Genomic DNA, 144,179 nt, shown 5'->3' with positions numbered 1-144,179 from the left:
TTCCGGCTTCCGCCCTCTTGAACACACCCCTTGTAGGTCTCATCTCTGCAAACCAGTTCTGATGACATCATGCGGCAGGTAGAATAAGGCTCACATCTGGATAAGACATTTCAACAACTATTGCATGTTTTGATTTGCAAATCAACTTCTCTAAATTATACAAGGTTTACCCAGGTGCCTCAGCCCCTTATGATGTGTTGTCTGATTTATTCACACAAACAAAAAACATGCAGCTGGATTTGTAAAAGACTTGAACCTTGTATACAGGTTTAGTTCCTTCTTATGCTGAATGCCACCAAGATAAGCCCACAAACTAAATCTTGAACTGAATAAACTACATTTGAGGTTGCTGTTATGCTGGTATAATAGCACTAACTTCAAGACACTTGCAGTGGTTTCAGAAAGTATTTGGACCCCTTTACTTTTTCAGAAATGACAAAGCAAAAACAGAATTTTAGCAATTTTTGCAAATGCATTAAAAATGGGAAAATGAAATATCATATTGACACAAGTATTCAAACCCTTTGATTTGACTCAGGAGCATCCCATTGCATTGATTATCATTGAGATGTTTCTACAACTTGTATGGAGTCCACCTGTGGTCAATTCAGTTGTCTTTACATGATTATAAGAGGCATGAGCCTGTCTATAAAAGGTCTTACAATTGACAATGTGTATCAAAACAAAAACCAATCAGAATTGTGTCGAGGTGCAGATCAAGGGAAGGATAAAATATTCCTGGAGCATTAAGGGTTCCCAAGAGCACAGTGGCTTCCATAATTCTAAAACAGATGAAGATTGGAAAAAACACAACTCTTTCCAGGGCTGGCCAAACTGAGAAACCGTATGAGAAGGGCCATAATAAGAGATGACCAAGAACCGAATTGCCATTCAGGCTAAGCTGGAAATTGCTTGTGTGGAGGTGGTGGAAACGTCCAGAAGGACAACCATCACTACAACATTTCACAGATCTGAGCATGATACATGGAATCCCACTTAGAATTTGCAACAATGCTCCTAAAAGACTCTCATACTGCAAGAATCAAGATTCTTTGGTCTGCTGAAACCAAGATTAGCATCATCTCTGGATTAAACAAGACACCCTCATCACCTGTGCAAGACCATTCCAAAAGCATGGAAGCATGGAAGTGTCAGCATCATGCTGTAGAGTTGTTTTTTAATGTAGGTGACTGGAAGACTATGGGCTGAGGGAAAGCTGACTAGAGCAAAATACAGAAATATCCTTCATGAAAATCTGCTCCAGAGTGCTCTGGACCTCAGAATGGATTGGATGTTATGCACAAAGCAAAGACGAGTTATGGGAAATCTCCTTGAATGGACTTGAGTCCAATCATGCAGAGACACAGAAAATTGCTTTTGACTGATGGTTACCATCCAGCCTTGAAGAATCTGAGAGGATCTGCAGAGAAGAATGGCAGAAAATCCACAAATCCAGGTCCAGGGATTGTTTCTGCCTTCATCCCCAATGCTTGCTAGACTGGACACATCCCTGGATTGATGGATTTAATCATTAAACATCCTTTTCAGAGATATTGTGGTAAGGTGTCACCGGAATTTAATGGGTGTTCCAGGCAATTCACAACACAGAGAAACCAAACCTGTTCTCACCGTGATAGTATCTCGCACTGCCACCTGCTGGATTCCACCAGATTTACGTAAAGTTCGCGCGTAAGTATAAACAGTAAAACGCCTGCGTAGCAGGAGCGTCTGCTGCAGCATGCGTCACATTGCGTGAAGTATAAACCTGGCCTTACAAAGTAGAATGCCACGATAACAGATTTAGATGCTGGGGCGCATAATGGTGCAGCGCGGAGGAGAAAAACAGCATCCTGGAAGAAAAAGACAGTACGGCAGGAAGGCACAGCAAGAACAAATGCCGATGGAAAAAACACTGTTCAAGGTGCAATAGACTGCATGGCCTGAGAGACAGTCCAGCTTATAATAAGAACTGTACAAAGTGTAATAAAATGGGACACTTTGCTCTTGTTTGTAAAAGTAAGATAGTTAGAGCAGTTGTGGTAAAAGATGCGGACAGCATTTCTTGGGGATTGTGGAGGAACCTGATTCTGAGAGCCACTGGCAAGTAAAACTCCCAGTGTGTGGTAAAGTAGTAACTTTTAAGATTGATACTGGAGCAGATATCACACTTATGTCACATAGCACATATGTGGCTCTCCCAAACCGCCCTCCTTTAGTTAAAACATCAGTAATCCCCAAGAGTCCAGGTGAGGCAGTAAAAATAGTTGGAATTTTTTTGGAAAAACAGAGAGAAAAGGAGCAAAGTACAAGCCCTGTATTTTTTGTAGTGGATGGACAATATGCTAACAACATTTTAAGTAGAAGTGCAGCATGCAGTATGGGGTTAGTTAGTAGAGCATATCGCTTAGCCACACCACGCAGAGTGCCATTCCCTTTGATGCAAAAGGTGGATGAGGAATTGAAACATATGCAGTCAATTGGGATAATTTGTGAAGTAACTGAGCCCACTGAATGGTGTGCTCCCATGGTTCTAGTAGCAAAAAGAATGGCAAGATAAGAATTTGTGTAGATCTCAAGCACCTAAACAAAGCTGTTAAGAGGAAGAAGTTTATCTTACCAACACTAGAGGATATAGCACCGAGACTTACAAAAGCTAGTGTCTTTTCCACTCTTGACACATTCTCTGGTTTTTGGCAAATCCCTTTGGACCCCAAGAGTGCAATGTTAACTACATTTATTCCCAAAGGCAGGTTTTGTTTCGGGTGTGTACCATTTGGAATATCCTCGAACCTGAGATATCCATCCATTATCCAACCCACTATATCCTAACTACAGGGTCACGGGGGTCTGCTGGAGCCAATCCCAGCCAACACAGGACACAAGGCAGGAAACAAATCCTGGGCAGGGCACCAGCCCACTGCAGGGCACGCACACACACACACACTAGGGACAATTTAGAATCACCAATGCACCTAACCTGCATTTCTTTGGACTCTGGGAATACCTGAGATATTTCAACGAGAAATGAGCTGTTGCGAGATCACACAGGTACAAAAGTTGTTATGGATGATATTTTAGTATATGGTAAAGACCAAGCAGAACATGATAAAAAACTAGATGCAGTCTTGAGAACAATACAGGAGTCGGGACTGAAGCTTAACAGAGACAAATGTCAGTTCAGTAAGAGTGAACTGCAATTCTTTGGGCACGTTATTAGCAAAGAGGGGGTGAAGCATGATTCTAACAAAATAAAAGCAATCATTGAGACCCAGTAGACATTTCACAGCTTAGGCAACTTGGTAAACTATCTGGGTAAGTTCGTGCCAGGTCTTTCAACAGAGATTCATCCCCTAACAGAGATACTGAAGAAAGACGCAGTGTGGGTGTGGGATGCACCACAACATCAAGCATTTAAACAGGTTAAAGAAATGTTATCATCCACACCAGTATTAGCCTATTATGATGTGCAGAGGCCTACAATTGTGTCAGTTGATGCTAGCAGCTATGGCTTAGGAGCTGCATTGCTGCAATTACATGGAGACAGAGCACAGCCTGTGGCCTTTTGCTCAAGAACATTGAAAAAGACAGAGCAGCGATACTCACAAATCGAAAAGGAGTGTCTTGCGGCAGTATGGGCATGCAAGAGGTTTGCCCGTTACCTCCATGGGTTAAGAGAGTTCATTCTGAAAACAGATCATAAACCCTTAGTCCCATTTATCAACACAAGTGATCTTGATAAAAACACCCCTGAGATATCAATGTCTCCTGATGCATTTGATGAGATTTAATGTAAAAGCTGAGCAAGTTACTTGTGGTGGCTGACACATTTTCACGTAATCCAGTGTGTGATAAGGGATACTCTAATACAGAGGCAGAGTTACAGGACTATGTTGAGTCGGTGATCAAGTCCAGGCCAGTGTCGGAACCAAAGCTAAAAATAATTAAGGAAGCTACAGAGAAAGACTCTGAATTATGCAAGGTAAAAGAGTTTCTCAGCATTGGTTGGCCTCGTCATGTGCCTGATGAGCTGCAAAGGTTTCATGCAATAAGGGCATCTTTAACTGAAGCTAAGGGCTTACTCTTGTATGAGGATAGGATTGTCATTCCAGTTGCTCTTAGAGAACAAATTTTAGATCGTTTACATGAAGGACACCTTGAGTAACAAAGTGCAGACAAAGGGCTAAAATGTCTGTATGGTGGCCTGGGATTGAAGTAGAGATTCGCAGAAAGGTGTCAAGCTGTAACTTTTGCAAAGAACATAAGCCTACTCAGAGGAAAGAGCTGCTTATACCTAGCATTTTAGCACCAGGACCCTGGCATAAGATAGGAGCAGACCTGTGTGAGGATTATCTAGTGGTGGTGGACTGTTATTCAAGAGATATAGAAATAGCACAACTACAATCAACTACAAGTCAGCACATCATTACCAGACTTAAGACCATGTTTACAAGATGGGAAATTCCACCGGTACTTTTTACAGACAATGGTACTCAATTCAATTCCATGGAATTTGCTCAGTTTTGTTTAGCTTCGAGTATCACACATACCATCGTGTAGCCCTCATTTTCCACAGACAAATGGTGCAGTTGAGAGAGCTGTGGGGACTGCCAAATGCATTTTGAAACAACCAGACCCTTACTTGGCCCTTTTAAATTATAGAGATACCCCTACTACAGCTACAGGGGAAGGCAAATACGTACAAGGGTCCCAAGTGATAGAGGGAAAATTTCAAACACATTTTTGCTTTTAAAGAGATACCTAAAAAGGACTGTAAGGCTAAAGCAGATTATAAGGTTTTTTTTGTTAAAAGACATTCAACATGCACGCTTCCCTGCTTTGCAACCAGGGGAGAAGGTGCTTCTTAAATTGGATGGAGAAAAGGGTTGGCAAACACCAGGAACTGTAATAAGCCCAATGGATGAGCCACGCTCATATTTGGTGCAAACAGGTGATGGCTTGGTACTGCGGTGTAACAGTTGTCACCTTCAGTCAGTACCAGTGGTGGCAACTGATAGCAGACAAGATGTAGGTAGCCTACCTCAACCTCAGGAGGATCTTGGTTCACCTGCTACATCTACATCATTGGAAAACTCTTTGCCTACCCCGAGTGTTGGGAACACTCCACAGAGACTTTCAAAAGAGTTTAAAGTCACTTCCAGGAGAAGGGTAATCAAACCCCCTGCACGATATTGTGAATAGTTATGTTATAAATGTTTGTCTCCACAAAAGAAAGGATATCTTGTTATGTCCTAAACTAATATATATATTTGTAAGTATGTTAAGTTACAAGGGTATTTCTCAAAAGGGGAGAGATGTGGTGAGATGTGTATATATATATATATATATATATATATATATATATATATATATATATATATATATATATATATATCTAAACTAATAAAAGGCAAAGCCCTCACTCACTCACTCACTCACTCACTCACTCACTCACTGACTGACTCATCACTAATTCTCCAAGTTCCAGTGTAGGTAGAAGGCTGAAATTTGGCAGGCTCATTCCTTACAGCTTACTTACAAAAGTTGGGCAGGTATCATTTCGAAATTCTACGCGTAATGGTCATAACTGGAAGCTATTTTTCTACATATGCTGTAATGGAGTTGAGCTCGAAAGCCGTGGGGGGCGGAGTTTCGTGTGACATCATCACGCCTCCCACATAATCACGTGAACTGACTGTCAACGCACTACGTAGAAAACCAGGAAGAGCTCCAAAACGCGCTGAAGAAAAGATGCATTATATAATTGAGAAGGCAGCGAAACAATAAGAAGTGAGCGAGTGACATATACCCATATTCATGAGTGCTGCTACTTCGGAAACAAAGCACGGTGTAAACCTGAAGTTTAAATTAAGTTCATAGGCACGCTACCGCTGGCGTTTGACATGCCCACGGGTAATGCGGGATACAAGTTTAATGAGAGGACGCAGGATATAAACGAGAGTTCTGATCACTTTGTAACTAAGTTAAAATTGCACGTGAACGGCTGTATTTATGCAAATTCCGAGAGACTGTGTTTGTGGGGGATTGACAGTTAAGGCGGGTGGGGAAGTCACGTCATCATCTCTCCTCCCATTCACCTAATTTCGCTTAGCTCCGCAGCCAACGCAGTCTTACAGAAGTGACTTTGTGACGCTGCTACCAAATATTCACAGAAAAATCCACAAGTTAATACATACGCTGTCTCTAGAGTTTCTCCACACTGAATCCTCCAGGCACTACTTACAAAAGGTTACATTGACAATCGCACAGCTGAGAAGCTTCGATGCATGTGCTCCATAACGCATTAAAAAAATAATGCATTTAATCACAGTTTCAATTACAAGCAAAGGGGAACTTCTGTCAATGCATGATTTCCTGGTACACCGATTACATTGATCAGCGCTTCCCAAAACCTGAGTATATAAAGACGGCGTTGGAATATTTCGGAATATATAATGTAAGCGCTGGAATATATAAAGTCAAAACTTAAATATATAAAGTCAGCGTCGGAATATATAAAGTCAGCGTCGGAATATATTGTCACGCTTGGGTCACAGATTTGCACAGAGACACCGGAGGTCGTAGAAACAAGAAGGATTTTTATTCAAACACTGCAAACACATGAGCTTAAACGTGCTCCATGACAAGTCAGAGATGACAGTTCCGCTAGGAGCAGAGAGAGAGCGATAAAAACAAGCAAACAATCAATTTTCAACTGACAGGCGCTGCACAAGGCTTTTAAGTTAGCGGAGTATTGCGCGAGGTTTGCATTACGCGTTATAGCGCAAGTGAGAAAGTAAGGAGCAATGTGAGGGTAGTCTGTGTTTCAGGGGTTGTGGTTTTTCCAGAGGCGTCTATATCTTCTTGGGGTGCGATCAACCCTCCAGCTCACACCCTCCCCCTCAGCTTTATTCACATTCCCGTGAATTAAACGACTCTGTGTACCAGGTTCGTTTAGTCTTGATAATACGTCTGCGTTGACGTGTTCAGAACCTGGTCGATGTTTTACTGTGAAACGGTATGGATGTGTAGCCCAGAAACCATCATATGAGGCGAGAGTTTGTATCTTTCTGTCGGTATGACCATTAAAGTGGACTATGATCAGTTACCAAAGTGAAGTTTCGTTCCCACCCCACAAGTAATAGCGAAGCCCTCCAGCTCACAATATAAAGTAAGCGCTGGAATATATAAAGGCAAAACTTCAATATATAAAGTCATCATCGGAATATACAAAGTCAGTGCTGGAATATCCATCCATTTCCCAACCCGTTGAATCCGACCACAGAGTCACGGGGATCTGCTGGAGCCAATCCCAGCCAACACTGGGTGCAAGGCAGGAACCAATCCTGGGCAGGGCAAATGCATCATTTTCAAAACATTAACCGAACGGTGTTTTTTTAATTAATTTTTCTGAATACGTTTTTGTTAACTTACTTCAGGTCAGAGTCGTTTCAATCAATATATTTTGACTTTGACTTTATATATTCAGGAATGAGTTTATATACTCCGATGTTGACTTTATATAATCAGGAATGACTTTATAAATTCCGACGCTGACTTTATATATTCAGGTTTTGACTTTATATATTCAAGTTTTCACTTTATATATTCCAGTGCTGACTTTATGTATTCAAGTTTTGACTTTATATATTCTGACGCCGACTTTATATATTCAAAATCAATGTATTTGCCTGTTTCGCACCCCATAGTATATGTGTGTGTGTATATATGTACACATGTATGTATATGTATATATATATATATGTATATATATATATATATATATATATATATATATATATATATATATATATATATATATATATATAAATATATATATGCCAGCAGCACTCATGACAATGATAAAACAATTACGTTGTTAATCATGTTACGTTATTATTAAAATGTTTCCTTTTACTTCTCGCTGCCAAGCGCTGGTATTTTGCTATATATATATATATATATAGTTATATATATATATAATATATAGATATATATATAGATATGACAACAACACTCATATCAATGACAAAACAATTACATTAACAATCATGTTACATTATTTTTAAAATTTTTCCTTTTCTTTTTCATAACTTCTTTTACACACTACTTCTCCGCTGCAAAGCGCGGGTATTCTGCTAGTATATATAGCGAGCGAGAGAGATAAGGAGAGAGAGAGAGAGAGAGCGCACGAGAGAGAAGAACCATCAGCTCAGTTATGATCACATGACGCTCAGCAGACAAAGTGTATCCATACTACTTGTATTGCAAGACGTCGCTCGTTTTATCAAGTCAAAATTAATTTTAAAATTTAGCTCGTCTTGCAAAACACTCATAAACCAAATTACTTGCAAACCAAGGTTCCACTTGTATATATTATTTATCAGTGTTATTTGTTAGGAAAATTGATTTTTATGTTGATATTTTTGGGGGTGCAGAATGGATTAACTGGATTTCCATTATTTTCAATGGGGAAGTTTGTTCTAAATATGAGAAATTCGCTATACGAGCTCAGTGCTGGAACGAATTAAACTCGTATCTCGAGGTTCCACTGTATATATATATATATATATATATATATATATATATATATATATATATATATATATATATATATATATATATATATATATTGTGAACTTGGACCTGGACACAGACAGGCGGACATCTTTGTTTCACCCAACACACCGTTTATTTACAATATATACAAGGATCACGTGCACCACAAACCTCTGTGCCTTCTGCACCGATTCCCCAAAGTCCAGGGCTCACAGTTCCTGTGCCTTTCTTTCCTGGCCGCCTCCAGTCCTCTCTCCAGCTCTGTCCACTTCCACCCGACATCCACTTCTCACTGAAGGGAGGCGGCCCCTTATATATGATTCCCGGACGAGCACCAGGTGTTCCCGGCATTCTTCCCTTGGCCAAGCCCCAACGTGGCGGAAGTGCCGGCTGTCCTCCCAGCAGCTCTCCGGGTGTCCTCCAAAGTCTTCCCCCCGGCACTTCCTGGTGTGGCGGAAGTGCCGGGCTCCCGGGATAATCAGGCACTGGGGCGTCGCCTGGCAGAGGCCACGGGTCCCTACAGGGCTGGGCTTTCAAGCCCTCTACCCGAGGCCTCCAGCATAACCTGGATGGACGCCCCCTCTCGGTCTGGAGGAGGCACAAGCCCTCCTCTGGTCCTCCTGGGGAGCCCGGCCGGGGACCACTATATATATATATATATATATATATATATATATATATATATATATATATATATATATATATATATATATATATATATATATATAAATTGTATATAATTAGATAATAAGCACTACAGTTCCTTACAGACAGGACATACAGGGACTGTGGGAATGATGGGTGATTTTGTGGAGTTGTTGTTTTGAGTAATAAAAAACGTGCATTGCATTTAGTAACCCGTTTGAGTCTTGACTTTTTTTAGTCAAGTAAGACCAAGGTGGCATAACAATACATGTGTCATTGTGATATTTCAGTTTTTTAATTTGAATACATTTTCCAAAATTTCTAAAATCCTGTTTTTGCTTTTGTCATTCTGGGGTATTGAGTGTTGGTTGATATGTGGAAAAATTAATTTCATTTAATTTTAAAATATTCATAAAAGTGAACATGTATGAATGCTTTATATATCCACCGTAAAAACAATGAATACCCATTTACCAAGCTAAACTCTCAATTACATGAATTGTAAATAAAAGATTCCCTGGTAATTTAAAAGCTTTTGTAGTCAGTCTTTTCTTTAGTGTATACATGCAGTGAAAACAATTACATTGGCAAATATAATAAAGCATGGAAAGAAGCTGGTGTAAAAATTAAAAAAAAAAAATATTTGAAACCATGAACACAAGCTGAGAAAACTATTGATTACTTAGTGGAAATTCTCATAATTAATTGTTGTACAAAATAAAAAAAAAAAACTGAAAATCTAAGGGGTTTAAACTTTTGTACTTTGATTGAGTCGTAACTATGTGTTTTGGGGAAATTGCTTTCCAAGGTTGGAATGTTGTAGCAGAGCAGCAGAGTTTAAAGGGTTGGTCTTTATTCTTAATGCAGATATTGTAACATGTTCTATAAATTCAGTATGTCCTCTTCTCTCATCTTTTTAATTGCCTCTTTCCACACATGCCGCCTTGTACTTCCCCTCCACTCTTGACTCCATACTCTCTCAAGTGTTTTGATTCTCCATCCTTTACATTTTCTCCATCTGCGCTTCCCAAACCTGCCACAATGTTGTTGTCTTTTATTGTCTCCCAACTCTGTTCTCCCTCTTTTCTCCCAATGTCCTACTTTTTCAGGTGGAAAAAAAGTCAAAAATAGCCAAATATGGTTTATTTCATTCGAATTATTTTTTTATCTCTGGTAATAAACAATTTTCTGCTAACACTTCTATTAATGTCTTTATCATGATTCTTAATATAATTATTAGTATCATTTCATTACAATTTACATTTTTTCCAGCTCCTATAATTTCAGAGTCTTATAACAGTACTGACTAAGTGTCATTACCACCATTAAAGACCACTTTTTTCCTCGCCTCAATGGCCTTTTTCAAATCATCATCTATCAAATCACCACAGCTGAGTGCAGGCCCTCAGGTTTAAATAAAAGGGCAGAGACACCAATGGCTCTCTAACTGACGGCTAATTCCAGCCCTGCTGTGACTTTGCAATGTCTCTTCATTTACAGCCTTGAATTATCTTTACTCTCGTTTCTTCTGCCTCTGACAATTTCAATCTGCAATATGCATTCAGGAGCTTCTTTGTCTCTTTTCTTTCTTAGCTTATTTTTTTTTTCTCAGCATTCTGAAATTGAAAGCTAACAAAATCATTTGATTAAATTAACAAAGTAATTTAATCTCAGTTATAGTTTAAAATGCATTTACACATGGTTTATATTTTTTACACATTAGTACTGCCTGATGTGTGTTTCTCAGATATTGTATAATGTTGGATTTAAATGGATTTCATTATGGACTTATTCTTTGTCTGTTTTTAAGTTTGCATTATACTGTTGTCATTAGTCTTTGGGAGATATGCAGGATACAATCTCTCATTCTCTGTCTCTACTTACATACATATACATACTCACACTCACACTCACACACACACATACTGTATAGTGGTGGACAGCTTGTGCCTTCATAGTGGAAGGAATGGGGGAGAGGACATGCAAAGGGCATTACCTCCCCCGAAGAGCTAGATGGCAGCCACCCTGTGTTGCAGCTGTGCTTCAAATTCCCACAGGCCTTCATGGGAGTTGGAGTTCAGCTTAGCTCTGTTAGGGTTCTGTGGGTGACCCCAGGGGTTGCTACAGGAACTGCAGAGCTCTATTATGTCATGCTTCCTCCACCCCTGGAAGTACTTCCGGATCATACTGATGGGCCACCTGGGGTGCTCCTGGGTGCAGCATGAAAAGACTGCTTCACTTCATTCAAGGAGAAAGAGTCGGGAGGAAGAGGGATGAAGCTTGCTGGAGGAGGAGTGGAGGAGAAAAGAGAGAGAAGAGAAGGCAAAGAAAAGAATGTTGTGTTCAGTTGTACTTTCTGCCAGAACGCTAGGGGGAGTTTTGAAAAAATGTGTTACCTGTTGAAATAATAAGAAAGGAGTCCTGAATAAAAGAATGTTCTTCTTGACTGGAGATCAGTGCGTGCCTGTTGTAAAATAAAGAAGTTAACATTCTGAGTTATCCATGGCTGGCTAATTATTTTCCCCTGCTCTGGTCACAACAAAGTTGGCGATGAGGTTTATATTGTGCATGCTTGCAGTGAAAATGGCTGGTGCTAATGTGCCTTTTCCAAGCTTTTTTCTTCCGAGTCCGGGCGAGCCTGCGGTGCCTTTCGCAACGTGGCTTTAGATGTTCATTAACTATCTGCTTGTAACTGACGCTACTGCGGATGCTTGGCCTGACACTAGAAAGAGAGCTGTGTTACTTCATTGTCTCGAGACTAAAGGTCAGCGAATGTTTTACACCCTGCCTAACACAGGTAGGCCTACTACGTTCGATACTGCCGTAGAAGCTTTGAAAGTATATTTCATACCTAAAGCTAACGTGGTCACTGAGCACCATGCATTTCGTAAGAGGACCCAGGGATCACAAGAGACCGTTTTACAATACGTGGCAGCACTACGCAAGCTTGTTGCAAGATGTAAATTTGCAGAACACGCGGACGAAGTGATTTATGACTAATTGATTGAGCATGCATATAGCTCACGCATCCGTGAAAGATTGCTGTGTGAGCCAGGCCTTACATTGGATAAAGCAGTAACTCTTGCTACTCAGACAGAAGCAGCTACAGATCAGGCTAAAATAATTTTTACAAACTCCAGCATCATGCCAGTACAGACACTGCAGCATAAACAGAGGAATAAACCCAGACAGCGACAGACACCTGCTACTACTATGTCTGCTAACCCTGTTAAGGGAAAGGCGTGGCTAACTCAGTGAGCTGCCCTGCCGCAAAAGCAACTTGAAGACTGGGCATTTTGCTAAAGTGTGTCGCTCTGCCCAACCCTGTACCCGGGAAATACATGAGGCTGAATTGCCAGAAGTTACTGTACTATATACAGAAAATACAATGCATACACCTGCTAAAATTACTTGTGCAGTGGAAATCTCAGCTCCAGGCTTATGTTCCTGCTCACTGGACCTGATTGTTGACACTGGCTCATCAGTCTCAATTTTACCACACTGCATTTACACTCGTCACTTCAGCAACATTCCTCTGACAAAACCTACAGTGAGACTTGTGACGTATTCAAAATCTCATATCCCCGTACTTGGGTGCCTGTCTCTAACTGTGTGTTTACATGGCCATACGACTGTGGCTACATTTTTCATTCTGGAAAATGGAACCCCACTAATGGGTACATCATGAACAATAAAGCTATGCCTTTTGATGCTGCAGCTTCCACTTTGCCTGTGCCAGTCTTACATTGTGCTGCTGTGCCCCTGTCCATTGGCTGTGTTAAAACTTCATCCACCGCATTAAGATTGATGAGACAGTACCTCCTGTGTGACAGAAGCTGCGCCACTTAACTCTGTCGGTTAGAGATGCTGTGTCTGAAGAACTTGATCACCTACTCACTGCTGGTGTCATAGAATGAATTGATGCTTCTGCTTGGGTCTCACCTATTGTAGTCACTCAGCACAAATCTGGTAACATTTGTGATCTGCGAGAGCCCAATAAAGCAGTTATTGTAGACTCTTTTCCCTTGCCACATATGGATGAACTCCTTTCTGCACTCAGAGGGGCTACGGTATTTTCTACCATTGACTTAGCCAGTGCCTACTACCAAGTGCCACTGCATGAGGACAGTCGAGACCTGACTGCTTTCATTACACATGAGGGCCTCCTCAGGTTTTGTCAGGTTCCTTATGGCTTGGCGTCTGCACCCTCCAACTTTACAGAAAATGATGACTGCTATTCTCGCTGGCTTACCTGGCGTGGAGAGTTACTTGGATAATGTAATAGTACATGGACCTGACCTGACTACCCATGACAAGACCTTATAAACTGTGTTATGCCGGCTGGAAGCTGTTGGCCCGCAGCTAAACAATGACAAGTGTAAGTTTTGTCAGTCCACCCTACCCTTCCTTGGGCATATAGTGTCTGCTGATGGCCTGCTTCCTGATAAGGCCCATGTACAAGCCATCATGAATGCTCCTGCACCCACAGATACTGCTACTTTGTGTTTTTTCCTTGGTCTGATGTCTTGGTAGTCTAAATTTCTACCAAACCATGCTACTGTCATTGAACTAATGCGCGTATGTTTGAGACAACCTGTAGGTGCATTCCAGTGGACGGCTGATGCACAGAAGAACTTTGAGCAGGTAGAAACATTGCTAGTGGATAGCCCTGCTTTGGCACTTTTTGACCCTACGTTGCATACTGTAGTTTCCACTGATGCTTCTGACTATGAATGGGAGCCATTCTTTCTCAACTTGGTTCTGACAACATAGAAAGAACTGTGGCATTTGCTTTGCGGACTCTTTCCACTGCAGAGTTTAAATATTCAATACTGGAAAAAGAAGCAGTGGCCTGTGTGTGGACGGTAGTGAAGTGGCACCCTGTGCACGGACCATCAGGCATTGACAACTCTATTGACCACCAGTGGGACTGTTTGTGCTGGGATGTGCATTGCGAGAAGGTCTGCATGTCTTCTGTTATTTAGGTATGATGTAATATATTGCCCAGGTTCTCAGAATGCTCCTGTTGATTGGCTGCCTCGTCTGCCCTTACCTGTTGCTCATGCAGCTGCTGACGATGCTGAACCAGAGTTTTTGTTCTCTGGTCTGTGGCGCATAAGACATTGTCTCCTGCTGATTTGGAGTCTGCTTGTGCTGAATGTCCAGACCTCACTAAGCTATGTACACAGATTGCCCGGAGCTGGCCTCCTTCTCCAAAGGCTTTGGATGCTGATCTGCTGCCATACTACAAGCTCCGTCTGGAAATTTCTGTCAGTGAAATCTTTGTGTTTTGTGGTTCACGTCTGACTGTGCCAGCTAGCCTTCGTTCGTCATTAATTGCAATTGCACACAAGAGTCACCAAGGTGTGGTACACACCAAACAACGACTGAGAGAACTTTACTGGTGGCCAAAAATGGACACTGATGTTTGTACTGCCATTAGATCTTGTCAGACATGCCAGTTGAATGACAAAACAGCTCATCCACACCCGCTTCCTTACAGCTTACACCTTTTCCAGATGGACCATGGAAAAAAGTGGCTATGGACATTGTAGGACCCTTTGACACTGCTGCCTCGGACTGTAGATATGCCTTGACCCTGATTGTCTACCACAGCAAGTGGCTTGAAGTAGCCTTCACCCCTTCCATAACTACTGCTAATGTACTCACATTCCTGTCTTCTGTTTTCTGCCACCATGGTAATCCCACGAGTCTGGTAACAGATAATGGGGTTCAGTTTACCTGTGCTACTTTTGCTGCTTTTCTGGATGAAAGACAGATTAAACATCACCGCTCCTCAATGTATTACCCTGCTGCCAAAGGAGTTGTAGAGCGATTCAATCATGTACTGAAACATACGATTCAACAAGCTATTCAAGAACACTGTCCCTGGAAAGCTGCCATTAAAGACTATTTGCATGTCTACTGTGCTACTCCACATGCAACTACTGGCATTTCTCCATGTGAACTCCTTCATGGTTGATGGATGTGCACAAAATTGACCATACTACCACCTACTTCTTCAGGTTTACAGTCTGCCAGTGATGTCCGTACCACAGTTGAGCAACACCAAAACAGAATGAAAGTCTACACTGATGCCAAACGGGGTGCTCGCTTGGCTAGTTTTAAAACAGGGGATAAGGCGAGGGTCAGAAATCCTCTGCATGTTCCAAAAGGTACCCGGAAGTTCAGCAACCCTATCACTATCAATAAGAAACTGGGTGCTCATACATACTGTACGTATTGAGTGATGGAAAAACTTGGAATGCATCTCAGCTGGTTGCTTTTCCAGACTGTGCATCTACATCTGTCCAGAAGGAAGTCAAACCAGCAGAGCTTCCTCAGTCACCCAGACCCAAACACAGCACTCACCCACCAAACTGGTTGAAGGATTATGTTACTTAAAATAATATTGCTGAACCTGTGTAATAATATACTTGCATTTGCATTATGCTGGTTGTGGAATATACACATCATGTTCTCTTAACTTTAACTATTTCATTGCTTGATTACATGGAAGTTCTGGGAATTTTTGTCATCTTAATCTCATTAGCAGACAGAAACAAAGCTTTTCTTTAAAAAAAAAGGAAAATATTGTCTTCAGTTGTAGTTTCTGCCAGAACACTAGGGGGAGTTTTTAAAAAAAGTGTTACCTGTTGAAAGAATAGGAAAGGAGTCTTGAATAAAAGAACGTTCTTCTTGATTGGAGATCAGTGCGTGCCTGTCATAAAATAAAGAAGTTAACGTTCTGAGTTATCCATGGCCGGCTAATTATTTTACCCTGCTCTGGTCACAACAGAGAAGTTTTGTGGGCTGCTTTATTTGTGCTTGTGTTGTGTACTTTGCTGTTTAGGTGGGAAATGTCTGGGAAGAGTTTTCCACAACTAAATAAAAGCCTGTGTCTTGAATTTGTGTCTGCATTTGCCTGTGTCTGGTTTAGCTGGTGTGCTCTCTGCAAGCCTTTATGTACTGTATATATTATAGAGGGTTGGAAGGACACTAGTACACATCAAGTAAGCATTGGGGTGTCAGCAAAATCACTCTTGTTAATCTGAACATAAATTATTTAAACCTAAACAGGTGCCTCAATGAGACACCTCGCTCTGGGGCATCCAGTCTTTAATAGGGCTCTGGATGGAAGGGATGGAATTATTTGCTCTCACTGGGCATCTTCTTGCTGCTGTGAATGAAAAAACTGAAGACAGCGTTAACGACAGCTCCCTCTTTCTTCCTACGGTGGTATTGTGGTATCGCTTACTTCAAGTAAACTATAAAGATATATATACAGTATATATATATATATATATATATATATATATTATCACAGGCAGCTGGGGTGGAGCCCAGCCGGGACGCCTGAGGGGACCGGAGGAGGGCTGGTGCCTCCTCACAACCACGAGGGAGCGACTTGGTTTTGTTGGTGGCCTCGGGTAAGGGGCTTGGAAACCCAACCCTGTAGGGGCCCGTGGCCACCACCAGGCGGCACTCCAGTGCCTGAAGAAACCTGGAGCCCAGCACTTCCGCCACACCAGGAATTGCTGGGGGGAAGAAGACAGGGGACACCCGGAGGGCTTCTGGGTGCGAGGCCGGCACTTCTGCCACACTGGGACGTGTCTGCGGAGAAATGCTGGGAAGCAGTTGGAGCCCATCCGGGGTGTGATAAAAGGGGCCGCCTCCCTGCATTCGAGAACGGAAGTCGTATGGAAGAGGACGGAGCTGGAGAGAGGACTGGAGGCGGCCAGAAGAAAGGCACAAAGGACTGTGAGGCCTGGACTTTGGGGGATCGGTGCTGGAGGCACTGGGACGTGCACTGACTTTATTGTAAATATTGTATATAGTGGTGGTCATAATAAACGTGTGTTGGGTGAACGAACGATGTCCGTCTGTCTGTGTCCAGGGCCCGTTCCACAATATATATATATATATATTGTGAGACTTGCCCGAACACCACCAGTCGGAGACAACATCTTTATAAAAATCAAACGTTTATTTTTCATTAATAAACACAGTCCCACCATCACACACAATGCACTCAGCAATAATCACCAGTATTAGACTTCTCTTCCTCAGTCCTTGGCCGTCAATCTCCTCCTGGGAGCTTCGTCCTGCTCCCTCTCCCGACTCTAGCTCCCTGACTGTTAGGAGGTGGGCCCTTTTATTCCTGTCCAGATGCATTCCAGGTGGCTGGGAACGAACTTCCGGCAGCACTTCCTGGTGTGGCGGAAGTGCTGCCCTTTGCCCTGGAAGCACTCCAGGCGTCCCTGGCAGGTTCCTCCGCCATCTTGCCAAGTGTGGCGGAAGTAATGCTCTCCCGGGTCCCAGGAGGCTCAAAGCGTCCCCTGGCGGTGGCCACAGGTCCCAACGAGTAGGAAAGTCTCTCCTCCTTTCCCGTGGTCCTCTTCTGCTCCAGGGCGGTTGTGTCCTCCTGACCCGGAAGCTTTTAATTCCAGCTACTGGTCCTTCTAGGTGTCCCGGCTGGGTAAGAACCCCAGCCGTCTGTGACAATATATATATATATATATATATATATATATATATATATATATATATATATATATATATATATATATATATAAGTCTCAAAATGAATGATCATTTTCAAGGAATGGACTGAATATATAGTGCTTCTCCAAAAGGGTTGAGGTTTCTGGGAGTACTTGGGAGGTGTGGTCAAGTGTCTGTTTTGTGTTGCCCTTCATTGGTGCTGACAATTGTTGGAGAACCAAAAGTTAATGACAGCACCCCCTCTCATCCTAGGGAGGAGTACTTAAATTCACAAGAGCCTAGAAGGTGTCAATTGCTATAAGACTGGACCACCATATATGGTGACGTTTAAATAGAATTTTATTTGTCCCCACTGGGAAATCTGGATTTTTACAGAAGCAATTTAAATAAACAAATGCACAAACACACTCCAGAATGACTATAAAGTAAGAAAATTAAATCAGAAAGAAATGTTCTGACATATTGTCACATTTACAATACAGTGAGGCATTATGCTGACGTATTGCTGTTGGTATAAAGGAGCCCCAGTTTGCTTTTCTTGACATACTTCTGCTGAATAATTCATTCATTGGTGGATAGAGTTCAGTGATAGTGCATCAGAGAGAGGACGTGCAGCATTATTCATAACTGTACTCAGCTTTGTTTTAATTCTCCACTTTGCTACTACCTTCAGGGGGTCCAGAGTTTGTCCTACAACTGAGCTTGCCCTTTTAATTAACTTGTTGATTCAGTGGGCCTCTCTTGAAATGATGTTACCAACTCAGCACACCACAGCATAGAAAATTTCACTGGCCATCACAAAGTTATAGCAGATGTGAAGAATGTTGCTACCTACATTAAAGGAACACAGTCTCCAAAGGAAAAATATTCTGCTGTATTTCGTCTGTGTTCCCAGACCAGTCCAATCTGTTATTGAGGCAGACCCCCGAGTAGTTGTAGGAGTGGACTGCCTCAAAACCCAGTCCTTGAATAGTGACTGGATATAGAGGCTCTTTGGCACAGCAAAAGTCAATAACCAGTTACTTGATTTTGCTGATGTTAAGATGCAGACAATTCTGTTTGCAACAAGAAAGAAACTTCTCCACCTAACTCCTAAACTCTGTCTCATCCCTTTTATCAATACACTCTAAAAGGGCAGAATCACCACTGTTCATTCAGTACCAGAGCTTATATACAGTATATAATCTTCTTCTTCTTCTTTCGGCTGCTCTCGTTAGGGGTTGCCACAGCAGATCATCGTCTTCCATATCTTTCTGTCCTCTGTATCTTGTTCTATTACACCCATCGCCGGCATGTCTTCCTTAACCACATCCATAAACCTTCTCTTAGGCCTTCCTCTTTTCATCTTCCCTGACAGCTCTATCCTTAGCATCCTTCTCCCGATATACCCAGCATCTCCCCTCTGCACATGTCCAAACCAACGCAATCTCGCCTCTCTGAATTCGTCTCCCAACCATCCAACCTGAGCTGACCCTCTAATGTAGTCATTTCTGATCCTATCTATCCTCGTCACACCCAGTGCAAATATTAGCATCTTTTCCTCTGCTAACTCCAGCTCTGTCTCCTGCTTTGTGGTCAGTGCCACCGTCTCCAACCTATATAACAAAGCTGGTCTCACTACCGTCCTGTAGACCTTCCCTTTCACTCCTGCTGATTTGATGTCTCAAATCACTATATAATAATCATTAGAAAAGCACAGAGATGGTCTAAATGCAAAAGTATTATGTATCACTGCATTGAACAATGTACATATTTTTAGTTTTTGCTCATCAGCATTCCATATTAGCTCTTTTTAAAAATGAAATTGCTGAAGACAATCGGAAGCCCTAGAGGGACATGCAGTACCACATGTAATTTCCCATTCCGAACTCTGGCAGCAGTGGTTGAGCAAGCAATTTACACTGCTCACAGTAGAAATCCTCCATTCTGTTATTGTGTTTTGTACGGCAGTGTAACTTCAAATAAGAGAGATGATTTTTAAATTAAGCAAAAAATAGAAATAGTGAACACTGCTAGATGGCAGCTTGACACCCACATGCATTATCTGCAAGTCTTTAAGCTGTAACAGTAAATAAAGCCAAATAAAGCAGTTATTCCTCAGACTATGTCCAAATTGAATAGTGATTGCTTTTATCGTTTCTAAGATGGTCTTAGGAAAGGTTGGGGATGGAGGGGTTAACTGGGCACCATGAGCCTTACTGCGGCAATAGGCTTGTGTTCTTAACAAAATATAAAGAGACAGCATTTCTGTTGTGGAGTCCAAGAGGTTTAGTCACGGTGCCAATGGCTCTGCATTACATTTTGTTTTCAAGTTTATCCCACGATGCTTATTGTGTTTTTGCATAAGTGTGGCACACCAATGGATTCAAAAACTAACATTTTGAGTAAGGCTGCAAGTCAATATAGAAATGTTTTTATTTTTATCTTTTCGACAAGTTGTTTAAAGAGTGTTATGAATCAGGAAGACAGCTATAAACTGCACCATCTGGATTTTAACCTTTAAAGAGTATAATTATTCCATATTGGCCACTTCCAGAAAATGCATCTTTGCTCCTAATTTATTATATTATTAATGGTAGCAATAGTGTAGGTATTATGAAAGATTTTTCTAATATCAAATTCACAGTCTGGCTAATTTGTTTATTCATTTCTACAGCTTTGTGTGAGCATCTGGGCATTTTATCTTTTATTTTTTGACCTTCTGCTCCAGTAATGAGGCCTAGTTACTGTACCTAACGGCAAGTATCATAATCTTCCAAGACAGCAGTTTAGTCCTCACCACGGATTCATTTTGTCACCTTAAGTTGGACATTTAACCTTCCTGTGACCTGACTGTAGAAAAAATATGTGATCGGTTCCTCCATTTACTTCAGATCTGTGTGTTTCTTTGAAAAACCAAGTTAACATAAAGTGTGTTCTATGCATTTTGTTTTATAGGCAAGATTTCTATACAGAAGAAAGCAGATGTAATGCAAAAAATGACAACTAATTGTCTGGAATAAAGATAATGGCCATTGTGACTCAAAAATGCTATCATAAGTGAAGACTGTGGTTCCAACAATTTCAAATGTTGACACTTCCAGTTGTATCTATTTGGTCATTTGTCAAATCATTCATTATACATGTGTGGAAGGGTGGAAGGGACATTGCATGACTTTATGAAGTGTTAGGTTTAAAGCTAGGTCACCTTTTTAATTGTAGTGGCAAATATTAAATAAACTAAGCTCTCAAGGGCTCAGAATTTAATATAAATATCCTTTCCAGCTCTTTCAAAAGTGCCTTGAATAAATGGGTCACAGGGCTCTATTTTCAATGTAGTCTGGGTTTAAATGGCAGTTGGGTTCTTATAGCTCTCAGGCCAGAAGGGGTAGGTTAGTTAACCTTAACAGGTGTCTTCTCTTGCTGCTGTAGAGGAGAAAAATGACAACACTGTTAGCTGCAACACTCCCTCTCACCCTGGTATTATATAACTTGGATGAAGGTGAAGGTTTCCCTCTGACACACATGCGTGAGAATGAAATGTTTAATCACAGATTTTTAAGCATGCATGAAGTTCAGGACAATGGCAATAAGAGTAGATTTGTCACTTCTCACCTCCAGAATGGTTTCAATGTTCTGCAAAGTCACTGTATGATTGGACTTTGTACATTCTCCACATCTTTGGTTTCATGTTCATTTAAGATTCCAAAATGTATGACCTGGAAAAAAACACCTGGTGTTGTCAGACAACAGGCTGGGGCCAAGAATAACCAGAAGAATCTAAGCCAAAATACAAAACCAGAAAGATTTGATCAAATCAAAAGGTCCCTAAACTAAGTAATGATCCTTTCCACAATTGAAGATAATTTTCGTGGTGATTTTCTTTCAGTAAGTGCTGCATACCAGCATACTTTACAAGTGGACCATGATAATACACTGTGACATATAATCACCTCATCATATGACCAGCAATGGACATAGAACATAATCCACCTGGCTACAATAATCAGAAACGTTCACACAATGGCAGCAAACAATCTTCCAAAATGGTACAGAGGTGACATCCCATTCAAAATAATAAAATAAACATCCCAACATAAAATGAATCGTTCCTAGAATGCCCAAATGAGGATTCATCAAACTAGGAACATGAAGGTTTGTGTAATTCCAATTTTAACCTGGAAGTGAGGATGGGTGTATTTGATTGCACTGCAATGGATGGATGCCCTGTCCAAGGTTGAGTCTTCCCTCAAACTCAGTACTTAAAGGTGATGATCTAACTCCCATAACCCTAAAAATCAATTAAAATGGTTAAATAAAAACAGAATAAATCAATGAAAGGTTGGATAGATGGATGAATGAAAGGATGGATCCCAGTATTCCAAGACACCTGAAGATTATTGGGTAATTCTGAGTCGGGCCACTTCCTTGGTGGAGTCAATGCTGAACAAAGGCCATATGTAGCCCTAGGATGGCCCTGGGAGTCTAGAGTGCATTTAACATTGTTTGATATCAAGGACCAAGTAGGCTATCTGGATCACGTGCCCCATGAGTTTCTAAAACAGTTAACCTAGGTGGCCATAGCATGGCATTTGGGGGAATTCCAGAACATGAACTGCTTGAGTTACATAAACGGCATCCCTCTGTGTTAATAGCACACATTCAGTATTATTAGGCTTCAAGGAATGTCCCTTATGGTTATCAGAGCACACACCCCTTGAGCTACCAAAATGGTTCCCCTTAGTCTACATAGGGATGTCGGTTGGGAATGAATTTTAAAGAGTGTGTCACTTTAGTTACATAAAGGATGCCCCTCAGAGTCCATAGCACGTTCAGTATTATTAGACTTCAAGGACCAAGGGGGAGACCCCCTTGAGTTACATGAACTGCACCTTTCGCTGTACAGACCACATACAAGACACATACAGCAACATTCTGAACCCAGCTGAATCCAATTCAGAATCAATTTCAGCAATAATGGGCTCAATGAAGGAACCATTACTGGAGTGGGCACCAATCCAATATAGGACCCACTCACACAACCACCCGCATTCACACTTATGTTTCAGGAGAACAACTGGTATGATTTGCATTTGCATTAATATTTTGTGTTTTTTCTGTAAATATTTACACATAGTCTGGGCTTTTTTAACTCTCGGATTCTAGATTTGACCTTAGTTTGCTTCCAGAAAGAGATTTTATAAAAGAGGATTTATTTTACTGTCCTGTACAAGATGCCATTTTGTTTATCGCAGGTGCTGCTTTGTTTTGGAGTGGTTGTTACTGCAGAAACAATCCAGTTGTTTTGATCCTTGAGTACCATAAACCAAGCAGCCTGAATCATAGTGACATCATGGACTGTATCCATATGACATGGTGGGTGTGGTCACTTTTTTCAGCATATGGTATTAGAGCCTGGAAGAGTGGTAACATTATCAGGGCATCTGATGTATTATAGAAGTACCCAACTCTGTCTTTTGAATGTCTTTTGAACAATTTTTCTTCCATTTCTGAACACGGTTTTGCCATATTTAAGCATGCATACATTACACTGTTCATTTTTTTTTTAATTTTGCAGTGTTGTGGTTTGCTCATTAGGAGTTAGTTTTTTCAGGCAGGTGCTCATGTCAACTACACAAGTTTAGACAGTTAAAGTGAACTGCCTTCTTCACCACACACTGTTTCCCTTGTCTTCTTGTCCATATTAATGTCTTTCAATCCATTTGGATCATTAGAAAAGTATGTTGGGAACAATGTGATAGCTGTTTCTAAGTATCAAGAGATGTTGCTAACTTAAATGGCCAAAGTCACAGGAGAAAACAAACTCAAAGCATAAAAATGTTAAAACTTCCACGAAAGTTTCAGGCCTAGACAAACAATACATAGAATGAAAGTAGATTTATTCAGGTTTATAGAGCTGAACTTTTATAGATTTGCTTTTTTCTAAAGCTTCCTTTCTAAGAACCCAATAGAATGCCTCTTAACAAACAGGCTCTACATATAATCTTCTCAACCCACTGCCTTCACTAGAGAGCAGACAAACAAAGAGACACATCCTTTATCTTCTTAAACTCAAGGGATAGTCTTTCTACAAATTGTTGCCAGTTGTTTCTTTTCAGTATTGGGCAGTAAATGTAAGCAAGGCATTAGCAGGCCACTGTTGAAAATGTGTAGTTGGTATTACACTCATGGCACAAGCTTCACAATGACGAAATGGCCCACGCTTAGAGACACAAAGCATTTCCTTTCACGTGTTGTTTTTCAAATCTGCTTGGTTTTAAGTATAAGCACTAGTTGAGCAAGACCATTGACACACAGATGCTGCCACTTATTGAAAGTAAAGATTATAAATCATAATCTCATCAAAACAAATGTGGAGGCGAAATGGGCAAGCTCCACAAATGAAATGCTAATCTGGTCAGACAGTGCTGCCAGGCACAATGACAACAAAGGAGCATTGGGGAACTGTTAGTGAATATTCTGTTCCTCTCTTCCAATTGATAAATTCAGCCAGAGGATTTCTGAGAATAGCAAGCTGCTGAAGAAAACAAACTAAGCAGATAATACAGATGTGGATTCAAACTTCAGTATGCCTTGGAAGTGCTGAGGAAGTAATTACATGTGCTACAAAATGTTCTGGAGGAAATCCAGCAGCAGCACATGGATATATTTGTCCACATTAAATATACATTCATTTGCTTAATACACTTCCCAAGGAATATGGTGACCTGTGTCACTTAAAATTTTGATTAAAGACCTTAACAAGAAAATACAGGACAGAAGTTTCCCTAATAATTCCTCTTTATTTAACTGCGTAAGGAGCAGCATCAATATTGAAAGACATTCAAAACACTGCTGGCAGAAATTTGGCTTGAACCGTCTAGTTTCTAGCTCGGTATTATAATATTAGTAGTGGTGGTGGTGATAGTGGTATTGTGGAGTGTACAGAATACAGTGAACTTCTTAATTGCATGTCTTACCAGTGTGCAACAAGTCTCTAGCACCATGATACAGGATGCTAATATTAAATTTAAATTAATATATGGGCACAATGGGCGCTGGCCGGGGTCCCAGGACCATAGGGGCTCATGATGTTTCTGAATTCTATGTATGTCTCTGTTTTGATTTCAAAATTGGGGCCCCAGTGCACCATTTTGCCCAGGGGCCTATGACGCTGTTAAAATTGCCCTGGGTCATGCAACAGGTTTCAACACTCCATTCAAATACTATGGAACTATTCAAAATTTCTGTTTATGATGTCACAACTTCTCACTTTTCTCTGTTTAGGTCCTCAGAAAGGATCGAAAACCATGTTGTGGTTCTGGGGCTTGTGTGTCTCAATGACCCTGAGAGCTATGCTGACGGGAGATTTACAGTATCTCCTGGTAGGGCCACCCAAGCCAGACAGATCAAAGAGTAGAGACCAGACCAACCTTGAACCAACAATCCTTCAGTCTTGGAAGCCAACGAACTTGACTGGTAAGAAAAATCCCTGTTACAGAAACAGCAACAAAGAAACAGTGTACAGCTATGTGCGATGAAACCTCTGAGTCGCCATGTTAGGTTTATGTGACTGGCAGTAGCGAAAGCCAAGAAGAAGCGAGAATCAAGACCAAGACAGGAATATGGAATGTTTGTACAATGTATGATACAGCTAGACTCACACAGGAAATAGCAGAGATCAGGAGATACAACCTACACATACTTGGTGTCAGCAAATGCAGATGGGCAGGATTAGGCAAGTTAAAAATGATCACTGTACAAACAGTCTTACGCTTAGGCAGATAAGATAATAATCACCATGAAAGAGTAGTCATAATTTGGAAGAACGATTTGGAGAAATGTTTGATGGAATGAAAGCCAGTGAACAGTAGTTTGATAAGAATTAGGCTGAAACGAAAACAAGTGAATATGACAATAATTCAGTGTTATGCACCAACAAATGATAATGACACTGATGGGAAAGACCAGTTTTATGAACAACTACAAAAAGAAGTTGAGGAAATTTCATGTCATGATCTAGCAATTGTCATGGGCAACTTGAGCACTAAGATGGAGGGCATCAATAAATATAACTCTAGTGTTATCTGCATGCATGGATGTGGAATAATAAATGAAAACAGGAAAAGACTGGTACAATTTTGTGACATGAACAATCTTGCTATTGGAAGGACTCTCTTTCAACGCGCGAGATCCATAAAATGACATGGAACTCACTCAATGGACGAGTTACAAACCAGATCAACCATCGGTTGATTAACGGCACATGGAAAAGATCTCTACAAAATATGAAAGTTAGGAGAGGAGCAGTTGTAAGAAGTCACCCATCTAGTGGTAGCAGTGGTGAAACTCAAGCTGAGAAGGGCAAGAACTACAATACAGCTATACAAACACTTTGACATAGAGAAGCTGAGAAACAATGATATGAGATCCACTTTTACCACACAGATAAAGAAATGATTCCAGGCTTTACATTACCTCCATGAGAAAGTGTCAGAAACAGAAACAATTTACACTATGTGGAAGAATATCACAACAGTCTATGAACAGAGCAGCGAAGCAAACCTAGGGTGCAGAAGGGAAAAGAAGACCAAAGAATAGATACAAGAAGAAATATGGTTAACCAAAGAAGAAAGGAGTAAAATCAAGAATAGGATTTTGGATGCAAAATCAATACAATTGAAGGATAAACTCCAAGCAGATTACTGTGAGGCCAACAGAAATGTTAAAAAACTCACAAGGAGCAACAAGAGATCCTACATAGATGGCCTCAAAAAGGAGGATGAAGGAGCAGCTGAACAAGGAAATCAGGGAACGGTTTGCAAAATCAAGGCAAGATGGTCCGAACATTTAAAAAAAGTCCTGAATAGATCACCACCAGATGAAGTGTCAGATATTAAAGAGGCAAAAGAAGACCTAAGGATTAACACAGATCTACCAGAGAGGGACAAGATTGTATCTGCCATTAAACTACTCAAGAATGGCAAAGCTCCAGGAAATGACAATTGAATCCTGAATTATTCAAAGTCGAACTAGGCATGGCAGGCAAAATCCTGTGACCACTGCTCACTGAAATTTGGGAGAGGGCGCAGATACCAAAAAAGAATAATTGTTAAGATTCTCAAGAAAGGTGCACTGACGGATTGCAACAATTGACGGGGTACTCTTGTCTTGTCAGTACCTAGAAAGATTCTTACCAGCATCATCATCCAGCATATTGGCGATGCTGTTGACAACTGCCTACGTAAAGAACAAGTTGATTTCAGAAAGAACAGAGGCTGTAGTGAACCCGAGTAAGACAGGGTTGTGTGATGTCTGCCATGTTTTTCAACCTGGCCACAGACTGGGTGATGAGAAAGACAACAGAAGATGCGCAGAGGGGTATCAGATGGACTCTCTTCACCAACTTAGGAGACGTTGACTTTGCAGATGATCTTGCCTTGCTGTCCCACACACACCAACACATGCAGGAAAAAACTGAATGCCTGTGTCTTTTTGGAGGTCAGATGGGATTGAGAGTGAGACAAAAGAAAACGGAGATCACTGAACGAAGAATTCCCTGCACAATTCAAAGTATATGGTGCTTACCCACCCAGGATAGAGAAGTTCAAGTACTTAGGCAGTTAAAGAGCAGACTGGGAAAAGCAAGGAATGCATTCAGGACCATGGAAATTGTGTGGAAGTCATCCAAGTATAGCATCCAGAACAAATTAAAACTGTATAAGAGTCATGTCTACACTGTTGTATGGGTCAGAATGCTGGCACATAACAACAAATGACCTAACCAAGCTGTTAACATTCCACACCATAAGCCTGAGGAAGATATTGGGCTTTTTCTGGCCCAGAAGCATCTCCAACCATGACCACTTCCTGCAGTGTCAACAAGAGGACATGGGTACTATCATAATGAAGAGGCACTAGAAGTGGTTTGGCCATGTGATGAGGAGAGATGCTGATACCATCATTAAAACAACACTCTACTGGACACCATAAGGACGTAGGAAACGTGGGAGACCAAGAACAACCCGCTGACGAACAGTGGAGGACAAGATGAAAGCTATGAACTATACTTCAAGCACACTGGCTACAATGGTAAAAGAAAGACAACTGTGACATGAACTTTGTTGCTGCCCTACATGCCAGAGTTAGTCTGTTTAGGTGCATTTCTGTTTGGGATTTTGTGAGTACCTATGGGTGCTGTTGATTTGCTGCTCAGTCTGTACAAAATGTTGTTAAGTATTAGCTGTAGGACTAATAAAAGTTAAAGGAAATTCATCACACCAAATACAACACATATGCAGAATGCCAGGTCTAGCTTATCTGATTATTATATTTTATACTAGGGGGCTCCGTCCCCTGCTCACTTCGCTCGCCCACCCCCAGGTTTGTTTTACCGGATATACAATTTAAACAGATTGTTATTTTCATGGGAATTGTTACATATGCATTATTTTCACTTTTACTTTAAAACTTTTGTAAAAACAATACTTGTCCTTTATTTCCGGCCCCAGCCTGGTTAAATCTCTTTCTCACAGGACGTATAACACTGCTCGCGTTGTGAAGGGGGGGCAGCTGAATGCACACTAAGGAGATGCAGTCGGATTATGTTGACTTGCTGCTACTGTAGGCGAGCTCCTTGTTCTGCTTGTCACGCTGTGTGTCGATCATTTAAAAGCCTGTACAGCAGCTGTATTTTTGCCACTTCGCATCTCTGCCACTCACATTGTGAACTTTTGGGGGGGAGTGGGTTTGTGAAGCAGTGGGGCTGAACGCACGCTGAGGAGAATTGGTCGGATCATCTGCTGGCTTGCTGCTGCTGCTCCTGGCAAGCTTCGTGTTTGGCTTCTTGCTTGTCATTGTTTTAAGAGTTGAGAGCACATGAAGTGTGTCTGCCAAAAGCATTCCAACAACTGCTAGGTTAGATGTCCGTAAACTTGCTTTAAATGTTGTCTCACTGCCTTGTCTTGCATGACGTTAAAGTGCCTCTCTCATGACGTCAAATTGTCTCCCAAGAAGATCATTCTGGGCTGAATTCAAATGTGGATGTCCTCACCTCAGTCAATCAGATCATTAAGTACTGTCCAGGATGCACTAATAGATCCTTGAACTGGTGGAAGTTCCAAACATTCACCTACTTTCTTTCATCCTGAGAAGAAGGAGTGACAGTACTTAGAAAGAGAAATGGAGAGAAATCACAAAGATCATTCACACCTGAAGACTTGTGTGCAAGGATTTACTCACACAGCTATTGTAACATGCCCTATAAGACAAAGAAATGAACTAATAAAATGTGCTCTGAGATTGAGTGGTGGCATGTTTCAGCTGTGCACCCATTGCTGCAACATAGACTTCAATCCACCAAATCCCTATGTTAAGCAAATTTGAGAAAATTATATTGTTATGTTAATAGGTTCCTGGCTGGTATCCATCTATTTATCAATGTTACAGATAAAAATCTTTAAAATAATTAATATTTTATCCCTAAATCCTTCTGCATGAGTCATGGTGTGTCTGAAAATCTGTCTAATAAGATCCCACCATCATAATTTGGAAATCCTTTCTGAAAATCTCTATTATTCTAATGGTCTTTCAGCCACTTTATCTGTCGATTTCCACTTTCTATTGACTCATCTGAATCCAGTGGGATGCCTAGCCTTTCTGATTGTAGGCCAAAATGTTTTCAGGCTCTTTCTAGTGTTCCCCTCATTCTCAGTGATTCACCATTTTGAATTCTGAGGAACTGAATTATCTTATAATGTAACATGTATCTGTGTTGTATGCTAGAAGCAGTTCCATGTTTCAGTTTGGGCACTGGTTTTGTGTGATATGACTTGCATGGTATTGTATGTGACCATGTGGAGCATAAAGAAGGGATGGAGAGAAATGTAAGAGTGGCAGAAAAGAACAGGAAAAGAAGGGAGACTATGCAAGAAATTTATGGTATACTTGTAGACAGTATCATCTTGATGAGTTCCACAACTACATATCTTATTTTATTTTTGAGCAGTGCAGAAGACATTTGGTTTGTTGGAGAGCAACAGCTGACTTTTTTGTAAATTAATTAACAGCCAGTCTTTCTTTCCATCTTATATTGCTTTAATTCTCGACAGGATAGTGCCATCTGAAATACCTAAACGCCTGGAATAATGTCAAGAGAATCCAAAATTCCCTAAAAGAATTTTTTTTACTATACTACAAAATACGAAAAGGAGGAATGAACAAATGGAGAACACAAAGTAGCAATGAAACAGCAGCCCCAAAGAAAATCCTGCAACTCCATTTGTTCCAGTGATTAAATGACAACTACTACAAAATCCTAAAATTACAAAGATGTATGACATGTCAATGAAGGAAAAAATGCATAAATATTAACAGAAGAGAAATGCAAAATATATACGTAGATTTTGAAGAAATGCATAGATGTACTCTGCAGTGGGTTGGCACCCTGCCCAGGATTGGTTCCTGCCTTGTGCCCTGTGTTGGCTGGGATTGGCTCCGGCAAACCCCCGTGACCCTGTATTCGGATTCAGCGGGTTAGAAAATGGATGGATGGATGGCATAGATGTACTTAGGGAGAAAGAAACAAAAAAGACTTATGAATCTAAGAACCTTTATAGGTTGTTGCTAAGGTGTTCAGATGGACTGATGCAACAGACTATACATGCTTTCTACCCGGCTAGGCGGAGTGACAATTGCTACACTCCAGAAGTGAGGAATGGAGAGAACTGAATCACCTTAGATCACCCTTAAAACATCTTTAGACTAGTGGGATTGTTTTGGATCAGTTATATTGGCAACCACAAAGACAAGAGTCACTCACAGTTGAAGCATAGGTCATAGGCCAAAATATAATGAAGTGTTACTGTTCTGCCCCACATCTTGTTAGTTGAGACTGTTATTTGTTGAGCTGTGCTCCCCCTTCATCTTGTCATTTATTAACACACCAGTCAGTCACGTCCCACACTCACAGTGGTACTATAAAAGTGTATGAAACTTGCATAATGCACGTAGGTCCCATAATAAACATTTGAATACAATACACCCCATGTCTCTCACGTAGACACCCCTTTATCTCTTATTTCAGTCACGTCCAAAACGTATCCTCAGGGTATATAAACCCCTGGGTCTGGTTAGTTGTGGTACACAGTAACCTCTGTCTACGCGCTTCTCTTTGTCTTGATCGATCCGTGGAAATCACTCACCTTGTAAGTGTCTTTTAAAGCTTTATTGTTTAATGTACACTGTTTACTATGTATTGCTTTGTAAATCATTCTTTATTGTCTTTGATTGTACACCTGTAAATGCCTGTATGTTTTTTTTGTATATATTTCAGTTTACAATGAAGTACATCCAGTAAAAGCCTTCAAGATAGCTCGCTCACCCCTTGTCATTTTTTATGTGGCTGTGCCGAGTTGTTTAAGCTCTCTGCGGCTGCATTGCACAGACAGTGTGGCATGAGGCAGAAAAGTTACAGTAAGTTAATATTAGAAAATCCAAACAAAAATTAAGATAAAGACAAAACTGATAGAAGAAGATCACTGTCCATACCAGGCAATTAGAAGGGCTTTTGCTAATGGCTGCAAGATACAATACTAGAGCTCCTGCTAAGTGCATGCTCTTATTTATTTCATTACCCCTCCCTTAAAAGCAATAAATAGTAATAATAATAATAATAATATAACATGCTATAACATCCACCACAATAAAAGCACAGGTGTCTGTGTGTCTGTCTGGTGGCTAGATCTCTGTTATCCAACAGATGGCATATTACAAACATTAGCACTGTACCAAATTGTATGTAACAGAGACATAGCAAGCAGACAGACACACTGCACTGCAAATGTCAATGCTGAGGTCTAATTACTTAACTGTCAACCATTCTTAGATGGGTAGCACAGCTAGTAATACAATATAATATAATATAATATAATATAATATAATATAATATAATATAATATCAAACAATAAAATGAATTTAATATTTTAAATGAATCACATTAGTGACATCATAAAGATTTCAAGCAGCACAACACAACAAGGCTAGGTCAAGGAAAGCAACACATTAGTGAAAGAGAGAAGGACAAAGTTCCAAGCATTACCTGACAGATTCCTTGTCTTGTTCTACTTTTTAAAACCTCCCAGTACCATACAAGTACTGTGCCCCACCTTCTCATTTCTTCCCCCTTCAGACCTTAGTTTCTCCCTGTTTCCTTCCTTCCTTTGTGTTATAATGACTTAGAGACCTAGCCTACAATTACAGGGACAAGCCCTACTGAACACCCATCAGTGTTATAAATGCACCTAAAGTGCAGTATCGTAAACCTTCACTAGGTGGTAACATGCTATTAACTATCCCATGTAACAGCTCCCCTCTTAAAGAATGAGGGTAGTATTTCTGAAGTCAAACATGTTTTTCTTTACAATGTGACAAACATTAATTTGCTTAGGAAACTTGTGCTAAGTAAAGTATTGAATAATTTTTATTTAAATCATTAATCATGTCATTAATATGTTGAGGGTTGTTTTGTTATTTTTAACATGTTCATTTAAATGTTAGCTATTTATAAAATTTCTTTAGTTTTGGGGAATTTGGGAGAATAGGACTGGTGAACTCTGTTTAACCGAATGGCCTGTTCTCTTCAAAATTATTCCAAAATTGTTCTGTTAGTCTTTAGGGAGGGCACTTTCTTAACAGGCAGAAGACATAGCAGCCTCTAACAAGGTAGAACTGGTTAGTTACAGTTGGCATAGTGTAGATAAAACAGATCCTGCGTCAACTACCCAGAAAGGAATCGAAGGATATGTTCTCCCAATACTTATGAGAGGCCATTAACATCACTAAGAGTACTGTGATGTGAAGCTGCATGAGCAGAAAGAAGACTGTGATAACCTCAGATCCACAGCATTCCAATGATGGAGGCAGTCATCTACTTCCACTAGGTGGGACTTCAGCAGTCATGTTCAAAAGCTGGTTTGGTCTTCAGACAAAACCTTCATCCTTTTAGAAGGATGTGCTATAAGCTCTGCTACTTCATGTACCAATTTGTCTTCAATAAACCTGGAGTTCAGCTTTTATTTTTCAAGCATCCTAGTCACCACATGTGGCTCTATAGGCCTGCTTGACACAGGCAGTGACATTTGTAGACTCTGAGCAGGCCTGCACACCTTTTGTTCAGTTACTGTATTGCGCCAATGCAGGGTGGCTTTCCCATGCATGATGGCTTTCCCTGGCTCACAGGCATTACAAAGATTTTTTACATGAGTTCTTACCTATGTTAACAGCAGATTCTGCCTCTCCATTGAATATTGCAGAGTGGAGGTAATGTGTTCAAACTTCCATTTAAATACTAAGTTTCTGAATTACTGGAGCACAATGTGCTCTATTATCTAGGAAAATATGGTCAGGTTGGCTTTGTTGAGTGAATTTAGCTTTGCAGTGTTTGATTGTACTTTCATCAGATAAGTTAATCTCCCAAAAAATCACGTCAATGAGTTACACACAAGAGAAGATCCTTACCAGAATGTTGGAACATACTGTATCCATACTGATAATATGCCATGAACTAGTTGGGAGTTTGTGGGACAACATTGTCTCTGTCTGTTGTGTGATAGTTTGCTCACTGCAGGTAATACAATAGCTAAACTTTATTATAAACTGCAGTTCCAAGAAGTATTGTTTGTAGCAACTCTAGGCTCCTAGTGAATTTAAGAAAAGATTTTGACCTGTAGAGATCCACAAATGATTATTGTGGGACCTATAAATAGCACACCATCCTGGACACTCTACCTGACCAGTACTCATTTATAAGCAGGTTCTCTTCCTATTTGTAAGCAGGGCAACAGGTTAGTCTCTTAATACATGGAGAGATTCTTCTTTTTCTGTGTATTCCCTGATTAAAAGCAAATGCAGGACTGTCCTATTAAGATACCCAACCCGAATAATGTGTTCCAGATCAGACTGTTCTTCTGCTAAGGTGCAGGTTATGTGAACCTGGTGCTGTAGCACTGTTTCGCATGTCACTCAAGTACATTTCTGGTTCTACTGTAAATGCTGCCTTAAGGTTATATTTTTATGGCACATATAGCATGATCTCAGAGCATTTGTAAGAAGCTTACTGAAAAAGGAAATAAGGGACTTGTGACGAGTATCTGCAATTGCCTTATCATATCAGTAGAGGTAATGGTAGGAGCAGATACAGTGCTGGGCAATTGACTTTCTCCTTGTGCAAAGGGAGAGCGCAGATAAAGCATAAGCAAATTGTTTAGCATCCAGCCATAGACACGACCAAGACCATGCTAGCTACAATCAGTGAGATGGAGATGGCCTTGGACACATCATAACATTGCAGGACAGTTGAGTCCTGTTTTGGGAACCAATGCCAAGTTGTGTCATTGATGAGTCCTGTCAGTGGCACATGTGCCTTAGACAGCTTAGGTATAATGGTCTCAGCAAAGGAGACTTCAATGTAAAAACCGAATAAAAAGAGCATGCTAAGTGATTGTCTGGGAACAGGCCAAAGGTCAAAATGCCAGCAGGACAAGAGAGGAACCAATCATCAAAACCATTAATAATAATCAAAACTAAACAAAACAAAATGCCAAAAGTTCAAAAACCCGGAATATAAGATTACCCCCAAAAAAACCTCAGAATAGGTGAAAAATATTTTTTAAAAGTTTTTATATATAAATTTGGACACTGATCCTACCTCATAATGAAAAATACAGAAATGTCACAATTCCATGATTAGAAATGGACAGGAAATTACATTACTGCAGCCATCAAAATGGTTCACAAATGACAGTGAACAAAAGAAAAGCAAACCTACAAAATGAAGTCACAATGATATCAGAAACAAAACAATAAAATGAAATAATTTACAGAAAAATAACAAAACAATTCAGAATTCATTTATGAGTAGTAAAAATAGGAATTGTAACATTAGATAGGTAAATTTTCAGGTATGCTTCAAGTCTAAAAAGGCATTGCACTGAAGGGCAGAGAAAAGGAAAGATGACAAAGTTAAAGAATAGCCTTAAAATAAACACAATGATCTGTTAATAAAGGCAGAAATGGTCATCAATTACCAAAGGGCTAGGTAAAAAAATCTAAAGCTAAATAAATCAAAGAGTAAAGCCATTCCTTAAAATTTTGAGCTTTAACATTTGGGCATGGTCATGTGCCATGTGAATCATGTACAACACTAGAATATTAAAACAGCAGAATGTTTGACAAGAAAAGGCCATTCAGCTTGACAAAGCTTGCCAGTCTTATCTACTTTATTCCTCCAGAACATCATCAAGTAGAGTTGTGAATGTCCCTAGAGTCCTACTCTCCACCACACTACTTGGAAACATATTCCACATGTTTATAGTTGTCTGTGTGAAGAAGAACTTAATAAACATTTGTGCAAAATTTACCCTTAACAGGGTTCCAACTGTGCGCTCCTTGTTCTTGCTGAACTCATTTTAAAGTAACAGTCTCGATCCACTTTAACAATTTCTTTCGTAATTTATCAAATACTTGAATCATGTCTATGTCTCATCTTCTTTTGCTTTAAAACTAAAAAGATTCAACTCCTTCAATTTTTCCTCATACTTCATACCATGCAGCTGTGAAACCCGATTAGTCACTCTTCTCCAGACTTTTTCAAGTGTGTCTGTGTCCTTTTTGTAGTCTGGGGACAAAGACTGTACTCAGTAGTTCAGATGAGGCCTCACCAGTGCATTATAAAATATGAGCATAACCTCCTTGGGTTTGTACTCTACACATTGTGCTAAATAACCCAACATTCTGTTAGATTTCTTAACGTCTTCTGAACACTGTCAATTTGTTCATAGTGACAAGTCCACCATGACTCCTAGGTCCTTCTCATAAGCAGTACTTTCAAGTTTCCGACATCCTATTGTGTATTGAAATGTAACATTTTTATGAAGCAACATAGCAACCATATACATAAAATGGTGGCGCCCATAAAAAAACAAATCCACAAAAGGATAATGTCATAAAAATAATAATACAAATTATATAAAAACATAAAAAATAAAATCAGTAACACACATAAAATACATTCCAATTTCATAAACATTTTAAAAGAATTTTAAAGTGAGAATCTAGAGTTGATGCTTGTTAATAGCAACGTTGAGTGAATGGAACATAAAAGAAAAGGAACCAGCCATCGTGACTGATAACACCGCTATTATGGAGTTACTTCAAGCCGGCTGCTTTAAGCACACAATCACTTTTGTATCACAGGCTGCTCTGAAAATTCCAACAATTGCCTGCTTGCTTTGCCAGGTGAGGTGCATTGGAATCTTTTTCCATCATAGCAGTACAGGTAGCCATGTACTTAAAGAGAAGCACCAATATTTATCAGACCAGCACACAAACTTGTGATTGATGCGGTCACGGAATGGAACAACACTTTGGAAATGCTGAAAAGGTTTTTGGAACAGCTGTAAGAGTCAAATTTGAACCTATGTGTGTACCTGGCATGTGTCTGAGTCTCATATTCTTCCGAGCTTATGCTTAAAAGCTGACGCTATTATTTTATTATTTACTATGATAAATGTGTTTCTAGTTATTTTATATAACCCCTTAAGAGAAAATGTTATATTTATGGCATAACCATTCTTCTATAGTACTAAGTTTGCTTTTTTTTGCACCAAGCTGGATCATAAAATTAATGAGGCCATTGTTCTTTACTTTTTTGGAAAACAAGATGTATGTGGTGAAGTTCACACATCTCCTAAAATAAGAATAAAAATATACATTCAAAAAGTCACGTACATCCTAAACAAACAGGACTATCAATCAAATTGTGGTTATCTAAGGTATCAACATCTGCCATGTCCCGTTAGCAACTAGGTGTAACCAATCATGTTAAAAGTTTTCTGATTATGTATTGATTTCCTTTTAAAGATTAATGAGTTAATCAATGGATTGTATAAGTATAGCACAGAGGACACTTTTTTCTTTGTAGCATGTGACTAACATGTGGCTCTTGTTACCTCTTTGGAGATTTAGATAAAGAATAACAATTGCCCTTTTCTCCTGCCTGTGTTTTATAGCTTAAATCGTGGCATTCCAGTGGGGGGTGTCTGTATTCATAATTTTCTTCCACAAAACAGCAAGTCATCTCAGCAACTCTGCATAAAGGCAGCGAGGCTGCTCCCAGTCTGACTTGTTTGCAGCACATCCGCCACAGGTTCTGAATCGTTTAAATTTGTGATTGTCACATAGGAATCTGCTACCCTGGATGTTCAGCTGTCGAAGTTAGAGCCACTCTATCCACTGGCCTGAGAGACATGGCGATTCTTTGCTTAAAACCTTCCTAAAGCCTTCGTACAATAACTTTCTGGTTGGTATGGCATACCGCAGTTCAGTTCAAAAACCTGTATCATTTGTCTAGTGCCCTTGTTTTCAACAACAGTGTAGGGTTTCTTATCTTTACAAATAAAAACTGTTATAGATTCTTTAATTTTTGTGGACACGAGGCAAATTAAACGGAAGCTTAGAGCTACCTGCCATCACCAGTGTATTTTGTTGAGGCTTTACTCAACTGATATTATGGTAAATGATTTCTCAAATTTGTTGTGCTACAACAATAATTAATGTCTGAGTTTCTCAATTTACATATGCTTTGCTTTTATCCAGGTTTGTTTTACCAATAATAAGTCCACACATCTGATTTAAGTGTCGAAGACGCTGTTTTCAGTTAAAGAGGATGCACCATTTTATGCAACGTAGTAAAGTGCTTTTTCCATAGAAAGCCTTAACAGTTGCATTAGTTTCATCTACTAGATCGAAAATCTACATATAGCAACTGATCAGGACAGAGATTCCATTTTTAGTCTTTAAGAATCGATATCAAATCATTTAAAAATCGGAAAATCGATATTTTTACCCAGGCCTAATAGAGAATGTTCTCCTTCAATAGGGATACCAATGGCAGGCCTTTTAGCTATTCAGCTGTATTGCAGGTAGTCCCTGTCCAACTGGGCTCAACACAAAGACCAATGGGAGAAAAATCACAATCATCATAACTATAAAAAAGGAAAGTTAGGACAAAACTCAAGTCAAGAAAGTAGTCACCACAAACTCATAACAATAGCATCCTTACTTTCTCTGAGCCTGCTGGCTGGCAGGATATGGCAATGGGAGTGCTCCTCACCAACCTGGATTAAACCATATTAATAAAATTCAGTTTCACCTGTCCATTATGGAAATGATGATGTCCATAACCACGTTTCATACAAAGATGATGTCTTGTTGTTTTCTCTGTTAAACCTCTGTTGCCACTGAACCCCCAAAAGGCAGTTTAAGCCATATTTTCCTTGTGCCTTGGCATTCAGGACCTGCTGTCACCATCAGAAATACATCATTTGCACTACTAAAGGGAAGAGGTTAGCCTTCAGGAGCTTACACAGCACATCCAGAAATGTAGAAATTCAATACTTCAACCTAGGAACAGTTGCCTGACTGAGATGTTTATAGACTAATACAAACTTGCAGCTTGTCAGATTTCTTGATAATCGCCATATTACTAATCCAATTGCTTCCAGGCACTATATAACTTATCAAGCATTCACCACAAACTTCATGTCTTCTGGCACATTCCTGGATGCACACTGTATGGGACTGAGTCAGCAATCCAATTTAAGTTGAGCCTCCCATGGAACTGATTCTACTGGCACATTAAACACATCATTATATTTCCCAATGACTGCCTCACTGCATAGGGACACTGATCTCATGATCTCACTGGGATACTCTACAGCATTCAGGTAAGCTGAAAAAGCAAAATAAATGAGGCCAAAAGGCTGACATCTTGAGCCCAATAATCGAGAATGCTGGTAGGCTTCCACAGTCTCAGACTCTAAATTGTGCTTCCTGCCATGTGCAATGCTAATGTGACACGGTCGCAATAAATTAATGAATTGGCAAGCTGCCCTTAATACACTATCATTGTAGTGGTACTTGGTAGTAACTTGTCAAAAGGTACCAACCGCAATATATCCTTAAAGCTTATGTGGCACCTGACTCATATTGGCTCTCCTGAGACTTATTATTCAGTACTAAGCAAACAAACAATTATTTACTCCTCTCTTAGACTTAGCCAATGCTTTCATCATCAAAGAGGTCATAGTCCTTATCATTGCTCACCTTGGGGGTCATTCCAGTCATATGAGTGATGCCTCCTTCTGTGCTGCTCCCTTATTTTCAAACACACCCATGCAAAATGATTGTTGGTGCCACAGGATTTATACCATTTCTATTAGTTGGACAATATTCACTCACTCAGCATAGCCACAATGCCAGTATGCCACAGCAGTGTTATGCAGTGTTTGTAAAGGCTTGTTTGTTTGTTTAAGTGCTTTAATGTTGCCTGCACGTGGGCAGTCTAGCACCATGGATTTCACTTGCAGATCTGTCAGAGCAGCTGCTCTTCACACCTCACTCAAAATCAGCTCTCTTTCCCATAGTAACTGAAAACATGTGTTCTTCTCTGCAACGTCTAACACCATTTTACCTCCGATCAGCTCAGCTTTTAATGCACCATATAGATGGCAAGTTTCTTCATTAAATGTGCAATAATTCTATGAGTGGGCTTCACTTACTTCTAGTTTGCAGCACAAACATCTTCAAGCATGGTTAGAACAGCCATCATATTATAGTGTTTCTTCTACATCAGGTTAATATCACATGTGCTTGTAAAAGTGGTGGCCATCCATGTCCAGCATCACACTACAAAAATCAACTCAACTGCTAGTGAGAAAGCATATCAAATCTTGTAACTGGAGTTGCTGAATCTCAGTGATTCTAAAGGTGTTTGCTAGGAATCATATTACATGATTTCTGGATGACTTTTCATTGCCATGTCGTACGCTAACTAAAATACAATGATGTTTCCTCATTTTGTCATCTGGTCAACATGGAGCACATCAAAATAAGTAAACTTATTTACTTAAACTCAAATAGACATTTAGATTGGTTCCAAAGTTCATTGAGCCTCTCCTGCATTAGCACAGTCCAAATGACTTCCTGATCTTATGTCCTTTCAATGTCCCTTACTGTTTGTGAGCATCTTCCGATTGTTTATTAGCTGTTACCTATGAACAGCAACTCACTATGATAAAAAACAGGCCAGATTGTTTCTGTAATAGTGAGCCACAGAGTACCATGACTGAGTTGTTTTGGGGTCTGCAACTGTCTACAACTCACTCTGATTGTCTAAAAGGATACGTTCAGCATGTTTCAAGTCAAAGTTCTTTGTTCACATGTATGGTGTATATTAATTGTACACATAAAGCTGTATTCTAATAATATTCTAATATGAAGCATTTTTTGTAAATCAAATAAAATTGTGCCTGTTCTTTCAGTTTGAAATGGATTTTAAAGGGCAAGAGTTCAACAATGAAAACAAAAGCCTTAAAATTTATGAAATAAGGCACATTTTCAAGCCGTTAGTATTACTGAGCATTGATAAATGTCTTCAGGTTTTACACATATTGCAAAATGGCATATCCATGTCTTCTTAGGAAGAAAAATAAAAACAAAACATTTTTGAGAGATTCAAATTTTCAAAGAAAACTAGCTACTGTATATACTCGCGTATAAGTCAGACCATGAAACCCAGAAAATCGATCATAAAATCAGTCCCCGACTTATACAACCATTCAAAATATGACACTTAATTTTTTATTTTTTTTAATATCTTCTTGCTTCCTACAATCTCGCACCAGTTTCTCAGACACATTGAATTTTGTGGCAGCAGCACAGTTACCAATTTCTTTCACCACTTCAATGAATTTTAATTTTAAACTAGCTTCATATTTCCTATAATCGAACGCTTCAACATAGATAAGGGATGCTCTGATGATAAAGGTGTATGAGGGTGTGAGATACAAAAAACACAAATCAGTGCAAATGTCACTTCAGAATAATTTGGATATTACCATGTGGTCACGTAGGCACAGTGCATAGAAAAAAAGGCAGTGTGCTCCATGGTTACTCTCTCAGGTGGGCGTTAGCATATCATTATCTCTAGGACCAATAGCATGAGTTTTCCGCATTCGACTTATACGACCGACATTATAAAATACTAGGAATTATACGGTAAAATCAAGCCCCAACTTACCCATAGGAGAACTTAAACGCAAGTACATATGGTAGGTGCTTCACCTCTCAGCTCCTCACCCTCTGTGGCAACCTTTCAGCCCTCAGGGGTGTAGTTTCATCTAGCATATACTTTTCCTCTTGAAAACTCAACTGCAACTGCTGTGATTAACGTTATAACCAAATGTGGACAAGAACTGCTGTCTCTACTCTGTAGACAACTACAGACAATAATCACAGATAAAATACCACAATTAACAATCACAAGTCTTTCACTACATATGATGAAGAACATCATAGACACATTGGAAAACCTGTCACAACTCCACTAATTTCAGTCAAAGACCACAAGAATGTAAATTTATAACAACAACAACATTTATTTATATAGCACATTTTCATACAAAAAAATGTAGCTCAAAGTGCTTTACATAATAAAGAATCTATACTAATAAAAGGCAAAGCCCTCACTGACTGACTGACTGACTCACTGACTCATCACTAATTTTCCAACTTCCCGTGTAGGTAGAAGGCAGACGTTGTGGTACATTTTCTGATGCAGCTAGACGAAAACAACTTTCTGACACTGCCGCCAAATACATAAAACAATTACTTTGACAATCATGTTACGTTATTTTTAAAATGTTTCATTTTCTTTTTCATAACGTCTTTAACACATGACATTGCTGCGAAGCGCGGGTATTTTGCTATATATATATATATATATATATATATACTGCTCAAAATAATTAAAGGAACACTTTTTAATCAGAGTATAGCATAAAGTCAATGAAACTTATGGGATATTAATCTGGTCAGTTAAGTAGCAGAGGGGTTGTTAATCAGTTTCAGCTGCTGTGGTGTTAATGAAATTAACAACAGATGCACTAGAGGGGCAACAATGAGATGACCCCCAAAACAGGAATGGTTTAACAGGTGGAGGCCACTGACATTTTTCCCTCCTCATCTTTTCTGACTGTTTCTTCACTAGTTTTGCATTTGGCTACAGTCAGTGTCACTACTGGTAGCATGAGGCGATACCTGGACCCTACAGAGGTTGCACAGGTAGTCCAACTTCTCCAGGATGGCACATCAATACGTGTCATTGCCAGAAGGTTTGCTGTGTCTCCCTGCACAGTCTCAAGGGCATGGAGGAGATTCTAGGAGACAAGCAGTTACTCTAGGAGAGCTGGAGAGGGCCATAGAAGGTCCATAACCCATCAGCAGGACCAGTATCTGCTCCTTTGGGCAAGGAGGAACAGGATGAGCACTGCCAGAGCCCTACAAAATGACCTCCAGCAGGCCACTGGTGTGAATGTCTCTGACCAAACAACCAGAAAGACTTCATGAGGGTGACCCAAGGGCCCCATGTCCTCTAATGGGCCCTGAGCTCACTGCCCAACAGCATGCAGCTCGATTGGCATTCGCCATAGAATACCAGAATTGGCAGATGCACCACTGGTGCCCTGTGCTTTTTACAGATGAGAGCAGGTTCACCCTGAGCACGTGACAGAAGTGAAAGGGTCTGGAGAAGCCATGGAGAACATTATGCTGCCTGTAACATCATTCAGCATGAGCAGTTTGGTGGTGGGTTAATGATTGTCTGGGGAGGCATATCCATGGAGGGTCACACAGACCGCTACAGGCTTGACAAAGGCACCTTGGCTGCCATTAGGTATCAGGATGAAATCCTTGGACCCATTGTCAGACCCTATGCTGGTACAGTGGCTCCTGGTGCACGACAATTCCTGGCCTCATGTGGTGAGAGTATGCAGGCAGTTCCTGGAGGATGAAGGAATTGATACCATTGACTGGCCACCACACTTTCCTGACCTAAATCCAATAGAACACCTCTGGGACATTATGTTTTGGTCCATCCAATGCCACCAGGTTGCACCTCAGACTGTCCAGGAGCTCAGTGATGCCCTGGTCCAGATCTGGGAGGAGATCCCCACAACACCATCTGTCATCTCATTAGAAGCATGCACGATGTTGTCAGGCATGTATACAACAACACAGGGGCCATACAAAGTGCTGTGTACAATTTTGAGTTGCTGCAATTAAATTTTGGCAAAATGGACTAGCCTGCCACATCATTTTTCACTCTGATTTTTGGGGCGTCTTTGAATTCAGGGCTCTGTAGGTTGATCATTTTCATTTCCATCAAACGATGTGGCATCCTTTCGCTCCTAACACATTACCCAGTCTATATCAGTATAGATATCCAGGAGGATTTCTTTTTCCCATTGAGATCTGATGTGTTTTCAAAGTGTTCCTTTAATTTTTTGAGCAGTTTATATATATATATATATATATATATATATATATATATATATATATATATATATATATATATATACTGTATATATATATATATGACAATGACAGCAACACTCAGTCATTTAAAGAAAATTAGTTTTGTGTCCTCTGCAGTGTTAAGAGAGAAAGGCTTTGGTTTGAGATAAAAGGAAAAAAGGTATAAAGAAAGGAAACTTGCCTTTTTCTTTTATATAGTATAGAGAGATGTGTTAGCTGACGATATGAGGGCCTTTTGGGGACAGTCGCGGTGGGTCTTGTGTAAACTGGTGAGACGTCCCTGCCATTAATTGGCTCTGATGGCACTGTCAGTCCTCCACTCGTGTGTGTGTCTTCATAATCTGAGCTGACAGCCTCATAATCGTATACGTGCAAAAGAAAGTGCGAATCGCCTTAATATTAGTTTGCCGCAGTGTAGAAAAGGGGTCACGTGTTTGCACTTGTCTGGGCTATAGCTCAGGTGGAGGATGAAAAAAATTAAAAGTGCTAACTTTGACTTAAGGCAGAAGCGCAGTCAGCGTCTCAAAGCCTGGCACAGATATGCGCGCGAGCCGGCTGCTCAACTTTTGCTGGGCAGGAGACCCCATTTTTTGCAGACTCGTTCACGTGATCAAAAGTCTCAGCGCTCTTTGGAGGTCATTCATATATATATATATATATAGCAAAATACCCGTGCCTCGCAGCGGAGAAGTAGTGTGTTAAAGAAGTAATGAAAAAGAAAAGGAAACATTTTGATAATAGCGTAACATGATTGACAAAGTAATTGTTTTATGTATTTGGCGGCAGCGTCAGAAAGTTGTTTTCGTCTAGCTGCATCAGAAAATGTAACACAACGTCTGCCTTCTACCTACATGACATTGTAATGAGTGTTGCTGTCATATATATGCCTGCCTAAATAAGTCACCCTCGCTTCGCTCTTACTTTTTTACCGTTCATTTAATCATGGCTAGTGGCGGAAAAATTATAAAATAGAATGAGGATTACACTGAGTATGGCTTTACCAAAACAATTATTGATGGCGAATCGATTATTCATAAAGCTTGAATTGGTGATCTGTTTTTCTGTGTTAACCTCATATTTTTTCATACTTCTTCTCATACCAAGGGGGTGCGAGGGTAAAATGAATCGAGAAGAAAAGGAAACATTTTAAAAATAATGTAACACGATTGTCAATGTAACCTTTTGTAAGTAGTGCCTGGAGGATTCAGTGTGGAGAAACTGTAGAGACAGCGTGTGTATTAACTTGTGGATTTTTCTGTGAGTATTTGGTGGCAGTGTGACGAAGTTGCTTCAGAAGACGGCATTAGCCGGGGAGCTCAGCTCAGAGCGAAATGAGGTGAATGGGAGGGGAGATGATGATGTCACTCCTCCACCCGCCTTAACTGTCAATCTCCCCACAAACACAGTCTCTCGGAATTTGCATAAGCACAGCCCTTCACCAGCAATTTGAACTTAGTTACAAAGTGATCAAAATTGTCATTTATACCCTGCGTCCTCTCATTAAACTTGTATCCCGCATTAGCCGTGGGCATTACAAACGCCAGCAGCAGCCTGTCTATGAACTTAATTTAAACTTTAGTTTTACACCGTGCTTTGTTTCTGAAGTAGCTGCAGGCATGAATATGCTTGTACAGTATGTGTCACTCGCTCGCTTCTTATTGTTTTGCTGCCTTCTCAATTATATAATGCATGTTTTCTTCAGCGCTTTTTGGAGCTCTTCCTGGTTTTCTACGTAATGCATTAACAGTCAGTTCACGTGATTACGTGGGAGGCGTGATGATGTCACACGAAACTCCGCCCCCCACGGCCATCGAGCTCAACTCCATTACATTATATGGAGAAAAATAGCTTCCATTTATGACCATTACGTGTAGAATTTCGAAATGAAACCTGCCCAACTTTTGTAAGTAAGCTGTAAGGAATGAGCCTGCCAAATTTCAGCCTTCTACCTACACGGGAAGTTGGAGAATTAGTGATAAGTGAGTCAGTGAGTGAGTGAGTGAGTCAGTCAGTGAGTCAGTGAGGGCTTTGCCTTTTATTAGTATAGATAAGCAGAATTTTAAAGTCAATCCTGAATGACACAGGCAACCAGTGTAGTGACATCAAAACTGGAGAAATGTGTTAGGATTTTCTTTTCCTAGTTAGGATACTGCATTCTGAACTCATTGCAAATGATTTATGTCTTTTTTGGGTAGTCCTGAGAGGAGTGCGTTACAGTAATCTAGTCGACTGAAAACAAAAGCATGAATTAATTTCTCAGCATCTTTTAATGATATAAGAGGTCTAACTTTTGCTATGTTTCTTAAATGAAAAAATGCTGTCCTAGTGGTCTGATGAATATGTGATTTAAAATTCAGATTACAGTCAACAGTTACACCTAAGTTTTTTACTTCCATCTTAACTTTTAATCCTAATGCATCAAATTTATTTCTGATGACCTCATTGAATCCATTATTGCTAATCACTAAAATTTCAATTTTCTCTTTATTTAGTTTGAGAAAATTACTATTCATCCATTCAGAAATACCAGTAAGACATTGTGTTAGTGAATCAAGAGAGTCGGAGTCATCAGGTGCTATTGATAAGTACAGCTGTGTGTCATCAGCATAGCTGTGGTAACCCACGTTGTAACCTGAGATAGTCTGACCTAACGGAAGCATGTAGATTGAGAAGAGCAGCAGACCCAGGATAGAGCCTTGTGGAACACCATATAGAATATCATGTGTCTTCGAGTTGTAATTACCACAACTAACAAAGAATTTTCTCCCTGCCAGGTAGGATTCAAACCAATTTAAAATACTGCCAGAGAGGCCCACCCATTGACTAAGGCGATTTCTAAGAATATTATGATCAATGGTGTCAAATGTGGCACTCAGATCTAGGAGGATGAGAACAGATAAATGGCCTCTGTCTGCATTTACCCGCAAGTCATTTACTACTTTAACAATTGCAGTTTCTCTGCTGTGATTTGTTCTAAAACCCGACTGAAATTTATCAAGAATAGCATGTTTATTGAGGTGGTCATTTAACTGCATAATGGCTGCCTTCTCTAGAATATTACTTAAGAAGGGCAGGTTAGAGATGGGTCTGAAATTTTCAAAAGCAGAGGGGTCAAGATTATTTTTCTTGAGTAGGGGTGTAACTACAGCAGTCTTAAGACAGTCTGGGAAAACCCCCGTATAGATATTTTCTGCAGGATGGGATGGGATATAGGACAGCACCAGCAGCAGTGTTCAGTGATGGTATAACGATTACTAAAATATAATTTAAAACTGATTTAAAATTGCTACAAATGACAACTCAGAACTACCTCATCATATTATGCACTTAGATAAATGTCTGAGTTACTAATTACTTGTACCCACTTAAAAAGTCCTCATTTTTTTCTTTTACTATCACATCCTCAGCATGAGCAACTTAGCATGCACTATAAAATTCGATAATTGGTTTGTGGTGCTTCAGTTTGTTTCATTGCCATTTAGCTCTGTTGTATAATTGTCTTTTTCATTTCCCCACTATTTTTTTATCATGCATACACATGACATTCCACAGTTATAGTGCATAGTGCCAAGTGCTGATTGGCATTGTCAATTTAGTGTCAACATGCTGGTGGCCTTGGCTCTTTCAAAAGTTTAAGGCTTTAACCAAAATGTAACATTGTTTATTCAGTTCAGTTCACATTTAATGTCATTTGTGCAAAGACAAATTAAGCCCTTATGTGTACGATTGATCATCACACACCACGCTGCCACTCAGTGTGAATCTCACTCTGTAGGCTATGCAAAATAACAACTCAGAATCTAACAGGAATAAGTAGCACCTGCCACAATCAACCCACCCCACCCAATTCTATGATTCATGATTTCAGATTGGTAAAGTGAAATATAAAATCATGAGTAATGGCTTTGCAACATTTTTCTCACACTCAGAACAATCAACACACAACCCCTTCCAGAAGGTGCAGAGTAGACAGAGCAAGCAGTAGGAGAAGATTTTGACACCAGATGGTGGCATGCTCACAGACACAATAGAGCCAACAGTGCACGAAAAGTGAAAATACAAGGGAGAGTCAAGCTAAAGTTAGAAAATGGAATGAACCTTAACAAAACTGATAATGTCATTTCTCAATGGAGTCTTCACCCTTCTCAATGCACTTGCGCCACCTACCTGGAAGTGCCTGGATTCCAGCAGAATGAAAGGTTTTGTCTTGTCCTCGCAACCACTCATGCACCCGAGTTATTGTCGAACACTACATGCCGAGGGGTACTACAGTCACTAGTGCAGTGGTTCTCAATCTGTGGGGCAGGCCCCCCTAGGGGGCGTGAAGTAACATAAAGGGGGGGAGCGAAGATGTGAAAAAAAGAAAACAAGAATCGAAAATATGAAAAATACATCTATCGAAGCCAAAACAAATTAACTTAAACTACATTCTAATACTAGAAAAATAAATATAGAGTTAGATAAATGTCAATAAAAGTTAAGTAGGTATAATAAAATATGCATCTATGATATATCATTAATTAAAAAAGAACAAATTGGTATTAGTGGGCTCCTTTCAAAAAAATGTTAGGGGGGCGCGATTAAAACTGTTATGAAAACTCGGGTCGCAAATACTTAAAGGTTGAGAAACACTGCACTAGTGCAAGTTACTGTGACTTGCTGGAGACCGATGTGTGAAGCCTGCTATTTGATCCAAGTGGCGGGGACGGCTGTCTCAAGGAGTCCTTTTGCTGCAAGACAATGCTTGCCCACACACTGCTAAGAACACCAAGACTTGACTGGAGACACTGAAGTTTGAGGTATTGCCATATCCTCCTTATTCAGCAGATTTGGCACTGTGCAATTTCCACCTTTTTTGACCGCTAAAAAAACATCTGGGTGGTCGTCAATTCAAGACAGATGATGACGTGAGGAAAACGGTGCACAAGTGGTTGCGAGGACAAGATAAAACCTTTCATTCTGCTGGAATCCAGGCACTTCCAGGCAGGTGGCGCAAGTGCATTGAGAAGGGTGGAGACTCCATTGAGAAATGACATTATCAGTTTTGTTAAGGTTCGTTCCATTTTCTATTAAATCCCATTTTCTAACTTTAGCTTGACTCACCCTCGTTTATAGATGGTTTTATTTTCTTGATGCTAACACATATCACAAGACTGCGTTATGGCTGTAGCCACAAGGACAATTTCAACATGGAACTTGACTGAATAAGAAGAAAAAAAAAATCAAAAAAGAATTGAGTGCATATCTTCTGTCCAACCACCATGTCATCATATGGTTCATTACATGAGTCAGCATTACATACAGTAGTAAAAACAATTATTTGAGTACGCCTGTATTGACAGTGCTGAAACTCATTTTGAGTCATATTCAGTCAAAATGGCTTGACAGCAAATGCATATTCAAATCAGATCATTTCATGGCAACAGCTATGACTGTGTATCAGATACTTGGCATCATTTGTAATAAGCCACATCAGAACATAACTGTTGATGAAATAGAACTGGAGACAAAGAAGAAGCAAATAAGCAGTCTGAAGCTATGAAGAGGTGTAGGACAAGTGGCGATTGATGGTGCACTTGTGGAAAACATCAAAACTCGACGCATGATGCCTCCTATGAGTAGACAAGAGAATCAGAAATGTCTCAGAAAAGAGTACCACCCATTTGTGATCATATATATTGCTTCCAGTTTGCTTTTGTTGTCATAAATTTCTCTAACAGACATGAAAAGCAAGTTTTCCTAAATTGAAACCTTTTCAGATTTAAAGTAAGCATATTTGGTAAATGTTAAGGCTTTTACTCTCCCGTTAGGCCCCTTTGTCTCCATTTTAAAGCACAAGAACAAGAAATTTATAAATAATGCTTCATTTTAGAATTTAATTGCATATGGCAACTGCAGAAATAACTGTAACATAAAACATACCAAACGTATTCTTTTCAGATGGTATAAACAAAGGTTATGACTGAAGATCGAAAAAAAAATCATATAGTGTGATGTTGGCATTGTTGTCTTTGACATGACTGCATGTGCAGGGTTTTCTTCCTATGTAAGACTGGTTGCAAGATATAATCTGCAAATTCTGCTTGATGGATTTATGTATATTTGTTGCGTATATGAATATAAGGACAACTATCTAGACACAGTGCTCAACTAGTAAGCTTTCACCAAACTAGACACATAATTCACAAATCTAAGTTGAAATCAAAAAGAAAGCTATACCAAAGCTAAACATAATTCTCTTTAAATTGCTATATTTCTTTTCTTCTTTTGCTTTAGCACTAGGGTATTATGGGTCAGTGTTTTGGAGACACACTCGAACATAGATAGATGTTTGATGGCCTCTTTTATATACATGATGCCTTGCTGTCACACACTGCACCTGCCCATGGCTAACCATAGGTGCCTTTGCCAGCAATACAATGGTGGCACCCATAAAACCAAACACAAAATAACAATATAAAATTATAACAAGTGACAACAGTTAAAACAGTTCCTGTTTTGAGATGCTCTATATATGTATAGCTCTTAAGTTAAACTGTCCTCTGGGGAAATCCAGCACCTCTGAGAGGAAAACATCTTGGTTTCGTCCATCCTGACTGGGATTTACCTCCAGGAAACCTATCTATTGGGAGGAGTTGTACTAAAATCTGCTAGTCCACCATTGGCTTATTCTCTTCAGAGTCAAGTGTCCATATACTCTGGGTTGTCTGCCTTCTAACGTGTTTCAGATATTTGAGGACAATCTTATTCATGCAGATGTGTTATGCAGTTACAAAGCTTTCCTTATGCTGTTTTCCACAATAATCTTCAAAGGAGATCTCCATTTTCTACTGATATGTCCCTCACTCTCCGATGATTCATAGGCCATTTGCATTGTTTAATATTACTGTGGTGCATTCTGCACCTCTAGCAACACTTAGCAATATTTTATTGAAGCTCATGATCGCTAAGAAAAACACTGTGCAAAAGATAGATAGATAGATAGATAGATAGATAGATAGATAGATAGATAGATAGATAGATAGATAGATAGATAGATAGATAGATAGATAGATATAATAACAAAGCCTACGAAACAGGCTTAAGAAATTAATTCATATATTTGATTCTTGCTGCTAGCTTCTTTCCCCATTGTATGGTAAACAATTCTGCAACTGAATTCTCAGTAATGGAAACCTGTAAATGGTAGAAAACCAAAGAGGACACTAATATTAGAGTGATACATTCTGAAAGAGAGTTCATATGTGGTATTCATGTAAAACTAATATGTGCTTGATAAGTCTTCTCTCCCTGCATCTGATTTTTCTGTTATTTGCTTTTATAAATCCCTGAAAGTTCAGGTCTATTCTTCATGTCTCATTTAATACTGTCAATCAAATTCCGTTTCCATCTCTCTTTTATGACAGATGATCCTTAACAGACATTACATTTCAACCTCAATCTGTCGTCATTCGCCCAAAAGCAGCATTTTGTTTGTAATTGGTGTACACTTTCCAGAAGTGAACATGAATGCCATTCACCTTTACCTCAGTGAAATTGCCCAGATCCAAAAGTAGCCTATTTATAAACCAATTTCCGAAAGAGCTTTGAAAAACACAAAATGGCTCACATCCTAAGCCTTGCATTATTTTTGATAGTCTGCTAAATGCTAATCCCTACTGCCCAAGCTTCATGAGCCTCGTCAGGCACAAATATATCCCTGACCTGTCTTAGGCCTGTTTCACACACTAATCATCTTCACAGCTCTGACCATTAGGAAAATGAAAACCAGACAATATGAAAAATCTGGCAGATGTCATTTTGACTTTCACGTGATCATCACTAGCCACTAGTAGCAGCAGAATTAGTGGTACTGGTAGTAATATGAAAAGCTCTCTTTTAGCCTGAAGTCTAATGAAACCTTGGATTGGCACATTTCAGAAAAAAAAAAACAGTCATTGCATGTTAAAAACGTTCAAGAAAATTGACTCTGAAATAAATGGAGCATAATAATAATACTGAATAAGAAATTCACATTACCAATATGTTAAGTTGACTAGATGGCTCCATAAAAATGGAGCACTTGTCTCTAGTAAGGCCAGTTCAGAACTGCCACATAATCAGAAGTCAAATTATTTTCTGTTCACACAATACAGCTAACCTGACATCCAGCACATTTATAAACTTACACCCAGGATGTGCGATATCTTGGCACTGCTGGTGGTGAGGGCAACAACTATATTTTAGAATGGCATATAGCCTACAGTGTGCACCTGTCCAATAGAAACTCTGTGCTAAATTTGGCAGAAATATGGTCAATGATGTGGATTTGCATACCAGATAAACAAACCAAATTAATATTTATTTTTATATATACAATTATGCGGTGGGTTGGCACCCTGCCCAGGATTGGTTCCTGCCTTGTGCCCTGTGTTGGCTGGGATTGGCTCCAGCAGACCCCCGTGACCCTGTATTTGGATTCAGCGGGTTAGAAAATGGATGGATGGATGGATATACAATTATACATACAGTACAATATGTAGTGAAATGTTTAGTTGCTAAACTCCAAGAATGTGTATTAAGAAGAACATAAAAGGACAATAAATAATAACACACAACTTTATAAATATCAAAAGAAATCAACATGTTAAATAAATGCAACATTATTCAATACATCGAAACTACAAAACATTTGACAAACAGACAATAGATAAGTAATAATTTAAATAACTTAACAGAAGACAATCAACAACAGGGCATCATGTAGCTACAGACACTTTTCTCATTCAAGCTAAAGATGGACTATGGAATCCTGCAGTCCTGATGTCTGCTGTTCCCAAACCAGGCAGTAATACTTTCTCTCAAGATACTTTTAATGGATGTGTATAAGTTTTTCAGTAGTGGAGAGGGCAGATTGAAATCCCTGAGACATCTGAAGTGGTAAAGACGTTGTCGTGACTTCTATACCAAAGTGTTGATATGTTTGAACCAAGTCAGGTCCTCTGTGATGTGGACTCCAAGGCATGTGGAGCTGTCAACCTTCTCCACCTGCGTGTTATTAATACTGAGGGGGTGAGAGGCCTCTGCTGTCCTTTCCCAAAGAGTACAATTAGTTCCTTTGTCTTGCTGACATTCTGGAGTAGACTGTTGTTCTGACACTGACACACATACACACACACACCAACACAAATTCAGCATTATTGAGCAGTGGCCATTTACAAATATTTTGTTCTAGCTGTCAATTTTAATTCTTTAGTTGTACCCTAGTATTGATTTTTAATGACAAGCAGAGGAAAAATAGGTGGGTTATCAGAGTCTGTAGCTCCCATATACTGTATACAGTAATGTACAAGATTAATATACTGTAGATATATTTATATTTTTGATATTTTTGTCTGTGCTATTTCTTTAAGTCCCTAATCATTGCACTAATGGCAGTCGGGGACACCCCTCTGCTCTTTGATTTTATGCATTGGAGAGACAATTGCAATAACTTCAAGGGAATTCTCGCAGCTATTTTTTTCAATATGGTGGTTATTAGAAGATCGCAAAACTTTAAGAGATCCCTCCTTGCTGTTCAGTGTTAAATGGTGAATATACAATCATAAATCTTCAAGTGGGAAATCCCTCCCTCTCCGTGACTTTTCAATTTTTTCATTCAAGTAATCAAAGAAAGACTTTACATGAAAATCATAGATGGGGCTAACACTGTGATCTCTTCAAACCTTAAAAGATGTCCCTGATGACAAGCATATTAGATATAAGGGACAATGACACGTGGTAAAAAATCAGACAGCAGACAGAACAAGGTTTGGGGATGGCCACCCCGTATACTGAAAAATCAACAAATGAAAAGAAACACATCTTTACATATAGCTGGACTGACTAACAGATTAAGCCTGCTCTATAAATATGGTGGGTAGGAGAAAGAGGTGATAAAAAGGTGATAGCCAGAACAGGAACTAATGAGGCCGGAATGGGGAGTTCTGGGTAGCAGAAATGATGTCAACAGTGGGTGGATCAATGGTGATGTTATTAAGAGTCAGGGTCTTTGGCTGGGCTGCAGATGAATAAGAGAAGAGAGGATCAGTTGAGAGCGCCAACCCTCAGTCTGGCTGACAAATAACACTATTTAAGTGTGTAAGCTGTCCCCCATACACACTTGTGTGACACACAGTATGCTGAAAGGCTGCAGCTTCTTCAGTGTCAGATCTATGAAAATAATGAAGGTTAAGCTTCAGGGTCCCTAACCCCAGAGGAGTCTCAGAATCGACTATAGCCCACATTTCTTAAAAAATTGGGGTGTCTACTGTATGAGAAGGATTTTTTAAAACCCTTACATGTAGAGGTTAAATTAAAAAAATGGTGAATTCTCAAAAGAATAACCCCATTGAAGAAGATAAAAGTGGTTACCCAGTCCTTGTTGATAGTTGCAAAGAACCCCCCATAACAGTTCAAGCTTCAGGGCCCCAAAAATGTAGGTTCTGACCTGATAAAGTGCTCATTAGTAAATGACAGCTTAAATAACCAGAACACCTAGAAAAACAAGAATGGAATTATTCATTTTGATGAAAAAATTTAAAACCAAGATTTAAAAAAATATGAAATTATCTCCCTATAACCTAAATAAATGCTTGCTACAAACCAATTAAAATTGAGCAAGCCCATGCAAGAGCACTGATGGAGTGAAAGTCCTGGGAGGGTCTCAGCCCCTTATAGAGTAGCTGTTTATTGATTCTTTTGCAATAGAAAGCATGGGACTGAGCAGACATTCAGCAAGGATGTTGGGGTGGCTGGACTATCAAATAAGACTCTGAGTTTATAAGTGCATTCAATGAGCAGCAGCTTAAAGACTTTATAAAAATGGAAGTTTAAGATTATATTCCATAGGAGAACAGCTCATTCCAAATATAAATCTGAGGTAAATAGCATCCTAGAATGTGCTATACATGTCCACTGAGGTAGGATTCAAGAAGAGAACATAGTTTGAATTTACTAGGAAAAAAGCAAGTGTAGACAGAGCCAAGTAATTCTGTTGTGATGTGTAACAAATCAGCCCAAGTGATTATTGTTCAGTCTTGCCTACAAAATGATGGTTTGTCATTATTGTTTAGTGTATTGTTGATATCTGAGGGTAATGTCTGCAGAGGGCAGCATGACAAATATCCAAACAAACAGGAATTACTTTATAATGATTAGACTTTTTTTTCTTTTGCAACACAGTATATTTCATTAATTTATGCATTTGTTGTTTTAATTTACAAAGCTTTTGGAGCGTCAGTGCAGTGCAGAGATAACAATCCATAGATAATAATGCTAAATGGCAATATGCCAGTGCCGTCTAGTGACTGTGGCATTGAACTGTAAACCTCAAGACTCCTGCATCTGATTCTTCATCTGCCTGGGTCAAAAATGTAAAAAAAAATGTACATACAATTGCATCCCGATCTTGTAGGTCACATTGTGTTAAAGCATCATCCATATGTATAATGATGAATAATAATAAGGATGCCTTTCTCAAGTGCCTGAAGTAGAAACACACGAGGTCTGGTACTCACCATTTAAATCTGATTTCTTAATAGTGTGGGGACTGTTGGTCAACTTTGGTTTTTCGAGTACCGCAATATACTTAGATGAGATCAGTGAGTGGGGTGGGAGTCACCCTTGGAGTTTCAAACACCATGTCATACTTAGATTAGATCAGTGAGTGGGGTGGGAGTCCCCCTTGGAAGTTTAATCAGCAATTAAAACTTCAAGTGGGATTTATAATTTTGCATACATTTCATCGGATATTGGTGAGGTGCGGTGGTGTCGAGAGGTGTTATGCATGCCAGTACACTTACAAATGCTGGCAGTATGCACCAAAAACACTGGAGGTACATAGCTGTGAAAAATGAAGAATTTCTGGTACTCTTTACTAACACGCACCTCCCACTTGAAGCCCTTATGTCACCCCAGGTTGTGCCCAAGCCACTATAATTTCACCCAATCACGTGTTTAGTCAGATGTATTTAAGGCTGAGGTTATGATTTTCTAGATCTTGCTGTTCCAGCAGTCTTCATCCATTTCCTAGCCAACACACTCTCCTTGGGTCTTCATTGGTTTCCCCCATCAGTTAGGTTAATCAGTGATTGTAAAGTGGCCAGTGTGAGTCAGTGTTTCTTATAAAAGCCTGACACCTCGCTCTGGGTTGTCACCTGCAGATGATGGCTCCAGGACACTGTCCAGGCTCTGGCTCCCTGTGATGCTTATTGGACAAAGCCAGCAAAGGCAAATCATGAGATGATGACCACATTAAGATGCACGTAGCAATAATGATAAATGGTCAATCTGAAGTGATCCTCACAGTGTTCATAAAAATCAGCCTGCCTAAGCCTTCACTCAAATGAGTCTTTCGCCTCACTTGAGGACTACAAAGAGTTAAATGCCTTTCAAGACAGCAAATATAAGCTCTTTTTTCCTCTAGCACTGAAATTAAATAAAATGATCTGAGAATCCCAATTAAAAAAAGAGCGAGAGTTCTGATGAAATCCCACTAGAAAAGTGGAGCCATGAAGAAAAAAAAAGATTAAAGGAAAAAAAATTAAAAAGTAAAAATAAACAGAGCAAAACTGTCCAGAAAAAAGGTCTAATTGGATTAGAGAAGATTAAAATTCCTATCACACATACAAAAGGGGTCATCTGCCTGCAATGTAGGAGAGAGAGCCAGGCCAACACATTTTCATTCAGTCGGGATTTTGAGTTACTTAACTGCATGACTGTACTAATTGGTGAATATGTTTAATATATTAGGGCCATTAGGAATATTCAGTGTACAGAAAAAATTTACTTCTGTCACAGTACTATTTGGAGATTTTTTTATACATCCTTTGAATTATGGCTACAGAGACCATTTGCATCCTTTCTAGTTGCAGATCTGGACAATTAGGTTTTTCTTTCAAGCAATGCAAACATTTGAGTGAAGTCGATGACTCGGGTGCTTAAACGCTTTAAATGAATGCCAGAGCTAATGGAATGAAACAGCAGTCTACAGTAAGTGTAATTTGGTGGTCTCCACTGCCCTGTTAGCACAAGCCATTTCAGGAATGTCTCAAGTAAAAGGTGAAATTGCTGATTTTGGGCCAAACCCAGGGTGTGTGTACACAGCTGCAGGGGATCAAGCCACTCATGTTCTACGCACACATATGTCACAAAGTCACTAATGTGCTGAGATGACCAAAAGAGTCACACTGTTGCTAAGAAGAAATAGAAATAGAGTGTCACAAAAAAAGAAGCAAAAGACATGACTTGATGAAATTTTGACGCATCATTTTCTAGGTACATTTTCATGTTCAGTTCTTTTATTCATTTTTAAGGACATCTTTGTGGAGAAGCTGCACATATCTAAAAAAAAATGAAGTATAGTAGTTTAAATACTGTAAAACACTAAATACAACTGAAAAAAAAGGAAAATGAAGAAGGCTTTAAGTTACTATCAATGGCAAAATAAAGAGACTGTAAGTTCACTTTGAGAAAGTTTTTATGAACTGGCTTTAATAAAATGGACTTCACACAGTTGATGCCCCAGAATGGGTTGGATGTCCGAGAACATCATAAGAAGCAAACTCTTTCTTTTCAGCTGCTCAGTAAGCTTTTAGTTTCTAACATTAGAAATTTAGAGCAATCTAGAAACGAAAAGACTATTCAGCCCAACATATCTTAATAGTCCAATCCACTTAATTCTTCTTGAATAACATCAGGTCGCGTTATGAAAGACTCTAATGCCCTACTGTCTACCACACTACTTGGTCATTTATTCCATGTATCTATGGTTCTGTGTGTAATGTAAAACTTCCTCATGTTTGTGTGAAATCTTTTTCTTAATAATTTCTTTCATTAAATAACCTATGATGCATGTTAAGCTTACTGGCCTATAGTTGCTTGGATCTGCCTACTCACTCTTTTTATATAATAATATATTATCTGCCATTTTCCATTCCTTCGAAATTTCACTAGTGCATTCCTAAAGATATGTGTTAAAAATTTATATGTGGACTCGCTAAACTCCTTAAGAACTTGAGGGTAAATGTTATCTGATCCTGGTGATTTGTTTGGTTTTAGCCTATTTAATCTAAGCAGTACATCTCCCTCTACAATTTCCAAATCACTCAATACCTCCTTAGTAGTCCCTGTTATCGCTGGAAGGTTAACCAATTCCTCACATGAGGAGACCTCAGAAAAATGCAAGTTTAGAGTATCTGCTATTTCATTGTCTTTTTACTGGTTGTCAGATTAATTCAGTTTAACACTTTATTGCTTCTTAAGCTTCAAATCAAAGTTCAGAAAGGTCAATTATCAATTAGCCTTTCCTCTTTTGGTCCTCTGCGGCCAACCATTACTCCATACCATACATAAGATTCAGTGCTCAAACTGAGGTCAAAGAAATCTAATATTAATCACGTGCACCTTAACAAGAGGACAAGTGTGAGTGTGTGTGTGTGTGTGTGTGTATCTGTGTGTGTTTATTTGTGTGCCATTCAGTTGGTAGGGTTAAGAAGAAAATTTCAGAAATATACAGACATTTAGAAGGGTCAAAGAATGAAAAATGATTTAAAAAATTTCCAATAAGGGTCTATAAATAAGAAAATTAGTCTTATTGGCCAATTCTGTTGTCTAATGTTTTAGGCCGGCCACAGCAGCGTGATATCAAACATTTTGCAACCACTCAGACCATATGAACCAGGTTTATAGTTGCAATGCTAATGACATAACTTTGCATGCTGGGAGTGGATAAGTGAAAATCGCAAGAAAGTGATGTGCACATTGGGGAACCAAAGCCCAACATGACTAGCCTGGAATCACCAAAACAGGCCAAAGCATTGCCAACCACAGCTCCATTCCCAGCAAAGCACTTCAGCTACAAGTGTGGTCAGTTCAATGAGCAATGCCAGGACGGTGCAGCAAAAACAGGTCATTCTATTCAAAGAGGAAAAAGCCCCCACGAGACCAAATGGACATCCCATGTATCAAATAAAAACATGAACTCTACATTGATTACATAGATTTCAACCTGTCTTAGATGGGTAGCACAACTAGTAATACCATAATTTAACAACTGCCAAGTTGTTATGATTCTCTTAACTATGAAAGGAATTTGCATAAGATTATAGTCACAATAAGTGGTGTTCACTATATGGCCAAAAGTTTGTTGACAGCTGAACATCACATCTATATGTGCCTGTTGTACATACCATTGTAAACCCATGGGCATTAATATGGAGTTGAACCTCACCTTTGAGGCTATAACAGCCTTCACTCTTCTGAGAACTCTTTCCACAAGATTATATCTGTGGGAATTTGCATCTATTCAGAAAAAAGAGAATTTGTGACTTCAGGTACTGATGTTGAACAAGAAAACCTACATACTATCGATGTTCTAATTCATTGTAAAGATAATCAAAAGGGTTGATGTAAGCGCTCTGGTCCACTCAAGTTCCTCCACACCAAACTCATTAAACCATATCTTTATGGACCGGGCTTTGTGTGGGGCCACAGCCATGCTGGAACAGAAAAGGGCCTCTCCCAAACTATTGCCACAAAGTTGGAAGTGCACCAAATATCTTTGTATGCTGTAGCATTAACAATACCATTCATATGAACCAAGGCACCTAGCCCAAACCTTCAAAAGCAGCCCCAGACCTTATAACTTTATTGAGGGTCACTGTAAAGAAAAGCATGATGCCAGTCTGCACATGCTGAGGTCTTCCAGTTAGGAGGTCCTAAATTCAATTAGAGGGTGGAAATAAGTCCCAGATCTAGAAGCTTAGTGATCAACTTTGTTAGTGCAACAGTGTTAAATGTTGAGCTATAGTCTATAAACAGGTTTCTGGTATGGCAGTTTAATGAACGAGGAATGGCAGAATGGTATAAAGTGAAAGAGATATGGCAAGTTCTGTGGACCTATTGTGACAACATCCAAACTATATGTGTCCCCAACCATCCTGAATATTCCAATTAATGTGTCCCAGCACCAATCTCTTTCAGAATTGTACTAAAATGTGGGTGTGACACTGGTCTGTAGTCTTTGAAACAGACCATTTTTGTTGATTTTTTTTTTTCGCACATGGGTAATAGTTGTCATTGTCAAGCAGGTATGGACCACGGATTTTTTTCTGTGTATCATTAAAGTTGTTGTTGAAACCTCCAGCTAATTGGTCTCTTCAGCCTTTTAATATTTGTCCTGAAATTCAATTTGGTCTGGGTGACTTGTTAATTAATTTTTAAAATTCATGTTTGTCATAAGACCATGCTAAGTACAAAAGACATTTACAGTGAAACAAATGTTGGTGTTTACTTGTTTTTTAAAAGGTTTCTAAGGTGATTCTTTAAACAATTTTAAGTCCACCATACATTCATGGCAGTTGTCAGTCTTCTCAGGAATGAGAGTCTCGACACAATTTCCACAAAGACCAGACATTATGATGCATCAAGAAATCACAAAGGAACTAAAAACAACATCCAGAAATCTACAGGCCTCTGTAAACTGTATTTACAATGTTACAGTTCCTGACTGCAGTGCTGGAAAAGAAGTAAACAAGCATGGCATTTGTTCAAGGCTACCAAGGACAAAAGCTTCTTTCTTCAAAAAGCCCATGTCATGCTGTCTTAGGTTTGCAAAGATGTATGCGAACTAATCATTAATTTTGTGAAGCATTGGACAGATAAGGCTAAAAAACATTGTACTAGTCATTAAGCATGGCGGTGGAGTGGCAATGATTCAAGAATATTTTGCAGCAGACTCTTCATAACAGAATGTACCTGTGGTGGATGGCCGGCCGTTTATCCCGGCCAATACCCCCAAGCCGCCAGGTGGAGCCCTCCTTGCAGTATGGAGGTCCCCAGAAGACCAGCAGGGCATCATGGACAATGTAGTTTTTATACGCAGCCCTGCTGGATACCCTGGGGGCCACTAGGAGACGCTGCAGGGAGGAATAACGGGTATTTTCCCTACACCCTGGAAGCACACGTGGACAAGGGGAATGACAGGCTTCCGGGGTGAAGAAAAGGACTTGTACCTGACCCGGAAGGGATTGAGAGTCACATGGACTGGGGATTGGAACACTTCCGGGTCAGGGAATATAAAAGGATTGTGGGAGCTCCCAGACGGCGAGCTGAGCTGGGTGGAAGGGTGGCAACGAGTCTGGGAGTTGGAGGATTGTTTGTATTATTGTTATTTGATTATTATATGAGTATTGTGGAGGAGAGGGTGCTTTGTGCACTGTGTCAATTGAATAAAGTCATTATTGGGACTTTTACCTGGTGTCTGGAGTCGTGGACAGGGGTTCAATGGAGCGAGAGCGCCCCCTATCTGTCACAGTCCCATAGTAAATGTGTTGTTATCTAAAGCTTGTCTGAATTGAACTAAGCAACAAGATAATGATAGTAAGTGTGCCAGTAAATCTGCAACTGTATGACCAGGTCCAGCACTTGCTAAGATGCTATAGCAGAACTTTAACTGAGCAGTGCATAAAGAAATCAATGAAGTGAAGCACTGTTACAAGCAGATGTAGGCCACCTTTTTCAAATCTTAAAAGTTAAATTCATACAGAATATGATTACTTCAAGTTATTGTGGTGCCACAATCAACCAAACTATAAGCTCTAATTATTTTTCACAAAATTGTTAACGCTGGGCACCTCAGTTTGATCATTTCAAGTGCAAGACCACAATTCTAGTCTGCCTCTGACTTGCAACTTCACTCAAATTAGAAGACAAATTAAGAGCAGACATCACTGTGGGCCACACAATTTTAGAAATTAAAGAATTCCACTTCTCTCCATGTAGGCTGATTCTATGTTACATACAGTATCAGTGTAATGCATTAGCAGTAAAAACACATAATACTAAAATTAATAGATGAGAATAAGAAAAAAAATGTCTTTGCATTAGTCACCACTTCCCCTGAAGCAAAAGACTATTTCTGAAGTGTAAACCATTGAAACAAATTCTTTACATCCTATAAATTCACATCTGTATCCATGGGTATGCCTGGCAGGCTTTATCTAAAAGCAGTAGAGTCAGCATGGTTTCCCATGTTGCCCTCAGGAAATTAGATTCAGCAGCAGCCATTTCAAAAGTTAATACATAAAATTCAATGCTATTGTCATACCTAATAATGGATCCAGAAATCAAGATAAAGTATTGACAGAAAAAAAAGGTAAGGAAAAGGGCATCCTGTATTACAGAAGCAGCTGGCTTCTCATAAGGAAAGGACAAATGAGCAGACAGACACACAAAGATCTCGGATTCCAGAGGGGCCACATGGATCAGTGTACTGTGCACAGACCATCACCAGACACAGAAGTTGCTGCTACTATACAGCAAGAACATCTTCCAAATATTAGTCCTTGTGAATTTGCAACACATCCTAAAGGGAAAAGATAGATAGATAGATAGATAGATAGATAGATAGATAGATAGATAGATAGATAGATAGATAGATAGATAGATAGATAGATAGATAGATAGATAGATAGATAGATAGATAGATAGATCTCTACTTTACTAAAAATATTATAACAAGCAACAACAATATAAAAATATTTTAACAAACCACAACAACTCTCCACAAATACACATCAGAATTACAAGAAAATATCCTCTGAATTTGCTAAAGATAAGAGAGTATAGTCATTAAGCAGCATTTATAAAGGTGTATTGCTGTAAGTATGAAGAAGCCCCAGTACCATTACTTGACAAACTTTTGTTGAATAACTCGTTTTTTGAAAGTACTCAATAATAGTGTCATCATTTCCCAGTCTGTCCTTTTGAAACAGTCATTCAAAGCCATTTCAGCATCCAGTTTCTACTTCCTTGCCTACTTGGTGGACACCAGTTGCCTCTAAAACCAGGTTTTTAGGTAGGAGTGAGATGAATCAGACTATGGGAACCTAATGTTGCTACAGGTTCCATCAATGCTGCAATTCAATATGTTATTCAAGTCAATAGCTGAGTAGTGACAGAGTAATGACAATTGTAACCCGCAGCAAACCACCGTGACCCATTTTGTAAGGCATACACAACTTCTTCCCACATAATACAACAGTGACGTGCAAGGTTACGTGACCCAGAGGTGAAGAAATAGTTTAAGAAACTCTGGCTTAAGTGAATAATAGAATAACAACTATATGTAGGGCCTCAGCCGGAGCACTGTGGCCTCGATGGCACATTTCTGGACTCTGTAGCAGCCACCTGGCAATGAGACTTCATTCATTCAGACATACCTCTAAGAAGATAACTCTCAATCCATTGGTTGTTATTGTGCTTTACAAGAGCCAAAAAACTATCAATAACATGAATTGGGTAGAAAAGAATGTGTGTCGTCATGTAGCAGCCTTTTACAAAAATAAACTGCAACAAGGTTTATACTTAATGTATCTGTACACCTGTAATTGATTTGGGAAGTACGACTAGCGCATTTATCCAGTAAGAAAATGTCAATGTTTATGTGTCAATGGTGAATGTAAGACACTAGGCTCTGGCTCCCTGTAACAATAATGTAGATTAAGTTGGTCTAACAATGCAATCTTAAGTATTTATAATATTTAGTGATCAATTTATTATTATAAAAATGAAAAAGTAGATCCAATCCTAAAGTGACAAGGGAATGTAAGAGCAATGATAAAACTCCGAACCTGACATAGACAGGCCCCCACTATGGCCATCATGGAGCAAAGTGGAATATTTAATACAAGGTCTCCTGCCATTCCACACAAAGTGTTAGAGAAGAGATTTAAGTATCTGTGGTATGGTGACACAGTAGACTACTCCACTGCCTTATGTGTCCTGGTTTCAAATTCCATGGCGGTCCTTTGTCTGTGTGTAACTTGCATTTTCTCTCCATGTCATGTTGTTTTTCCTTTTGGGTACCCTTGGATTCCTTCTAAATTCCCCAAACATGTTTTTGTTAAATTAATTGTAAGTGTACATTGGCACCAGTATAAGAGTGTGCATAAGAAAAATGGACTGCCTCTCCCTGCACTGGATTAAGTATAATATTCTCAAACCTGTTATGACTCCTTAACTGGAATGAATTATATATGTACACACATACAGTAGATACTCCACTTCCTGTATTTGAGGAGTCCTATGATGTGCTCATCATGTCAGTGCTCAAGATTATGCATGGCATTATTGCACTTCTCTTCTGCATTCTGAGGGTTAAGGAGAGGTGTAAAACACCCGCATCTGAGGAGATATCCACTATTATGTGCCAAATGCAATGACATGATGTTACAATGAATAGCACAAGCCATATGAAACACAAATGATTCAGCCAGTTACCTTACCAAGAAGCCAGCGACAACATATAGTTCCATCACATCTGTCATAGCTACTTTGCATCAAAATGAATGAATCACGGCTTCACCCAGATTACCAAGCCTTGACCTTTCTCAGGCTTAGCGTTGCAGATGACTTGTGTGTTCATGGAATGTAACTGCTTATGGTTAGCAAAAACAGCTTCATTCTCATTAGATGTCCTTATTGCAATATGAGTGCAGCATAGTGCTCCGATGTTTTATGTATGTACACACACACCATATGACAACTGAGCCTCGCGGGTCAGTTAATGGCTTCCAGCACAGCGGGCATGATGGAGTGAAGCTTGGCTTAACCTGTTGGCCAGTTGTGAGAAAAGTGACAACAAGTAGCCAATATAAAATGACAAAAAAGTTCTTCAGAGCAAATTTGCAGCCCTAACTCTCTTAAAAGGAAAGTAAAATACAGTCTGCACATGATTCTTATCAGTTTTGAAATGTCATATGCAGAATTGGATTATCCATTGAGCAAAATAAGCATGTGATTAGGGCATCAAGGGAAGGGGCACCACAGAAATTTTACCATGCTGGATTTACCATGGACCATATGGTGCAAAACTCCAAATGGTACAGCTGAACAAGGTTCCACAAAAGGGTGCTCCAACATTAAATGAAAAAAATTCCATACATATATACAGTACATATACAATTAAAAAAATAGTAATAATAGAGGTAATGATATATATTAATCTTGGAAATAAAACAAAATTAGAATCTAATTACTGCCACGTGGTCCACAGAGACTCATGTGATCAGTTTTGTCTTGGTCATGTTGCCGGTCCCGTTCAGTCATCCAATGGGAGTGAATGCAGCTCATACAGCATATACTGTATGGGAGCACCAAAATCTTTTAAGTGCTTACGGCCTCTACAGGTCTTAATCCAGCCCTGATAATATGTTTATTACATCAATGCACATTCTAATGACAGCTTGGTGATAAATATGCATGATTCCCCATTTTGCTGATTTTGGATGAACGTCCCTGCTTGATCAAGAATGTCACCATTTCCCAGTTTCTCTAAAATGTTGTGTACTGATGGGTTATAGTTGCTGTAACCATATGCAAGTTCTCCCATCAAGTTTTCAACATTTACATCAGTGTCAACATTTACTTGGAAAGCTGCCTACACACATTTCAAACCTCTTTTTGTGCATACACAAGTTTTAAAAGTTGGAACCCAGGTTACAACTGAAGAGACAAAATCTCTTGTACACAACAATTTTCTATTTTCAAAATACTACATAACACAGAAGTTTGAATTACATCACCTTAAAACCGCTTCCTTTACCTCAATGTCATATGAGCTTTGGTCCCAACTCCTCTAGTGACTGCATATTTTCTGGCTGAGAAGGAGGAGCTCCTTTTTAAAGCCAAACCAAGAGTACTTCCAGTATATCAGAAGGGTATTTCTGGGACACCCAAATTCTCATTAATGTAACAAGGTTGCCCCCAAGCAGTAGGTCCCTTCAGCAGCCCCTACTGTCTATGACAGGACAATCTGTTCAAACCATATATCCCATTTAGTCCAGTGGAGTTCACACAGGAGCAGTGTACTTAGGCAACATGTTGGCCTGGTAGGCTGTCCCCTATGACCCACCTATTTTTCCTGACTTCCCATCTGGAAAATGTACCATCAACCACCCCTGCCAGGTCACCAGTTGTACGAGGTGTGGCAGAAAAGTAATGAGACTGGCAACACTGCAAGCGATCTGGCAATGCTACGCTGTTGTCCTTGATAGAGCACGTGTATCAGTACCCTCCCATAGCTCAGTGCGAGTTTCAACTCCTTCTGTTAACTACGTGATATTTGTGACTGCTATTAGCAAAGTTTGTTTTTGGTTATGCGTCACGCAAAATGGAACAGCGGAATTTGGAGCAACGTTGTGCCATTAAACGGCAAGTGTGACGTTTGAAAAGTTAAAACAGGCCTATGGGGAACATTCTTTATCCCGAGCTCAAGTTTTTCGCTGGCACAAATCATTTTTGGAAGGCAGAAAACACGTTGAAGATGAATACCATTCAGGGAGGACTTCAACTTCGAAAACCAATGAAAACATCGAACGTGTGAACACTCTTGTGAGATCAGACCATCGTTTAACATTAAGAATGTTGAGTGAACAATTAAATTTGAACAGATTTACCGTTCATCAAATTTTGACTGAACATTTGCACATGCGAAAGGTCTGTGCCAAAATGGTGCCGAAAAACTGCCCTCTCCATAACAGAATTTTTGACCTCAAAAGGCATTCCTGTGGTTCCCCAGCCCCCTTATTCATCTGACCTCAGTCCGTGTGACTTTTTCCTTTTTCCTAAACTGAAAATGTCCTCAAAGGACGTCATTTCGGGACTTTAGAAAACATCCAAAAGAGTTTAACGGACATGCTGAAGACCATACCAGTTGAAGACTTCCAGTGCTGCTACCAACAGTGGGAACAACGTCTCCATCGGTGTGTAACTGCCCAAGGGAACTACTTTGAAGGGGATAACTATGATGTTTGAAAAAAATAAAAACTTTGGTAAATAAAAAATCAGTCTCATTACTTTTCTGCCACACCTCGTACATAAAGAGGGTAGCATCCTTAAAATCTCATTGTACTCCATTTCTGCTTGGGGATTCCTATGAGTAAAATTCCCCAGTTTGTCCCTTCTAGTGATGGTGGGGTTGTCCTCTCAACATATCATTAGTTGGTTCCTGCTATATGTAACAAGACCTTGTTTATTTTCAAAAAAGGTTTCGCCCCATCACACTAAAAGACATTTCTGGTAATTTTCAGTTTTCCATAAACTTAAGAGAGTCATGGGGACTCGTGACAGTCAGTCACATAGTATGACAGCCCCAGCAATCTGTGACAACCCGCAACAAAATCAAATGTGACACTAGTCATCAAGGAGGGTTCCAGTGTCTCCATTGAAAACTACCTGCACAAATCTGAAGTTTATTTTTGGCCTGGACATTGCCTATCTGTGTGGACTTTGTCTGTTTGTCTTGTGTATGTTTCTCCTCTGAATGCTTAGGTTTCCTTCTGCGTCTCACAGATATCTCACTAAATGGACACTGTATGAGTTAATATGTGTGCTAGCATGCTCTGTGTTGGATGGGAGCCCTATCTGTGCTTGGCTCCTGTCACGCAATTTTGCTGATCTTACACTACAATTTAATAGAACAAATTAGACGAATGGGTGTTTTCAGTAAAATCTAAAATCTTAAATATGGAATGGGATTGGATTCCAATATAGGCTGCAATTGAATATGAAATACCAAATATAGACCAATATATCAAAGTCTAAAAATGCCAATCACTTCTTCTCTGACAATCATGAAATGCTACCTTGTACTCTCTTCATCGTGTATTTAAAAATATTTAACAGGAAATGACGGCGGCCAACAGAGGAATGTGGCAGGTCCGTGTGCGCGCCGCCGTCCAAGCGGCCGCCAACGTGGACGAGAGCGCGCACTCTTGAAAATCTCGTCACACGGATGAGCGCGGCCGTGTGCGGTGGAGCATAGGAACTGCAAAGTAGACCAGAGCTGAGCAGAGAAGTGGCACAGTGGTAACCAACCAGTGCCTACAACTGTGAAGAACGAGAGAGCGATGGCAGATAGATCGGAGAAAGTGCCAATCGCTCTGGCGGGACCAGAAGATGTCGAGCAGTGTTTACCTCCCGTAAGTACCCCGTGCGTTACTATTACCTTTTAATGTAATCGATATGTCGGTTCAAAAGTTTTGGGAGAACAGTTACTTTGCTAGACACCGTATAACTTTGAACAGCGACTGATTGCTTTAAACTTTAACTCTTCGGTTAATTTCTTTATATACAAAGATTTTTTTTATTTAGTCAACTTTCCGCCTTTATCCTAATTCTATAAGATGCATGTTTATAGCATTTGTAATGCAGTGTAGCAAGTAGATTTTTAATTAATTGCAAAAAATAAGCACTTCGTCTCTGTTCCTTCGTTTCAGGCATACACTGCAATCCCGGTGAAGCCCACCTGCAGTAGCCGCCTACTCAAAATAGGAGCGGTGGTCCTCATTGCCGGAGCGCTTCTCCTTCTGTTTGGAGCCATCGGAGCTTTTTACTTCTGGAAAGTCAATGACAAGCACGTAAGACATTTCTGTTTCACTCTTCTTCTGTCTCTGAGTGACTGTGATTGACAGGTGCCTTGGTCTGCTGCGCTCTAAAGCTCCGCGGAATCTGCCGTCTAGTCTGACAGGCAGTATGTTCGTGGTCTGTTAGTTACCCTGGGATCGAGAGGTGAGAGGAGAAACTCTACCATGGAAAGTATACGAAACAACTCCAACTCCCCCACCCCCCTTTTTTCCATCCTCGGACGGTATTTACAGCTGAAGTGAGTACGAGAGGTGGCAGTGCGAGTCAGCCAGGAGCCTCGGAGCGGACTTCAGCACCGCACAAAGCGCCTTTATTTTCAGATAGGAAGCCATTCAGTTAAGTGGTTGGCAGGATGGACTTTCTGAATATATGCATTGATGGCAGATACAAACTCTGTTACCCTTTTATGGGATTTCTCATACCTGAGAGGTAAAATCTAGCTTACTTTAGAGAGCTTTTACTACAGTGTTCTTCAAGACACTAAAATAACTAAAAAGGGACTTGAGGGCTCGGAAGGCGAAAAATCGAAGGGGTTTTGGTGTGTTGAGCCACCGTCTTCTCATATATTTGAAAGAATGTTTGATGTATGCTGTCATTGGCCAGCCGCTTTTCGAAACGCATTATTAAATAAGGGCAAAACGTTAACAAATAAATAAATGATGCAGCTAAGCAAATATATAAATAAGGCTTCTTCAGTCTTTACATTAAGAAAAAAAATCCTTTTAACCAGTCAGACTATCCATCCATTATCCAACCCGCTATATCCTAACAAGGGGTCACGGGGGTCTGCTGGAGCCAATCCCAGCCAACACAGGCGCAAGGCGCAGGAACAAAACCCAGGCAGGGCGCCAACCCACCGCAGGACAAACACAGACACCAAGCACACACTTGGGATAATTTAGGATCGCCAATAAAACATATCAATTGACTGCAGGGCTATTTGTCTCCTTTGGTTGTAATCTTGCAACCGTATTGTTTATACTGACTTCTATTTCATTCTTTTAAACACTTTGTTGCTGCTTCATATGGCATCCAAGTGCAGAACTTCATGCGCAAGTACGCTCTTAAAAATAAAGGGGCAGAGTGGCCGTTCAGAGCATGTCTTAGGTGAACCAATTTTGGTTCCTAAAAGGCCCATTCACTTAAAGGATCCAGATAGAACCTTCATTTATTTATTTATTTATTATCCATACAGTAAATAACCATAAATAGATGGCAGCAGATTTGTAATAAGTCATAAATTTGAAAGGCCTCTTGCGTGTAATAGCACAGGCTAAATCCAGACTTTCTTACTGTCCTGCTAGGTAGCCTACCATACATCAGATTTCAGTATGGTTTTCTATAAGATCAAATGCCATATGCAGAGAACCCTTCCCAGAATGGAATTGTGCTTTGTTAAGCAATTGTTCCACAACAAACCCCACAACCCAGTAAAGAACCATGAAATGCCATTAAAGAACCATTATGTTTAAGAGTGTAGCATGGAGGTGCCAGTACTGCTCCGCACTTACACACGTTAGATCAGCTTGTATTTATCAAGTGACAACCTACAGGAAAAACTGATCTACCTGGTCAAAACCTACACAGACACGGGGAGAGTGCACACAGACAACAACCAGTCCAGGTTTTAATATACAGTATGTACAATCCATATTGATAGCAAGTAATTTTGCATGATTCCATAATTTTTACAGGTGTCTGGGAAACCAGAGTCGGTCACCATTAGACACAAAGCATAAGCCAACATTTGATGAGATGCAAGCCCATTCAGGACATAGTCACACACACAAACTCATATACACTCACTCTGGCCTAAGGAAGATGTGCCAAGTAATTTAGTCCACTCATCTTTGTGGTTGTAGGAAATGTGCAAACTCACTTCAATGCCAGGATATGATCTGCAATCCACAGGGACAGTAGCTGTGCGGGCCAGCAGTGATACAGACCACGCAACTCACTACCCAGGCCGCTAAAATCAAGTTAGGTTAAGCTGCAAACAAAGGAAACCAATACTCAACATTTCATTAAATTATCTGCTGCATTGTTCAAACTGGAATCTTATATCTGTACATTTCTTTTTTTTCACACTTAGCATTTTTTTTCTGCAAGAGCATTTATCTAAGTTTTGCTTCAACAGATTGCTAAGCAGATACAGAATTAATTATCTATCTATCTATCTATCTATCTATCTATCTATCTATCTATCTATCTATCTATCTATCTATCTATCTATCTGCACAAACACAATATATAATGAAAGAAGATCAAATTATTCGTCTAACTCTTCAGTGTCAGAGTCCAATAAATCACTACTGTGGCGTTACCAATGTCTTACATCTTCTTTTTTTTGAGATTACAAGAGACTTTCTCTCGCAGTCTGTTTGATGGATATGACCTTGTTCTTTGTTGCTCCACCACAGTGCACCTTTTCAGTGGTAGCTCCGCAGCCGCCTTTTCCCCAGACCTCTAGCATTAACCACATCAATCACATTCCCCATTCAAAACACATCATTTCACACTGCAGTGTCTCATTCTACATGAAGGTCCTTTTTAAGGGACACATGATTAGTGGTGGCTTTCCCTGCATTCTCTAATGAAACTGAGCAAAGGTCACAAACAGGAAATGCAAGTCAGAGCAAGTACACTTGCTTGTGGAATGTGTGGAGTTCGGCTTGAATTCAGTGACAGGCTCATAGCAAGGACTGCTATTTTTGTTGAGCTCTTCTGATTCTTGATTCTTTTGTTTAAGTATGTACTTCATTCTTAGAGCAGGAGTCTCTAAATCTGAAGGTACAAAACACCTGTCTAGATGGCTGCTCAAAAGGTTGTTGACTACTTCAAATATTTAAGATCCATAAAACTTCAATACAAGCATGGCTTGTATAAGGTAACTAATAATAATAATAAAAATAATAATAATAGCTGGCACAGTTGAGTAATTGTTTGCATTTCTGTATCAGTACTCCAGAGTCCTGAATTCATGGTGCCATCGTATAATAATAATAATAATCTTCTTTCAGCTGTTCCCATTAGGTTTTGCCACTGCAGATCATCTGATAACAATAATAATACTATAGTAATAATAATAATAATAATAATAACAATTATTATTATTATTATTATTATTATTATTATTATTATTATTATTATCTGCAATGGACTGACGCCCTCTCCAGGGTTTGTGCCAACCTTGCACCTTATGCTAACTGGGATTGGCTCCAGCACATACACACAACCCTGGTCTGCATCAAGCTGGTTAGAAAATGACATTAAATAATAATAATAATAATCTTCTTTCAGCTGTTCCCATTACGTTTTGTCACAGCAGATCATATAATAATAATCATAATACTACAGTAATAATAATAATATAATAATAATAATTATTATTATTATTATTATCTGCAATGGACTCACACCCTCTCCAGGGTTTGTTCCTACCTTGCACCTTATGCTAACTGAAATTGGCTCCAGCACGTACACACAACTCTTGTCTGGATGAAGCGGGTTAGAAAATGATAATAATAATAAATAATAATAATAATAATAATGTTATTATTATACATTATGCCACAATGGTATAATGGTTAATGCTGCTGTCTTACAGCTTCGGAGTTTTGAGTTGAAACAGTATACCCCGATTGTTTACTGTGTCTACATGTTCTTCAAATATCTGTGGATTTTTTTACACATCACAAAGGCATTCACCGTAGGTTAACTGGAGATTGTACATTGGCTCCATGTACGTATAGGAGTTTATGTGAGTGGGCCGTGCAATGGGCTGGTGCCTCTTTCAGGGCTCATTCCTACCTTGCACTCGATACTGCTAGAATAGACCCATTACCCCTGTGACTGTGCATTACATTAAAAGGTTTTGAGAATGTAATATTATCCGGTCTAAAAAGTTACATTTTTCAATTTTTAGAGGGTTATTCCACAGGAGAACAGCACAGTGGTGTAGTGGTAGCGTCCTAGTTTCAAGGCTTCTGCATGGTCATTGTCTTTGTGTATTATGCATATTCTTTCAAGGTCTAAGGGGACCTTTACTCCCACATCCCTAAATGGCCCAGTGTGTCTGAGTGGGCTCTGCAATGGACTGGCCCTCTGTCCTGGATTGGTTCCTGCCTTTCTCCTGTAGCTACTGGAATAGGCTATGGATACCTGAGACCCTGACCTGTATAGGTGGGTTTGTTATATTAGGTGTCTTCAGCAGATGTTAACCTCCAGTTTTACAATATGCTGTTCTTTATTTTTAAAGTTGAAGCATGTGTTCCATTCCTGGTGCTGACAGAACATCATAGCTGTTCACAATCAAATCACTTCAAGTTATCTGTCTCAGTAGGGGAATTTGCTTTTTCAGCAGATTTCAAAGAGAGAGCACAACATAATATTAAAACACAGCAACAAAGAACTTTGCCAGCATAAATATATTTTGTACAAATAAATAAATATAAAACAGAAAATAATACTTAACATCAGATCTTCCATATAACATAGAAAAATTAAACTAGCATTAAGACTTGACTAGTGATTGTTACAAAAAATGAACGTATTAGCCTGTGGATGTCAATTAAAGCAACACTTTTTTAGAAGATTAAGAGCAGTTGGGATAAAGATGTGTTTGAACCAGGAACCAGTTATATATTTATTTGGTAGTATTAATTAAGAATGGAATCATGAAGTAAATAACACAATTATCATGATAGATAGATAGATAGATAGATAGATAGATAGATAGATAGATAGATAGATAGATAGATAGATAGATAGATAGATAGAATTTTATTTGCTGTTTTTTTTTTTGTTTTTAGCTTTTACAAAATCAGAAAAATGTATACATTACTAATGACAGACCTATAAAATTTTTAATTTTTAAAGCCCCAGCTGAAAATTGTGCAGGAGTAGGTCAGACATGTGAACTAATTAAGAACAACACAACATAAAATACATACATATACATATAACATATACATATAACACAATAAAAAATGTTACAATGAGGACTCAAACAACAATGCAGCTATGTGGAATCATACGCACTACCATCTGTGCTATTATGCAACCACCATAGTCTGACATTAAGATTGCCCTTTATGCCTATGAGTAATGTGAAATGTCATCAAGGTTTTCTCTGCTTTGTTTTTCACCATTGAATTAACTTTTTAGTGACGTTTGATGTTTCTGGGTTTCAGGGCCATTGCTGTTTCTCTTTAGATTGTTTACAAATAAAGAATAATTTCTGTAAGTCAGCCAGTAAGTAAATATATACAGATAACAACATTCTTGACCCAATTCAGGGTTATAGTCAGAGTGCAGCCTATCTGAGGAACACTGAACATAAGGCAGCAAGCAATCCCGGACAAGGCACATGCAAGCCACACTAACCAATGGTCACTTTCAAATTCCAAATCAACCAAATCTACACACACACATATATATATATATATATATATATATATATATATATATATATATATATATATATATATATATATATATATATATATATATATATATATATGTGTGTGTGTGTGTGTGTGTGTGTTTTTTTTTGCAGATATATAGAAGCCAACATACCCAGGAAAAACCCATCCCTACAAACACCAGGAGACTCCACATGGACTGCAATACTTATCTAATAATTCCTTATTTAAAAGTGCATGTTGTGTTTATTTTTTTACTTTTCCCATAACTTTCCAATAATCACTAGAACTACAATATGAGTCATAAACATATTCTTCTAATTGTAAAGTAAATCCTTTTTGTTTTTTTTTAATAGGTGTATAATGTCCATTACAGTATGAGCATCAATGGGCAAGTGGAAGAAGGTTCGATGGAGATTGATGCCCAGAACAACATGGAGACTTTTAAAACAGGAAGTGGAAGCGAGGAAGCCGTTGAAGTCCATGACTTTCACATTGTAAGACTGACATATTGATTAGATTATCTAGTGCTTTTCTACTGGTGAACCAACTCTATAAGCTCTTATCCGGTACATTACAATGTAACTCTATACAGGATGGATATTTTCGCTCAGTGTAAACCTTGGTAGGTGTAGTGGTGTAGCCATACTACTTAGCCACAAGACTACTCTGCTTGTGAGCCAGCATTGAGGAAGGTGCCAGTAGTAGTAGTAGTAGATGTATTGTCACGTGCCCATAGTACAATGAAGATCTTACCTGCATGTTCAACTGCCATGCAACCAGTCACCACTGTCCGGCACCAAGTATTACAAATACAGAACTCAATTTTCAAAACAAAATACCTAAATCAGCTTCCCTGATGTACTCCTTTATTGCACCCTGGTATAGTTCCTACTCAGTCCAGGGTACAAAGCTTTGTTGAAGAATCTTTGCTACACTTAAATATGTTCTTCTCAAACTCCTTATTTTCTCCTTCAAACTGCTTAATAGATGTTTTCTCCCAACCTCAAGTGTTCACTGCTCAATGTTTTCTCACTAAATGATATAAGGATACATTAATTATAAACACACCTCAGGTAGGAAGAAGATTGATTATGAGGTGGCATAAGCTCCGTTAAGCTACTAGCAGCCCAGCGCAGTTGTGCTTGAAGGCTATGCCAACTTTTGATCCTACAATGCTTTTTTTTTGTTTTAAGGGAATCACAGGCATTCGTTTCGCCGGAGGAGAGAAGTGTTACATTAAAGCTCAAGCCAAAGCGCATCTCCCCACTGTTGAAAGTCTGAACAAAGAGTCTCTGTCCTTTGATCTGGTATGTGTATTTGGCTATTCTGCCATTCTTTCTGCTGAGCTGCCTTTAAATACTTTGTGCTAACAGGTTGTTCAATCAGCAGCAGGGTTTTTAGGGAGAAGCCAATTAAAAACTCATCTCTGACATTATACATGTGATAGCATGTCCTAGTTTTTTTTGTTTTGTTTTTTTTGCCCTGAATTTAGCTTTCATGTTTTCTTTTATTTCCCTTCCTCAAAGTATACATTTATTTTTAGGCATCAAATCCCTTCATTCTTTTGATTTTGTGTTCATATTCATCGCCCCACAGACAGAGCTCCACTATCAAGGGACTTAGTAGGGGCAGCTGCTGGATTCTCCACAATGACCAATTAGCAATGCCAGCTTTTGTGCTGCAGGCTCTGCTTCATAAAAACAAGCCACTGAAATTTTTTACTCTCGTGAGGCGTTTCTTACATTTCTGGCCAATTTCTGCCCCAATAGTCTAGTTTCACAGCCGGTTCACAGCTGGGCACATTTTGTGCACAAATCATAGGGGTTGCAGGATGGCTTTTGTGCAATCTATAAATTGCTTAAACAATATTGGAATTAATGACTGATGAGCCTTAATAACCTACTCTGTGAAAGCAGTACATTTTCTCAAAATTAGACATAGGAGAGATGCACGAGCAGTTGATATAACAATCCTTCTATTTTTTTTAAACCTGCTTGTCCAGTATGAGGTCATAAGAAGCCAGTTCTGGGGCTTCATTTATAAAACTTTGAATGTATTTGAGCATGAAAATATTTGCACGTAAAAAAAAAAAAAACACAAGAAAATGCATAAACCAAAAAAAAAAAAGATTTATGAAACCTGGTATACTCACATTTCTATAAAATATACCCTTTATAAAACACAATTAACCTGCCTATGTGAACAAGCTTCAAATGCCTCCCTGAAACATCCATATATGGAGCATGCTAATCAACCTCATACAATCACAGTGCTGCGGAACTTCATTGGCTGATGGAGCCGCCTCCCACTTAACGCATTGAGATGCTCTGCAACTGAGAGCACAAGGTCATGTGCTGCATTATAGCGCCTCCCCTCTGTGGTCTGAGGGTCAGGGAAAGGTGTAAGGCACCGGGATCTAAGCGGGTAGCATCTATACCCTGGCACATGTAATGACATGGTTACTGTTACAATAAGTAGTACAGGCCATAAAAAAAAACTGAAGGTTCAGCCAGTTACCTTACCAATAAGTCAGCCACCATGCACAGCATCATCACATCTGTCAAAGCTACTTTGACACAAAATAAATTAATCACGGGTTGACCCAGGTCATCGAGACACAATATTTTCCAGTCACATCTTGGATGACTTCTGCATTAATGTAATTTAATTGGTCATGGTTAACAAACGCAGCTTCATTTTTACTGGGTGCCCTTATTGTAATGTGAGTGTAGAAAATTATATTAGGAGAAGCAAACACTGCTGCAAGTTGCCTTCTTATGTTGTCAAAAATATGTTATGCACCCACACCACATGAAACCTGGAGATAACCTTGTCAGTCAGTTAATGGCTACCAGCAGAGCAGGCATGACAGAATGAAGCTTGGCTGAGATACTCCTGAGGTATTCCCTAAGAAGTGACAACCATTAGCTGGTATAAACTAACAAATAACCTGAAAAAGCACTAGGAACTCAAATGGAGTCTAGACGTCATAGTCTTCATTTTTGAGGTATAATATGTTTATAACATCAACACACATATAGTATTATATAGTGTGGAACGTGACCTGGACACAGACAGGCGGACACCGATGGTTCAAACACCCATACACGTTTATTATACATAATCATTTACAGAGTGCCACACACAACACAAAAGTCCCCAAAAGTCTCACACTCAATGCCTCTTTCTCTTCAGGCTGCCTTCACTCCTCTCCTCCATGACCTCGTCTTTCTTCCACCCAACTCAAGCCCACGAATGGAGGGAGGCGGCACCTTTTATCTACACATGGACAAGCTCCAGGTGCTTCCTGATATACCTCCGCCGACACTCCCCAGTGTGGCGGACGTACCGGCTGCGCACCCAGAAGCACTCCAGGTGTCCCAGGGCTCCTCAGGCATTCGAGTGCCCCCTGGTGGTGACCACAGGCCCCTACAGGGTTGAGTTTCCAAGCTCTGTACCTGTGGTCCCCATAGCCACCAGGACGGTCGCCCCCACATGGTCTGGGGGAGGTGTAAGCCCTCCTCCGGTCCTCCGGGGTCTCCCGGCTGGGTCGCTCCCCCAAGCCACCTGTGACAATACACATTGGTGATATGAATTATTTTGCATGTAAGTCGTCATTTAGCTGGTTTGGTTGCATTTCCCTACTTGATCAAGGGCATCATGAATTCCCAGTTTCTTCAAAATGGTGCATATGTATGGGTCAGAGTTGTCATAAATATACACGTTCCCTTGTCAAGTTGTCTTTTTTAAATCCTGATGGTTTCATGGGAAGTTGCATACACACATTTTGTGCCTCTTTTGGTGTGTAAGCAACTTTACTAAGGACACACCTGAACAGGGCATCAATCCTGGGCCAATTAGAAGCTGCCAATTAACCTGACACCAAACTTTGGGATGTGTGAAGATAACACATGCAGACATGTAGAGAACATTCAAACTCGGATTGGAACTCAGTGTAGTGGAAGTATAAGGCAGAAGCAGCAATTACACTGACAATCCTTGAAATATCTTCATTACATACTACAAATAAAAAGTTCTCAACCCCTTGAAGGTTTTCACTTTTTTTGTTATACAACATTAAATCATAGTGGATTTAATTTGGCCTTTAGACATTGATCAGCAGAAAACCACCTTTTAATGTCAAGGTGAAAACAGATCTCTGCAAAGTGTTCTAAATTAATTACAAATATAGAACACAAAATACTTGATCTCATAAGTATTCACCCCTTTAATATGACATACCTAAATCATAATTGGTGCAGCCAATTGATCTTAAAAGTCACAGAATTATTTAAATTGCGATCAATTGTCTGCATGCCAGGGGTTTCAGCTGATCGTAGTATAAATGCAATTTATCTGGAAGATACAACTTGTGGTTAGTCAGTATCATGGCTTAATCTACACAATGAAGCCAAAACAACACTCCAAGCAACTATGTGAAAACATGATTGAAAGGTACAAGTCAAGAGCAGACAACAAAATATCCAAGTCGCTGAAAATCCCTTGGAGGCCAGCTAAATCAGCCATTAAGAAATGGAAAGTGTATGGAACAGTTGTGAATCTGCCTGGAGCAGGCCACTGAAACTCAGCAATCATGGAAGAAGATGACTGGTGAGGGAGACCACCAAGAGTCTTATGAGTTACAAGCTACACAGGCTAAGACTGGATAGACAGTGCAGACAGGAACTGTTGCCTGGGTGCTTCACCAGTTACAGTTTTATGGGAGAGTGGCATAGAGAAAAACAAAAACATAGGACATTTCGGTTAGAGTTTGCCAGAAGGCTCAAGGGAGACTCTGATGTCAGTTGGAAGAAGGCTCTGTTATCTGATGAGACCACAATTGATCTTTTAGGCCATCAGACTAAACGCCATGTTTGGCATAAGCCAAATACCGCTCATTATCACAGATACAACATTCCCACCATGAGGCATGGTGTTGGTGGCATCATGCTGTGAGGAAGTTTATTTAAAAGAAACTCTGCAAGACTTGTGGCGTATACAGGGTAAAACAATTGCAGCAAAACACAGGCAAATCCTGCAGGAAAATTTCATGTAGTCTGCAAGAAACATGAATCTTGGGAGATATATAGTTTCATTTACATGGGCCTAAATGTCTGCCTAGTCACTGATTCTGGGGGTTTCTTCCAGGTACTTCAAAATCCTTCCACATCTCATCTCTGTGTTAGTAAATGTGAATTTGTAAGAGGCTACTTCCAATCCACAATTGCTTCCTGACATGCAATTGGTGTTTCCAAAAAGCCTCAAGCGTCCACTGTCCCTGAAATGGGTTATGAAATTCAATAGACTGATGATTACCACAACCTTCAGACAAACATGCTGAAAAATTAGTCACTGCATTGTTCTGATTGTTTTCTTTATTTGCCAGGAAGATGAAATAATGCCAGCGAAATTCGATGAAGAGTCACTAATATGGGTGGCCACAGAACAGCCGGTGAAAGATAACAGTTTCCTGAGCAATAAAATCCTAGACCTCTGTGGGGACCTTCCAATCTTCTGGCTTCGTCCAACATATCCAAAAGGTACAGGATGAGTATTGTTGCTTTCTCAGTTAAAAGTATGACTTTGAAATTGAAATATTTCTAGTCTTCTGTCACTAAAGTGTCGAAGTCCTACTCAGGGCAAACAAATTCTTCTGTTTAGATACATTAAACTCCAGTCCAGCTACCACCATATATGAGGGGGGTCCCTGTGGAAACACTGAAAATCTCACAAATCCCTGCAAATAAATTTAAATTATTATAATGTTACAAATCATTCAGACTAGCTTTGCAATGAAGTATTGTAGCAGATGGCTCTTCCCTGGCGTAGTGTGATGGCAGCAATCTGTGAATGTGTCACAAGCTGGGTGGGTCTAGGGGTTTGTCAGGCAGGGAAGAGAAGAGAGGCATGTCCTGCGACAAGCTTCAATAGGATTCAGAAAGAGAACCAAGATTTCCAGAGGAAAAGGCATAAATAGTAGCCTTATGAAGTCATTAGTGCTTTCTTTGATCTCAATGATTTTAAAGAGTGTGACCGGCTTTTTGTAGGGGAACATGGCATCACCCTCAAAATGCAATGCTTCTGCCTTCCATGCTGGTCTGTGGCAGGATGGTGAACTCTTTCACAGTATGCACTTACCTTAATCTGCATGATGACATAGCCATTTACTATCGCACGTGTATGTGTAATGAAAACTGTCAAATCGGAGTAATGCTGGTCAGAAGTACAAGGCCATAGGCCTTTGTTTTGGATTGCATATCCATTTATGATGTAATTTGCCTAATGTAGATATGTAGATACTAAGTGATTGCAGTCGCTCCTCCAGATTTGCAAATTTGACATTTGTTATTTAAGGTAATTACGAGTTGGTCATAATCAGTTAATTAGGAATATATTTGGACCTTGATGAAGCATTTCGGAATCTCACAGATGATGTGTAAGTCAAAAATATATAAACAAAACTAAAAATAATTGTTAGCACCAAGGTTATTATAGTTAATGAAAACTAAAATCAAAACTGAAACTATTATTAAAAAAACATTTTCATAAACTGAAATAAAATAATTAACAAAACCGAAATGAAAAACTAAAACTAAACGAAACTATTAAAGTAGCTGGAAAGACTAACTGAAATAAAATAATAATTTACTAAAAATAATTTTAGATTTCATTTTCGAATGACTGCGTTGGGCTGGCACCCTGCCCAGGGTTTGTTTCCTGCCTTCCGCCCTGTGTTGGCTGGGATTGGCTCCAGCAGACCCCCGTGACCCTGTAGTTAGGATATAGCAGGTTGGATAATGGATGGATGGATTTTTGAATTAATATTCTTGCCATTACTTTTTAACACTTTTAACTTTTAACTCTAAAACTGAAAGTCATCCACCATGAGTCGTCCGCACATATTTATCCAGTGATTTTCATGGTCACACCCGTCAGAACACAGTAGATTCTGTTTTCTAATTTTTTATATCTTTTCAGGCCTGCAGGTGGCAAAATTTTGTCTATAAATTGTTTGTACCTGAGATGGAATCAGAGATCAATATGGCTGGTTGAAAAAAAGCCCAATATTTGACATTTTTGAATGCAATGTTGAAGGCATTCATTATAAGCACATTGTCGTTGGAGCAGGATATTGTTGTGTTCAGTTATAGTTTCTGCTAGAACACTAGGAGGAGTTTTTAAAAAATGTGTTACCTGTTAAAAGGATAGCAAAGGAATCTTGAATAAAAGAATGTTCTTCTTGATTGGAGATCAGTGAGTGCCTGTCGTAAAATAAAGAAGTTAACGTTCTGAGTTATCCATGGCTGGCTAATTATTTTACCCTGCTCTGGTCACAACAGATATGTTGTTTGCTGTAGACATTTAGAGCAAAAAACCTCACACCTTAAAATTCACCTAAATTTCATTACAAATCGGCCCATTCTGGGCAATTAAAGCAAAAGAAAAAAAAAGTGCCAACAGTCAGCTCAGATTTGTTCAGCACAAATGATGTAGAAAATATTTAAAAAATTGTAAAATTGTGTAAAATTGTTCATATTCAGTACCTGGTTTTGATCATGTTTGTTTTTATCAGACAAAAACAAAACTAAATAGTAAACTGTGTCAAGTAGTGTAGTAAGCTTCCACTGACATTAAACTCATATTATACCCAAACCCATTAAGTGTACAGTTCTGTGTCATTGTGACAAAAACTAAACTCCATAGTAGCTCTTTAACCATACCATAATTACTAAAACTAAAACTGAAACTAATATATATAAAAATAGAATAGAAATATTTTTGTAAAATAAAAACTAAATTAAAACTAAAAATACACAATGAAGGAAACTAAAACTAAACTGAATTTCCAAATAAGGTCAGAAAAAATATAGAAATAAAAACTAATATAAAAAGGCAAAACTATAATAACCTTGGTTAGCACATATAATTATATATTATATATACTGTAAACGTCTACACGTGTAAGTGTATGTATCTGTTTGTCCGGCCCAGAAGTGTAGGCTAGAGCCGGCAAGGTGGCCCCAAGTTAACGAGTCGGAAGAAGAAAGAGGTACGAGGCTACAGCATCCATCACCAAAGTGAGAGCGCCGAGGAAAGACAAACTTGCTTAGCCACTAATACACAAGTGAGGCGAACACATCCGCAAAACGAAACTTCCGAAGAGAGAGATACTTGCTTAGCCGCTGATAGGCAAAGGGGGCAAGTATGTCCGCAAAATGAAACTGCCGACTCTGCATTTCAATTTACTTTCTGATGATTTCAGATTTTTTACAGCACAGGCTTACACAGCTAGTAATATATAAATATTAATGTTCTTTAATATTCATTAGTGTAAGTGTAATATATTGTTGGAATTAAAAGTTATTTTTGGTAAAAAAAAGTTCTGAGGGATCTATGCCAGCTACCTTCTGCCTTCACTGCTCCCTTAGTTATTCAGCAGGTTCAGACATCTCCCAGGTGAAGCTCTCTCATTCTCCCTCTCATGCCTCTACTGGAAGCCTATACAGAGCTTTAGCCATCCTTCTAGGTGTTCACCTTTCGCAACCTTGAGCTCACACTCACTCGCTTGCCTACATCTCTCTTTCCTCCTTCCCGATTTCTTTTTCTCCTTTTTTACCTGCAGGTCAGGTCAGGTTGGGGAGCATGCACTGGTACAGCGCGTTGCCGAACCCACTACATGACAAAACAGCTCGAGATCCTGGTTGGTTACCTGCCCCTCTCAGTTTTTATTCATGCAACCAACCCCAGGTTACCCTGTGCAATCGCCATGCTGTTAAATGGCATTCAACCCTTTAAGGCAAGTGTACATGTAAATCTGCCCCAGTTAACCAGAGGGGTAAGTGTAAAAAAAAAAAAAAAACTAAAAGCAATTAGGCACATTAAAACACAAAAATATCCTGCTGCAACCTACCCCATCACAGTTAGAGATGCCATAATATTATTTGTGAATTTTCACATTTGTGGGGTCTAAACATTGCAAATGTGAAGGGGGTATTGTATATTCAATAGATATAGACCAATCTGCACTGGAGAACGAATGGGACCCTCTGATTATCAAAGTGTATTTTGCCTAATGCCTCTTGCCCATCCATTTCGTGAACCAACCTTGCCCAATTCTGAGTCTAACTGTAGTTGATGCAACCTATCGATAGAAACCTCTAAGATTTTTAATTTGTTCACTTATTTACTGCTTGTCTTCAATCACTTCATGCAAAGATATGTTTCAAAAACACGCTGACATTTCAGCAGAAAGCCAATATGGATTTCTGCCAAAAGATTTTTTTATGTTAAAGCCAAAGTCACATTGCATGACTTCTAGTCGTGGAGTATGTCAGACTTGCCCAGTGCAAGGGGAAATGGTCTTTTACCATGACCTTTGGGGCTCAGAGTGCAGGGTCAGCAATTGTACAGCGCCACTGGAGCAAATTTCAGGTTAAGGGCCTGATGGAGTAGGGGATGCCTTCTGGCAGTAGCAGAATTTGAACCAGCAACTTTCTAGATACCAGCACAGATCCTTAGCCTCAGAGCCACCACTCTACTCATGTAAATGAAGGTTATGGTCTGAAAATCGCTAGAAAAGCCATGTAATGTGATTGGTGATTCCAAATAAGCCTTGTGTGATTGTGGGTGTGGGTGTGTGCATGAGAGGGCCCTATAATGGACTGGCATCCTGTCCAGGGCAGTTTCCTTCCTTACACCTAACACTGCTAGAATAGGCTCCCAGCCTATTATTCTTTATTGGATTAAGTAGAATTGAAAGTGTTATGTTATGATTTGTACAGTGATACAAAGCCTAAAAGTTTAATTCCGTAAAAATCTTATACAAGGAAAATGCAATGGTAATTTAGTAACAAAAAAGTTATTTAATCTTCCTAGTGATGGATGTCATTGAAAATGTACTACCTTCATATCAAAGGATCTGCCACAGGGTTTTAAACAGTATTTGAAGATCAGTAGCTTCTTAAAGCATGGTGGCAGGCAGCACTCATAACTAAAATAACCTGTCACAAACTTGATACAGAGACATAGAAAGGTTTGGGGCAGCCACGCGTGTAATTTGGTATCCTGGCTGCAAAGTCGAAAAAAAAAAGGTATACAGCACTGATGTGCACAAAACCGAGTCCAAAACAGGACTGAGGGAATAGGGAAAAGGTGGAGGCTTTTAAAGGGGAAGACTGGAAGTGAGATCAAAGGGGTCGGGCTCGTGAGTGTCTTCAACCATAGGTTTGAGCCCGGACGTGACATCACAGGGGTCCGAGCCAGCAAAGACTCCTTCCATAGGCTCAGTAAGTGACATCAAGAGGACCAGATGGAATCTCCCTGGATGGTCTGCAGGAAAGGGAGAAAAAGAGTCAGTGCACTCTGCCACATCCCGGTATGACTCGGAACTGCCCTTCTTCAAGCCCTTTAGCTGCCTCCCATGCGCACGTGGGTGATAAACCTAATTTCAGATATCTCTCTATTATAAAAAAAATCTTGGAAAGGAAAAATCAGGGCAATGAGACGTGATCTTTTCGGAAGTTCTTGGAAGACACTTAAAAGACCCCCAAGACCAAAGAGACTGGCCACAGAGAATCTCGTGGGGACCATAAACATGAGACTTGGTGCCAAGAGACTGTCCCAGGATTAACAAATCACAGGGACAAACATTAGAAAAAGTCGGATTATTTATTAGAGAAAAAGAAACAATATTCACTCACGGGCAGTTATATGTTGCGTTGTCACAATGTATCTCCAGAAACGGAATCAAAATTCAATGTGATCCTGAAGAAAAGGTAATTTCAAATATTGTTTTTAATGAAGCTTGTAAAAGTGAAACAATTCCAAAGAAAAAAACAGCTTTTAAAATTGTATATCCGATTAACCAAACACAGGGGTTGGCAAGCAAAGCTGTTGTTAAAAAAAAAGAAAACATTTAACTCCTGATATAAGAAATGAATAATTGGGATGTGTAGGTCAGGTAAGATTTGGGAGCATGCCCTGGTATAGCGCATTGCCCCACAAAGCACACGACGATGCAGCTCAGGATCCTGGTTTGCAACCCCCCAGGCAGATACGCAGTCCAGTCCCACACTCTGGAAATGACCATCTATCCACTGTATCCAGGTATTACGTGGGCATCCCCTTGGCTTGGTCCAGCCACTCGGGTCCTCAGCAATAAGGATCCTGCAAGCCGGATCACCCTCAGGGAATCGCGACACATGGCCATAGTGCCATAACTGACGGTCCCTCACAATGCAGGTAATGTGCCTTATTAGGGACTCTGTGAGCAACCACTCAATTGATACAAAGTCAAACAAGCGGTACCCAAGGATTCTCTGAAGAGACACAGTACCAAAGGAGTCTAGTAATCATCTCAGGTCACTGGAAAAGCATCCATGTCTCGCAACCATATAGCAAAACTGGAAGCACCAGGACTGTAAATACTTGGACCTTCATTCTTTTACATAGATATCGGGAGCGCCACACACCCCTTTCCAGTGACCTCATGACCCCCCATGCTCTCCTAATCCATCTACTGATTTCATAGGAAGAGTCACCAGAGACATGAATGTCACTGCCGAGGTAGGTAAGCCTCTCAACAAGGTCAGCACTCTCTCCGCAGACAGACACACTGCTGATGGCTGTGCCCAAGGGATCATTAAAGGCCTGGATCTTGGTTTTTATCCAGGACACTCGCAAGCCCAGACACTTAGACTCCTCGCTCTGTCTCTCGAGTGCCCTGATCAGAGCCTCCATTGACTCCACAAAGATCATAGCATTGTCAGCAAAGTCAAGATCCGTGAATCTTTCTTCACCAACATATGCCCCACAGCCACTGGACCCCATGACTTTGCCCAACACCCAGTCCATACAAGCATTGAACAGAGTAGGAGTAAGAACACACCCCTGACAAACCCCAGAATTGACTGGGAAAAACTCAAAGGTTGAAAATTAAGCTTTTCATATATTGTGTACTAAGAACCGCTTTGTCAAATGTAAGGATAACTACAGCTGTAGGCAGCCATTTTTTATGTAATGGAACACAACATTTCCAAGGATGTTTGTGTGAGACTAAACTCCAAGCTGGTACCTGTGTCTATGGAAGTATGTGTGTGTGTGTGTGTGTGTATGTATGTGTGCAGGTGGTTTATTTGAAGGACTGGATTCTGTCCAAGATTGGTTCCTACTTTGTACCTAGTATTTCTATGAATGGCTGCACTTATCATTGGCCAGGAACTGGATTAGGTGAGCTTGAGAATGTTATATTATTTTACAGTTGTGGCTTTTCTTTTAAAAGCATAATAGAAATGCGTAATTTAAATTTATTGTAGTAGTCCACTTGTTAATCAGAAGCATAGTAATATTATTATGCACAATATTGAAGTATTGTAGTTTTAAACAAAATGCCAAGATCCTTCAAATCTTTCTCTTAGTATGTAGGGTCATTTCCTGCCATAAGCAATCTAAGCAACTGCTTAGGGCATTTCAGACATGCCACATAGAGAAAACAGTGTAGACACCCAAAAAGACTAGGAACGGCCCTGCTCTTATGGTCCATTTATTGAATTTCACCACCCACCTTTTCCATAAATTGGCCAGCCTTGTATGCCAGGAAAATTTAGAGAGTCATCAAATAAGCTAACTTGCACATCTTTGGGGTGTGGGACAAACCCCTCACAGATCCCCCAGAAGGGGTCTTAACCTCCTTTGCGTTATGTTTATCTCAAGAAAAATGAGGCAAAAAATGTTGAATTTTTTTCAACAAGTAAAAAAATATTATGATGTGTAAAAGAAACGGTACCGAAACGTCAACATAAATATAGGAGGAAAGGTATGTCTAGTGTCCACGGCTGTACTGATGCAGATTTAGTACATGTCGTTTATGTTATATGAGACAGTCAACTATGCACAGCCTAACGTCACAATATGGTATGTTTCTTTGCAAACTTTTCTTATTTTTTCTGTTTCTTGTGCGAGAGAGGGTAAATTATCAGTGCCTGATCCACATGATCGACATGCTGATTGTGTTATTGTAGGCTACCACTGTACAAGGCTTAGTGACTTCCACATTTACCTTGACATGAACATTGACAGTTGCTACATTGCGAACAGTGCTAAGGGGCCAAACATCTTTCTTGTTCTTCTGCTTCATTGCAATCATTTTGTCTTTCTTTTTTTGACACATAGCTACCTGCACCAAGATGAACCGTCACATGATCGAATTCACCAGGCGTATCACAAAGGGTCAATCATAAATTACCATATTCATCAGTTTCATCATTAGTTTCACTACTGTCTGATCACCAAGTCACCGTGTCGTCGACATCACTTGATGCAATTAATGGTTCAGTTTCCGTTTGTTCTAAAATTGGCCTTAAAGCTTTTTGTTTACATGCCATTGGGTTTAGGGGCTGAAGGCTCCGCCTCACTCATGAATACTAATGAGTTACTGCAGAGTGGCAGAATGCACAGAAATGTTCATGATTTTCTTGCAGTATGATGTTATTTCATTCAAAAAATGGTAGTAGAATATTGCCTAGAGAGCTACTTGGGGTTAACACTAAGAAGGGTAATAGGACACAGACAGGATGTGGGCCGCAAATCTCCCACTAGTCTCCCAGTGCTACGAAATGGCAGCCATGATGGCTGTTCCACAATTGATCCTCTTTTCAGGATCACGAAAAAAGTAAACACATCCAAGCAGTCAGGATAGGAATCAGCTTATCACAATCAAAGGTTAAGTAAGTTCAGAAAATATACAAATGGATAAAATAGATGAGGGTGAAATGAGACTAACACAATACTAACCAGTGCACCATGCCCGGATTTAGTTCCTGTTCTGCATCTGCAGCTCCAATAGTGCAATATAAGGGTGGAGAAAATAAAGTGAGGGACTTTGAGAAATGAAATGTCAAAAAAAGAATGTATAAAATTAGTTTTCCACCCTAAACCTAGTAACAGTAGTAGGTTTCTGATGTACTACTGAATAATGTTCTGATCCTACAACCCTGAAGTGCGATAAGCAGGTCCATTAACTGAGTGGATTTAGCAAGTGGGATATTTTAGAGAAGAAAAGATGCTCCCGCGTCCATCTTTTAAAATGCAATGAAAACCACAGAGGCAAAGAAGTCAATTTTATCTGCATACACAATTACAGCCATCTATTTGCCTTTCTAGATTCCTGCCAAGGGCTGCAGTGATAATAAACTGTACAGGGCAGACCGGACTTTCCTTCCTCGAGCTGTGCCTGAGGGATTCCCAGGTGTTCCCTGCCTTTGCAGAAAAAAGTGCCTTTATTAAAAATTGTTAGGTACAAAAACAATTTTACATTATTCAAAATTTTGAATTCAGTAAGTGCAAGCTTCTGTTTATGTAGTAATAAACATCAATTCTGAATCTGCCTATTGTGGGTGAGCATGCACTGCGATAACTCTGTCATTCTGTCCAGGGTTGGCCCTGCCTTGTGCCAAATGCTGCTGGCATAAAAGCCAACGTTAACATGCCCACCGATGGTCTGGCACCCTGTGCAGGGTTTACTGCTGTCTGTACAGCCCTGGCAAAGCAGCAATGGATTTACAGAATTCAGAAAATCAAAGGCAAAAATAGACAATTCTGCATATGCTACTGTAAATTGTGCACATATTTTTTATCTACCTCTGCCTTTCTCAAATAAAGCTCTGGAATGTAACACTGACCATTTACCCATAACATAACATTTTCAAATTTATTAATTCCAATATAGGATGCAGGGGTCTGGCACCTATCCAGGATATGCTTCTTTTCCAAATAAAACCAATGCCAGCTTCCTGAATAGTTCGATTTAGTGACTTTTTTAATCTGTATTTGTTCTTTTTGTTCTTATGTTTTAATTTTTTTAATATGCCTTGTAGATAGTCAAAGAAAAAAAAGAGAAGCTTCCCGTGAGAAGCGGCAGAATAATTACCGGCCATACAATATGGAACCATTTGAGGAGGCTGCAGAACTGGCTAATGCTGCTAATCAATTGCGGAAAAATAATGCCACCCAAAGAGCATCGAGGGCAGAAGAAGAAACTGATTTCAACCCAGAGAACCCCTACCACGTAAGTAGTGACTTAGGAAAGGTCCATCTTCATCTTCCTCCTAACATAATCGCCAGAACAAATCATTGCCACAGTAGTTGGTATTGACACCACATAGTGCCAGGATCCCATTTTGATTCTTGCCACAGGGAACTTCTGTACATTCTTTGACTTTTATTTCCTCCCACAATCTGTTAAATTAGATGGGTGCTCTAAAATTGCCTGACATACAGTAAGTGAATAAGTCTGTCCTTTAATGGACCAGCATCCTGGCCATGGCTTCACCTTAGCCCGATAAAAGCACATTCAAAAATTGATGTATTTTCACATATTTTATGCATTTTTGTGGTCTATGACTTTATTATTGCTTAACCAACAGAGTTTTCCTTATAGAGCTATCTGTTTATTTTATTACCAGTTTATTTAGCTTAGACCTCTAAAAAAGCAAATCCTATCTGAGCAGTTCAAATTTTGTAATTAAGTTTAATACTATACAGTGCTCTTCCCAGACTATCGGCTCATACAGTTTATATGTACTTTCAAAAATAATATGACAATAGTCGTCAATCCATTAGCAGGCAACTGGATGAGGCTGCCCTCGGAGCCAGAATGTTAGTGTAGGTGCCAACGGGTTTTCGACATCCCACTCGATATGCTTCCAGCTGGTTCGATCTTGTGCCTCCATTAGACTGAGTCAATGTTGTCTGAGGTCTTCCTCAACTTGACGTGCCCAAGTTTACTTAGGTGCATTTTGTTGTACCTTCCAAAACTGATGGGTGGTTTCACCATAGCAGTCGGCAAGGGAGTCGGTTTTCGTTCATTCTGCCAAACCAGCACAGTCTTCGTTTCCAAATTTCCTCAGCTATATTGGGTTGTCTGAGGCATCTGATCCTTATTATTTAGTTTTGGAGGTTGTCGTTCAACGATATTCAGAGAATTTTCCACAGGCATCGAATCAAGAATGTTTCTAGACTGTTGAGGTCTGTCTGCAATAGAGGAGGACTGGGATGGTGATTGCTCTGAAGAATCACATTTTAGTCTTGATTGTTATATTGTTTTCTTTTTTTGCCAAAGGCACCAGTTTAGTGACCCAGTGGCTTGGCCAATTCGGGTGAGAACCTCACAGGTAGTGACTGTTTTCTTCTCCTCTATGACTGACCCACAACTTGACTGAATGCCATTAAGGTAGACTGCAGCTGGAGACCCGTCAGACATCACTACTTTGATTTTCAGCCCATACAGTTGTATGTCATTTGCAACTGTTTGCAGAGTATTTGTAGCTTTGGCATCACTGACTGCAAAGATGGCACTGTCATCAGCAAATATAAGGTCTGTGACATATCCGTCGACTCCATACTGTCCTTCTTGACAGCCATCAAATGTTTTCCACATTACTTCATCAATCACTGTGTTGAACAGTTGGGGTGATATGACGCAGCCTTGTTGAACACCCGTCTGAATAACGAATTCTTTTGAGAATACGCAGTTGGTTTGGATACAGCTTTTTGAGTTTTCATATTTTTGCTGAAATAGACAGATGATCTTGTCAGGTACATACATGCTCTGTCTGAAGGGCCTTCCACGGCACTTTCCAGTGAATGGAGTTAAATGTCAATGTAGACAATGACCTTACAACATTTGCAAAGTTAAATCAGTCTTAATGGTTAAATACTTTATATAGATCAAAATTTTCAGCTATGAGCGTTTCTTTTTACTGTATGTCACCGTCATAGGTTTACCCATACTATGAAATAAGTTGGGCTCCAGCAGTAGATGCATGCAACACATACAAGTCCGCAAATTTGGTTGAAACAAGTAAAAAAAAACTACATAACAGAGAGTATTTTTACATTTTTAAGTCACTTCATCGGGTTTGTAATCACAATTTTGTTTATTACATATTTTTGTAAAAGTTAGTCATATTCAAAAATAACTAATTATAGAATGTAATTACATGTACTAGTAATGTACATCCTTATATATAATTTGATACTATCTGTATGTATGATGTTCACGTCAATACCTCGACTCAATACAAGTTAGAACCATGCAATGGGACTCTGCCTCTGTAGTTAGAACATTATGTGGCAAACGCATACACAGTGTTGCATGATTGGCTAAGAATGTTCGAATGCTATAGTGACGCTGCTGGACGGCCGAGTATAGTAAGTCGGTGTTGGTTCGAGCAGATAACAGTAAGTTCAGTTGGTTTTTGGAACGTTGGTTTGGTGGAGCGTACTTTCCAGGACTAACATTGTCGACTGACTTAAACCCTTCGACAGCACCGGAACCGTAAGCAATTTAGAACGCATTGCCATTTGCTTGGTACGTCCAAATCTATCTTTGGGCAGTTTGGTTTTGGCATCCGTCCTTCTGACATCTGTTGGCAAACTGAGTAATGACGACTGGGCATCAACAACGGTCATTGTTTAAATTTTAGCCGATCTCAGATCTAAAATGACCACGGCAACATAATTATTACTCTGACTCTGATTAGAGTCGTAAAATACTGTTTGCTTTGAAAATTTGTTTGCCAGATGTTGTTGATTCATGTGCTATTGTTAGTTGTTGTATTTGGAGGGTCTGTGGCTAATTGTAGCTCAGATTTCTTAAACATGAAAAATGTGAATGATGTACAGCATGTGATTGAGATTTTAAATTGTGCTGAAACCTTAAGCTAATATTGTTGATTGCTTATGAATATATTGGTGGGTAAATCATTTTCCTGATAAACTGGTGTCAGAGAAACATTGAATCGTTATTACCTTTAGATAATGAAACAGTTAAGTTGTTTTTAGTGTAAGGATGTTTAGTCATTGAAGCATAAAGCATCACTGAGACATCTTTCATACATATGTACAAAGTGAAGTTGCTTTTATGTTTTACTTTTACCGACATAAACATCATGCTTCGATATCAGGGAACAGGAGAAGTGAGCTAATGTGTTGAGTGCAGGATGGGCCCGAGGCAGAAGCCAGACTGTTAGCATATAACACGACTTCTTCTTGTCTTCTGGTATAGTAAGTGGCAATACTGAACTTGTACAGTGATGAATACATAAACAGTATCATTACTACATAATGAATAATGATATCATTAATAGCAAACCAAATAAATGCACGTCTAACATCCTATCGTCTTTATACAATAATACTTAGTCTTGTCACCCCACTTGAACCATCCCAAGCTGTGCTTTCTTCAGTGTGCGTGACTGGAAGTGTTTCACTGTTTTGCTATCAGGAACGGCTGTTAAACAAGTGAAAGATAAGCTGAAGAACCTCTAGTGATGCTGTTCAGCAGTATGTGGGCTTAGAAAATGGCATGGTATGGCATGGTCCAAGTTGAAGTAATAGCTCTCACATCAAAAACTGAAACAGTAAACTAATTCAAAGTTGACGTTTCACAGAATGTTTGTGCCAGGAGCTGGGTTGTTTCATGCCGACTAACAGTCATGTGAAAAGTGTAAGTACAAAACTGCTGAGTTTTTCAACATATTTGAACAGACAAGCATTAGATCCTCATGCAAACAGTGCCTGAAAATACCTGAAAACATGACAAATAAAAAAAAAGTATATAAATTCTCATAATCTACATGAAATTAACAAAAGTTTGTCACATGGAAAACTTTATTATTCCCCAACATTTATCACAATTTCAAATCCATAAAATTAGAATAACGTATTGCGGACTAGCTACCAATGATTAAAACCTCCTTCGGGAGTATACAGATGAAAAGAAACAAGAGATTTAGGGTCTGGTGTTCTCTTTGCCTGCGGTGGACTGGTGCCCTGCCCGTGGATTTGTTCCTGCCTTGCGCCCTGTGTTGGCTGGGATTGGCTCTGGCAGACCCCTAATGACTGACTGTTCTCTTTGCTACTGATGTGTATGGTGTCATAATGCCAAAACAATAAGAGCCCTCTGAAAGAAGGCTGTGGATGCCTATGAATCTGGCAAGAGAGTTTAAACGATCATCAATTTATTTGAAATCATTCATTCCCACTGTGTTGAAAATCATCTACAAGTGGGGTAGATTTCATACGACTGCCATGTTCTCCAAGACTGGCCAGCCCAGAAACTCAGCCCTAGAGCTGAACATCTGATACTGAAAGAAATCTCCAAGAACAATTAAATTTCATTGTGGGATCTGCAGGTAACTCTTATAATGAATGTTCGTGTCAAAGTGCACACACTACAGTCAGAAACAATGTAGGATAAATTTGACCTGCATGTAGGAAAAAGCCTTTGCTATACAAAAAGAAAATCAGAGCAAATCTATTTGAACAAATAGGCAAAGACCAAGCCTGATTGAACAATGTGCTCTGTTCAAATGAATCAAAGATAGTGTAATTTGGCCACAGTAACAGCAGACACGTTAGGCGCAAACTGAAGACAGCATTTCAGGAGAAGAACCTCATACTAACTGTGAAGCATGGTGGTGGAAATGTTATGGATTGGGGTTGCTTTGCTGCTTCAGGGACTGAGCAACTTCCAATCATGGAGTCAATTGTGAATTCTTCAAAGTGTGTTTGAGGTAAATGTGAGGCCATCTGTCCGAAGGTTGATGTTAAATAGGAGGTTGTCCTTTCCACACGATACTGAGCTGAAGTACACTAGCAAATCCACCAAGGAACAGCTCACAAAGATGGAATGGAGGGTTATGGACTGATCTAGTCAAAGTCCTGATATGAATTCCATCGAAATGTTTTGGGGAGGATTTGAAAGGGGTAATTACATGCAAGAAAACCTAGAAGTATCTTGCAACTGAAGGAGTGGTGAAAACTTTCACAGAGTTAAATGTCAGAGACTAGTGGGCAGTTAAGCAAAACTCCTATAAGAAGCAATTTTGGCTAAAGGGGGTAATACCAGTATCTGAAGTCAAGGATGTACTTCCTTTATCCCTAGTACACCAGTACATCTGATATTTTCATTGACTAAATGAAAAGACAAAATTTCTTTGTGTTTTCATTCAAGTACAGTTGATTCTGGTTAATTGGACGACCGGTTAATCAGACCAGCCGCTAATTCGGACCGAATCCTAAAGAACCGAAACAGATCATATTACATAAGCCTAATATTGTTCGCTTATTTGGACCAAAATTCCGTTTAATCGGACCAAAGAACGTGACAGAGAATAAGAAAAAGAAGCCACAAGTCGCCCGCGGAAAGCGGATGTAAAGCGGGTCAGCGACATCAGGAGGATCCCTGGGCTCCCCAGGAGAATATATGCTTTTATCAAAGGTCAGGAAGTCGGAAAGTTTGTACCAAGTACAAACCAGTGGGGGTGAACATGCCTGCCCTTTCTTTCCTAAAACGGACCGCCCAGTAGCCGGCGACATGAAGTCGAGCGTAAACAAGTGCATTGCGTAAACAGAATGCGTCAGATCACACTAGACAAGTTCTTCAAACGTTGACTGGAATTTGGTAATGTAACCTTTTTTATTGTGCTTCGCTTGCTGAGTGTCATGTAGATCGTTTCGAAGAATTTGTAGATTTCTTTTTCAATAAATAAAGTTGTAAGCAACCGTACATGTACATGTACATAGCTCTTGTTTGTAAGTTCGCCATACGCATGTGCAGCACAATAAAAGTCATAATGACATTTTAATGTTACTTATAGCACGTCCCGTCTTGGATGCACATGTATAGGGCATTTTCGTGTAATCGGACCAGCCGGTTATTAGGACCGAAATGATCGCATCCCAATGTGGTCGGATTATCGACTGTATTTCATCTTTATCTGTAGGCACTTTCTGCATGAAGATCCACTGTTTGCCAGTTTAAATATTGTATGTTGAAAAAGTCAACCATATTCTAAAAAGTTAGTAATAACATATATTTATGCACCAAAAGCTGGCTCTCAACAGCCTGGGTATGAAACGAGTGCCCAGTCCTTATTCTTGTAGTTTAAAAGTTCTCTCCACATCCGGTTAGATTTTCCACTCACATTCCCAAACACGCAGGTTAATTGGGAGTCCCAGAGCTTGTCCCTATGTAATTGGGGGTGGGTGATGAATTGGCATCAAATGCAGGGATGGTTCCTGCCTTATGCGCAGCTCTGCCATAATAGGCTCAAACACCAACCCTAAATTAAATAAAGTGTAGTTTGAGGATGTTATACAGTATTGTGTTGAAAGTGTTATTCCATGTTCAACTGAAGTAATTTGGACTTTTCCATACATGTATAACCAAAACTATTTTCACTTGTGTTTCTTCACAGAGGATGCTTGAAGGTGAGGGAGAAACAATGACATTTGACCCCATGTTGGACCACCAGGGTATCTGTTGTGCCGAATGTAGACGCAGTTACACCCATTGCCAAAGGATTTGTGAGCCCCTTGGTGGGTACTGGCCATGGCCTTATGAGTACCAGGGATGCAGGGTGGCCTGCAGAGTGATTATGCCATGCAGCTGGTGGGTTGGCCGCATACTGGGCGTTCTCTAAGACATGTTGAACTTCTTACAAAGAAAAATAAACCAAACATAAACCAAAGATCCTTTTGATACCTTCCCTCGGAAATGGCCAATTTAATATTAAAACACAGTCTTACTACATGGATGCAAATATTTTGAAGTATGCTAAACATCTTTCTTTTTGTTTTTGTCCAGGTCCTTGAGAATATATTAATTAATGCAGGCTATAACTCAAAATTATGTATTTTATACAATATATTAAAATATGGCAGTCCTGCTGTATAAATTTCACCAAAAATAGCAGTAGTCTTTACAACTTTATATTATATTCAGAAGGTGGATCAACACATTTAAATTTAATCTGAATTAGATAATATGCCCCTCCCTCATTGTAATTTGCCTGTTAATAAAATAATGTTTGGCACTTGGATGTTATTGCTATACATGTCTTGATTGTTTAAAATGAAATATTTTTAAAAGTCACTTTAAAGTACAAATCTGTCAAAAGTTGCATTAAGTATGCATATATTAATAGCTGCAGATCTAGTAAACTTTATTCAATGTCAATTATTAAGTCCAAGAGGTCTTACTCCACAATACCTCACTTTTTAAGCTGCCGGGTTCTGTTAATATTTGTATTAAAGCACATTTCACACAACTGCATGCAATGGATTCTTCCAAAAAGTACATTCTAAATCTGGACAACTACTAATTACTCCAATGCACTGTGTAAATGATGGGTTAATGAAATATTACTATTTACTAAAAGAGCAGCAGACAGAAGACTCCTAGTATTGGCAACAACACCTAAGATGAAGGCGCATTTAGGATGCCTTCCTGAGCAAAGCCAGTCAGAGGTTATTGCTTTTGTACCTTCTTGAAAACCACCCCGTCACTGTGTTTCATTTTAGAAACTTCAGTAAGAGGGAGGACAGCTTTACACCACGAGTAGCGGAGTTATTCACTTTTTTGATATATGCTCTTGGAATCCACCATTAGACTACTTGTATGCTCACGGCAGTACTGGTGACCCCCTTTCTCAGCAGTGGTCTGTGGCTATGTGGACAAATTTGGGACACACCAAATAGACTGGCTTCTCCTGTTGCCAGTATCAGAATACCGCCATTCCGTCTGATCACATCTTAGATCAATGGTCTTACTTTGGTTTTGATTTTGCAAGAATGACCGGGTAATCACGGTGGATGAATTATTTGAATTTCCCTGGCGATGGCCATTAACTTTGAGCACCCTAAGAGTTTTTATATGTATCTTTGATCCTTATTCAACACCAACCCAAAAAACATACCATCAGAAGACTTTCCTGTAAATTATTAGATAGACATTACACATAAAATAACTTGAAAAGTGCCTACAAGCAAATTAAGGAAGCTCTTGAATGATTTCATAAAACAAACATATTTTTTACTTTCAGTAATTTGCATATTGAAGAGAGGGAAAAAAATCAATGCTGATTTTTCCTTAGAAGACACAAAATGTGAAAAGATGAGGGTAACACCAGCACATAAAATACAGAAGTACTTTGCTTGCACGATCACTAAATGTGTGTGAATTCCTTGTAAATTGATTGGCATTTGGGATTATTAAGACTAGGACAAAAAGCGTGCTTGTCTCATATACAAATAGAGGGAACTTGTTTGATTTTTTTGTTCTTTAAGATTTCTTATAGCACAATAATAAAAATGCAGTCCTTGTATGCTACTTTGTAAGTGTCATGTCATTCATACTTCATTTGTAGATGTGGCACAGCAGTTTATGCTGCCACTGCCTCACAGGTACAGAGTCCAGGATTTAAACTCTTGCCTCAGGCTAGGCCTGTGTTGAGATTGCACCCGTTCCCTGCGTGTGCATGAATTTTCTGCCCACATCCAAATGATATGCATGTCTTTTATTAATCACAGACTTTTAAATTTGCAAAATTGATAGCTTAATGATTTCAGTTTTGGATTTTAATAAATGATTTACAAAACCACTGCGAGAGAAGTCAACAGAACTCAAAGTGTTATAAATAAAAAAATGACCCTTAAGGATTGCTGACAATGCAGAAGAGTACATGTGTCAAATGCTAATGTCTTCCAATTAACCAAAGATATGATGACAGAACTTAACCATACTCAAAATAGAATTTAGTCAGCTGGATAATAAAAGAAGGAAAAGGAAAGTGAGATGGTCCAGTAAGTAAACTGGCTAGCTTATTATGATCCATTCAGGTTCTCAAAATATTTGGAGCTCAACCTTGTAACATTTCACCTTACCACTGTGAATTTCTGGTCAGATTATATGGAGAAACAAAAAGACGCTGCTGATTTGTTACTTGGGTCATGTAAAAAAAAAAAAGCACTTAAAGATAAAAGGTAAATTTTTTATGAAATTAAAGAACCTATTAATTGTGATAAATGTTTAAATTATATAAACTATACAATTAATAAAATTCATATTCTGTGGTATGGATGCCACTTAGGCCAGAAAGTGATGTAATCAAGTGGTGAATAATTAACTATTGGAAATGCAAGATTAGACCTTCTTGTTGACCAGAAGCAGGTTGCGAATACTCACAAAATACCATGTCTGCATGAAACAATTTTAAACAATTAATGTTTTGCCAATTTTATGATGTCAGCTCTATAACCAAGTAAGATAATGTACGGTCATAGATGCAGGGCTAGTTTAGCAGAGTGGAAGAAATACACTTGTTTTGTCATTGTAGCTAGCTGTCTACAGCCTAAGTGTCTCCAATAGACAACCACAACCTCAGGGTTTTGTTCAAACTACTCTCATAATTAGAACATATAGCTGCTAATGAGCAAGTTATTTAATTAGAAAGTTGTTCCTATTGTTATTATTCTTGGTCACAACCTTTGTTCAGTGTATATTTTACTACTCTGAATTTGGAGAATCTTTCAAACATTTAGTAAGTACTGGACTACTGCCTATCAAATGTACTTTTTATTTATACGTAAATACCAAAGTAAGTTACATTTTATGATAAAATCATAACTGCTTTGCTATTTAGTCTTAATTTTAAACATCAGAGGACCAATAAAAAAAATCTTTAAGCATAATAAAACATACTCAAATTCACCGTAACATATTATGAACTAACATTAAAAAGTATTAAAGCCAACACATCTCCTGGGTATTATGCAACAGTAAAAAGTGTATTTCCAAATATTATAGACTGTGTATATAAAAAACAATAGATTTCTGATGTAGGTGTCCAATCAGACAGTTCCATGAAGTGTGAGAATTAGTTTTTAATTATGAATGTGACAGGAATGAAATCCAGTACAACACTAGGCAAACCAAATTTTCTAGTTTCTAATGGCCACCACTGTATGGGCTCAGTCTATACCAAAGTGAGGCAATGTTTTCACAGCTGACATAAAACTAGAAACCACAGTCAAAGTACTGGCTGTACTGGAAATCAAGATGATGTAGAATATTGAAATATAACTTTAAACAAAGTTCATCTTCAGTACTACTTATAGATTAAACTAATGAAAAAGAAGTCAGTAACAGCAACAGGAAAAAAAGTTGGAAAGTTAGAAGAATGGTTGGTGGTTTGCACAGAATCTGGTAGCATTCAATTATACTTACATCTGTAAGATCTAAACTATATAAGCATAGCTTCATCATTTGTGCTAAAGATGAAACTTAACATTCCATATCAAAGGACAGGTACAACAGGTCATAATATATGAAAGTTGCCTCCCTAATTTACATCACATAAGATGAAATGACTATAACATTTTACTTAAACTCAACCAGCTGCAAATTCAGTCTTTAGTATCAGGTAAAAGTTCTGGTAAATTTTCAACAATTCAAGAATGACACTGTTTAAAAATCTGGCAATGGGACTTTATGATAAATTGAACATAAACATTTTAAATTGTGCATGATCAAACTGTCACCGAGTTCATATAAGTCAGAATTGAGTTGCAGGGTTAAAAAAAAAAGGTGTAATACCAACACTTTGGATTGAAATACTCCATTCTGTTGCAGTTGTTTTCAAGACTAGTTTACAACTACAGATATTTATTTATTTATTTATTATTAGTCATGAGTGACTGGTCTGGGGTTAATATGAGACTACAGCATACCTAGTTATGCTCTTGACTTTTTGGCTTGTATCTTAGATTACAGCAAACTCTTAGGTTACTAAGAGTGAAATTCAGAGTGTCTAAATGGAAAAATATTTTGCTGCATTATAGAAAACATTAAAAATGATCAATTAAATAGAAATTGTTTATATTTTACAACTTGTAATAATCTCATATTTAAGGGGGTAGATCTTTTATTCTATTTTTTATATTGTCTTCATTGAGTTGTTCATTTCCAACAGAGGTTAGTTTTTTCAAAACAAGAATGAAAAGAAAAGAATAAAACTTGTTACAAAATGTTGTCACCATATTTTTATTTGAGAAACATTAATGAAGTTTAAGCCCAACCCCCCTCCCACCAATGGTGTTTACTAAATAAAAAATGTGCTATTACAATATAAAGTAATGGTGTGTTCAAATACTGTTTCATATCATTATTGTGTGTTGAGATTCAGTCCAAACATCATGATATCAGTCGATCACCCAGACTTAACTTCACTTCTTCTAATGATTTACTTTCTGCTTTCATGTGTAAGAGATAATATAACATTTAATGAAAATGTTTGTTACTACACATCCACCAGTACAGTTAGAAACTGACAAAAAGATTATCTTGACACTACAAGGCAAAAAAGCAGTTCTAACTAAATAAGGCAGCAGAGTCTGTTATTACTATATATTTTCACATTAAATCTTTTATGAAGAGCTCATATGAAGATCTCACTTTCAAGCCCCACAGCCAATTAGTGGGACAAAAATATGATTTCAGAGTTTTAGTTGGTGAAAATGTAGTTTCATTAGTAGCTGTGACAAATACTGCCATCTTTTACTGGAGCCTGAAGCTGGATTGTGAATAGGAAGAGGAAAATGCAGTCAGATGATATGCATTATATATACCAAATTGTAGATAATATATTCCTGAAAAATCTTCCCATATAAAAACTGAAATTGAGGTATTTTAAGGAAGTTAACCATTTTGATCTTTTAAAAGCATAAGCAGAATTCACAGTGCAAGGTGCAGTCAAACAAGCTGATTCATAAATATAAATAAACATATAGATATATAATTTTAGAAAGAAAGAATTTAAATTTACACACAATGCAAATACTGAACACAATGACCAAATTCATTCTTTTTTAAAATGCTGGGTAAAATTATGAATTCCATTTCAAACAACTTCTGAAAACATCAGATTAATTCAAAAGCACTGGAGTATACACATTATTCTGTATGTATTTATGAAGTTTTGTTAAAAAAACAAAAAAATAAACCTGTTACACAACTTTAAAGTACACTGTAGGTTACAGAGTGTCTAAAGTATATATAAGGCTTGAGAGCTGTATAGATCAAATTCCTGGACAAATAATTTGAAAAAAAAAATCTCTTTAAATAAAAAGCAGCAAAGTTTCAGAACTTTTTCCACTCTGCATCATCAGGGGGGCTAACATCTACTTTCCTTTTGCCGACATCCTTCCAGTTAGTGCTCAGGACTGTCCCCCCTGACTCAGTCTGAAATAAATAAATAATGTTTTTGTTAATAAAATCTTTCACCTAAGTTAAACTAACCTTTTCATTTTCCATAATTTACCAGTTAAGTACATTTTTTTAGTAAAATACTCAAAGAAATGTTTATAACAGAAATCAGGCCTCAATCTTTGACCAATTTCTTAATTAAGCATACCCTAAAGATTTTATTTGATCATGATCAAAACAAATATTTTTTTAAAGATAGTAGCACAGTGTAGGTGAATACTGAAATTAATAAATGAAAGTTTTACTAATACTATTGTGTATTCTTAGTTCAGTTTTCAAGAACAATGGGAAGATAATGTATATCATTATTTATGAAACAAAGTTTGTTTCATGAAGCTACTTACAAAAGACTTGTTCATTGCACGTTTGACTTCATCACTTCCATCAGAATAAATTTGCTGAAATAGTTTATTAAGAGCAGCATCTCCTTCCAATTTTTCATTCTTTTCTTCTTCTTTAATATCTCCTACTAACTTATCCCAGTTTCTTGTGTAATGTGAAGATGATGGATATTGATCTGTAACATAAAATAGATTCTGAACAGCCACACTTTTATAATACAGTAATTTCCAAGCTACTTGACAAATCTAGATCTTCCTAATCCATAATAAAGATAAACAAAAATAGTGCAGAGACAATGAAGCAAATAACGTTCTTGACACTTATCGTTTGGTAAAGCAGATCGTGATTAATTATGCCAAAACTAAATATTGATAACTGAAAGAAAAAAAAAAAACACAATTAGGATACAACTAATATTATTACTAAGAATATGAAATTATGTTTGCCATTTCCATTCCCAACAGTGAGAAATAGTGAAAGAAAGTATAACATCGGTCATATTTATTTTAACAATCAGAACCTAAATGTAATTCTAATTTGCAGGAAAATTAGTAAAGTGGTCTTCATTTTAAACTTTTGAAGCATTTACCATTTAAAAATCACCTACACAACATAACAGTATTAATGTTTTTCTTGTAGGTACTGCATGATGTTACAAAATTATGGAAAATAAAGAATTTGTTATATGCTGTAATTTTGAATAACCATGATGTCAATGGTAACACATGTGATGAATAATCAAAAGGCAAATTTAAACCTGGGGATGGGTAAGCAGTGTAATGGTTCAACACTATACAATATGTGAACATTGTTGCCAGTTAAACAATCAAAAATGTCATACCCAAGTGTTTGATAGCAACAGCATACTCTTATTATGCAACAGTTCTAAGAAGAGAAACCCAGTTCTGGGTTTTTCCAATAAGCAAGATATTATGGCTGTCAAATAAAAACAAAAATTGCCTGCATAAAAAAAAAAAAAAAAACTTATCATATGAAGTTGTCCAATTGAATACAAGTTGTCTCGAGAATGGACAACAAAGTGTCACAGTCATTAGCAGTGCAATCTCATAAGTCCATGATCCTACATCTATGCCTGTATGTGTGGATTTTCCCCCCGGGCTGTTACACCCCTTTCTAAAAGACTTGTACAGTATATCACTAAATGAGTACAATATACGGCTGTTTGAGTGAGTGAGCCCTCTTCAGAGTTGGTTTTTAACTGCCTCAAACAAGGTAAGCAGGTTAGAGAATGGTTGGATGGCACCAGAGTGGCAAAATTTGCATGCTGTGTTAAATATTCTGGAGCATACTCATATTCACATATACTTCTTGATCAGCTTATCGTCCAGAGCCAAGGCTGGTTTGCAATTGCTTGTTTCCTGGATGGTTTCTAAAATAAGCAGTGGTAGCAACTTTCAGTGTTGCTTTTGAGGAAAATAAATAAGCAAAAATAAATGTTCAATTAACTTAATCATCCTTACTGTATGAATAACTTGCTTTGTTGGCTGCTTTCAGAATAAAATTAATTTTCTGGCAAGATACGAGTGTTTCAGAAATTTATAATAATAAACTTTAATGTAATGTTTCATTTTCACTCGGCTTATCATAATTTCAGTTTATTTCTGTCATAGTATGTGGAAAACATGACATTTGAAGTTCCACAGAGATCTTTATTGAATCTTTTTTCTTACTATCATAATGTCACACTAAGAGCTGATTTTCAAGAGTGCTCGTTTTTCATTTTGTTCTTCAGCAGAAGAACACTGAACATATTGAACTTCAAGAACAAGTTAGGTATAACTTAATATTACGGTAATTCATCAGAAAATACAAAAGTGTTTTATCCACTGTGCTATAACTAATTTCCAAATGTACTGATTTTTGTTGAATGCAGATATTAATTACCTCATATATACTGTCAAACTGACAAGTCCATACATTTTCAATATTATTAAGGTTGGGGTTATAACTATGTCTTCAGGAGAATCAGCCTTCATCACAGTAGGCAGTAGATCCTTTTATCTTAAGCTTATGAACTGTGCTGGCTTTGCATGAACCATACCATTTGGAATTAAGACCAGAGTGTTTCACCCTGGTTTGAAAACACCATTACATTTACGTATAGTTCTTTAAGAATTAGTATGTCTTCTAAAAAATATTACACAAGCTTGGGTGTTCTTTTTTGTGAGTAATGGATTCAACCTTGCCAGCTACCCACCTATTCATATGCATGGGAATACACAAAATAGCTTTAATTATACAGGGCGTATACAGTTTCTGCTATGAATTTCTGTAGCTCCTCTGAGGAAGGAATTGGTAGCTTCCTTGAAAAGCCTTCTTCTTGCATAGTCATTAACTCTGCAGGGAAATTGTGATCTTAATAATGATCTTATTTCTTCCACTAATTAATTATGGTCTTCACAGTTCTTCAAGTAGAATCTCTAAAATTGTATTATACTCCTCTTGTGATCTATACCAATCTACAATAAAAATTCTGTAGTCACTTTGTTAGTTTCTTAGCGGTTTGTTAATTTTGCAACACGGAAAAAGAATTCTTTAAAAAATCCTGCATGAACAGCTATAAATCTGAACACAGGTACAACGTCCATGATAAATGCTGTCCACACTTACACAAACAGTATGTCTGGAGTGTCAACTGACTGTGTGTCAGTATTGTGGCCTAACCTACACTGTAAAGACAAAATAAATTCCAAGCATCTCTGTGAAAAGGTGATTTAAAAGTATAAGTCAAGAGAAGGATACAAGAAAATATCCAAGTCACCGAAATGCCATAGGATTCTAGTTAAATCAGTAATAAGGAAATGGAAAGTGTGGTACAGCTATAAATCTGCCTAGAGCATGCCGTCCTCAAATAATGAGTGATCATGCACAAAGACAAGTGAGGGACGACGTATTATAACTCAGTTGGTCAAATTAGAGAGGTGCACACAATAACTGTTGCCTGGATACTTCACCAGGGGCTGCTTTATTGGAAAATGGCAAAGAGAAAGCTACAGCTTAAAGAAAGAAAGAAAGAAATTATTCTATAGCCAGAAAAGGAATAAATTGTGATTTTATTTGGACATCAGATTAAATATCAAATTTGGCACAAGTCAAAAATTGCTCACTATCAAAAGCACTCACTGTGAAGCATGGTGGTGGAAACATCATGCTGTGAGGAAGCTTCCTTGAAGCAGGCCATGGAAGGCTTGTGAGATGGAGGTTAAAATAAATACACAAAAATACAGAGAAATTCTGCAGTTTTAAAAATAATGTGACTTGGGAGAAGGTTTGTTTTCCAGCAAAACAACAACCCCAAGCTTAAAGCCAAAGCTACACAGGACTGGCACAAAAATCACAATCTCATTGTCCGGATCCCAATCCATTTGAGAATTTGTGGCTTGACTTGAAAATGGTTGCTCATTCATAGTCCCCAAGAAACCTGACAAAGCTTGACACGTTTTGCAAAGAACAATGGGTAAATCTGTAGTATCCAGATGACTCAAGGCAAGAATGGCAGCAAAAGGTGCATCTAAATGCTGACTTTACGGGGGAGATTACTTATGTGATCACTTCTTTTGTGTTTTACAATTGTAATTTACATCATTTTACAGAAATCTGCTTTCATTTTTGCATTAAGTCTTTTTTATGTAGATCAATGTCAAAAAAGTCCAACTAAATTAAATGTGATTCAAAGCTGAATAATATTAAACTGTGAAACCTTCTAAGGGGTGAATTTTTTTTTTATAAGGATGGTACATATAATTTATTATTTGTCTTTTTTGAGCTTTTTAAAGTCTTACTTTCCCCTTGGGGACAAATAAAGTACTATACACTTACACAAATATGCAGTATCATCATATATGAGGAAATGGTCCTCATTTCAGTGCCCAGTGTCTACAAGCAAGTAGGTAATCCTGGTAGTGTTGAAAAAAGTTTAACTGAATACTTTTAACATTCAATGCCACATATAGGGCTATTAGTAAAAGAAACACCAGGATAACACAGCTAAGCGTTCTCATGGCATCAAAAACTTCTGCTTAGTGTGTGTGGGTGTGTGTGTATTATACAGGGTGGGCCATTTGTATGGATACACCTTAATAAAATGGGAATGGTTGGTGATATTAACTTCCTGTTTGTGGCACATTAATATATGTGAGGGGGGAAACTTTTCAAGATGGGTGGTGACCAAGGTGGCCATTTTGAAGTCAGCCATTTTGGATCCAACTTTTGTTTTTTCAATAGGAAGAGGGTCATGTGACACATCAAACTTATTGGGGTTTCACAAGAAAAATAATGGTGTGCTTGGTTTTAACGTAACTTTATTCTTTCATAAGTTGTTTACAAGTTTCTCTTTGTTTACAGCCATTGACATGTCGCAGAGGTTAACACGTGAGGAGCGAATAGAAATTGTGTAGATGTCTGGTAAACGCAGTAACCGGGTCATTGCAGCAGATTTCAATGCAAGGCACCCTACGAGACCACCCATCTCCCATGCTACAGTTAGCAAACTGCTTGCTAAGTTTAGTGAAACTGGTTCAGTGTTGGATTTGCCAAAATGTGGACGCATGAAAACTGTCACTAATGAAGAAACATCAGTGGGTGTCTATGGCGTTATTTCAGTGCCACTATTCTGAGCACACGTAAAAAATATTGAGCGCACGTAAAAAAAGATTGCAAGTGCAAGTGTTGCATTTTGAAGAGAAATTTATTTTGAGCGTACAAAAGCTGAATTTGAGTGAACAAAATTCAAAGCTGCGTGCAAAAAATGTATTTCAGTGTTTGCGCTTATCCATATACACACACACAATAACACCTCCTCTCGCTCAGTTTTTTCATTTGCGCTTGCTCGCAATGTGTTTGCGCTCACAACATTCTCTGCTGCGAGCTCAACTCTCTGTACACCGTTATAAGTGTGCCACAAAACCAACCAATCACAGACTTGGTTTCAAAAATTCTGATTGGCTCTTACGGTTTTCAATCAGCTGCTGTTCAGTATTCGACGACATAAAAGAGAGCTACTCAAATATAATTTGGAGAGTCAGTTGGCATGGTTGTATAATGCAACTACATTATACTACACCAACGATAGTCTTAACAAATAATATATTTTAAAATAAAATAATTAAAGATATTATCCGCAAATTGGGGTTTAATTGAGTTTAGCTGGATTTAGCTACATTTCGGACTGTTTCCGGAATGCAGCAGCTAGCGAGCTGATTGGAGACCGTAAGAGCCAATCAGAATTTTTGAAACCAAGTCTGTGATTGGTTGGTTTTGTGGCACACTTATAACGGTGTACAGAGAGTTGAGCGCTTGCAGCAGAGAATGTTGTGAGCGCAAGCAACACATTGCGAGCAAGCGCAAATGAAAAAACTGAGCGAGAGGGGGTGCTATTGTGTGTGTGTATATGGATAAGTGCAAACACTGAAATACATTTTTTGCACGCAGCAATGAATTTTGTTCGCTCAAAATAAATTTCTCCTCAAAATGCAACACTTGCACTTGCAATATTTTTTTACGTGCGCTCAGAATAGTGGCACTGAAATAACGCCATAGGTGTCCTAGCTTCATTCAGCAAGAGCCCACAGCATAGCACTCGCCGCATGTCACTGGAGAGTGGCATTAGTCGAACATCCCTTCGGCGGATATTAGCTACTCACAAATGGTACCCTTACAAACTCCAGCTACTGCCGCATCTCAACGAGGATGACCCAGATCGGCGCACTGAATTTGCAGAATGGGCAAAACAAAAATTGGAACAGGACCCTCAGTTTACGCAGAAGATTTTGTTCAGTGATGAGGCAAACTTTTATGTGAATGGTGAAGTTAACAAACAAAACCACCACTATTGGTCTGACACTAACCCACATTGGATAGATCCCTCCAAGACTGTTGGAACAAAAAAATTGATGGTATGGTGTGGTATATGGGGTACAAAGATAGTGGGGCCATTCTTCATCAAAGGAAACCTCAAGGCCACTGGATATGCGAAATTGCTACATGATGATGTGTTTCCCTCTTTATGCACTGAAGCTGGCATGTTCCCTGAGTTTTTCCAGCAAGATAGTGCACCAACACATTATGGGTGTCAGGTCCGAGCATTCCTAGATGAACAGTTTCCTGGAAAGAGGATTGGTCGTCGTGGGCCAGTTGAATGGCCCCCAAGGTCTCCCGATCTGACCCCCTTAGACTTTTATCTTTGGGGTCATCTGAAGGCAATTGTCTATGCTGTGAAGATATGAGATGTGCAGCACCTGAAACTAAGGATCCTGGAAGCCTATGCTAGCATTTCTCCTGCGGTGTTGCTATCAGTGTGTGAAGAGTGGGAGAAGAGGGTTGCATTGACAATCCAACACAATGGGCAGCACATTGAACACATTTTATAAGTGGTGAGAAACTTGTAAATAACTCATGAAAGAATAAAGTTACGTTAAAACCAAACACACCATTGTTTTTCTTGTGAAATTCCCAATAAGTTTGATGTGTCACATGACCCTCTTCCTATTGAAAAAACAAAAGTTGGATCCAAAATGGCCGACTTCAAAATGGCCACCACCCATCTTGAAAAGTTTCCCCCCTCACATATACTAATGTGCCACAAACAGGAAGTTAATATCACCAACCATTCCCATTTTATTAAGGTGTATCCATATAAATGGCCCACCGTGTATATTAAAAATATATATTTTATTTATATATTTTTAATATATAATATACATATACACACAGTACTGTGCAAGTCATCCTAGATTTTTCTAATGTACATTTTGCCTTAAATGTTTTTGGTGTGTATTAGTATGTCGGTTTCCAAACATTTTCCAAAAGTTAAATGTTAATGTAAAATTATTTTTAATTTCATTAAAAGAAAACAGGCCATTTTTCAGATAAAAACTTGATTACATTGTTGGCATACAGCCCAGTAATGGCCAAACAAAGACAAAATCAGGTGCTAATGATAAAAGATATAAAACATTGATGGAAACAAAACCATTAAATGTAACCAAAATGGGTGCAGAAGGAATCAAACTGGGTGAAAGACAACAAAAGAAAATTGTACGGCAGATGTTGCAGTTTAACTTGAAAACATCATTTCTCACGCAATTATAAGACTAAGCATAGCAAAAGAGCACACGGTACCAGAATTAGAAAAGTAACTCCCAAGAAATAATTTCATGGCAGATAAGAATTTAAAGATGTGCTGTCCAAGCTCTTCTAAAGAAGTACAAGTAAACTAGGCAAAGTTGAGAACTAGAATCACAATGATCAGTCAAGGAAACTGAGTGAAGTAGATGAGAGATGCATCAAACTGGTGTCCCTATGAAACTGGAAAAAGTTTAGCACTGGTATAAGCACTGAATGAACATAAAATACTGGACCCAAGTACAACCATCTACAGTGTAAAGAAGTCTTCACAGAAATAGTTTCCATGGGAAAGAAAAAAAAAAAAAAAAAAACTTTCAACTGGATTGGAAATAAAGTTAAGAGATTTACCTATAAACAAGGATTAGGATGCTGAACAATGGCAGCAAGTTTTCTGAACAGATGAAAACTGAAAAAAAGTTAATTTTTGACTGAAAAAAGGTGTCAGTTAGTGAACTGAATTTCGTATAAAGCCACACAACAGTATATCTAAGGTAACTGAATCATTTTTAAAAGTGAAGGGTGGTCACATCAAATATTGCTCTGATTTGGTTTGCTTGAAATCATTTTGCTTTACATACAAAAAGTAAAATGAAAGGCCACATATGGAATTTGTCAAAGTATGACATTATTTCAGTTTCACAGTGGGAAAAGATTTTTACATTGATCAAGCTTGAGTTTTTTTAACTAATGTAATACTGCATAAACCAGAATAAATAAAAAAACATTAAAATTACATCTGGAGAATACATTTACCTCCTCGTGTTAAATCTCCAAATTTTAACTACAGTTTATTTAAAAAAATAAATATGTATCCCTTCATTAACACAATAAATTTAACACATTTATGAGTAAAACCTTTTTTAATCCAATAACAATGGATTCATCAGAACGAAAGACTTGTATCTCCAATAAAAAAATAACAAGTAGTCCTTTAACAGCAATTAATATACTAGAGTTTTCCTGGATATGTATGCATAAGTCTTACATTTAGATTTATCAACTCTGCCAAATCAGACTGTAAGCTCTGGGCCAATTCAGTATAACAGCCTTCATCTTTGATTCATCTGTAAGCTTTGACAAACAAATCTCCAGGCTAGTAAAGTCCAGCTTTTACAAACTAAGGCAAATTTCAAAGTGAAAATCCTTCCTTTCACAGAAGGATTTGACAACAGTGATTCAGGCTTTTATTATGTTTCGGCTTCATTATTACAATTCCTTACATTGTGGCATTGTCCAAATCTGCCCTGTTGCAGCTAGATTTCTGGCCAACACTAGTAGAAGAGAGCATATCTCACCTGTATTGGCCTCCCTCCATTGGCTGCTGGTGAGATTTCAGATTGACTTTAAAGATTTTATTTTTTGTTTATAAGGCATTGCATGACATCACCCCTAAATATATATCTGTGATCTCCTTGATCCTCTCTCGACAACAAAAGTTTTGAGGTCATCTGTTCAATTACTTTGTGCTGTCTGTAGATCATGGCTAAAGTTTAAGGGTGACAGGGCTTTTTCAGTTACTGCTCCAAGACTTGGGACGATCTGCCACTCCATATCAGATCTTCTCCTTCGATTAAGGTTTTTAAGACTCGGTTAAAGACCCACTTTTTCTCCTCTGCCTTCTAGGGTGGGTGAGATATTAAATAGTTTTAATCAATGGTTTTATGAAATTGGTTATTTTATAGTAGCCTTACATATTTCTTTTTACAGCACTTTGGTACAACTTCTGCTGCTTTTAAATGTGCTTTATAAATAAATTTGATTGATTGATTGATTTTTCTTCAAGCAATTCATTAGTAGCTTATTTCCTTTGGTCATTGCTCTGTTGGAAAGTAAATGTTTGCTCTAAACACAGATCCATAACTAACTGAAATACAGTATTCTTTCCTCAATGACTTGGATCTGTACCTAGTGGCAACAAACTCTGTAGTTGATCCTACTGAAAAGCAAACCACAGAGCATGATGTGGCTGCTGCCAACAGCATGCTAGACAGTACAGATGATATCAGCTGGGTATTCGGCTTTATTTGGTTTACACTAAAGATAGTGCTTTACTTTAGAACAAACTGCTCAACTTTAGCCTCATTGTAAGACAAAATTTTATTCCAGTATCTGATTTTGTCACATGGCCTCTAACAAACCTTTCCTTGGAAGTGGCTTTCTTCTAGCAATGATCCTAAAAAGACCAAATATGTGAAGTGCCACAGAGAGGAATGATGTCAACACTGTCTTTCCCCCCATTTCAGCCAAAGAACTCTACAACTCTGGGAGTGTGGTATCAGGCATGTTGATCATTTCTCTGACAAATGCCAAAGATAACGTTTGAGTGTGCTAGAAAACTGAAGCATGGACTCTTTGAGCCAGATAATGCTCCTCATAAATAGGCCAAGCTAACCTAGAGTGACTCAAAGAAAAATGTATGCATGTCTTACAATAACACAATAAAATTTTCTGTCTGAATATTATGCAAAATTTACAACACTCCTGAAAACTGCTATGCACAAGCATCATCCGTTAAACCTGTCTGAAAGAATGGACCAAAATCATTCTTGGACACTCTACAGTAAAAATGTTCATCTATAAAATATTGAATTATGGGGATTGAATGTGTCAGATCAGCTGTAAATGTATGGTATTTCTAAAAGCTTTGCTTTTCTCAGTTTTCTTCTCTCTTTTTTGCCCGTTGACATCGTGCACCAGAAGGTGTGAACTTATTCAGTGCGAGCAGGAACACACAGGTGGCCAGTTGCTTGTGCTATAACACACTTGACTTGGCGGCGATCAACGCACATGTACTGTACAAGGCATGTACGGGGCCACTGAGAAAAGAAGAGTGTTCTTTGCTCACCTTGCAGAGGAACTTTGTTATTGCTTCTTACAAGAAAAGGCGATAGATAAAGCAAAAGAGGATGTAACATCGACAAGCTTCTGTTCCAAGACCGCCACTCCCCCCAGCCCCTTCAGTGTAATAGTAACCACAGCACAGAGAGAAATGTGTACATTGCAACAGGTACACATGTCGTAAATGTAGGAACATTTGAATCTGATGATTGCATATAGCGCAAAACTGACCTCTCTGCACTATTCTTTCCTCTGCATGTCCTGGAGTACATGTGCCACATCTGTGCCACAATGTTTTCTGAAATGTACTATACAGGTCACAAAATGAGTTATTCCAAATATCATATATACCTATGTCTGTTTTTTTGTCAGTGCGGCTTTGACATCATGGACCATTAGGTGCATACTAATTCAGCATGAGTAGGAACGCCTAATAAAACTGAATACGAAAAATCATGTGACAATGCGATATGAATAAGGCAGATTCACCATGCGTTTGTGTGTCAGCTTATATCACTCTAGATCAGAGAATTTCCAGTTCAACTGTCTCAAAACACCACTCACATCTACAGTTATTCCCAGTTTCATACAAAAAGTAACAGTGTCAGATATGAGGGGTGTTGTATCGTGATCGTGACTGAGAGAATAAAAATGAGAAAAAAAAAGAAAAAAAAAACGCTACCTTTTACAAGTATTATGAATTTACACTGGCTGTTAGACACAAATCAAAGGTATGTTTAAATTGTATAATATTAACAATAAGAGCAGCTCACTACTCAAAACAGTAAATTTGCGGGGAAGCTGGTTCCGAACTCACGACCTCTGGATTATAAGTCAGCAGTTCTAACCGCTGCACCAAGGAAGCTGTCGTATTGAATTTGCACCTTTTGTTGACGTGTTTATTTGATATTTGGTCATCAGCCTTCACACATTATACAGTTAATGTCTACATTTTGTCATTTATTACTAAAACATGAAATGCGTTTCTGTTTTAACAATGTGTTTACATAGATTGTTGTAGACACAAAACACACATCAAATTATTTCCCCTTACAATTCTGGGTAGCTCAATCCCAGATAATCAATCAAGGCAGGAACTGGGAGAACTTCTTGACCGTTCTGCAGCAGTAGGGGGATGGTATAGCAGGCTGCTTGGGCTTATCGACACATTTAGAAGACAAAAGACACTGACGGAGAGGTGCAAAGGGATTTAAGGTGGGGCGGATTTACGAGTTTTTTTGTTGGCTCTGGTAATTCTAGTGTTAAAGAAAGCTTATTTCTCCTATGTGATTTACTTACTGCCGTATCACTAAGGGAGGGGTATCGCCATTTTTATATTATATCTATATAGTTTCAGGTTATGTAACATGCCACAATTAGAAAAGCCCTTATTCCAACAAGGGAGCTACCGCCCCCTGCTGGATCCACTGAGATCTTCAGCTTTCTTTATTTTCAGATAATGTGTTCATAAGAATTACTTAGAAAAACACTGAAATCACTTAAGTTTTTATTTATATGACGCCTCCTAATGCACCATTCAACTTGTCTTGTCATCCACTTATGCAAGGCATCAGGCTTTTTGGGGCTCTTCCCTATTTCTGGCTCTAGACTCAAAAACCATTATTCTTAGGACATCTGTATATGATATTTCGTGCAGGAAGTTACACATTTATGATAAAGAGTAAACTAGGACCCTAAGATTTCCACGATGTGGAAAACATGGACGGAATCACGGAATTAACACATAAAAATGGATTTCAGATTTAAAAATGGAAATGTAATAATAATTTAGAGACTGGAGGGGTGACTGTTACAAATCTTCACAATAAACTAAACGATTGAATAATCTGTTGTTCTATCATTCAGGTTTTGTTTTCTAGTTTGTTGATTTTCAAGCAAACGCAGTTCTTGTAGAAATTCAGTCATGCCTCCTATCTGTTTGTGCGCGTGTTTCTTGTATGTTTTCTCATTAAAGCCACAAGAATTAGTCAGCTTCACGAGACAGAAATGTCGAAGCGAGCAGTATCGAAGCAAGCAGTATCAGATAAACTAACTACATCGAAAAAACTAAGAAACATGAGCTTAACTGTAAAATTAAGGGTACAATATCCCGGCGACTTTTACAAATATGTACAACTTTTCTGCCAGTTTTGCCAGCATACCATAGATTGGACATGAAAATATACTTGCAAAGACCATGTCAAATCTAAAACCCATCTCAAAAACAAGGAGAAATAAAGATCAAAATTGTTCCCTTTCAGACGCCAATTTGTGGAGGACTTTCTGGGCATGCAAGTCAGACATACTGCTCAAAAAAATGACTTAAGATGCACCCTTTCTTTATTAAGCATTGTAAACAAGAAGGTGCACTGCCAGAAAATGAGAGCAGTCTTCGTCAAACTCATCTGCCCCATGTCTTTCAACTACATATGGACGTCGTTCTTCGAAAGATTCGTGGCAATAAAATTTATGTTGCAGTTGATGAAACCACAGATAGCCAAGACCACATAGTTCTCAACATAGTGATAGGTGAGTAAATATTTAGCTGTATAGTAATTCTTTATGTAGGCAGTTCTAATTGTACATGAAATTATATTTAACCAGCATTAAGTCTTTCCCACAGAAAAATGTTTCTTGTGAACGGCACTGGTTGTTAATGGGTTCCCTTTTAAAAATTAACAATGTTTCTGGGTTTAATAAATATTTTGCCTCGCGATGACATGGCATGCAAGGTCCACATTTCACTCTTCCATTATAAACTCAGCACCTACAAACCTGGGCAAAAGAGCAGGCTTCTCCTCAGATGCAACAAGCCCTTAAAGGCTGGTCTATTTTCTGTTTTATTCTCGGATTTAGCATCATGCAGATCAGTTTGTTTTAGCTTTGTAATTAATTATTTTAAGATATACAGTAGATGAATCAACAGATGTAAAGATGCACATTTTCAATCTGTAAACATTTAAGGTTTAACATCATTATGAATAATTTACATAATTACAATTACAGGTACTGAAGAGAAATTTTTGATCATTTTACCCAGACAAAATCTCTCCAGTTCAGTTAAATTTGATGGCTGCCGAGCATGAACAGCCTGCTTCAAATCCCCTCATAGATTTTCAATGATATTCCAGTCAGGGGATTGTGACAACCATTCCAGAAAACTGTACTTCTCCCTCTGCATGAATGCCTTTGTAGATTTCGAACTGTGTTTTGGGTCATTGCCTTGTTGGAATATCCAACACTTGTGTAACTTCTACTTTGTGACTGATGCTTGAACATTATCCTGAAGAATTTGTTGATATTGGGTTAAATTCATCAGACCCTCAACTTTAACAAGTCCTTACAAAACTTAAAAAAATTGAGATGGGTAACATAGGCATGTGGAGATAATGCTAATTTGAGGTTGCCGGGCAAAATTTGATAATATATTTGATATTTTCTTTACCGGTGGTCCTAGCCCTCTAACAGCCACTCCCAGAGGGCTAAAAATGACAAATTTCAAACACAAGTATATGAGATATCATTTTACACTATTTCTACGCCAATGATGACAGATGTGATGTTATTTTTGATTCTTCATTATGAATCTAGCTATCTATAGCCCTATATTAGAGGCTGAAAAATTACTATCGAGAATACTTAAGACTTAAACATTTAAATGAAATCAAACATTTTAGTATTTCAAATATGTGACGAAACAATTCTTGTTTATTTTGTACTTCTACTTCATGAAGTAAATCACCACATTTCTTATGAACACCTTGCATTATGGCAGCTTACACTAACTCAGACTTTTGCATTTTTCTAAGAGCACTATCAAAGTGTTAGTGGATCGGAGCAGATCAACATAATAGCAGTTAATTAGCAGCAAAAATGTTTTACTAATTAAGAAAATGGTTAGAATGGAAATGTGCAGCCACTGTGGATCTTCAGGATCACAGTTGGATACCCCTGCTACCAGCTTTTACATGTACATAGAGGACTCCATACACTCTGGCCGCATAACATTCTAGAACAGAACCTGTTCAGCTTAGCAGTATTACATGGACACGGCTCCCTTCTATTTTAAAGCATACATTAATACATAATGTGCCTTAGAAACAGAAAATGAACTATTAAATAACTTGGCCATCCTGCTTAGACACATTTCTCCCTCTTTTTCCATTCTTGCAAAAGGTACAAAACTATTAGCATTCAAAAACACTAGTTCCAGAGACAGCTTTTATCAAACAGGTCATTCATTATGTTACTACACAGCATGACTTCCCTTTGTGATTATATCTGAAAATGTACTTATTGCCAATTTTTGAATGTTGTTGGTGTTATACTATTGCCACTTGTTTCAGGTAGATATGGAAGTAAGAATATGAAGCTAATGTATCGTATAGCAGGCTTCCAAAACTAAGAATTAAGCTCCCAGATGTTTTTGAGAGAAGAGCTAACCAGCCAATGACATCTTGATTAGTGGGGTGGGGATGGAAATAAATATGGTTACACTTTTTAACAGGAAAACAACTGTGTGAAAATTACTTACATATCAACCTAAAAGCATAAAGGGGAGTCTGAGAACAATGAAATTAATATACATTTAACCTTTAATGTACACATATAATTTTTAAAACAGACTAAATTATCCAGCCAGCCATCCACTAAAGACAGCACAAGGCAAGAGAAGATGCTAGTAAACCCAATAACATCTTTATGATGTGCCTTGGAAGAAGAAGAAAAAAAATAAAGAAAACCATATGCAGACACAGATGTCAACTCCAGACAATAACCACCCATTCATATTATACATATTTAGGAATAATCAAAGCTAAGGATGAACAAAACATGTAAGTACTAGGTTTTAAAGTCTGGAAAATAAAACTGTAATTGCTTAAGGCTAACCTGGTGTGAAATATTTCAGATTTGGGGGAGCACCTTCTCCTTCCAGCGTCTCCCATCTCACTGCTTCTGTCTTCTTCATTTTAATTTCAATCTAAAAGGTATGTATAAAGTATGTAAAATAAGGAAATAACCACATTTGAAAATTAAACATATATAAAATATTTGAATTGTAAGTGTGTATACAACACTATGTTACCTTAATCACAAATTTACGGTGAGTTTTTGATTTGTGGTTTTGATTGACAACTAACACAAATGTTTCTTAATTAATTCTTTATGTAGTAAAATGTATCAAATTTAAGTAAAACTGTTGCTTCTGATAAATGATTTTATTTTATTCAACTGTGGATATATTTTGTGCAATCAGATGTCATAAAAATAAGTATCATAATGTATCTACCCACTCATTATCTTACCTATCACCCAAATCTTTATTGTGAGTAGCCAATCCCAAACTCTTGAAGACTTTTTAAACTCCCAATCTTTTTATTTAGGAGTCATCAAGATATGAAGTTGTTCTTTACCATAAACAACATAAAATGGGCTAACCATTATGCATATTTGTTTCATTATTTAACCTGTTTACATAGAATTGTTATTCTCTGTACACTAATGAATGCTGAGTGATACAATTAATTAACAGCATATCCACCCATTTTATTGCCAACTTTGGTTCTTTTCTGTATTAAGTTTTTTATAAATTGGGTGAATGGAGGATTTCCATAACCACACCAGCACTTATTTTATAGTTTTTCAAATAGCTCTGTAAAAAACATTTTAATCCCACTTAAAAAAGCAACCTGTATATATCTCAATACATGCTAGAATGTTTCAACAACATGAAGCTAGAATTGAGCCAGTCTAACATGGGGAGCCCTTCAGCCCACTGAACAAACAGGCCATTGTTAAGGCTGACCCCTAGACTGCCTGAAGGCTAGCTAAAGCAAAGCTAAAATCTTGCTAATAACTCTATAAGCAAAATCACATTTCCTTCTGCCGCAAGTAACAAAACACACAAGTGGAAATATTTTTACATGTATTTTTAAATGTCAATGTGCTAGCACAGCAGATGTTTTTCTATACTGTATTTTTGAAAAATATATTGATATAAGAAAATTGGAAATAGTAAATTTTAACAAAAATGGAAACTTTTGCACATCCTTAATGATCAACTAAAAAGTACCACAAATATAACGCAAATTTAGTAAAATTTAAAAAGGAAAAAAACAATGCAGGGCTTGATATACTGTTTAACAATAGCCATGGGCATTTAGATTAAAATGGACACAAAAAGATCTCCAAATTTATTTGCCAAGAGGACTGCACTGAAAGCAAGTACAGTAATCAACAAATAATCTTACCAGCATAAGCATTAGAAGCAACTATCATCACAAATTCAGAACACTCTTCAGATTGGCTGGCAAATCCAAAATAGGGCCCTGCAATGCCTTAAAGGTTCACACTGACATTTCAAAGCATCCATCACTTACTATAGTATTGTCTCAGCAATTGGTGGAATGGAGAGATGCTTGGGGATTTAAAATAAATAGCTGCTGTACCCATATACTGCAAAAACCGTCAGCGGGGTGGGAAGGCACAGAGGGAATTTTAGCTCAGGAGTTAGCTTTGTTGCATTACAGATTGCTGCAACTCATTTTGCAGTTATTCACTAATATTATGTTGACTCAAATTGATCCATTCAAAGATCATGTAATTTGCAACAATTTTAAAATACAATTTTGACCCAAAACTCTAATATTAGATCTGGATTGTCATAAAATGGATTTAAATAAACATCTACCAACAGGAAACTAAAAGTTATTACTTTTACTCACTTAAAAAATGGCATCCTCATTTGTTCTCCTTCTACCATCTTCTGAGGAAGAGAGGTTAGGAGAACACACTGATACAGTGCATTGCCGCACCCACCACATGACAAACCAACTCAGGATCCAGATTAGGACCTGAGTGCAGCCATGCAACGGGTGATACCTCAGCACCACACTAGTTCGGATGGAGTGAAACAGTGTGAGTTTTTTTTTTTATGGTGGCGGAAGTGAAAATTCTGAGCAATAAGAAAAGAAAAAAAAAAAAAAAAACTACATTGTTGTGTTTTCATCATGACTTTGCCATAGCGCATATTTTGACTTTTCTTATCATGAGCATAGATGACATGCTGTAAAAGAGTGTAACATGCTGAGTGTTAATTGGTATTGCAAGCTTGTAGTGATATACCTGTAGTAAGACATTGGCACTGGCTTTTAAAAATGTAAGGCACTGCATGATATAAAGTGTTATTAGTTTACTTCAGATTTATTATCTTGTGTACAGAATACAATTACTATACATTACTATTTGCCTGCAAAAAGTGCTTGAAGTGGAAACAATTTTTATTTTTGAAAGCATGTTTATGATTAAAAATCTTTGTTTACACCTAGATCAACGAAATACAGTAAAGCATAAAAAGTTTTTCTTTTGTGCCCCAGTCTGTCAACTATCATTGTTCTAAGTTTGGATCCCATAGCATTGCCAAGTTATTATTTGGCAGAAGATGCTCCCCTTTTTAGAAACAGTGTCCCTTTTGAAAACATTCAGTGTCTTGCACCTAAACAATCTCAAAACAATACTGCAGCTGCAGTTATGCATTTTTAATTGTTTTACTTAGTGAGAAGTCAAGCAAAATTACACATTTTATTGGCTAACTAAAAAGATTACAATATGCAACTCAGGCCCCTTCTTCAGGCAAGATGCAATTAAACACAGTATATCTCTATATCTATATATATATATATATATATATATATATATATACACACACAGTACAGGCCAAAAGTTTGGACACACTTCCTCACTCAATGTGTTTTCTTTATTTTCATGACCATTTACATTGGTAGATTCTCATTGAATATAATATATATACATATATATATATATATATATAAAATATATAAATAAAATAAATATATATATATATATATATATATATATATATATATATATCAAATATATAAATAAAATAAATATATATATATATATATATATAAAATATATATATATATAAAATATATATATATAAAATATATATTATATATAAAATATACGAGTACTACAGTCGTCTGCTAGGGTTGAACAACTGGCTACAGGGTTTCTGCAAGAAGAAGGATATCGGCTTCATCAACAATTGGAATCTCTTTTTGGAAAGGCCGCGTCTCTTCAAGCGCAATCAATCAATCAATCAACATTTATTTATATAGCACATATTCATACAAAAAAATGTAGCTCAAAGTGCTTTACAAAATGAATAGAGAAATAGAAGACACAATAAAAGATAAACATAAGTCAACATTAATTAACATAGAATAAGAGTAAGGTCCGATGGCCAGGGTGGACAGAAAAAACAAAAAAAACTCCAAAGGCTGGAGAAAAAAATAAATTGATTTGAACAGTTTCGGCGCCCGGGTCCTCTCCGAAAACATATCGAAGGTAATTCGTTTTTCTTGACTATCTGTCTCTGCTCTTAACCCCTTCGAAATAATACTGCTATGCCAGGACATGATGAATGTTTAATAGAGTCTTCCGTTAAAGTTCACACCATTAATACCGTAATAAGCAATCTCAATGCACGTAGAAAACCTAGGAAATACGGCATAAACTCCAATAATCTAATTAAAATCACTATTTTAGAGGAACAATGTATTAAAACTATAAAACAGATCACAGATTAAACAAAAATATACACAGAGCGCTAATAATAATTTAGTTCCTATTCCAAATAACAATAACGCACATAGTACTCATCTCTGCACCTCCGAAACATTAAATATGGCACTATTAAATGTCAGAGCTTTAACTAACAAAACGTTTTTATCAACGATCTTATTAGTGATAAAAATAGATCTTATTGCACTAAATGAAACATGGCTGAATTCAGATGCGCGTCAGTTTTAATCGAATCTGCGCCTCCGGATTACAGTTTTACTCATGCAAACCGCCAGGGAAAAGGGGCGGATTGGCTAACATTTACTCGAGCGATTAAAATGTAAAGATGTCAGTTTTGGTAAGTTCAAGTCCTTTGAGTATCTCGCCGTTGTTATTCATGGAGATTCTCAAGTTCTAATACTATCCGTGTATAGACCTCCTAAATATAAGCGCGTTTTTTGAGGAATTCTCTGACTTAATGTCAATTTTAATTACTAACTATGACACACTCCTAATAGTTGGCGACTTTAATTTTCATATAGATAATCAGTGTGATCTAAAAGTAAAAGAATTTATGAACCTCCTGGATTCTTTTGATTTGAGACAACTCATAAATCAGCCTACACATAAAGCAGGTCATACATTAGACTTAGTGATTACTAAAGGACTGAAAGTTGATATAAAACAGATCATTGATATTGGTCTATCAGACCATTTTCTTCTACTTTTTAATATAGAAATAATGATAAAAACACTCATGAGAAGCATATTGTTAAAAACGCTTCTTTGATTCGCAGCAGCTTTAAAACTTACAAACATTTTAAGCAATCAGTCCGTTTATAGTGCCAGCTATAATAGCGAGGACAATGTAAATAGTAAGGTGGAAAGATTTAATTCTAAAGTGAGAGCTGCTGTTGACATAGTTGCACCTGAAAAGACAGTGAAAAAATCTTCTAGCATTGGTATACCATGGAAGACCCAAAGAGTGTCTGATTTAAAGAGAACATGCCGTAGAGCTGAGCGTCAATGGAGGAAGACTAAACTTACTATCCACCACGAAATATTAAAAGTCAAAATAACAGAATACAATAACACTGTCCGTCTTGAGAGACGCTGCTATTTCTCCAAGATTATAAATAACAATGCTAGTAATCCTAGAGTCTTATTTTCAACAATTGATCGCCTACTAAACCCAGGTAGCTCAAAGGAATGCCTCCTAAGTGCTTCCAGTGAAACCTGTGAGGCTGTCGCTGTATTTTCAATCAAAAATGAATGATATTAGAAATAACATAGTATATCTCCCCAACACTAAGGATCCCCTCAAACCCCAACATCCTGTTATAAACAAATTAAACTCTTTCACTAGGATAGATTTACCTGATTTACAAAAAATAATATCTCAATTAAAACCCTCCACCTCGTCCTTGACCCGATACCAACAAGGTTTTTCAAAGAAGTATCAGGCGTGCTAATTGATAATGTTCTTGACATAGTAAATTCGTCACTAGATACTGGGGTCTTCCCAGACTGTCTTAAGACTGCTGTAGTTAAACCCCTACTTAAGAAACATAATCTTGACCCCTCGCTCTTGAAAATTTTAGACCCATCTCTAACCTGCCTTCTTAAGTAAAGTTCTAGAGAAGGCAGTCATTATGCAGTTAAATGACCACCTAAATAAACATGCTATTCTTGATAAATTTCAGTCAGGTTTTAGAACAAATCACAGCACAGAAACTGCACTCGTTAAAGTAGTAAATGACTTGCGGGTAAATGCAGACAGAGGCCATTTATCTGTTCTCATCCTCTTAGATCTGAGTGCTGCATTTGACACCATTGATCACAACATTCTTAGAAATCGCCTTAGTCAATGGGTGGGCCTCTCTGGCAGTGTCTTAAATTGGTTTGAATCCTACCTGACAGGGAGAAAATATTTTGTTAGTTGTGGGAATTACAACTCGAAGACACATGATATCCAATATGGTGTTCCACAAGGCTCTATCCTGGGTCCGCTGTTATTCTCAATCTACATGCTTCCGTTAGGTCAGATTATCTCAGGGCACAACGTGAGCTACCACAGCTATGCTGATGACACACAGCTGTACTTATCAATAGCACCTGATGACCCTGATTCTATTGATTCACTAACACAATGTCTGACTAGTATCTCAGAATGGATGAATAGTAATTTTCTCAAGTTAAATAAAGAGAAAACTGAAATTTTAGTGATCAGCAATAATGGATACAATGAGGCTATTAGAAATAAACTGGATACATTAGGATTAAAAGTCAAGACGGAGGTAAAAAGCTTAGGGGTGATTGTTGACTGTAATCTGAATTTTAAATCACATATTAATCAGATCATTAGGACAGCATTTTTCACTTAAGAAACATAAGTAAAGTTAGACCTCTTATATCACTGAAAGATGCTGAGAAATTAGTTCACGCGCGTTTGTTTTCAGTCGACTAGATTACTGTAATGCACTCCTCTCAGGACTACCCAAAAAGATATAAATCGTTTGCAACGAGTGCAGAATGCAGCTGCTAGAATCCTAACTAGGAAAAGAAAATCAGAACACATCACACCAGTTTTGATGTCACTACACTGGTTACCTGTGTCATTCAGAATTGACTTTAAAATTCTGCTTATGGTTTATAAAGCCTTAAATAATCTGCCCCATCTTATATATGGAATGTCTGACACCTTATATTCCAAATCGTAACCTCAGATCCTCAAATGAGTGTCTCCTTAGAATTCCAAGAACAAAACTTAAAAGAAGTGGTGAGGCGGCCTTCTGCTGTTATGCACCTAAAATCTGGAATAGCCTGCCAATAGGAATTCGCCAGGCTGATACAGTAGAGCACTTTAAAACACTGCTGAAAACACATTACTTTAACATGGCCTTTTATAACTTCATTTTAATCGTAATTTAACTTAATCCTGATACTCTGTATGTTCAATTCATCATAACAACTATTCATGGTGGCTCTAAAATCGGTACTGACCCCTACTCTCTTTTCTGTTTCTTTTTCCGGTTTCTTTGTGGTGGTGGCCTGCGCCACCTCCACCTACTCAAAGCTTCATGATGCTCCAACAATGATGGACGGATTAAAAGGAAGAAGTCTACGTGACCATCATCATCATCAAGCCCTTCCGTGAGAACCCTAAATCCAAAGAGGACTGTTTCATTTATGTTAGGTAGAATGCCCAGAGGGACTGGGGGTCTCATGGTCTGGAATCCCTACAGATTTTATTTTTCTCCAGCCGTCTGGAGTTTTTGTTTTTCTGTCCCCTGGCCATTGAACCTTACTCTTATTCGATGTTAATGTTGATTTATTTTTTATAATTATGTCTTTCATTTTTCTATTCTTTAATATGTAAAGCACTTTGAGCTACTGTTTGTATGAAAATGTGCTATATAAATAAATGTTGTTGTTGTTGTTATATATATATATATAATATATATATATATATATATATATATATAAATATATATATATATATATATATATATATATATATATATATATATATATATATATAATATATATATATATATATATATAAATATATATATATATATATATATATATATATATATATATATATATATATATATATATATATATATATATATATATATATATAATATATATATATATATATATATATATATATATATATATATATATATATATATATATAAATATATATATATATATATATATATATATATATATATATATATATATACACATATATATATATATATATATATATATATACACATATATATATATATATATATATATATATACATATATATATATATATATATATATATATATATATATATATATATATATATATATATATATACACATATATATATATATATATATATACACATATATATATATATATATATATATATATATATATATATATATATATATATATATATATATATATACATATATATATATATATATATATATATATATATATATATATATATATATATATATATATATATATATATATACACATACATACATACATACAGTGGTACCTTGGTATACGTCTGCTTTGGAATAAGTCCAACTTGTTATACGTCCTGTTTGGACACGAAAAATTTTGCTTGGTATACAGTAATCCCTCGCTATATCGCGCTTGGACTTTCGCGGCTTCACTCTATCGTGGATTTTAAATTTAAGCATATCTAAATATATATCACGGATTTTTCACTGGTTCGCGGCTTTCTGTGGACAATGGGTCTTTTAATTTATGGTACATGCTTCCTCAGTTTGTTTGCCCAGTTGATTTCATACAAGGGACGCTATTGGCAGATGGCTTAGAAGCTACCCAATCAGAGCATGTATTACATATTAACTAAAACTCCTCAATGCTATAAGAAATGCTTCCCGCACGGTGCTTGATTGTTTGCTTCTCTCTATCTCTCGCACACTCTCTGCCTGACAGAAAGGGTGTGAGCAGAGGGGCTGTTTGCACAGAGGTTGTTTGCCTAGAAGATACGGATGCTCCTCTACAAAATGCCGCTTTATCGCGGTGCTTCTGCATACTTAAAAGCACGTATTGATTTTTTGATTGTTTGCTTTTCTTAGCGAGCCTCTCTCTGACATTCTCTGCTCCTGACGGCGCTCATTTGAAGAGAAGATATGTTTGCATTCTTTTAATTGTGAGAAAGAACTGCCATCTCAGTCTTGTCATGGAGCACAGTTTAAACTTTTGACTAAAGGGTGTTATTTCATGTCTAGAGGGCTCTAATAATGTTAACAGCGTGGGAGAGTTTATAAGGGCTTAAAATATATAAAAATAACCATACAAACATTTGGTTTCTACTTCGCGGATTTTCACCTATCGCGGTGGGATCTGGAACGCAACCCCTGCGATCGAAGAGGGATTACTGTACGACCTTTGTTTGGAATACGACTCGCGTGCTAACCTTGTTTACCTCTCTCGAGACAAAGCCACGACTCCCCACGAGCGTTAGTGCGCCAGTTGCCATCATTCAGTGAACAACCCGCGCTATAACTCTCTTTGAACTTTCACGTGTGTGATATAGCGGTTCCACAGCTCCTGTCAAAGTCCAGCTTTAAAATAAATAATCACCGCGCTCGCAGCTTGGTGAGGGGGCGTGGTGGTTATGTGGCTGAAGGTTGTCAGGGCGATTCGCAATGTGGGTGTTTCTCACCAAAGTGCACTTGTGAGGGACCGTCTGCATTCATGATTGTTCCTGGGGCTGCTTATCTTGATAAACAGAAGTGTGAGTCAGCTAGAAGGGCAGTAAAAAGAAAGAACGGACGAGAGGGTGAGTGAGTGAGAGAGAGAGGGCTGCTTATCTTAACAGAAGCGCGGGTTGGCTTGAAGGAGAGTAAAAAGAAAGAAGCAGGAGGGGCCGCCAGGTAAAACGGCACCGGGCTGCTTCTTTTTTTTTATTTTTAAAGAATGCTTCCTGATGTATTTTAACTTCTTTAACTTTAACTTAACTTTTTTCTATTGTTTTTAACCTCCACGTTTCACTTCTGATTTTATGGATTATTTATTGGAACTTTGGAGACTGCACTTTAATTTGAACACCTTGATTTGTTAATTGTTTTAATAAAAGCAATTTGCACTTTTTCACCATCCCCTTGATTTACCGATGAGGTTAGCAGTGAGGCACATTTCCGACGATGTAGGGTTCAAGGGCTCCCCGGCAGCAGATGGGAGCATACAGCAAACCTGCATCGTCACAATGTGATTTTGTGTTTTTTTCATGTAAATTTGAATTGATTGTTGAAAAGTATGAAGGTGGCATGCGTATCCGGGACATGGCTGTTGCATACCGTTTGCCGAGAACGACGGTATCTGGTCCCAACCCCATTGATAAAGCAAGAAATTCCACTAAATAACCCTGATAAGGCACACCTGTGAAGTGAAAACCATTTCAGGTGACTACCTGTTGAAGCTCATCGAGAGAATGCCAAGAGTGTGCAAAGCAGTAATCAGAGCAAAGGGTGGCTATTTTAAAGAAAGTAGAATATAAAACATGATTTAAGTTATTTCATCTTTTTTTGTTAAGTACATAACTCCACATGTGTTCATTCATAGTTTTGATGCCTTCAGTGAGAATCTACTAATGTAAACGGTCATGAAAATAAAGAAAACACATTGAATTAGGAGGTGTGTCCAAACCTTTGGCCTGTACTGTATGTGTGTGTGTGTATATATATATATATATATATATATATATATATATATATATATATATATATATATATACACCCATATACAGTGCATCACTTTTTCTACATTTTGTTATGTTACAGCCTTATTCCAAAATGGATGAAATTCATTTTTTTCCTCAGAATTCTACACACAACACCCCATAATGACAACGTGCAAAAAAAGTTTACTTCAGGTTTTTGCAAATTTATTAAAAATAAAAAAACTGAGAAATCACATCTACATAAGTATTCACGGCCTTTGCCATGATGCTCAAAATTGAGGTCAGGTGCATCCTGTTTCCCCTGATCATCCTTGAGATGTTTCTGCAGCTTAATTGGAGTCCACCTGTGGTAAATTCAGTTGATTGGACATGATTTGGAAAGGCACACACACCTGTCTATATAAGGTCCCACAGTTCACAGTTCATGCCAGAGCACAAACCAAGCATGAAGTCAAAGGAATTGTCTGCAGACATCTGAGATAGTACTGTCTCAAGGCACAAATCTGGGGAAGTTTACAGAAAAAATTCTGCTGTTTTGAATGTCCCAATGAGCATAGTGGCCTCCATCATCCAGAAGTGGAAGAAGTTCGAAACCACCAGCACTCTTCCTACTGCTGGCTGGCCATCTAAACTGAGCGATCGGGGGAGAAGGGCCTTAGTCAGGGAGGTGGCCAAGAACCCGATGGTCACTCTGTCAGAGCCAGGGGTCCTCTGTGGAAAGAGGAGAACCTTCCAGAAAGACAACCATCTCTGCAGCAATCCACCAATCAGGCCTGTATGGTAGAGTGGCCAGACAGAAGTCACTCCTTAGTAAAAAGGCACATGGCAGCCCGCCTGGAGTTTGCCAAAAGGCACCTTAAGGACTCTCAGACCATGAGAAACTAAATTTTCTGGTCTGATGAGACAAAGATTGAACTCTTTGGTGTGAATGCCAGACGTCACGTTTGGAGGAAACCAGGCACCGCTCATCGCCAGGCCAATACCATCCCTACAGTGAAGCATGGTGGTGGCAGCATCATGCTGTGGAGATGTTTTTCAGTGGCAGGAACTGGGAGACTAGTCAGGATAAAGGGAAAGATGACTGCAGCAATGTACAGAGACATACTGGATGAAAACCTGCTCCAGAGTGATCTTGACTTCAGACTGGGGCAACGGTTCATCTTTCAGCAGGACAACGACCCTAAGCACACAGCCAAGATATCAAAGGAGTGGCTTCAGGACAACTCTGTGAATGTCCTTGAGTGGCCCAGCCAGAGGCCAGACTTGAATACAATTGAACATCTCTGGAGAAATCTTAAAATGGCTGTGCACCGACGCTTCCCATCCAACCTGATGGAGCTTGAGAGGTGCTGCAAGGAGGAATGAGTGAAACTGGCCAAGGATAGGTGTGCCAAGCTTGAGGCATCACATTCAAAAAGACTTGAGGCTGTAATTGCTGCCAAAGGTGCATCGACAAAGTACTGAGCAAAGGCTGTGAATACTTTATATACATATGATTTCTCTTTTTTTTATTTTTAATAAATTTGCAAAAACCTCAAGTAAACTTTTTTCATGTTGTCATTATGGAGTGTTGTGTGTAAAATTCTGAGGAAAAAAATGAATTTAATCCATTTTGGAAAAAGGCTGTAACATAACAAAATGTGGAAGAAGTGTTGTGTTGTGAATACTTTCCAGATGCACTGTAGGTCTCCTGCTGTAAATACAAGTACCTGACAGCTTTCTTGTGAGGCGTGGGAGAAAAATGCTTTCAGGAAATTTGCAAATGCAAATGTTTGGAGCCAATCAACGATTTTTTTGTAATGACAATGTGTCCAGCCAATCACCGATGGACAATGTCATTGACCATCGACTTAGCTCTGTTCCAAAATGACCAAAATTAGGCTAATCTGGTAAAATGTCACCTCAGCTACTTAAACCATGTAAAGGTTGTGAACCTAGGTTCACCCATAAATATTTAACACTGCTCCTGTATATGTAAAAAGGCTCCTTCTGCTGGTCACCTGGGGCACATTTTGTGAGAAATATGTGATTTGATGGTCACTGTAAACAACCTGCTTCAATTAACCCTCTACAGGATGTTCAAATGAGAAAGAAGGTTGATTTTCTGGGTAGGTAAGGAGCTGAAGGCATTTTCTCAGGTTGCCTGACTCTTCATAAAGGCCGACTGGTCTGGAGTTTCAGCAAGATAAACCTTGGTGTCTCTGTGGCAGCAGCAAAGAGTAGCAAGGGACCTTTGAAATGACACCAAACTAAAAACATCTTTCAACTAATCAAAAATGATCCCTCATGAAAAGTTCACAAAATGGATTATTACTAAATAAAGCATCCAGAATGCTTCATGCTATGAGTGGAATAGTAATAAAAGCTCACCTGAACAGAAGGAAAAACACAGAGGACCTTTGATTAAGATGCCATTATGGGACACACAGAAAGTATAGGAACAATTGGTCAGCATCCCCCAAAGGTTAACAAGGATGAGTGCTAAGTGACAAAATTATACAAAGGACAACTAAGCAGTAACTGATTAAACCAATTTTTCTTTATGTTCAACAAAGAGTACATGTGATCTACCACTGCTCAAAGAAGAGAACCATTAGGTTTTCAATTGCACTGTTGGTGTGCCACAGCCCTCATAGCTAACATAACTACTGATAAGAAAAACACAATAACTGTCTTTTCATCTCTGTTGTAGAATTTCAAATCATTAGTTTTTACTTACCTTTGAAGACAATATTTTGAAAATGCTTTGGTCTGGATTTATATGATGAAGAAGACTAAAGTTCAAAAGGAAATCATCACCAGATGGTAGAGCCACAGAGGCAATTAACTTTATATTAAAAGAAAAGGGGAAAAAAACTGTCAAGTGACCACTCCATCAAAAATCAGTAATCCATCAAAAATAAATTCTAGAACCTCACTGTTCGTCAGTTGATTTTTCACTTTTATGAAGTGTAAATCTATTTAAGAAAAGTGAATTATATTTTTGGGAAAGAAAATGTTCTAGCATCTAAGATTCATCCTCCCTACATACACCTGCACTTTATGGCTTAGGTCAAAGATACACAATCAAACTGTTTACCAACTCAAAATGGACAGTGTGTGTATGAGTGACTGAGTAAAGTTACCAAGAGAGATTCTAGCTTTTCACATCACTACAATGGGAAAAATGCAGGTTTGTAAATGAATGGACATAACTCCTGAGCAATTAAGAACATGAGTTGAACTGCAGTGAATAGTCTGAACCAGTACTTTCAATGATTTGATGTAATACAAAAGAATATTCATAGATCATTAAGTATTATTTATAGAATATTTAAAAATGAGTATCTGTTAGCTTCACCATTTCCCAAACTGTAATTTATATTGTAATAAACATGAATATGTAGGTAAAGGGCAACTCCAGTCTTATCTCTTCAAAAAGCTAGTTTGATTAACAGTGTTAAAACAATGATTAGGGTATTTGTGTAAACCCAGATAATGGCCATTAATCCAGAGTTTTTCTTGTGCTGCATTTGTATGTTAAACGATTAATGAAACAAGTTTACAGCATCACCTACCTTTGAATCCTCAAACTTTATTTTCACATTTTCCTTAGTTGCATTCTTCATCATTAATGTGACAATGACGTGTGATTCCGTTTGGTACCAGTCATGCCTTTTAATGAGAAAAACACCTGAAATGTACTGTCATCCTACAAGGAGTTACAGAAGAGTACCATCTACTGGCCATCACAAGGATCTATCAAATATTTTATCATTGCAAAACCACTCTTTTATTAAACTATATAGGGCTGCATACATGATGAAAATAAAAAGGCCATTATATGTGGAATGTTAAAAGATTCAGGCGACTGATAGGTGAGAGAGTTGTATTATTAACTATAGAAATGAGTAGTGGCTTATTTTAAAAGTGATATTACTTTTACTTTAAAACAGCAAAATGAAAGTCTGCTTAAATTATTTAGTCTCAGTGCATGTGTTAAACAACTGATGAAAGACCAACTTAGGGAGCACCATGAATAACAAGGGAAAACACTTTACGCTGATAAATAACATTATCAATATGTTGAGTACTGATATCCAAACAAAGTCTAGATCATTTTGTAATCCGTTACCTCCAACCAAACAGATTGATCCAGTTTGGACTGTGGGAGGTGAATGGCGTTTAATTAAGTCACAAAACAGGGAAATGATGCTTTAACCTTGAAACAAGAAGAAGTGCTGCAAACCAACAATGCTAACTTCTGCACATTTAATATACAATTTTACAGCTTAGTTAGATCCTCGAAACCTATAGTGCATTATTTCAGAAGATTTTTTTTTTGAAAATACACTAAATTATTCCCGCAAGATCCAAAAAGACATGTCAGTGCTGTTAAAAGAATGCAGTTTGATGCATTAAAAAATGTTAAACCCTAAAGTTTGTTAGCACATTTATAGAGGTTAACTTACTTTATTTTTGGTGCCGATACCCCCTGAGATGTATGCATAATTGGAAATAAAAAGAAAAAAAATGTTATTTCCTCAAATACATAAATGCTTCAAAATCATCTGTGATCTTAACAGTCAATATACTTTATTTTTATAGTATATAATACAAGTATAGAATTAACACTGAAATGAGTACATTCTTCCATGTATCTCACCAAATATGATAAGAAAGGTATAGCAATTACCTTTTCTGAACTTTCACACTTTACTGCTGTCAAAATAAATAAAACAAGAATACAAAATTGAATTCACTTTTGTTTTAAGATATGAGTAAGTTTAGCTTCATTGTAAAGGCATAAAGGAGTCAGAATATGTTGATTAGCCCATGCAAGTAAGAATTACACTGTGCTTTGTACACATGACTATAATAACTCTATAAACATCTTTTTAAGTTTTCCAGTATATGCTCCCTGGACAGAGACCAAACCTCACTATTCATATTTGAATTATTCGAATAGTTTATTACCAAGTGACCATTTTTCAAAGGCCTTTGCTGTGTCTCTAAGTACTTTTGCCATTCTTGTTTTGTAACTTACAGTATGTCAGGTAATGGAAACCTACTAAATATGAAATAATAGTAATAATACTATAACAGTAATGTTTATAACATAGCATGCCATTAAAAGAGGCATGATGATTGTTTCAGAAATGATACTAAAAGCTGAGATATGAAAAAGTAGAAAGTATCCTTACATAAAATAGTGTTTTTTCTCTGGGAAAATAAAGTATACTTAATGTTTAACAATCAGGTAGACACTTTGAAGTTAAGCTGTACAAGATGACCAACAGACTGGGTAAGTTTATCCGCAGTCCTAAGTAATCTGCTCTTTCCTACATAGATGGTTTCTATGCAGAATGTAAAATAACAATTTAGTGCTGGCAAATGTTATCTATAAATTTAGCCTTAAATTTTGATCCTGTTAATGAAATATTAAAAAGACTACCTGAAGCTTTATAAAATCATGTTCGAAATACAGAAGTCAGAAAAATATAATATAAAACAAAATCTGAAATCTAAAATGGGTAAATGTTGCCTACTCCATAAAACTATAAACATATAACACACACATAATAAAGTTAAAAATCACACTTACCACCCATGTTCTCTTCACACCGTTTAATCCAAACACTAATCGTGCTATCTGATTCTGCAAAATCAAACGGTGCAAAGCATAAGAAAGACATTTTCTCCAAACATTTTACAGTAAATTATAGAAAAATGGCTTACCATCCAAGTTCTGTCCCTTTGAGAATGCTTCATGAGCTGATAGGTAATTTTTTAAATGGTATTCAGCAATTCTAAAAAATACATTTGAAGAAAGAGTAGGCTTTCTATTATTAACTGAAGCACCCATACAACGCTAATAAACACATATTCTCACTCTTTAACTCCTAAATGTAATACCCAATGCTTACAGAAACAGACAGTACATCCTTATGCATTTAAGCTTACAATAATTTAGCAAGAGGTATAAAACAGCCCTCTTTGATTATGCTTAATTGCAATGAAAATGGCTCATTCAGAAGACAGCTAATTACTTAAAGTTGCTGGTTGGCATTTTAATGGTAACTTTTCTAAGGGGAGTATTTTGTTCAAATGTTCCAAAAATGCACTTACTAAATTGAATGCTATTAATGTAATAGCAATAAAGGCCTAACCATACCACTATACTTTTCAGTTAAAAGGAAAACAATGTTTTTTGCAAGGACCTGTTGATAAGGAAGGGAGGCAGTATCCTGAAATCTAAAATGCTGGAAAACTGCACAGTTGAGAACAGGTTCAACTACTTTCAATCAAGAAAATCAAGGTGGATGATTCTGCAAATGAATTCAGAACCCTAGGGTGCAAAATGAACTTGTAGAAAGTTCCTTCTTCTACTTCTGTCCTCTCTAAATCCTGCTTTTATCCAAACCCATCTTCACACTTCTCTCCCTCAGTTCAAAGTGACTGTACCAAATCCTTTCATTTAAATTCCATTTAAATTTTAGCAATTTTTGGACAAGTACCAATTTTATACTTTTGAACTGGTATGATGAGATGTCCATTTAAAATTATTACAAGAATTCATGCAGAGAATTAGATATAGAGAGAATAATTTTCATCTAAGGCCAAACTATCCTGCAAACCATTAGCACCAAATACTGTAATGAAATTACTTGTATAAAACAAGAGTAAAATTGCAAATGAAATACATGGAAAAAATTACTTACCCAAGTCTCATATACGCTGTAGCACAGGAGGGCTTTAAGCCAAGGGTTGCTTTTGCATCTGCAACTGCATCTAGAGAAAAAAGGTTCCAGTATAGCAGTAAGTAACATGAGAGAGGTTTTCACACAAAGTATATGAATGAAATCAATTAATGAGTATGGGTGCAAAAGAAAATTTGTGCCAAACCCACTACTCATGATCTGGCCATATGATTGATGCCGCTTCCTTTAGCAAACGAAATATCTCTATTCTGGAAGTGGCTGTACATCAGGAACAAATGAAATCAATGAATGAATTATTGATAATTATTTCACATTGAATTTGATCAGATCTACATGGAGATAACTTGTTGCCAGGTGGAGGAGGGCCAAAACAGAAAGCCAGGTCCACATACAGGAGGATGTTGATATTTTCCTACCACATCAAGAATGGTTGTGTATACTTATGAAATCCACTGAAACTGCCAGAAGCAAATGAAATTCTAAAGAGCCAAACAGCACCCCTGCAGCCAGGAATTTCTGAGCTCCTAGCTGAGAAAGGAATTACAGCGGACAGAAAAGTATATGAGGCAGAAGGGGCAGTATAAAGGAGAAAGAAAGTATGGGAATTTAACTGGAGACTAAAAAAGACTTCTTTAGTATTTCACAACACCTGAACCTTAATCCTGAGAGGCAGAGAGTAGGAGGCCACATAGGACTGGCAAGAGGACACAAGACTTTCTAGCTAACATGAAAAGCTAAGGTCGGTCTGCCAATAAGTCAAGTTAACATCAGCAAAACCAAAGAACGGGAAAACCAAAGAATGGGTTATTGACTTTCACCACTCCAAAAAGCAGCCACACCTGGTCACTACTCAGTAAGTGGGCGCAGAGGTGGTGCACTGATACAAATACTCGGGGATCGACATCAATGACAGGCTGGACTGGTCTCATAGCACAGAGTAACTACAGTATATAAGAAAGAGCAGAAGAGGCTCTTTTTTCTTAGGAGATTGCATTCCTTTAATGTGGGTAATGGCATCCTTCACATTTTCAATAACTCTGTGATTAGGGAATCCATTCCCGGGAATTCAGGAATCCCACATGTCATTCCTGGGAATCCCGGGGATGACACAGTGCACGGGCATCTCACATGTGAACGGTTTTAGAATGACCGACACTTATTTTTAATAAAACTACTGCAACATGTTGACACCACTAAAAGACTAACCTTATCTACAAGCAGTTCATGCTGTCATATAAGTACATGTATTTAGTTCAGGGGTGCCCACACTTTTGCAAAGATTTACTGTCAAATAATGCAAAGAGTACGCAACACGTGTTTTACCCTAATTCTGGGCTCATCAGGCGTACATACTCACTGCACCCCCTCTCGGGAAACAAACCTCGGAAGTCAGCGTCAGAGGTGAAGCCACGGCATGTGGTCCGTTTATTTGACAGCATGTAGATCGGTGTAATTACATTCATGGCATTCGTAGTCTGAATCACAATCTGATTGTATGGGTGCATGTGGGATGACCAGTGTGTTAGAAGGAAAGAGATCTCAGACTGGGCTGCCCTGTATGTCAATCAAGTGGCAAATGCCATAGGGAGGATATATGATAGACTAACGTTTAAAAAAAAATTTTTCGAATCCAACGCGATCTACCTGATCAAATACGGATGCACTTGTTCTAAACAACGCTCTAAACTTGTTCTAAACGCTTGCCGTTGCTCTGAAACACCGCCATTTCAGTTTTTACTGATGCATCCAGTTTCTTGTCATAATTCTGTGATGGCAAGTTTCTTGGCACAGATAATGCGGATGCAACAGATCGATGCATTGCAATTTGAAGTTGCTGTTCAAAGCTGTTGTCCGACAGACATCAATGAAGTCTGCCCTGTCCCGGCATTCGTGAGCTGCCAAGTGCAGAATCCTCCCAGTCCACTACACTCCATCTTAGCCGGAGCCAGGAGACTGACGACTGCTGCTGGTTGACTAAATTAATCTGCAAAACACTACACTGTGGGCCAAAATAGTGCCACTTAATTATTTTCAACTATAACTCTGTTATTTCTTGATCGATTTTTACACGCTATATATGCGAGAATGGCAGTTCCCATTTTCCCAGGAATTACAGCAGTTTCATTCCCGGGAATGCGGGGATGAAAAATGTCCAGGGAGCCCGGGAATGGATTCCCTATCTGTGATGGCCAGTGCGATATTCTGTGGTGTAATGGGCCAGTAATATCATGCCAAAAGTGGAAAATCAAATCAACAACCTGATTAAAAAGGCAAGCTTAGTTACGAGACAAGGTAGTAGTGAATGAGAGAATGAAAACAAAATTAAGTGCCAATTATAAACAATGTTTTATACCCTGTCTCTAACACACAAACACGTATTTTCAGCCCACTAATTATTTGGCACAAGAGCGTCAAGAAACGCTAAAGGGGCACCTTTATACCAACGGCAACACTTCTGCATAATGCCTCACTGTGACTGCCAAGATCTTACTTTATAGGCATCCTGGTGTGTTAATTTATTTACTTAATGAGCTTCTGTAAAAAGTCAAATTTACCCTAGGGACAAAGAATTCTATCTAGCTATCTAGAAAATTCAGAACATTTTAGGCCTTCAAACTACTCTCTAATATTTCAAGTACCATTTGCATCCTAGTCTGGCAAATCTGCCGCAAAAAGTTATCAAGGGGAAAGAGAAACCTACTTCATCTGTTTCAGGGTCATAGGATCAATGGTCCATTTCAGCAGTACTGGACACAATACAGTAAACAATTACCAGATATGGGGAAGGCAGTCCTTTGAAGATCCTAAACATGCACACTAATATGTTAGGCTAGGAACTCTTTGTGATGAGGGAAGAAAACTGTAAAGCTGGGTATGGGGGTCACATGCAGGCAAAAGGAGAATGTGCAAAATCCATCAACATAGTAAACAGGCATGGGATTAGAAACCAGGATGATAGATTGTGGTAATACTTTCCCATTTCACGGGATATCACATGGATATGAACTATATTGTGATCATCTCAATATATGAAAAACTTATTAATTTCAACAATTATAAAATTAGTGCATACAAAAGAATTCCCTCAGTTTAATGAAACTGAATAATTTGTTCCAGAGATATTACATAGCATAGCAATATAAAAATGAGACACAAAGCTATTTTACCATTTCTAACCATCCAAAATATTGGGTTCAGGCTCTGTAACTTTAAATGAACTTCTCTTACCAAAAGCATACTAATATAAAATTGGTACTCTTAACATATTTAAAAATAAATTCAGTGTTTTTTGTGCATAGAACCAGCTGTGCTGCCCGTCAAAGACAAGCTGAATTCTAAATAATCAACACTGACCTCAGCATTTTAACATTTGCAGTGCACTATATGTTGGAATGCATTCAGAAATGCATTGCATTTCCCATTCTAACTGATGGAGCAATCACAAACTTTTTTAGTAATAAAATGCATTGCATTAGTCACTCGCAAGTCCCATACCAAATGGCATAATAGAGAGATAACAATCAGACAGATATACAGACACTTGTCCTTTAATTAAGGTAGATATCCCAAGCACAACAAAAATGACAGTTCTATGGAACCAATGGATATAAATAAAGAGTTTCGTTGCAAAATGTTATACATCCATTAAAGCCAAATTGGGAAAAAACATAACCTTTATTATTGTGATCAGATGCAATTCAGTATAATGACAACATTCAGTTTCAAAAATACATCTAAAAATGTAACTTTCATACAAAACAGCTAATTTTTGTTAAGTTTTAAAACAAAAAAACAACATATTCATTTTATTTTTTCATAATCAATTACACATCCACATAAGCATGAATTAAAGGACAAATCCCCATTTCTATTTATATATCATACTACAATATTTATGTCAGATGCAATAAGCAGCTCACTATCTGGGAATAAACATTTTTTTAAATCCATGTCTGCTGCTCATATCAATGTTTATGTAGGACATTTAGGTTTCTGTAAAAAGGTTTACAATCGTTGTCAGTTTGTTATATAGTTTGGTTAGATAGGTTTTGTTAAAGTTATAGACCCAGAGCCTACTAATTCATAGGATTAGGTGTGTTACTATGATCTGTGTCTGAATGAATGTATGAGAATGTCTGTTTGAAGATGAAGAAGCAAATATATTCCATGCAATGATAAATTTCTGATGGCAGTTACAAACAAAAATAAAACTAATTAAAATGCATACTGTATGCACAGAAACATATTAACATGTGCATTTTGCTGTATGTAAAAAGCATGTCCAATGCTTACAATTTTACTGCACAAAAACAAAATCACACATTTCATAGACAAAATCCTGTAACCTTTTACTTTTCAATAATAATATACAAGCATTTCTTACTTCTGTTAATCATAACAGAACCCATATATGCAATATTAATAATACTGAACATACCAGCTAAGATTAGAGGACCCTTTTGGCAGTTCCGATAATTATGTGCATAAAGTCACAGTATATTAAAACCACTTACCTCCCACCCAATTACTTACCACTGTAATTTTTAAGCAAGATATTGGCATAAGCTCTTTGGCAATACAACTCAAAATTTTCTGAATTCTGCTCTAAAGCTCTTGTTAGTTCCTGTCAAATAAAAAAGAAATGTATTTTTGGAATTAACATGATTTGTTTATGACAGGAAGAGCATGTAGTTGATGATTCATATTAAAAATATACATGTTTCAATGATGGTGTTCAAGCTAAATAATTTACAATAGGGAATATGACTACAAGAGGGGGAGGCCTAACTTATAATTATTAGTATTTCACAGCTAAGGTTCTAATACATTTAAGCTGCCTCTTCTCTTCAAAAATATTAAAAAGATTTTTTGTTATTTACACCAAGTCTATTTTCTCTTCTGATTTAAGAAAAAAAAAATGTATTCACAAAATACTGTTATGCCTAAAGAGTTTAAAATTTACTAGCCAACCCGCGGCGTAGCATACACCGCATAATTATTTATTGATGTGTGAACACTTCCTGAAAGACACAGTTGTCCAAATGTGGAGGGTTTGAGGATACAACTGTCAGTGAATGAAAAGATGGAACTCTGGAGAGAGCAACATACAATTGTCCGTGACTGAAAACAGGTTTTGGACAGAAAAAAGCATATCTTTTTGAAAGTTTGGCCCTGTGCCTTATTAATTGTCATTGCAAACGGCAATCTAACAGGAAATTGTCTGCGTGTAAAAGTAAAAGGCAAATTTCAATCTGATGGGGTCAGGGAAATCTGGGGAATAAGGACAGTTTGTGAGGTGGCAGATGTGATAGTCTTACACTCCAGTACATTGCAGTGAATGCTGGTAACAGAAAGTCTAGTGCCATTACAGAGACGGACCTCCTCAACCATGTGGAAATCCATTCAACACAAACACTTGTCTGAGCCACGCTGATGTGACGTCACCTTCCCACTATCCTCTTACTGAAAAACATTTACAAACGCATTTCACACCGGAATTTCAATGCAACATGTACCACCTGCTCCAGAAATATCTCAAAAGCACATTTAAACACACACTCCACTGAACAAACGCATTCCACACAGGTGTTTCAATGCACTATTTGTTCGAAAATGTTCCGACTGCAGAGATATCTCAACGCACATTTAAAATCACACTCCACTGAACGAATTATGAAATGTGAACATTGCCAGCCAACTCATTCCAATTTGTTTCTGTGTCAACTCGCAAACCCCATGCACAGTCATCGCATTCAGTTGTACGCTGCTTTTCAAGATACCGCGATTCCCGTCCAAGAACATAACATTGGCCTACCTACCGCAGTATGTACGTCTTGCAATGCTCTTCATTGGCCATCAGAGGAGATGGCGGGCCTGGCCCTGTCGAGCGTATCCCATGGTCTTAGAGTTAGCGGGCGGGGCTCTGCGAGTTGGCGGGCCTGGCCCTGTCGTGCGTATCCCATGGTCTTGCAGTTGGCGGGCGGGGCTCTCTGTCTTGCGTGCCCTTAGTGAATAATATATATAGATTCTCATTAACTATGGATTGCTTCTTTTCAGTAAAAGATGCTTGCATAATATTAGCACAGTTGTTGTAGAAACCTCAAATAAGACCACTGGCCACAAGTGATCATAGATGTAATGTGCATCACGCAGGCATTTCATTCACCCCTATTCCTGCTGGCCAAGGTTAATTTCTACAACATGTAAAGCCCAGGACACATGTTCAGTGTTACTGGGAAAGGGATGCTATATTGAAATGCACTATGGAGTTGTTAGAGTGTACTAACATGTCACCATTATTGCATCATGGCCCAGATACTTGGATATATACAATGGGTATAGAAAATAATCACCCCCTTTGAAAATATTCACATTTTGTTGCTTTGCAGCCTCAAATGAAGACACACACAAAAATATTTCTCCACATGTATTCACTCAATACAACTTAAAACAGCAAACTGAAAGATACAATAGCACAAGTTCAGAAAAAAAATTAACAATAAAAAACCAGAATCACTGACATTTGTGGAACCACCATTTTTCTTTGAGTACAGGCACAAGTCTGTTGTGATACTTCTTTACCAACTCTGTACATCCAGACTGTACAACATTTGTCCACTCCTCTTTACAGAACTATTCAAGCTTAGTCAAATTGGATGTTGACCATTGGTGCACTGCAATCTTCAAGTCATGACACAGATTTTCAATAGGGTTTAAGTCTCGGCACTGACTAGGCCACACCAGGACATTAACCTTTTTTCTACTTCAGCTACTGTGTGGTCAACGTTGATGTGTGATTGGGGTCATTATCATGGTTGAAGTGAACCTTCTTTCTGTTGACAACTTTCTGGTAGAAGGCAGCAGATATTCTTCAAGAATTTTACAGTATTTTGTCCCATCCATTTTCCTTCTATTTTAGTAAGTGCCTCAGTGCCTGCTGTAAAGAAGCACCACCACAAGAGGATGCTACCAACTCCATGCTTTACTGTAGGTATGGTGTTCTTTTGATGGCAAGATGTACTAGCCAGATATACCTTGTGACAATGAAGCCAAATAGTTCAATTTTGGTCTCATCTGACCATAATACCTTTTTTCATTTGACCTCAAGATCTTCAAGGTGTGTTTTGGCAAAGTTCAATCGAGACTTAATGTGGCCTTTTTCTTCCAACAGAGCCCAACCCCACACAAGTCAAATTTGTGGAGCATATGCACACAATGACAATTTTTGCCAGAAATTCCTGTAACTGCTTCAAAGTTGCCATAGGCCTCTTGGTGGCCTCTCTTACAAATTTCCACTTCACTATTCCTTCCAGTTTGGAGGGATGGCCTGATCTGGGAAGGGTCCTAGTAGTACCAAACACTTTCTACTTCTTAATTATGGATGTTACTCTTCTCCTATGGACTGATAAACCCTTTGAAGTGTTTTGTATCCATTTCCTGACATGTGCCTGTGCACAACTTAATTCCCCAAGATCTTTTGACAGGGGGTAAAGTTGATTGTTTTCTTTCATCTGCACTTCCAAGTACTGGAATGCTCTAAGAATAGCTGTTTTTATTATGAATTAATAAGTAGAAGGATTAAAACCGATCACAAGTGAAAGCCAAATAGTTTGGTGTGCAATGGAGAAGATGATTACTTACACCTGATTGAGTTTACAAGTATTTATTAGGAGTGAGGTGATCCATTAACCGTCTCAGTGATTATGTTTTTTTACTTTTTTTCTGGACCATTGCTATTATATCTTCCACTTGGCTGTTACAAGTCCCATTGAGTAAATACATTTTTGTTTGTCTTCATTTCAGGCTTCAAAGCAACAAAATCTGAATATTTTCAAAGTGGTGATTATTTTCTATACCCAATGTACATCCGATCATGGTGTTCCTGACAATGTCCACCTCTAACCTACCCTAGCACAAAAGAAACAACCTAATCTACCACAGGGCATATGTGAATGTGCATGCAAAAACACACACTACTCCCACCATGCCAACTTAAAGTCATCAATCAACCTAACATGCAAATCTTTGGAATGCGACAGGAAAACCAAAAAAAAAAAAAAAATCCACATGCATACATACACGGAGAACATGCAAATTCCATAAAGACTGTTTCCGAGCCAGAATGTAAACCTTAGTCTCTTGAAGATTTGAGGTAGAAGTCTTAACCCAGGTAGTACAATTTGGGATTGCAAACACCCACACTTTATCCTGTAACATCAGGCAAAAAGTAGGAACTACCCATTTACTAGACCACAGAACATTGCAAGGTAAACTCATTTATATTTGAAATGTGGAGAAAATCTAGGTACCTGGAGAAAAATTAAGCAGTGACAGGATAAAAACATGCAAACGTCACATGGACAAGTAGCCCAATAAGCCTCGATACTGGAACATTTCAAAATATTTGTTTTTAAGAGTGACAATTCTTGAAACTAATAAACTAAGCACATGCAATAAAATAAGGCTATGTTCACAATACTACATTTTCATTTAAAAACAGCATTGTTAAACAAAAATAACCTCTTACCGCAATAGCATTTCCACATCATTTACAAAAGTATCTCTACCCACATTGAAATGACCAAAAACACATATGACATTCAAACCAAACTGTAATTTACCTGGTGCTGATCAATATGCAATTTAGATGCATATAGGTAAGCAACAAAACAAGTGCCACAGAAGGCAACTCCTCTCTGTCTGTTTGTGATGCCTGTGTTACCTGCAGCAGGCACAATCCCCTTTAATCCAGGCTATCAATAGTCATGAAATAGAAGAGGACTTGGGCAAATGAAGGTACATAACATTGCAAGAGATAGTGTAAAACAATGCTCTGTGCTTTTATTCTACAATAAAGTGTTCCAAAACAAACTGCACTGTGAAAGTATCAAATAAATACAAAACAATCCATGATAGCAAATCATTAAAATTCAATTATAGAATAAAGTAGTGAATGAAGTTCCCGTTTTAAAATCGCACTCTCCAGGCCCAGTACATTTCTCCCATGTCTCCTCAGCTCATCCTTCCAGTCTTGCAGCGGGGCTGAGATGCTGACTGCTACAGTTCCTTTATCTGACACTTGCACCGACTATAACTCTTAGGCGTCCACCAGGATGCTCAAAGCCAGACTTTTGTCTTCATGATTCACCACAGGAGCGCCACTCCTCTTGCTTCCTAACATGGTCGCTAACCACTTGACTCCTCATCACTGCACTGGTTTGAACCCCAGATTCTGTCCTTCTTGCTCTATTCCTTTTCACAATTCTTCCTTCCCCTCACTCTCTGCATATATACCTCCGTTGGCATGGTGTCTAATTACGATAAGCAGAGTGCTAATTTGGAAAAACAGACCTAATCTATCAATCAGCTCACTGTATATACCAAAAACCCCACAGCTGCCAAATTACACCCATTTGGAGGCTGACTGCATGGTTTTTATTTTAAAATTGCGCACTGTCATGGCCCACAAATGTGTTTAACCACACCCCCCATATATTGGAATATGGTGGTCTTCCGTGAAAGGTAACCAATCAGAGAATGAGATGTTGTAATGAGCAGGATGCAACCAGGAAAAGGTTATGAAATAAGCAGAAACTAACCAGTGTGTGGTTAGATTTTGCATTTTCAAAACTCTATATTTACACTCATCTACACTGCAACACCAAGATTCAGACATTTATGGCTATAGAGAACATTTCAAAAGTGTTTATTTTCAGAGGTTAAAAGTAGTGGGGTAGTGTGGACAAAAGGTGAAAATGGAGACTAATGTCCGTGTTTTTAAATGTAACCTTAGTGGCATGGAAGTAACCTAAATTTTGTCTTGCAGCTTTTTAATTTTAAATACTGTGTGCAAAATTATTTTATTTCATCTGATTTGAGAAAATAATATACTAATCCTCTCCTGGCTAGTGTCTTTGTTTCATAGTTCAAGCATTTTGGTGTTCAAAATCCCTTCCCTATATAGTTTTCTCTTAGTAGTCAGGTGTCCTACCACAATCCAAAATAATTTGAGTAAGGAGAATGAGAATTCTAAACGAACACAGGAGGACTGCATATGCCCTGCATGGGACTGCTGCCCTGTCTACAGTTAGCTCACACGCTGCTAAGATAGGTTGGTTCCATTTAGTGATCCAGCCCTGAAAAAAAACAGGTTTGGACTAAATGAAAATATATCATCACCTTATGCCCTTGACAGGTAACTTTAAGCTTATAAATGGTCACTCAAAGAAAACCTTTTCACTTTGTAGACAAAGTGATAACATGAAAGTAAATGTAACCATAAATACAAGACAGATATGCAGTTACACTTGTGCAGAACTCTCCTTATGCCAGGCAATGGGCATAACCATTTAAAGGGCAAAAAAGGTGTTTAGAATTACATAAAAAAACCTGCCATTTCAGTCATCAACATATAAAGAGTTACTCCAGAACTAAATGATGTGCAAAGCAGAGCAATCCATGACCCAAGAGTCAAAGTGCATGTCATTCCTATTGACCTAATCCATGCTCTTGGTGGCATTCCTTACGTTGCTCCAGGATATTTACTGTATTTCTATACCAGATATTTATGAACACCAGTAGTTGATGCTAAAAATACTGATCTTTGTAAAAATGATCTTGAAAACTGCGGTCACATCTTAGCTAAATACACAAATGCAATACAAAGAACGGGCTCCTCTCGTTAGTAAAATTGTGCATGTTTCTTATTTTAATGACTATATAACCTCTGTAGTTCTAAAATAAAAATAAAACAGAAAGTAGGATAGTCAGTTAGATGACCTGAAGTGCTGGAGAGTTGTTGAACACTCGTTGCCATGACAACGACATGCTGCCGGACAGATCTTTTCTTGCCCCCGTCGATCCAAAACATCACTGTTTAAAAATATTGACATCTGTTTTTTTAATCTTTATCATTAATTCCAATTTGCAACCAGGACTTCATCGTCAAATATTTACTTTGAATAAAACTTCGATCTCTGCATGAAATGTTACGATCATCTTTAAAAGTGCGCAGAAAAACAACTCGTCGTGCTGCTACCTCTTAATTTCCATCTGTCATTCCACCGGGAAAACTTCTGCATTATACGAGCAAGTTCCAGGCGCAACTAAAACTTTCCAGTGTCTGTGCGTTCATATAAATTACGCTGGAAAACAAACTAGCTCGTCTCATTGTGCAGCCATCTACGAAATGCTTACCAATCACCTGATCAAATAAAAATATCAAACCGCCATGAGCCACGTTTACCGCATATAATTTCCTTTACGTCTTCCTTCTAAACACACGGTTATAGCTTTATGATGTGATACGAAACACAATAAGCGTGGGGCGCGAGAATGCTCTACACGCTTTTACCTCCAACGTCCTCTTCGGATCCTCGTCTATGAGGCTGTCAGGAAAGCTTCTGCCAAAGAAACGAGAAGGTAAAATAAGTAAAAGCGAAAGCTAAATAGAGCGAACAGCATTCACTACACTACACAAGTTGCTACTGATATACTTATATCACTTTGACTTACTGTTCACTCGCCATTAGAATCAGCAGTGTTAAAAGTAATGCTTCTGTAGCCTGATAGATTTCAAGTGCCGTTAGGAAAGTTCTGGAGCGAGGTGGTTGGGACTGAGATTGCGTCAACGTGCAATGACTGCGAAGAACAAGACCGTCCTGCTGCCAACTAACGCGTAAGGCTATCATGCAGAGACCTCTACTGACTCGGAGTGCTACTGCAGCCAGCCTACCAGCGTTCAAAGCATTTTCAGAGCTTTCTTTAATATTTTCTTTGCTTGGTCGTTTAGAGTTGGATCCAAAACCAGATGAAGTCGTTGGTATAGCTATGGCGTTATTTCAGTGCCACTATTCTGAGCACACGTAAAAAAATATTGAGCGCACGTAAAAAAAGATTGCAAGTGCAAGTGTTGCATTTTGAAGAGAAATTTATTTTGAGCGTACAAAAGCTGAATTTGAGTGAACAAAATTCAAAGCTGCGTGCAAAAAATGTATTTCAGTGTTTGCGCTTATCCATATACACACACACAATAACACCTCCTCTCGCTCAGTTTTTTCATTTGCGCTTGCTCGCAATGTGTTGCTTGCGCTCACAACATTCTCTGCTGCGAGCGCTCAACTCTCTGTACACCGTTATAAGTGTGCCACAAAACCAACCAATCACAGACTTGGTTTCAAAAATTCTGATTGGCTCTTACGGTTTTCAATCAGCTGCTGTTCAGTATTCGACGACATA

At 38.3% G+C, this 144,179-nt stretch overlaps 2 protein-coding genes across 3 annotated transcripts; one reads left to right on the top strand and one right to left on the bottom strand.

Moving 5' to 3' along the window:
- The first annotated feature begins 66,926 nt into the window (after positions 1–66,926).
- Positions 66,927–96,158, top strand: cnmd (chondromodulin). Its single transcript, XM_039745305.1, has 7 exons — positions 66,927–67,119; positions 67,417–67,557; positions 73,344–73,484; positions 74,184–74,297; positions 78,377–78,530; positions 87,864–88,054; positions 94,251–96,158. The coding sequence occupies exons 1-7, from the start codon at positions 67,048–67,050 to the stop codon at positions 94,473–94,475; spliced, it is 1,038 nt and encodes a 345-aa protein (XP_039601239.1). The 5' UTR covers positions 66,927–67,047; the 3' UTR covers positions 94,476–96,158.
- Positions 96,159–98,854: 2,696 nt separating this feature from the next.
- On the bottom strand, positions 98,855–143,782 carry sugt1 (SGT1 homolog, MIS12 kinetochore complex assembly cochaperone). Of its 2 annotated transcripts, none has more exons than XM_039745304.1 (13): positions 143,457–143,782; positions 143,296–143,344; positions 136,476–136,566; positions 131,943–132,012; positions 130,960–131,030; positions 130,826–130,879; positions 129,917–129,942; positions 129,693–129,715; positions 128,799–128,895; positions 127,961–128,068; positions 115,313–115,403; positions 100,441–100,613; positions 98,855–100,072 (listed from the first exon to the last, which is right to left on the bottom strand). In XM_039745304.1, exons 1-13 carry the CDS (start codon positions 143,630–143,632, stop codon positions 99,971–99,973), a joined length of 1,131 nt encoding a protein of 376 aa, XP_039601238.1. In that variant the 5' UTR covers positions 143,633–143,782; the 3' UTR covers positions 98,855–99,970. The 2 variants fall into 2 exon arrangements, with proteins under 2 accessions (XP_039601238.1, XP_039601237.1); XM_039745303.1 differs by having other exon boundaries at positions 129,917–129,939; positions 143,457–143,762.
- Between the last annotated feature and the right edge of the window lie 397 nt (positions 143,783–144,179).

This window comes from Polypterus senegalus, chromosome 2 (assembly GCF_016835505.1).
Source record: "Polypterus senegalus isolate Bchr_013 chromosome 2, ASM1683550v1, whole genome shotgun sequence".
Lineage (NCBI taxonomy): Eukaryota > Metazoa > Chordata > Cladistia > Polypteriformes > Polypteridae > Polypterus > Polypterus senegalus.
Note: the sequence above shows the minus strand (reverse complement) of the source record. Positions and strands in the feature narration are given on the sequence as shown.

Bases quoted from the DNA above. Each gene is read 5' to 3' on its own strand.
- cnmd (XM_039745305.1), top strand. From the start codon at position 67,048: ATGGCAGATAGATCGGAGAAAGTGCCAATCGCTCTGGCGGGACCAGAA. The intron at 73,485-74,183 runs GTAAGACTGACA...TTTTGTTTTAAG, and splicing joins AAGTCCATGACTTTCACATT to GGAATCACAGGCATTCGTTT. The intron at 74,298-78,376 runs GTATGTGTATTT...TTTATTTGCCAG, and splicing joins AGTCTCTGTCCTTTGATCTG to GAAGATGAAATAATGCCAGC.
- sugt1 (XM_039745304.1), bottom strand. From the start codon at position 143,632: ATGATAGCCTTACGCGTTAGTTGGCAGCAGGACGGTCTTGTTCTTCGC. The intron at 136,567-143,295 runs GTAAAAGCGTGT...TTTATTTGACAG, and splicing joins ATCCGAAGAGGACGTTGGAG to GAACTAACAAGAGCTTTAGA. The intron at 100,073-100,440 runs GTAAGTAGCTTC...TATTTATTTCAG, and splicing joins GTGCAATGAACAAGTCTTTT to ACTGAGTCAGGGGGGACAGT.